Source organism: Trifolium pratense, linkage group LG1 (genome assembly GCF_020283565.1).
Source record: "Trifolium pratense cultivar HEN17-A07 linkage group LG1, ARS_RC_1.1, whole genome shotgun sequence".
In the NCBI taxonomy this organism is placed as follows: domain Eukaryota; kingdom Viridiplantae; phylum Streptophyta; class Magnoliopsida; order Fabales; family Fabaceae; genus Trifolium; species Trifolium pratense.
In genome coordinates this window covers 42,533,793-42,677,971 of record NC_060059.1, presented here as the reverse complement: position 1 = coordinate 42,677,971, position 144,179 = coordinate 42,533,793, and the positions used below count along the sequence as shown (strand labels likewise).

Below are 144,179 nucleotides of genomic sequence, written 5' to 3'. Positions count from 1 at the left end.
TCTTGACCAATTAATTAATCAAAACCACCCCATTTTGTTTTATTGACTTAAGAAAGAAAGAAAAGTAGAAAAAACAAAAGGGTAGTACCCTACAAAACAAGGGTCCATTTTGATGATCATAATAATGAATAGTAATATTCTTAAGAAGAGAATCTGAATTTGTTGTTGTCTGAGAAAAAGAAAAGAAAATAAGTAATGTGAAAAAGAGTGAACAAAGGAACAAAAACTGGTGAAAAAAAAGGTCAAAGTACAGATCTTTGATTAATTGTCAAAAAGCAAACTACAAAAGAGAAAAACTTTGATGAGTTTGCATCAAAGCACGCGTATCTAAGCACAATGAGTCATTTTTTATTTTTTCTATATTTCTAAAAAGAAACCAACCTTTGAGTGAAACCACTCATCACATCACATTCTGAAACAGTGATATTCTCTCTCTTTCTCTCTCTCTGTGTCTCTCTCTTGTTTCTCTTTGCTTGAAACAGCAAGAAGCAGTGTGCATGCTACTACCAACAACTTCTACACTTTGCAGCTTTACTATTTTATCATTATATTACTTCCTTAACTAATTAGAGATAAAAAACACAGTAAGACCCTGTTTTGGATACAAATAAGCTTATAGTAGCTGATAAAGCTAAAAGCTCTATTTGATAAGGGTTTCTTTTATTAAGAATTTTTATTTTATTTTATTAGTTTATAGCTTATTTTTTAGATGTTATTGTTAAGAGTCTCACATTGGTTGAGAGATGACCTAATTAAGTATTTATATATTATCAGCTGGTTTTGTAAGGATGAGTTAGACTCAATATCTATTTAAGAGTTATTTCAAATAGATGTTAATATTAATTAAACATTATGTAATTTCATACTTATAAGATAGTTTAGCGGCAAATTATCTAACACTACAAATTCTAATAATTTATCAGTTATCCGTTATTTTTTACTTTTATAGGAGTAATAGTTAACCGAACAAAAGTTTTAAGTAAAAATGATTTTTAAAAAAAATTTCAAAATATTGAACGAAATACTTTTAAATACTAAGATAGTACTAGTACTAGTATTTATTTATTTTTTGTTAAAGAACTATATATTTAAAATAAGAAACGTAAATGAGGAAAAAAAAGAAGTAGACTACTCCTTACAGAGTTACACAGGGAGTATTTTAATGGAGTACTAGTATATAGAAGTACGAAGAAAGAACAGAAGTCAGAAACAGTACACTACTTACATAGTTACACGCTATCAAGTACTGCCATTGCAACTGCAACAAACATTATTATTTTATTATTATGAGTGTTGTTATTATTATTTGAAAATGTGATCAAAGATAAAAAATATATTTTATAAATTGTGTATACAATTTTTTAAATGTGTAAATATTGACATTTATAATAAATATTTACTAGTTTTTTTTAAGATCTTTAACATGTGCCCTAAAATCACATGTTAAGATGAACTTTATTTAAAAATTGAGTGATACTAATAGATGTTTGGACACGGGTACTAATTATTGAATACAAAATAAATAAATTTTGTTCTAAAAATAATATTTTTAAAAGTTTAATTATACAAGTTACACAATTATTTTACTATTTTTGATTTTTTAATTAGTGTTCCAGAAACATTAATTAATATTTTTCTTAAAAAATTTTTTAACTAAAATATAAATAATAAAATAATTTGATATTAAATAAAAAATAATTTATATATAGAGAGGACATACCAAGTGATAATGACATATTTATATGAGAATGATAAGAATAATTTGTAGCCATTGGATAAAAAATGTGTCGATGTGATTAAAATATTCTTTAAGTGAGTGTGTCGTATGCAAGCAAAGCCTATGTTTTCTTCTCGCTCGCCTTGTTTCCTTCTCACCGTTCCACCACCATTTTCGGCCGCTTATTTCCCCTATTGTCATGTCGTCGTCGCACCACCATTTCCGGCTGCTTATTTCCCTCTTGTCATGTCGTCGTTGTTTTTTGGCATGAGCACAAATACATTAAATCTAAAAAATACAATTTTATTTACAAACTATCATAAAGAGAGTATATTTTAATGTACCAAAAAAAAGAGTATATTTTAATACACTAGTACTAGTCTAATGCAGTATATATTCTCTCTAATCCTTTATATAAGAGCACTTTTATTTTTTAGATTCATAGAATGATTGGTGTATCAGACCCATTTTTTAGACCAAATACATCAATCATTCCATGAATCTAAAAAGTAAAAATTTCATATATTAATAACCGGATAGAGTATTATCTTACTATATAAACCGGGGGAGGTGGGGGAAAACTCACCCATGTAAAATGTAGGGAGTGAGAATGGGTGCTTAATTTTCAAACCCAAATGGGTTTAAGAGTGGGTGTAGTTTTGAATCCAACTTTTCGCACCTCATGAATATCTTTGGTCACCCTTTGAAATTCAATACTAACCCTCTCGCTTTTTAGGATGTGAGCACTTTTTCGTACTCTAAGTAGCGAGTGTCAATATTTTTTGCTCAAATTTACCCCTAGAATGAAAAAATGAGTTCTCATTCTAGAAAGCGAACTCAACTGTAATTCGCATTCTAGAAAGCAAACTCACTGCAGTTTGCTATCTAAAAAGTGAACTCGGTTGCAGTTTGCTAGCTATAAAGAGAACTCAGGTGCATTTTGCATTCTAGAAAGCAAACTATTTCCCTCCCATTTTTGTTATTTACACACTCGCTTTAAATTCGAAATATCAGGAGGTGCACATGTATGTCGGGGGCCAGAAGTAGGATTCTGTAGTTTTTTGCGGAGAATTGAGAGTATAAGGCAAAAATCATCCCAACCCATTTACCTACCTATTGATACATAAATAATTAATGAAGTTAAATATTTGAAATGGAATATATAAAAAAGAAAAAGGAAAAATTCAAGAGTTTTTTACGTTTCTCAGGCTAGAAATAAAATAGATGCATATTTCAATTTGAAAAAACCTATAAGTCACGAAGTAATGTAATTTTGATCTCCAATTTTTGGCAAGATTTTGTTCCTATTTTTAATGATGTGCATGATAATGCATATTTTTTGGTAAAAATGAAATATAATCTACATATACAATTTTACGCTACTATATTACTTATAAATTCATTATTAAAATGGTAAAAATAAATACTAAACTCGTAGATAAAGTAAAAAATATATATAATTGAGTGACAATTTTTTTGATCTACAAAACATATTATAAGGGTAATATTAACTAAGGGTTTTGTTACAATACACCAACTATTATTTATGAAGGTGTATTTTAGTAAGTTAAAACAAAAAAAGTGATTAAGTGCACCTTAAGGTGAATGTTGTTAAAACACTAATTCTTAAATTTTCATTTGACTTATTCAAATTTTCAGTGCTATTATTAGCCAAATTTTCTTGGGTGTCTACCTTTTTTAAAACAAATTTATTATGAGCTCCTTATTGTGATTTTATTAGCTCTTCATTTTGTTTTCCTTTCTTTCGATTTTCATTATCATAAATGTTTCCAAACTTCAAATAGAAACAAACAAAAACTCAAGTAGAGAACAATAGCACATGTGAAGTAGAACGTTGACTTCGAACAAGAATTGAAAAACTGTTAAGTATTAAAATGGATCTTAGTCACATTTTTCATTTTTTTAAGCATAACTTTTGTTTTTTTTGTTTTTAATTATATATAAGTAGTAGGTAGGCATAATAAAAATTCCGGGCCTCTTAAAATAACGGATCTTAGGCCATGACACCTACTTCCTTATCTCGGAAACGGACCTGCAGAGGGAATCAAACCTGAGATCGAGATAAACATCTCTAAAATGGATTCTTCCACTCCAAAATCTTAAGCCAACCTTATATTTAGAGATAATTTTATATTTATAATTAGAGATAGAATGATCATTGCTCGTTGTTTAAACTTTAAAAAAAAAACCTTAATGATAGTATAGTACTCCTATTTTGTTTAGGAGAATGTTAACATGTGCACCAAAAGCACATGTTAAGGAAACAAAAATAGAAAGTATTAAATAATGAAGCATTAAATTTTAACTTTTTAAGCATTAAATTTTTGTATCATTAAAAATTAAATTTCTATATTAAAATACCTTAACATATATCATATATGCACATGTTAACAACACCCTTTTGTTTAAGTTGATCAACTAAATTGTTTGTTTTATACTACTGTAGTAATAGTATTAAATGGAGTAGATAAATGGAGAAGGTGTAGTATTGATTAATTATTGTAGTGGCTGATGTTTGACCATTAGTCACGCGTGCGGTTCACGACAAACAAAATAATAACGTAAAAATGAAGTTAAGTCAGTCATTTTGACATGTGTCATTTATCAGGCGCCGTTTTCCATATTTCCGCATTCCAACTACCTACCATTGCGTCAACAAAAAAAAATCCTACACTTTTTGACATCCCTTTTCTTCATTTTATAGGAGGAACTTTTTATATAAAAAAAAAAAGTTGTCTCTAAATATGAGATTTTTTACAAGTATTTAGTACTCCCTCCGTCCCAAATTATAAGGGAAAAAACCCATTTTTTTGGTCTCAAATTATAAGGGAAAAAATCATTTTTAAGAATGATTTTTCCTTATTCTCATAAAATTAAATACAAATTGCATTTAATTTTCTCTCTCTCCTCTTTTCTCAATAAACAACAACCAATAAAAATTGGTTTTACATCTTTTTATGCAACTTATTCCAAGAAAAACTCACAAAAACATATTTCAAATTATCATGTTTTACTTTTTCTTAATAAGTGTGATTTTTTTATTTTCTTTTATAATTTGGGACGGAGGGAGTATTACTCTTTTTCCAAATATATCATTGATTCATATTTAATAACTTGTAAATATGAAAGAAAAAAAATGCTATTTATAAAAGTTCGTTAACAAAAACTTCACATTTTTATTAAACAAGTTTAATTATAAGCTAGTCCAATAAGCTAGCTTATTGAACTTACCAAAAAGTGTCTTAGTTATCCTCATCAGGCCACTTACTCGATGTCTAGCTTGCCAACTACAGTAGTAGACGATTCTTTTCCCCCAAATCAATGAAGAAGGGAGAAGTCTGTTGATTCGTCAGAAGAGCCGGAAGCGAAGCACTATGTCGGGGCGGGGGGGACGGGAAAAGAAAAGGCTCCGAAGAAAGAAATGGAGATTCCAAATGCTTCTCCACGCCCAACGAGCAAGATGCGACAACCTCAATATGCTTTACTCCTAACCCCAGTAGGTTCAGAGATAGAGCTTTACCTGAATCTCAGTTAAGAACGACGATGATCTACGTTTCACGCGACACACGATTTCATGGATAGTTACATTCGACATCATAATGGAAGACATAACTTTCGACCATCGACTTTAATCATGCCACCATAGAGGGGGTAAACCATACCCTAAAAATGAATAGGAAAAGAAACAAAACAAACAAAAACAAAAGTAACGATTAAAAAAAAAACACAACTTAGCAAAATTGACGATATACCAATGTTTTAAGAACCGGACCGGCCGGTTCGACCGTGAACCGGACACAATACCGGTCCGGAAGAAAGGCCAAAACCGGTAGTCAGTGAAACCGGTATGAACCAGAGTGAACCGGTGGGAACCGTCAAAACCGGTGAACCGGTCACGGTTTTGGAAAACCGGCCGGTTCTCACTCAGTTTTAAAAAAATGATTTTTTTTTTTTTTTTTCTGTTTTCATTTTTCTTTTCACAGGAAACACTAAACATGGAAGTGAAACATTTTCTATGTTTTTTTTATTTCAGTTTCAAACAAATGGTTACTTTTTTTCATTTTTCCATTGTTATTAAGTATTAACTTTTCCTGTGTACAAAAAATGTACCGTTAACTTTTCCATTTTCTTCCAAGTTTTTCATGAACAAAGAGGCAAATTTATTTATGGAACACAAGGAATGATGAAGAAGAAGAAGAAGAAATGAGAGGTACACAAAAAACATCAGAACAATAACAACGACATAACATGAATAAATTAAATCAAAAACTAGTAATTTGTTTTCCTTGAAACAAAAAAAAAAAATACGTGAAGAGAGAGGGGGAGGCGGCTGCTGTGCATCTATTTTTGTTTTTTAGGGTTTGTGTTACTAGTGTGTTATTATAATACATATATATATAGAAGTAAATTTGGGCCATAGAAAGTTAGAAGTTTGATTTTTAAAAAACCCCAATATGATTTTTTTTTTTTAAGGAAAAAATCTTTAGATTTTCATATATAAAACAAGTACAAGATTTTTTATTTTTATTTTTTTATGGTAAAATAAGTTCAGATTTCAAAATTATATGAACGGTTTAATGTAAACGGTTTAATAACGGTTGAACCAATCCGACCGGTTAAACCTTGAACCGGAGGTCACAACGGTTCGACCTCCGGTCCGGTTCTTAAAACATTGCGATATACATTGAAAATGACGATAAATTGAAGGTAGTATTATAATAAGAGCTTATATATTTTTTATAGTCCCGTGAAAAAACTTATAAATTTTCTATATATAGTAGGTATAAAAACTAAAAAGAACCAAGCATGAGATTATTGTTTAATTTATTTTCACATTAAATATTGTTTAATTTTGCCTTTTTCATCCGAGAAATCCGAAAAGTTCTCACGTTCAACTCTGTTCCTCTATGATGATACTAGTAGATTAGGAGTAAATTTCAATTTCCTCATGCCATAAATCTACTAGAGAAAAATCAATTAATTATGTATGTACTACGTACACACTTTTATATAATTTTCATGACAATGACCTTATACTTTATCACTAACCTTTTTCCTCAAAATGAATCAATAACCTATTTTAAGTTATCAACGTGACTTGCGCGTGAAGAATTATGCTAATTAACGTCTAATGCAATAGTATGTGTAGTTGATAATTGAGATTTGAGAGGCATGTCAATCTTTTAAGGCAATCTTGACCACTAGGAGAGTAGTACTTAGGAGCTAATCCACATGATAATATAATCTATGCATGTATCACAACTACTTTTTTTTGTCTACTTTGTTAATTGCAAAGTGGAATCTCTTATTGTATTTATCATAGGCAATGTCTTATATAGGCTTATTTACAACTCAATTGTTTAGACTAGCAAATTGGCCAAGCCAAGCCTAAGCCCAACAGCAGGCCAGGCCAGCCTTGCGCGCGCGCCTGCAACATGCTGCTTGCTGCACAAGCCAAGCCACACAACACTAAGCCTAAGCACATAAGCCTATTCCTAACATACCCTCCCTTAAATTGAATCCTCAACAGATACAATTTACTTTACAAAATCATTCAGATCACAAATTCCAAGTCCCTCCCTTAATTTGCAAAAACTGTCAAACTTCAAAGGCTTGGTGAGGATGTCTGCCAATTGTTCTTCTGACCTGCAATGCACCAGCTCAATAACATTGTCCTTAGTGAGATCTCTAAGGAAATGATACCTGACATCAATATGTTTACTTCTACCATGCATAATAGGATTCTTAGAAAGCTTAATGGAAGAACTATTATCACAGTAGATCATAGTGCACTCAGGTTGCTTCACTCTCAAGTAACTCAGAATATTCCTAAGCCATATTCCTTGACAAGCACATGATGCTGCTGATACAAACTCTGCTTCAGTTGTGGAAAGAGTCACTATAGGTTGTTTCTTAGAGGACCAGGAGATGGCACCTGAGCCAAGCATAAACACAAACCCACTAGTACTTTTCCTGTCATCTAGATCACCAGCATAGTCTGAATCACTCCAGCCAATGAGCTTCAAATCCTCACTTGAACCAGCTCTGTACAAAATTCCTAATCCCAGTGTTCCTTTTAGATACCTTATGATCCTTTTTACAGCAATCACATGCATCTCAGTAGGCCTGTCCATGAATCTAGCTACCAAACATACAAAATAAGCAATGTAAGGTCTTGAAGCCAGCAAATACATCAAACACCCTACCATTTGCTTATATGTAGTACCATCAGCTATTCTTTCATTTGCATCTTTGACAAGCTTACACCCAGGCACTATTGGATTAGTAACTTTGTTGCAGCTCTCCATTCCAAATCTAACCAAAATCTCAGCAATGTATCTATGTTGATGCATAAAAATACCATCACTGCTTTGAATTACTTCAACTCCAAGGAAATATCTCATCTTGCCCAAATCTGTCATAGCAAATCTACCTTTCATGGAGCTTTTGAAGTCTTCTATTAGATTGACATCATTTCCAGTGAAAATTAAGTCATCTACATAGAGACTAACAATGAGTATCTCATCCTTCTTTCCATATTTAACAAACAAAGTGTGCTCATAGGGACATTTCACAAATTTTTCAGAACTGAAATAAGCTTCAATCTTACTATACCAAGCTCTAGGGGCTTGCTTCAATCCATACTGAAATAGCTGATGGTTTTCTACCACTCCAAGCCTCTTCAGGTGTCATGTCTTTAACACTAAAAGTAGGGCTCCTGTTCATAAGATATGTTGCCCAGTTGACTGCTTCAGGCCAAAATGACTTAGGTACCTTTCTAGCACTGATCATACTTCTTACAATATTCAGAATGGTCCTATTCTTTCTTTCAGACACACCATTTTGCTGTGGTGTGTATGCAGCAGTCAATTGCCTCTTTATCCCTTCATTGCTGCAGAAATCATTGAATTCATTAGAGGTGTATTCTCCTCCTCTATCAGATCTAAGGCATAAGATAGGACAACCAGCTTCTTTTTCTACCAATGCTTTAAAACTTTTGAAAACTTCAAATGCAGCAGATTTCTCTTTTAACATGTAACACCAAGTCTTTCTACTAAAGTCATCTGTGAATGTCATAAAATACCTGCATCCACCATTGGATTGAGGTGATATAGGCCCACAGATGTCAGAGTGAATGAGCTCAAGCTTCACACTAGCTCTCCAATTGGCTTGTTTAGGGATGATGTCTCTGTGTTGCTTACCAGTCAAGCAATCACTACAATTCTCATCAGAGTCTTCTAACTCAGGTAGACCTCTCACCATTTGCTTCTTAGACAAGGTATTGAGCCCTTTAAAACTCAAGTGGCCATATCTATCATGCCATAGCTGGGTGCTTTCTTGTTTGGCAGTTTGCAGACACATAGGCATTATAACAGGTGCAGAGATCACATACATTCTATTCTTAGACATGTGTGAAGTGAACAATAAGCCTCTATCATCATGATACACCTTACATTCATCATTCTTAAACACCACTGAAACTTGTTTTTGCTGTATCTGACCAATACTCAGAAGGTTGGTCTTCAAACCAGGCACATAATATACATTGCTAATCACATGAACAATGTTATTAATGCTGAGTTTGATGTTGCCTTTCCCTTTCACAGGCATCTTTGAATCATCCCCCAACTTCACAGAGTCACTATAACTATCATCAAAATTAAACAGCCATTCTTTGTGTCCTATCATATGATTACTACAGCCAGAATCTAGAAACCAATTTTCAGATTTTCCAATTGTATCAGAGAATTGCTGTTCAGTTTTAGCCATAAGCAATAATTCTTCATTACCATCATAAAATTCAGCATAGTTGGCATTACCTTCCCAATCTGGACATTCAGATTGATAGTGACCTAGCTTGTGACAGTTGTAGCATTCAACCATCTCTTTGCTTTGTCTACCTCTTCCTCGACCTCTATTGGAATTTCTTCCTCTCCCTCTACCAGATCCAGATCCTCTTCCTTGTGAAACTTTCAAAGCTTGTTCTTCTGTGTTCACTTGTGATTTTGCTGAAGGTTTCTTCATCCTTCCTTCATGCACAATTAGACTACTCTGCAATTCATCAATTGACATTGTAGTTACATCATTGGATTCCACAATTGAACACACCACATAATCAAACTTTGTCACCATGGATCTCAGGATCTTTTCAACAATTGCAACTTCTTGCAATCTTTCACCTTGTGCAGACATTCTATTTGCAATAGCTAGGGTTCTTGAAAAGTAATCTTCCACAGATTCTCCTTCATTCATTTCAAGAACCTCAAACTCTCTCTTCAGAGCTTGCAGCTGAGCTCTCTTTACCTTTGTAGAACCTTGATACTTTCTTCTCATCGCATCCCAAATACTTTTGGAGGAATTACGATCAAGAATCGTATCAAGAATGGAACGATCGATCGATTGAAACAAGTAATTCTTCACCTTCAAATCCTTCAGCTTGCTAGCATTAGCAGCTTGAATTTCTTCAGCTGTGGCGTTTGCAGGTGCCACCGTGACTCCATCTTCAATTGAGGACCAAAGTTCTTTGGAACGAATGAGATTCTCCATGAGCATTGACCAATGGTCATAATGTCCATCAAACTTTGGAACACGAGACTGTGAGTGTTTGGATTCATCCATTAATGGATCAAGGAAGAAGTTTGAAGAAGAAGCTTGAAGATGAAGAAGAATCTCGCGCGAAAAAAAACGGTTATAACGGTTTTGTTCTTGAGAAAACTGCAGTTTTCTCTCTTTCCTCAGGTTTAGATCTTTTAGGCTCTAGATACCACTTGTTAATTGCAAAGTGGAATCTCTTATTGTATTCATCATAGGCAATGCCTTATATAGGCTTATTTACAACTCAATTGTTTAGACTAGCAAATTGGCCAAGCCAAGCCTAAGCCCAACAGCAGGCCAGGCCAGCCTTGCGCGCGCGCCTGCAACATGCTGCTTGCTGCACAAGCCAAGCCACACAACACTAAGCCTAAGCACATAAGCCTATTCCTAACATACTTTACCAAATTAATAAACTCTTTGCATGAGAAAAGGAAATAAAAACATTTGTCTAAATGCATAGATGTTTATCTTTAATTACTTTTTTAAGTAACCTATATACTCAACTCAAAGCCACCGCTCAATTATTTTCTTCCATTTGAGGGAGTCACGTAGACCTATATACAATTTGATGCAATATTCCCTACCTTGTTTGGTCACTAGAGATAAATATAGAGCTATGCTATATATACTTTAATAGATTTTCGTTAAATTGAAATAAATGGTCATATTTGGTTACCATTTTTCTGTAAAGTATAGATCATAGCACAGTTTAATCTCCCTAAAAAAAAAATCATAGTCGGGTTGGGAGTGATCCTATTAGATTTATTAGATTTAGTGTGTTTGGTTGGGGATAACAAAAATTAGATTTAGTGTTTTTGGTTGGGGATAACAAAAATTGATTTTCTGTAAATTGACCGAGTCAAAGTGATTTGAAGGTAAAATAATTTTTTTTGTTAACAGCAAAATATTATTAATAACCGGTCTCTCCACAAGACGAATAGAGGTCGGAAAAAATGGAACTACAAAACAAAAACGCGTATATAAGCGGAACACCAATGAAAAAACTAAAAACGACACCGCCCAGTACACACTCCACAGTCACCAGATCATCAAAGAGAACCATTATACCCGACCCAAAAAGACGCCCTAAGACTCTAACTTCCGATCTCGAAGCAAAAATGATCGGCTCATCATAATACAAAAAACAACTTTGCGAGTCAAAAATAATGGGACAACGATAAAATGAAAACCTAGGCAGCTAATTGAAATTAACAAGTTTGGTAAAATAAGTTTAAGTAATTGAAATGTTCACAAGTCCCAACTAAATAGAGAAGAAAAAAGTTTAAGTAATTGAAATGTTCACAAGTCCCAACTAAATAGAGAAGAAAAAAAAAATATCATTTCGTTTATGTTTTTTTTATAAATTAAGAGCATTTAAATATCAAGATAGGGATAGACGTCCCAACTTAGTTGACACCCTTATCCTTCCCCGTCTTCCACCTGTAGTTCATATTATTATTAAAATAGAAAATAAAGAAATATATACAAAGATCTTAACAAAAAAAAATTGACACAGATTTTGCACCCTTTTGACTTTTATGTACATAATTGGCTTTGCAATTTTATGTTATCCTACTTGAAATGTTATTCCTTAAAATATTTTTTGAGATTATGCAAAAATCTTGGTTTTAAGCTAATCCCCAATTTTTGCCAATGCTCCACCAATCATCATCCTCATTAACATATTTGATTCTATACTACAAAAATATAGGAGAGTTGTGGCGGTTTTATTAGGGCGTTTTCTATATTTGATCCTATACTTTCACATTTTTTTATTTTTAGTGCTGCCATATATAGATCTCTATTATCCCAATGTAGCTTCTAATTCTTCTTGAGTCACATATCTTACTATTTTCGCTTTTATAGTTATGTTAATTGTCTCCACGATCCTTTCCTAGTGAAGTTTTTAATGAGTACTGTATTTGATTTCACCTTCTAATGAGCCACAGTTAATTAATTCTTTTGGTTGACCTGTATTCATAACACTAATATATATATATTTTCTCATCCAAAAATATAAGTAAAAGTTTGTCAATAAAAATAAATATAATTAGTCCAAATTTTTAACCAAATACATCAAAAAAAATTTATCCATATTTGCTTATATATTTCGAGACGGAAGGAGTACACCGTTACATATTATAAATAAAAACAACTTGTAAGTTTATTGAATAATTAATGTATTTAATTTATATTAAAAATTAAATAAATCAATTATTCAATAAATCGAAAAGAGTGAATTTTGCTTATAACATACTCCTATGTGTAAAAAATAAAAAATACTAGTACTCTATAAGTGTGAATTTTGCTTAAAAACAAATAAGGGTCATGCTAAACAGTGTCCCTGGGGCACTAGTTAAGCATACTAAAAAAGGAAACAAATGATAAAGTTAATGATGAGAGAGAATAACTTTTCACATCATTAAAACATTGAATGTACAATTTACGAGATAAAACTTCTATATTTGTATCCTTAACTAGTGCCCCGGAGGCACTGTTTAGCATTTTCCAACATACTCCTATAGTATGTAAAAGATAGAATATTTACTACATGATCATGATGAATGTTTTATACTCCTAGTTCTAGTTTCATGATCATGATGATTGGGAAAATGTCATGCGTCCCAATCATGGCTAATAATTTGTTAGAATAAAGAAAAGGTTAGAGTTGATAATCATGTGCCAAAGAAAAACAAAGAAAGAACAAAATTTGAGTCAGGCTCGAGGGCAATCATCATATTCATACTTTTCCTTACCAACGAGTAATTACCAACTTATGATGCCTCAAGAATTATTTTACTAAGTCAAGGGAGATGATTCCTTTCCTCCTACCTAGTTTTGAAGTAATCACCATTTACTCTAAAAATACATGTGAGATTCGTAAAAAAAAAATATCGTTGAGATTTAAATAGAGATACTTTATAATGGAGTATATTTTAATTGTTCTATAAATTTTCCAAAAAATAGTTGTCCATATAAAAACACCTTATACTCTTTATAAGACAATTTCCAATGGTAGTATTTATTTTTTTGAAGTACTAGTAGTATCTAAGGTATCATCATTGAAACAAAAATAAAATAGTACTTAATAGGTATTGGTTCTAAAATAAGAATTGGTACTTATACTAGGATTTGTGGGACCCATTAAAAAAAATGTAAAGTTATTGGTGAGATTTGTTATTGGTATGACCCGTTTAAAACTTTTTAAGAGTTGTTTGGTTGGAGGAATTGTGTACTTATTATGTATTATCATTAAAAAATTATAAATAAATGATGTGTACATGTGAGACTCAGTTAATTAAAAAAAATAAGGAGCTCCATTGTGGATAAAATTAGAATCATGTTAACTTGTGTCCTAATGTCACATGTTAAGCTACCTAAAAATAGAAATATATAGTATTTAATAATACACAAAAATTTAATGTTTAGAGAATTTAATATTTAATAAATATTTTTCATATTTATTTTCTTAACATGTGTCTTAAGAGAACAAGTTAAAATTCTTCTTAAAATTATGGGTTATACGCTCGTAAGCATCAGAGAGTGTTGGGGTTGAGTGGAAATGTAGGGGGGGGGGGGGGGTCCATACCCTTGTAACTTTGTAAGAGAGTGCACAGCACACAGTCCAAAGAAAAAGTGAGTGTGATAGAACCTCAGCAGCCTAAAAAGAAGAAAAGGGTGGCGTGGCGTGGGAAGATGATCTGAGTCTGTCTGAGTGAAAGAAAGAATTGAAGAGCAGTGTACAATGTTGGGATTCAAGGGGACACTACCCTCCCTCTCAACCTTTTCATCACTCACAAGTCACACCTACATCTTCATTTTGTCTTCCATAATTCTTACACACATACCCCCCAACAAGTAACAACACAATAATCATATTATCACTATTCAGAGGGCCCGGCCCAACCCAATCAACCCAAAACTTCACATCTTAAAATTCACTCAAATAAATTAACAATAATGTAACATGTTTATGTTAAGAAAGTAAGGGCCCGTTTGGTGCGCAGGATAGGATAGTGACAGGATATGATATACAACATGATAGTGATAGGATATGATATCAGCAGGATAACAGTTATCCTCAGTTATCCTATCCTGTGTTTGGTGCACACAGGATAACAAACATGATAACTATTATATCATATTTTTAATACATATTTGTTCATACCAATATGATAAGATACATAACATATTTAAATGACAAAATTACCCTCGTAAAACAATTGTTATTTGTTAAAAATTATATTGTAATACTTTGAATTTAACTTAAAATGTTTTTTTCTTATAATGTTTTTTTTATAGACGAAATGACAAAGTCACTGAAAATTTACACACAGAAAGTAGAGTAATTTAGGTTCGAACCCTGATCATGATGTTCGACACTAGCAATTTTGGGATTTTTGCCGGTTAACCTAGAATTTGTGGACAACTTAAAAGGTTTTTTGTTAACATGTTAAATGATTTTCAATTTCTCTAAAAAAAAATTATGGATAATCTATATGATATAATCTTTCGATCCAACTGTGAATTTTATAAAATTTATATTCGTATAATGTTATTCAAGACTTGTGTCCCATGCACCACTTCATTTATTCTTTCATGTAAGAAAAAACGGTGTTTAAAAGTATATAGTATTAATCAATGTCATGTTAACATATAACATAAGGACAAATATTAAGGATATTGCAAAAATAATAATATTTTATTATAAAAGTTAAAATTTAAGCTTTTGAAAATTTGAATGCAAAATTTATAAAATAGAATTTCCACATATAACACATTAACAGGTGCCTAAGGACAAATGTTAATAGTTTCCATATTCAATATATAAATATTATTTTAAAAGTTGTACATTTAATTTTTAAAATATTTAATTTTTTCTACTATATAAAATTTCTAAAATATTATTTTTTTAAAATATTTTGGATTGCTTTTAACATGTGACTTTAGAATATAATGTAGGATACAAATTAACATGACTTTTTTTAGGCTTTTCTTATAAAAAATTGTTTTATTAAAAGGCTTTACGGTGAAAAGAAAAGAAAAAGTTAACTTTGCTCATCCTTTAATTATTTGGTTTTGGCACCTACTCCATCCATTCCTGGCCCCTCTCATTGATTTGTCTCCAGTTGCATATTCGTTCTCTTAATTGATCATATATTATTTTTACATTTGGGCAAAGAATTTTTAGTTTGTTTTGTCTGAACTAAGAAGTACTGGTAGTAGACAAAGACAATTTAATTACTGTATTGATGTACCATCATTTTGTTTTTATATAACTTGATATCATATTAGTTTTTATAAGTGTATCAAAAGTAAACACACTCTTTTATTGAAAATGAAAAAAATTTATATGATTTTTAATTTTCAAAATATTTAACTCTATTAATTATTTTTTTGGATTAAATACTACTCTATATTTTTTTAAACTCTTGTGATTTACTCAAATTAATCATATATTTAGAGACATGTGTAAATATAGTAAATAAATAAATATTTTTCAGGTTTCATTTCAGATTAGAACTCTAGTTTATTGTTGGTTGAAAAGTTTTGAACTCCAATCCAATGAGTAATTTTGTCTCTGGTCCTAACACGGGGGGGTGTACTGTGACTGAAAACAATGTTTAACAGGCTAAGCCAATAATTGAAGTAAGGCCCAAAGAAAGTGGGATCTATAATTCGATATGGCCTTGTCCTACACAGGCCTTGAATTCACCACATGGATCCATCATTCATTCGGTCATCATAGATAGCTTCTCCCAATCCCCCCACCCCATGACTCTTTTCGCTTCCTAAAAATCCGATTTTCCCTTGGAAAAAAAATTTGGAATGCGTTTTCCGAAGTTTTTTTAGTTCAAATTCAGGAAAAATTTGAAAAACCAATTCCGAAGTTTTTATTCAATGCAAAAAAAAAAATCAAAAAATACGTTGTTAGTCCCTGATATTTTTATACTGGAGACGAGTTAACCACTCTATTTGAGACCAGAAAATAGATTCTAGGAACAAAACCGATATAATCAAGTCTCAAAGTAGGAATTCTAATGAGATTATGCAAGCATAAATGAAAGAGTTTTGATAGAAGAAGATAATTGTTCATTCATTCATTGATCGCTTTTCAAATTAAGACACAATGACTTTAAATATAATTCTAAAGGATAAAAATGTAAAATGACATAAAATAAACTATTAATTGATACTTAATTACTGTCACACTATATTATAACAAATCAGCGACTAGTTTGTCCCAGTATGAAAATGTCATGGACTAATTTGAGTTTTATTTTTGTTAGGACTAAATTTAAATTTAAAGACGTATTACATTTTGATTAATTTTAAGCGACCATTTTCCATAAAAGAAAGCAATTAAATCTACATTTAAGAAATTAATTCTCCTTTTTACATAATTTGCAATAACATTGAGTTCATATCCATTTTGATCCTTCAAAATTTCTTATGAGTCAATTCAGTCCATAACAAATTAAAACTTAAATTAGTCTCTGATATTTTCATATTAGGGACAAACTAGTCTCCGATTCTTTATAATAGAGACACTAATTTGTTTCTAGTATAAAAATATCAAGAACTAATTTAAATTTTATTTTATTAAAAACTAAATTGTCACATAAAATCGATAACCACATTTTTATTTTATTTTATTTTAAATTACAAAATGAAGCACACAGTTAGACTGAGTGTATTTTTGGACTGGGTTCATCCCCTTGAGCTATTAAATCATTAATATGTTGTATCTCTCTGACTACGTAAGTTGGATTTTGCTATTTTAGTGTGCCATCATTCATATCTCGATAGATTAAATACAACTCACCCAGGTGCACATTCAGATTTTAATAAAATCTAATCTGTTTATCAATCATTTTACAAAAAGATTTGTGATATCATATCTTCAGATTATATTGCTTTATTATTTCATCAGCATCTTCACCTATTCTATAATTGCTCTTCCATTGCGGTTATCTTTTTCTTTAGGCAACTCATTTGTACCAGCATGACGTATCACATTTATTTAATAATAGGAGGAATAAATAAATGGTCTTGCTAATATGTGTTCTAAGGGCACATGTTAAGAATTTAAAAGTAAAAATATTCTCTTAAATTTTGTGTAATTAATTTATGATCGAGTTTAAAAAGTAAAATAAATACATTAATTATGATAAAATATTTTTTTTTTAAATCACTAACATGTGCTCTCATGACACATTTTAGCTTTTTCATTGATGAAACCAGAGTGTTAATTAAGTGGCGGATCCAGATTTTTTTTTTCAGTGGGGCTAAAAAATCGTGTATATATTTTGACTAAAGGAATGTATAACAAACTTTTATAAAATACACAACTACAGTGACAAGAAAAAAATCAATACATAAAAGCTTATATAAATTGCAATTATTTTCTACGAGATTTCATATTCTGAAAATGTTCGATAATATTTTCACTATCAACATTATAAAATTTGTCATTCTATATATGTGTAACTAAGTGATCATTCAAGAGAAATGAAAACAAGAGAAAAAGATAAAAAAATGATTGGGAGAAAAGAAATTGATGATTCGATGAATTATGAGAAAAGAAGAGTACATTTAAGAGAGTAAATATGTGAAAATTGAAAAGTTGAAATAGTGAAATGTTAAAAAAAAATAAAAAGATAAATTTGTGATGAATGAGTAATAGACCTAGTTATGAGAGCTTAAAATAATAATAATGCTACTATTAAAGAAAAATGATTTGTTTTGGTGTGGGCTTGAGCCCCCGATGCCTTGAAAATTTCTCATCCCACTACCCACTTTCTCACATCTATGGAAATTCCATTTTTGCCCTTGATCAAAAAATTTGGAACGCGTTTTCCGAATTTTTTTAGTACAAATTTGGAAAAAATTCGGAAAACACATTCCGAAGTTGTTTTTGAAGGCAAAAAAATTCGGAAAACGCGTTCCGAATTTTTTGACCAAGGGCAAAAATGAAATTTCCAGGAGTGTGGTGAGAAAGTAGGTAGGTGAGATGAGAAATTTTCCAATGCCTTGTGCTAGCATCCGCCCCTAAGAGTGTATAATGAAATATATAAAAGCGTTTATTACTTTTTATTTTATTTTTTTTGAAAAATCTAAAAATTAAATTATCCAGTGCAAACAATCTTGCATATACATTGTGCCTCCATTATCAGAAAACATATAAAATTATTCTCTTAAATTTTGTGTAATTAATTTATGATCGAGTTTAAAAAGTAAAATAAATACATTAATTATGATAAAATATTTTATTTTTTGAATCACTAACATGTGCCCTCATGATACATTTTAGCTTTTTCATTGAAGAAACCAGAGTGTTAAGTGGCGGATCCAGAATTATTTTTTGTGGGGCTAAAAAATCGTGTATATATTTTGACTAAAGGAATGTATAACAAACTTTTATAAAATACACAACTACAGTGACAAGAAAAAAATCAATACATAAAAGCTTATATAAATTGCAATGATTTTCTATGAGATTTCATATTCTGAAAATGTTGGATGATATTTTCATTATCAACATTATAAAATTTGTCATTCTCTATATGTGTAACTAAGTGATCATTCAAGAGAAATAAAAACAATAGAAAGAGATAAGATAAAAAAAATGATTGAGAGAAAAGAAATTTAATTGATGATTCGATGAATTATGAGAAAAGAAGAGTACATTTAAGAGATTAAATGTGTGAAAATTGAAAAGTTGAAATAGTAAAATGTTAAAAAAAAATAAAAAGATAAATTTGTGATGAATGAGTAATAGACCTAGTTATGAGAGCTTAAAATAATAATAATACTACTATTAAAGAAAAATGAATTGTTTTAGTGTGGGCTTGAGGAAATGGATTCCCTGCAGTCACTATTTGACTGCAGGTGAATCTCAGCCATCCATATTTAAAGTTGGACCACCAAAATTTAAATTTAAAGGATTATAATGTATGACTGCACGACTGCATGGTAATTTGAATGCATGGAATCCTAATCCGGGCTTGAGCCCCCAATGCCTTGTGCTAGCATCCGCCCCTAAGAGTGTATAACGAAATATATAAAAGTGTTTATTACTTTTTATAGGAGGAACTTTTTATAAAAAAAAATAAAAAAATTGTCTCTAAATATAAGATTTTTTACAAGTATTTAGTATTACTCTTTTTCCAAAGATATCATATCATTGATTAATATTATTCTCTCGGTTCAAATTTATAAGATCTCATTTAACTAAATGCATTATTCATATGTTTTATTTTGATCATATAAGATCTTGTTTGATTTGTTTCGAAGAGTATTTTCAAAATATCAAATTTCTATAATTTTTACTAATAGACAATTAAATATATTCGTAATCAAAATTATGAATTGGTGTACGTGCAGTGGTCAACTGATTCTTATATTTTGGGACAGAGGGAGTACTAACTTGTAAATATGAAGAAAAAAAATGCTATAAGCTAGTTAGAAAAGTTTGTTACCAAAAACTTCACATTTTTATTAAACAAACTTAGTTATAAGCTAGTCCAACAATCTAACTTATTGAACTTACCAAAAAGTGTTTAGTTATCCTCATCAGGCCACTTACTCGATGTCTAGCTTGCCAACTACAGTAGTATGCGATTCTTTTTCCCCCAAATCAATGAAGAAGGGAGAAGTCCGTTGATTCGTCAGAAGAGCCGGAAGCGAAGCACTATGTCGGGGCGGGGGGACGGGAAAAGAAAAGGCTCCGAAGAAAGAAATGGAGATTCCAAATACTTCTCCACGTCCAACGAGCAAGATGCGACAACCTCAGGATGCTTTACTCCTAACCCCACTAGATTCAGAGACTGAGCTTTACCTGAATCACAGTTAAGAACGGCGATGATCTACATTTCACACGACACACGATTTCATAGATAATTACATTCGACATTATAATGGAAGACATAACTTACGACCATCGACTTTAATCATGTCACCGGATAAACCATACCCTAAAAATGAATAGGAAAAGAAACAAAACAAACAAAACAAAAGTAACGATTAAAAAAAAACACAACTTAGCAAAATTGACGATATACATTGAAAATGACGATAAATTGAAGGTAGTATTATAATAAGAGCTTATATATTTTTTAGGGTCTTGTTAACATGTGCCCTTAGGACACATGTTAAGATATACCAAAATAGAAATTCATCATTTAATGATACAATAAATTTAATGCTTCAAAAGTCAAAATACATAAATTAGCATTTAATAATTTCTATTTTTACTTCCTTAATATATGTCTTAAGAGCACAAGTTAACATTCTCCTATTTTTTATAGTCCCGTGAAAAAACTTATAAATTTTCTATATATAGTAGGTATAAAAACTAAAAAGAACCTCTATGATGATACTAGTAGATTAGGAGTAAATTTCAATTTCCTCATGCCATAAATATACTAGGGAAAAATCAATTAATTATGTATGTACTACGTACACACTTTTATATAATTTTCATGACAATGACCTTATACTTTATCACTAACCTTTTTCCTCAAAAAGAATCAATAACCTATTTTAAGTTATCAGCGTGACTTGCGCGTGAAGAATTATGCTAATTAACGTCTAATACAATAGTATGTGTACTAGTAGTTGATAATTGAAATTTGAGAGGCATGTCAATCGTTTAAGGCAATCTTGACCACTAGGAGAGTAGTACTTAGGAGCTAATCCACATGATAATATAATCTATGCATGCATCACAAGTACTTTTTTTTGTCTACTTTGCCAAATTAATAAACTCTTTGCATGAGAAAAGGAAATAAAAATATTTGTCAAAATGCATAGATGTTTATCTTTAATTACTTTTTTAAGTAACCTATATACTCAACTCAAAGCCACCGCTCAATTATTTTCTTCCATTTGAGGGAGTCACGTAGACCTATATACAATTTGATGCAATATTCCCTACCTTGTTTGGTCACTGGAGATAAATATAGAGCTATGCTATATATACTTTAGGAGAATGTTAACTTGTGTCCTTAAGGGCACATGTTAAGAAGATAAATGTGGAAAAAATTTATTGAACTTGTGGTGTATTCAATTATCTAAACATTAAATTCTTTGTATCATTAAATGTTATATTTCTATTTTTAGGTAGCTTAACATGTACCCTTAGAGCACAAGTTAACATGACCCTATACTTTAATAGATTTCGTTAAATTGAAATAAATGGTTATATTTGGTTACCATTTTTCTGTAAAGTATAGATCATAGCACAGTTTAATCTCCCTAAAAAAAAAAGAATCATAGTCGGGTTGGGAGTGATCCTATTAGATTTATTAGATTTAGTGTGTTTGGTTGGGGATAACAAAAATTAGATTTAGTGTGTTTGGTTGGGGATAACAAAAATTGATTTTGGGTAAATTGACCGAGTCAAAGTGATTTGAAGGTAAAATAAGTTTTTTGTTTAACCGCAAAATATTATTAAAGACGCCGTATATAAACGGAACACCAATGAAAATACTAAAAAAGACACCGCCCATTACACACTCCACAGTCACCAGACCATCAAAGAGAACCATCATACCCGACCCCAAAAAAACACCCTAAGACTCTAATTTCCGATCTCGAAGCAAAAATGATCTGCTCATCTAAATACAAAAAACAGCTTTGCGAGCCAAAAATAATGGGGCAACGATAAAATGAAAACCTAGGCAGGTAATTGAAATTAACAAGTTTGATAAAATAAGTTTAAGTAAATGAAATGTTCACAAGTCCCAACTAAATAGAGAAGAAAAAAAAAAGTCAAAATTGTTATTTTGTTTATGTTTTTTTTATAAATTAAGAGCATTTAAATATTAAGGTAGAGATAGACGTCCCAACTTAGTTGACACCCATATCATTTCCCGTCCTCCTGTAGTTCATATTATTATTAAAATAGAAAATAAAGAAATATATACAAAGATCTTAAAAAAAAATTGACAGATTTTGCACCCTTTTGACTTTTATGTACATAATTGGCCTTGCAATTTTATGTTATCCTACTTGAAATGTTATTCCTTAAAATATTTTTTGAGATTATGCAAAAATCTTGGTTTTAAGCTAATCCCCAATTTTTGCCAATGCTCCACCAATCATCATCCTCATTAACATATTTGATTCTATACTACAAAAATATAGGAGAGTTGTGGCGGTTTTATTAGGGCGTTTTCTATATTTGATCCTATACTTTCACTTTTTTTTTTATTTTTATTTTTTATTTTTATTTTTTATTTTTAGTGCTGCCATATATAGATCTCTATTATCCCAATGTAGCTTCTAATTCTTCTTGAGTCACATATCTTACTATTTTCGCTTTTATAGTTATGTTAATTGTCTCCACGCGCGGTCCTTTCCTAGTGAAGTTTTTAATGAGTACTGTATTTGATTTCACCTTCTAATGAGCCACAGTTAATTAATTCTTTTGGTTGACCTGTATTCATAACACTAATATATATATTTTCTCATCCAAAAATATAAGTAAAAGTTTGTCAATAAAAATGAATATAATTAGTCCAAATTTTTAACCAAATACATCAAGTTTTTTTATCCATATTTGCTTATATATTTCGAGACGGAAGGAGTACACCGTTACATATTATAAATAAAAACAACTTGTAAGTTTATTGAATAATTAATGTATTTAATTTATATTAAAAATTAAATAAATCAATTATTCAATAAATCGAAAAGAGTGAATTTTGCTTATAACATACTCCTATGTGTAAAAAATAAAAAATACTAGTACTCTATAAGTGTGAATTTTGCTTAAAAACAAATAAAAATACTCCTATAGTATGTAAAAGATAGAATATTTACTACATGATAATGATGAATGTTTAATACTCCTAGTTCTAGTTTCATGATCATGATGATTGGGAAAATGTCATGCGTCCCAATCATGGCTAATAATTTGTTAGAATAAAGAGAAGGTTAGAGTTGATAATCATGTGCCAAAGAAAAACAAAGAAAGAACAAAATTTGAGTCAGGCTCGAGGGCAATCATCATATTCATACTTTTACTTACCAACGAGTAATTACCAACTTATGATGCCTCAAGAATTATTTTACTAAGTCAAGGGAGATGATTCCTTTCCTCCTACCTAGTTTTAAAGTAAGGAGAATGTTAACTTGTCCCCTTAAGGCACATGTTAAGGAAATAAAAATAAAAATTATTAAATGTTAATTACCGTTTACTCTAAAAATACATGTGAGATTTAACCGGAGATACTTTTGGCGATGATCAGATACATTAATCATTCTATGAATCGATTTTTTATTTTTTTTTGTATTAAAGACCAGAAGGAGTATATTTTAATTGTTTTATAAATTTTCCAAAAAATAATTTTCCATATAAAAACACCTTATACTCCGTATAATACCATCTCCAATGGTAGTACTTATTTTTTTAAATACTAGTAGTACATAATAGGTACCACCATTGAAGCAAAAATAAAATAGTACCTATAGGTATCAGTTCTAAAATAAAAATTGGTACTTATACTATGTTCTGTGGGACCCATTAAAAAATGTAAAGATATTGGTGATATATGTTATTGGTAGGACCCATTTAGAACTTTTTAAGACTCATTTCCAATGGTGTAGTACCTATTAGGTACTTATGCTACTTATTAGGTACTACCATTGGAGTACCACCAATTTGAATACCTATTAGATACCACTTCTAAAATAAGAAAACTCTCTTTCCTCTTGGACCAATCTTATTTTTCATTAAAATATTATTTTTATGGGACACACTTTATTTTATATATTCAATTTAAATTAATGAATATTTATAAAAAAAACACTTTTTTTTACATCACAAAAGCACAATTTTTGAAATTATGTAGTGTTATTTTAAATTATTTTTTAATTGTGTAATTCTTAAAATTTGGCAATATTATTTTAAATTAAATTTCGAATTTTAATTATTTTTTCGTATTAAAAAAAATAGTACATACTAATTTTTTAATTTATATTATAAAATAGATAATAAAATATAAAATAGTACATACCCATTTTAGAACTTTTTAAGAAGTGCTCCATTGGAGGGGTTGAGTACCTATAAGGTACTATTATTAAAAAATAATAAATTAGTGATATATTCATGTGAGACCAATTATGTGTTATCATTAAAAATTATAAATGAATGATATGTACATGTGAGACCAAGTTAAGTAAAAATTATGGGTCATACGCTCGTAAGCATCAGAGTGTTGGGGTTGAGTGGAAATGTTGTGGTGGGGTGGGGGGGGGGGGGGGGGGGGGGGGGTCCATACCCTTGTAAGAGAGTGCACAGCACACAGTCCAAAGAAAAAGTGAGTGTGATAGAACCTCAGCAGCCTAAAAAGAAGAAAAGGGTGGCGTGGCGTGGGAAGATGATCTGAGTCTGTCTGAGCGAAAGAAAGAATTGAAGAGCAGTGTACAATGTTGGGATTCAAGGGGACACTACCCTCCCTCTCAACCTTTTCATCACTCACAAGTCACACCTACATCTTCATTTTGTCTTCCATAATTCTTACACACATACCCCCCCAACAAGTAACAACACAATAATCATAATATCACTATTCAGAGGGCCCGGCCCAACCCAATCAACCCAAAACTTCACATCTTAAAATTCACTCAAATAAATTAAAAAGAATGTTATCATGTTTATGTTAAGAAAGTAAATGTATATAGGAGTATTATTTTTTAGAATATGTACATTTTTATTTTTTTAAACATTAATTTTTTAATTTTTTATTTTTGGTCAAGTGGTCCAGCGGCCAGAAATTTCATCCTTGAGATGGATAAATAGAATGTCTGAGATTCGAACTCCGGCCTCCTGCATATATAATGTAATGTCCTACCAATTGAGTTAAATTCACGGGATAACATTAACTTTTTATTATTTTATAATATTAAAATATATTAATATATGTGCCCTTGAGTACATACTTGTATATATTAACATGATTTATAAATTAATTATTTGTAGTTTGCTTGTATAGCTTAGCTTGACATGATAGGGCTCTTAAGGTCATTTTTAATTTATTTTTATTAGGCCTTCTAAAATTTAGTTTTGGACCTCTCTATATTAGCTTGGATTTATGCTTACTATTAGTAGTAGTATTCATTACGTATATGGTAACTAATTTATTCTCTTTTCATTTATTTTCCTTCACTAATAGGACCAAATCATAAATGACTCGGTGCCAGACTATCTAAGTCTCCAGTCACATTTACTTCGATTAAAAGTATATAGTATTAATCAATGTAATGTTAACATATAAATAAGGACAAATATTAAGGATATTGCAAAAATAATAATATTTTATTATAAAAGTTAAAATTTAAGCTTTCGAAAATTTGAATGCAAAATTTATAAAATAGAATTTCCACATATAACAAATTAACAGGTGCCTAAGGACAAATGTTAATAGTTTCCATATTCAATATATAAATATTATTTTAAAAGTTTTTTTTTAAGCAATTATTTTAAAAGTTGTACATTTAATTTTTAAAATATTTAATTTTTTCTACTATACAAAATTTCTAAAATATTATTTTTTAAAATATTTTGGATTGCTTTTAACTTGTGACTTTAGAATATAATGTAGGATACAAATTAACATGACTTTTTTTAGGTTTTTCTTATAAAAAATTGTTTTATTAAAAGGCTTTACGGTGAAAAGAAAAGAAAAAGTTAACTTTGCTCATCCTTTAATTATTTGGTTTTGGCACCTACTCCATCCATTCCTGGCCCCTCTCATTGATTTGTCTCCAGTTGCATATTCGTTCTCTTAATTGATCATATATTATTTTTACATTTGGGCAAAGAATTTTTAGTTTGTTTTGTCTGAACTAAGAAGTACTGGTAGTAGACAAAGACAATTTAATTACTGTATTGATGTACCATCATTTTGTTTTTATATAACTTGATATCATATTAGTTTTTATAAGTGTATCAAAAGTAAACACACTCTTTTATTGAAAATGAAAAAAATTTATATGATTTTTAATTTTCAAAATATTTAACTCTATTAATTATTTTTTTGGATTAAATACTACTCTATATTTTTTTAAACTCTTGTGATTTACTCAAATTAATCATATATTTAGAGACATGTGTAAATATAGTAAATAAATAAATATTTTTCAGGTTTCATTTCAGATTAGAACTCTAGTTTTTTGTTGGTTGAAAAGTTTTGAACTCCAATCCAATGAGTAATTTTGTCTCTGGTCCTAACACGGGGGGGTGTACTGTGACTGAAAACAATGTTTAACAGGCTAAGCCAATAATTGAAGTAAGGCCCAAAGAAAGTGGGATCTATAATTCGATATGGCCTTGTCCTACACAGGCCTTGAATTCACCATTCGGTCATCATAGATAGCTTCTCCCAACCCCCCCACCCCATGACTCTTTTCTCCTCCTAAAAATCTGATTTTGCCCTTGGAAAAAAAATTCGGAATGCGTTTTCCGAAGTTTTTCTGTTGTATAATGTGTTTGTAGTATTGGGCCTTGATTAGCTTAAGCCCAATATAGTTTGTGTTAGGCCCAATTGTAATGACTTGCTATATAAGCAAGGTTTGTGTGATCAATAAAATTGACTTGGCCATTTGTTCTTAACAAGTGGTATCATGAGCCTTTAATCCATCACCTGTATTCCGTTTCTTGCAAGAAACAAGTTAGTTACGGTGGTTGCAACCACTCTAACCGTCCTAACCGTTCCAAAAGATTGTTCTTCGTTCATCTTCTTCATCTCACCACACCAAAGAAACCCACATTCTTCATCTTTCTCATTCCTCCCACTGCAATTTTCTTCGCAATGGCAGAAAATTCAGACTTCTTGAAGCCTTCAATTCCAAAATTTGATGGCTACTACGATCATTGGGCAATGTTGATGGAGAATTTGCTCCGATCTAAAGAATATTGGAGCTTGATCGAGAATGGTGTGACAGTGGCACCGGCGAATGCAACGGTGGAACAACAGCGCATTGCAAATGAGAGTAAGCTTACTGATTTGAAAGTCAAGAACTATTTGTTTCAGTCCGTTGATCGATCCATCTTAGAAACGATTCTTAATCGTGACACTGCACGAGATATTTGGAATGCTATGAGAATTAGGTATCAAGGTTCAACCAAAGTGAAGCGTGCACAGCTTCAAGCATTGCGCAAAGATTTTGAGGTTCTTGAAATGGGGGAGAGTGAATCAGTAGAAGAATACTTTTCAAGAACCATGGTTATCACCAACAAGATGACTTCTTGTGGTGAAAGAATAGAACAAAGTACTGTGGTTGAGAAAATTCTTAGATCAATGACTGCAAAGTTCAATCATGTAGTCTGTTCTATTGAATTATCTTCTGATGTTACCACACTCTCCATTGATGAGCTGCAGAGTAGCTTGATAGTTCATGAACAACGTATGAAAGGCCAACTGATCAAGCAAGAAGAGCAAGCTCTCAAGGTCACTAATGGTGGCAGAGGGAGAGGTAGGGGAAGAAATTCAAATTCTGCTCGAGGTCGTGGTAGGGGAAGGCAAAGCAAAGAGAATGTGGAATGCTTTCACTGTCATAAATTGGGACACTATCAGAGTAATTGTCCCAATTGGAGTGAAAATGCCAATTATGCAGAATTGGATGAGTTTAAAGAAGAAATGCTCCTCATGGCCAAAACCAATGATGATGAGTTTGGTGAAAATTGGTTCTTGGATTCTGGGTGCAGCAATCATATGTCAGGTAACAAAGATTGGTTCTATGATTTTGATGAGAATTATAGAGATTCAGTGAAATTGGGTGATGACTCAAGGATGAATGTGATGGGAAAAGGAAATGTGAAACTCAGTATCAATGGAAGAGTTCATGTTTTCACCAATGTGTATTTCATACCTGGGTTAAAGACAAACCTTCTCAGCATTGGCCAAATTCAGTAGAAGAAGGCTACAATTGTGTTCAAAAACAATTGCTGCAAAGTTTATCATGAAGAAGAGGGATTACTTTTTGCTACATACATGTCAACAAATAGAATGTATATTGTCAAAGCAGAAGTAATTGCTCCAAGATGTCTGCAAGCTTCAAAACTTGTCAACTCTTTGCTTTGGCATAGCAGATATGGCCACTTAAGCATCAAAGGATTGAATGTTCTTGTTAAAAAGGATATGGTGAGAGGTCTACCAGCATTGAAAGAGCTAGATGAGAATTGTGCAGATTGCTTGGAAGGCAAGCAACACAGAGATGCCATTCCCAAGCAAGCAAATTGGAGAGCCAGCTCTAAGCTTGAACTTGTTCATTCTGATATCTGTGGACCTATCAATCCAAAATCCAACAGTGGCAACAGGTATTTCATAACTTTCACTGATGATCTAACTAGAAAAACTTTGATATATCTGCTTAAAGAGAAGTCTAGTTCACTAGAAACTTTCAAACAGTTTAAGGCTATGGTTGAGAAAGAGTCCAGTTGTTCTATTCAATGCCTAAGAACAGATAGGGGTGGTGAATATACCTCAAATGCTTTTAATGATTTTTGTAGTAATCATGGAATCAAGAGGCAATTGACTGCAGCATACACACCTCAGCAGAATGGTGTTTCAGAAAGGAAGAACAGGACTCTAATGAATATGGTGAGGAGTATGTTGGCTGGAAAGGGTGTACCAAAACCATTTTGGCCAGAAGCCTTGAAGTGGGCTACTTATGTGATGAATAGAAGTCCCACTCTATCTGTCAAAGACATCACACCAGAAGAGGCTTGGAGTGGAGTCAAACCTTCTGTGCATCACTTCAGAGTTTTTGGATGCATAGCCTTTGTTCATGTACCTGACAGTCAAAGAACCAAGCTAGATAGCAAAAGTGTGAAATGTGTTCTTCTGGGACTAAGTGAAGAGTCAAAAGCTTATAAGCTTTATGACCCTGAAAAGAAGAAAATAATCATCAGCAGAGATGTGGTATTTGAAGAAAATAAAGGTTGGAATTGGAATAAGATCTCAGACAAAAAGCAAAACCAGTCAAGCAATGATGTTCTCAGTGATGAAGAGTATCGTACATCAGCTCCAGCAAATGACAATGAGGCTCCAGCAAATGACAATGAGGTTCAAGCTGAAGTTGATATGAATACTTCAAGTGATGATAGTGATGGCATTGACTTCCAATCTGAGGTGAATTTGCCTCCAAGAGTTAGGAGACCACCTCAGAGCTTGAATGATTTTGTCACAGGAGAGGAGCTTGACCAGCTGCATAATCTTGCAGTCTATGTAGCTACTGAAGATCCAACATCATTCAGTGAGGCTGTTAAGTCTAAAGTTTGGATAGAAGCTATGAATCAAGAAATGCATTCCATAGAGAAGAATCAAACTTGGGAGCTTACTAGTTTACCTGATGGAGCCAATGTAATTGGTGTGAAATGGATTTACAAAACTAAACACAATGAAAAGGGAGAAATTGATAAACATAAGGCAAGACTGGTGGCAAAAGGGTACAATCAGAAGCATGGTATTGACTATGATGAGGTATTTGCTCCTGTGGCAAGATGGGACACAATTAGATCAATACTAGCTATAGCTGCAAGAGAAGGTTGGAAAGTGTTCCAGTTGGATGTAAAAAGTGCCTTTTTACATGGTGAATTAAGTGAAGATATCTATGTTGAACAGCCACCAGGTTATCAGAGGGAAAAGAACAAGGTGTACAAACTTAAGAAAGCATTGTATGGCCTAAAGCAAGCACCAAGGGCCTGGTACAGTAGAATTGAAGCCTACTTCAACTCTGAGGAATTTGAAAAATGTCCTTCAGAGCATACATTGTTCATAAAGCACAAGCCAAATGGTAAGATTCTGATAGTCAGTCTATATGTTGATGATCTCATATACACTGGAAATGATTTGCTTCTGATGAATGAGTTCAAAACATCAATGCAAAAGGAATTTTCAATGACTGATTTGGGCAAGATGAAGTTTTTTCTTGGAGTAGAAGTAATCCAGTCTGAGGAAGGTATATACATCAGTCAACAGAAATATGCAGCTGAGGTCTTAGGGAGGTTTGGTATGGAAAATTGCAACAGTGTATGCAGCCCTATAGTGCCTGGTTGTAAGCTTGACAAAGATGAAGATGGTGATGCTACAGATGCAAGAGAGTATAAGCAGATAGTTGGGAGCCTAATGTACCTGTTGGCTACAAGGCCTGACTTGGCTTATTCAGTGTGTCTGGTAGCTAGATATATGGAAAGGCCTACAAACATGCACCTTACAGCAGTCAAGAGAATATTGAGGTACTTAAAGGGTACACTTACAAATGGAATCATGTATAAATGTGACACTGAGAAGGGTTTTGAGCTAGTTGGCTGGTCAGATTCAGATTATGCTGGTGATGTGAATGACAGGAAGAGCACCACAGGGTTTGTATTCATGCTTGGATCAGGAGCCATATCTTGGTCTTCTAAGAAGCAACCTATTGTCACTTTGTCCACCACAGAGGCAGAATATGTTGCAGCTGCTGCATGTGCTTGCCAAGCTGTTTGGTTGAGAAGTATACTAAGCTACTTGCTTAAGAATCAGAAGATTTGCACTCAGATTTATTGTGATAACAGCTCCTCCATCAAGCTGTCTAAAAATCCCATTATGCACGGTCGTTGTAAGCACATAGATGTGAGGTTTCACTTCTTGAGAGATCTTACAAAGGATGGAACAATTGAACTCAAACATTGCAAATCACAAGACCAGTTGGCTGACATCATGACCAAACCTTTGAAGTTGGATGCTTTTTTGAAATTGAGAAGTGGGTTAGGAATGGAGATGAAGTGAATGCTGCAGAATTGCTTGATCTGCTTCAGTTTTGCTCTTGCTGCAGAATTGCTTGGATTGCTGCAGTTTTTCCACTGTTTTTGCTTTGCTTATTTTTCAGTTTTTGTGTGAATGTTGTTTAGCTTGCTTGTCAAGTATCCTTTAATTGAACTCTTAGGATTGTTCAATTAGGGGAGAGTTTGTTGTATAATGTGTTTGTAGTATTGGGCCTTGATTAGCTTAAGCCCAATATAGTTTGTGTTAGGCCCAATTGTAATGACTTGCTATATAAGCAAGGTTTGTGTGATCAATAAAATTGACTTGGCCATTTGTTCTTAACATTTTCTAGTTCAAATTCAGGAAAAATTTGGAAAACTAATTCTGAAGTTTTTATTCAAGGCAAAAAAAAATCAAAAAATACGTTCCGAAGTTTTTATTGAAAGGCAAAAAAGAAAATGCGAATGAGAGAAAAGAAATGAGCAGGCGAGAAGAGAAACTATCATGATTATAATTGACAAATATTAATGGGGCGGAAGATGAATAAGTGTAGAACTCCAATTTGCCATCAAATAAATGTCCATAGACTTCCATGCAAAAGTGTAGAGAGTATTTGTCACAAATCACAACTTATAACAAAATAAAACTTAAATTAGTTTTTAAAAGTTAATATCCATTTCAAAGAGATGTATGCAGCGATTAAAAATTGCGTCTAAGACCAATCGAGTGACAAGTTTAAATCAATTAAAGGAATAATCTTCAATGAATTTCCAGTTTTCTACATGCATCGATCCTTGATCTACAAATTAAAAATGCAGTGTCTTGATTTGTTTTTAATTTTCTTTTTGTTACGGACACAGAACAATGTTTTTTTTATATAAGCAATATTAATTGTTAGTATTACAATGTTATGTTATTTTATTCTCTTTTGCTAGGACTTGAACTCTTGATCTCCTGCTTCTTAACCCTTAGCTCAACTAGCTAAATCAGTTGAGCTACCCATGCCACCCCAGACGCAGAACGGTGATTTTAGGCTCTTGCAAGAAAAAAAATATACACTGCAATTATATTATTTAAGATTAGTACTTTCTTACCAAAAAAAAAAAGATTAGTACTTTTAAATTATTAGTAATTATCTCCTTTAAAAGACATTTGAATTACACTATATTTTTTTAAGAAAAAGTTTGAATTACACTTAAATATACACTTCCCTAGTTACGGGATTGGTTATTATACATAAGCTATCCTTATGCACCATGCATAAGTTACTTAGTGCACCCCCCAAATTACTTGTGCACCCCCAAATTTCTCATGCACCCCCAAAATTTCTCGCACACCCTCAATATGACTTTTGCCCCCCAATTTTATTTTTTTGGTCCCCTCCACATTTCTAGCCTAAACCATTTTGTTGTGGGAATGGTTTCAGAGATATGCACTCCAAAACCATTAAGTGTATAAGATGGTTTTAGAGTACAACCCTATAATTAGAATACAAACACTAATTGTGATTTGAAACCATTTAACCAACATAATGGTTTCCAGAATTTTTAAAACCATAAAAACACACATAAAACCATTTTACAATACAAATGGTTTCAGTGTATAACTATCTGAAACCATTTAACCAGCATAATGGTTTCCAGAATTTTTGAAACCATAAAAACACACATAAAACCATTTTACAATACAAATGGTTTTAGTGTATAACTATCTGAAACCATTTAACTGGTTTTAAATAATGATTATAATTGTACCAAAAAAAAACAATTATGATTCTAATTATAGGTTGTACTTCAAAACCATCTTATGCACTTAATGGTTTTGGAGTGTATATTTTTGAAACCATTCCCACATCAAAATGGTTTAGGCTTGAAATATGGGGGGTTAAAAAAAAATTGGGCGCACAAGTCATCTGGGGGTGCGTGAAAAATTTTGGGGGGTGCGCTAGAAATTTGGGGGTGCGCGAAAAATTGGGGGGTGCATGAGAAATTTGGGGGGGGGGGTGCACGAGAAATTTGGGGGTGCGCGAGTAATTTGGGGGGTACGTGAGAAATTTGGGGGGTGTGAGATTAGGTGTGAGTGTGTGAGTTGAGATTGGCTAGGATTATTACATGTGGATGCTCAATCTAATGGATGTTATTGACTTATGTACCATGCATAAGGATTACACTTATGTATAATAACTTCTCCCCCCTAGTTACCACTTAAAAATTAAATTTGCGGATAAAATTATGAGCGAAGACCCATTTTTGACCTTCACAAATTTCTGACGGATAATTCAGTCTCTAACAAAAATAAAATGCAAATTAGTCCTTGATATTTTTATACTGGAGACGAGTTAACCACTCTATTTGAGACCGGAAAATAGATTCTAGGAACGAAACCGATATAATCAAGTCTCAAAGTAGGAATTCTAATGAATTGAACTCGGTAAAAATGAGATTATGCAAGCATAAATGAGAGAGTTTTGATAGAAGAAGATAATTGTCCATTCATTCATTGATTGCTTTTCAAAGTGAAGCACAATGACTTTAAATACAACCATAAAGGATAAAAATGTAAAATGACATAAAATAAACTATTGATTGATACTTAATTACTGTCACACTATATTATAACAAATCAGCGACTAGTTTGTCCCAGTATGAAAATGTCATGGACTAATTTGAATTTTATTTTTGTTAGGACTAAATTTAAATTTAAACACGTATTACATTTTGATTAATTTTAAGCGACCATTTTCCGTAAAAGAAAGCAATTAAATCTACATTTAAGAAATTAATTCTCCTTTTTACCTAATTTGCAATAACATAGAGTTCATATCCATTTTGATTCTTCACAAATTTCTTACGAGTCAATTTAGTCCATAACAAACTAAAACTTAAATTAGTCTCTGATATTTTCATATTAGGGACAAACTAGTCTTCGATTCTTTATAATAGAGACACTAATTTGTTTCTAGTATAAAAATATCAAGAACTAATTTAAATTTTATTTTATTAAAAACTAAATTGTCACATAAAATCGATAACCACATTTTTATTTTATTTTATTTTAAATTACAAAATGAAGCAAACAGAATGTGTATATTTTTGGACTGGGTTCATCCCCTTGAGCTATTAAATCATTAATATGTTGTATCTCTCTGACTACGTAAGTTGGATTTTGCTATTTTAGTGTGCCATCATTCATATCTCGATAGATTAAATACAACTCACCCAGGTGCACATTCAGATTTTAATAAAATCTAATCTGTTTATCAATCATTTTACAAAAAGATTTGTGATATCATATCTTCAGATTATATTGCTTTATTATTTCATCAGCATCTTCACCTATTCTATAATTGCTCTTCCATTGCGGTTATCTTTTTCTTTAGGCAACTCATTTGTACCAGCATGACGTATCACATTTATTTAATAATAGGAGGAATAAATAAATGGTCTTGCTAATATGTGTTCTAAGGGCACATGTTAAGAATTTAAAAGTAAAAATATTCTCTTAAATTTTGTGTAATTAATTTATGATCGAGTTTAAAAAGTAAAATAAATACATTAATTATGATAAAATATTTTTTTTTTAAATCACTAACATGTGCTCTCATGACACATTTTAACTTTTTCATTGATGAAACCAGAGTGTTAATTAAGTGGCGGATCCAGATTTTTTTTTTCAGTGGGGCTAAAAAATCGTGTATATATTTTGACTAAAGGAATGTATAACAAACTTTTATAAAATACACAACTACAGTGACAAGAAAAAAATCAATACATAAAAGCTTATATAAATTGCAATTATTTTCTACGAGATTTCATATTCTGAAAATGTTCGATAATATTTTCACTATCAACATTATAAAATTTGTCATTCTATATATGTGTAACTAAGTGATCATTCAAGAGAAATGAAAACAAGAGAAAAAGATAAAAAAATGATTGGGAGAAAAGAAATTGATGATTCGATGAATTATGAGAAAAGAAGAGTACATTTAAGAGAGTAAATATGTGAAAATTGAAAAGTTGAAATAGTGAAATGTTAAAAAAAAATAAAAAGATAAATTTGTGATGAATGAGTAATAGACCTAGTTATGAGAGCTTAAAATAATAATAATGCTACTATTAAAGAAAAATGATTTGTTTTGGTGTGGGCTTGAGCCCCCGATGCCTTGAAAATTTCTCATCCCACTACCCACTTTCTCACATCTATGGAAATTCCATTTTTGCCCTTGATCAAAAAATTTGGAACGCGTTTTCCGAATTTTTTTAGTACAAATTTGGAAAAAATTCGGAAAACACATTCCGAAGTTGTTTTTGAAGGCAAAAAAATTCGGAAAACGCGTTCCGAATTTTTTGACCAAGGGCAAAAATGAAATTTCCAGGAGTGTGGTGAGAAAGTAGGTAGGTGAGATGAGAAATTTTCCAATGCCTTGTGCTAGCATCCGCCCCTAAGAGTGTATAATGAAATATATAAAAGCGTTTATTACTTTTTATTTTATTTTTTTTGAAAAATCTAAAAATTAAATTATCCAGTGCAAACAATCTTGCATATACATTGTGCCTCCATTATCAGAAAACATATAAAATAATGTATACCATAAATTTACGTATATTCTAAAATGTAAATAAGTTATTATATGTTGTTTAACTTATCTATGATGATGTAAGTAAGAGTTAGAAGAAATTAATGAAAAATATGGGATGTTTAGTGTTGGTGAATTATTCTCATGTTGCATTGTATCCAACCCCCATGTGAGGCCTTCTTGTTTAATACATAAAACCAAAAAAATGACAAAAGTCTCTTCCGTAGAATCCGGCATTCGAACATGATGACTTACGTATGTACTTGAACTAGATAGAACTACTAGAAATACCATGTTGAATTGTTGATCATCTCATCAACAATCAATTTCTCCCACATTTTTTTTTGTTTTAACTTTTTGATCCTTAGGAGAAGGAGATTATGATAATCTATAGTTCGACTGCGAGATAAATACAATATGATCAATAAATGTTCACACGAGGAATCGAGGTTCTCCCGAACGATATGCGTTTTTTTTGGCTTACGATACATTTTAGGAAGAGCTCATTAACCACTTGAGTCTAATGTCTTGGTTATTTCTCCCACATATTATATATTCATCATGTGCTCTTTTACAAAACTTATGATGCAATTGAAGATGCTTCCATTCAATTTCGATTGGCTATATTTTGGACTAGTTCATTCTTTTTATATATATAAATGTTAATAAAAAAAAATTTGGTCAAATGTTAATAATTATTAGTTGTTATATTAATAAATTAAGTATTCCTCCGAGTATATATAACTTGAGTCTCGATTTGTATGTGAATACGTTTTTAAATAGAAATATAAGTATATTTAAGTTTTTGCGTAAAAAAAAAGTATATATAAGTTTATTATGATGATTATTATAAGCAGGAGATCGTTGATTAATTATAACTTATACTCCCTCCGTCCCAAAAAGAATGACCCATTTTGAATATATGCACTATTCATATATATTGTTTTGACCATATTTTTCTACTAATAAATAAAAATAAATATTAACATATAAGATGTTGTTAGATTCGTCTCGATGAGTATTTTCAAAATATCAATTTTTTATAATTTTTACTATTATACAATTAAAGATATTAGTCGCCAAAGTTATGCATTGGCATGCGTGTTTCGGTCAATTGGGTCATTCTTTTTGGGACGGAGGGAGTAAGTATCCAACGGAAAAGGAGGGAAGCATGTCTTAACGTAAGTTAGGCGATTAGTGGAACATTAATATTGTACTAGTAGTTACATGCCAATCATTTTCAATCATTTGATGTACTAAAATAATGTTTGAAATGTTAATGAATAGTACAATTAAGGAATTGATTAATTATGATCAGCTACACCCCACCCACTAAAATTTGTCTTGCACTTAATTAATACTCTTTATCATAACTAGTTGTGCTAGTGAATCCAAGTATCCTCTTGGCATCAAGATTTTTGTACCATAATTATTAATTTTTTTTTTGAAGTAAACACGATTTTTGTACCATAACTTATTCACGTCAAAAGAGATCCAACGATGAACATTTTCCTTAATTATCATTTTATATTTCATTTCAATTTTGAGGATTACATAGAGCACAAAGCACTTAGAAATATTATTTGAGAGAAGTTGAAAAAGCATATAGTAAAGAAAGTCCCTTAGAGAAAAATGTCTGCCCTATCCGCTGGAAGATCATGATGTGATCATTGCAATCGTTCCTTGTTCCCTCCCGAGACAGTTAGTTGTTTTGGATTGGGCTAAGACTCATTTGATATAATCATAAGTAATGTATTATTATGCTTCTACGCTACACATAAGTGAAACTAATTATCAGATCATCACCTTCTAATCATCATCCGGTGATTTGTGAAATGTGTCGGAATTTATTCAGCGGTCCTAATTAACTTTTTTTTAAATCAATCTCATTACACCATGCTACAAGTTTAAGTACTATTATTACCTTCTAAATCAGATCATCACCTTCTAATCATCATCCGGTGATTTTTTTTTTTTTTAATATTAAATTACATGTTTGGTGGCAGTTCAAGGTGAAGTTCAAAGATTTCATTTTTTCGTTTAGTTTTTGGATTTTTAACTCTTTACTTTGTTTGGGTTTGTCCAATATATATGTAACTTTTTTTTTTTTTTTGGTTACATAATATGTAACTTTTTTTTTTTTTTTTTTTTTTTTTTTTTTTTTTTTTTGAAACAAGAAAACTTTTATTCCATTCAAAAAACTAGTCTGTACAAGGTGATCACAACTGATCCAACCAATCAAAGGGGACAAGTAAAAACATACAGAGAGGCTAATCTAGATTAGCAAATGAGCAATGTGCTCCCTAAGCTTAGCATTCCTCCAACCTCTATAAACTATAGTATTGATAATGTCATCATCTATGTTTGTATTATATACTTTGTTGCCAAAGCAAACATCATTCCTATATTTCCATAAGGCATAAATTGTTTCAGCAGCTGCACTCTTCACGAGTTGTGCTTTCCACCCTTTACCTTTACTATGTTTCGTAATCCATTTCAATTCAGCACTCCATTCCATAGGGACATGATCAACCTGCAACCATCTAAGGACTTTTTGCCAAATATGTTTCAGTTCAGTGCAGCCAAAGAATAGATGATTAATGGTTTCCTCTTGGGTGCAAAAACAGCATTGTAAGTTCACAGTCAGGCCAATTTTAAGGAGCCTATCTTTTGTTGCCAATCTGCTGTGACAAGCCAACCAAAAAATGAAAACTGCTCTAGGCCGAGCAATATTCTGGTACATAACTGTTTTCCAATCTACTAAGGGGTAGTCCTCCCTCAACACCTTGTAAACTTTCCTAGTGATAGTCTTCCCCTTCACATGTTCCCACCCTTGGATATTTGGGAGCAGCTCCCTTTGTTTTAGGATAGCTTTGAGAATCCAAGAACATGAGGGCTTAACCGGCATAGTCATCAACTGGTCATGTTTGATATAATATGTAACTTTTCATTTCATTTGTTTTGCCTTTTACTTTTTATTTGTATCTTGACAATTTCTTAGCTAGATTGTGCACACCTTGTGCTAATTTAGATCGCTGTTTTTTAATATATGGTTCTTTGGTCGATTAAAAAAAAAGTTACTATTATTACTAATCAAGTAAAATTTCTTTAATTTATCAAATTATATATGCATAAATTTGTACCTTCAAAAAAAAAAAATATGAATAAATTTGTTTTTTTTTCCTCAATATATGTGTGCATATATTTAATTAAAACTTCAATGTATGCTTAACTTTTTAAAGAACCAACTTCAACTAATTAAAGAATGTGATGACGAAAGGAATGACAAAATTGGCTGTCGTTTGATTAAATTGGGTTCGGAAGGTAATAAGTAATCAAGTATATATAATATAATATCACTAAATATAAATTAATATAATAAAAAGTAATTACTTTTGGGTACGGAAATTTTGTTTTGAATTGTTTTGGTGGGTTGTGGAGTCACCACAAAAAGGTTGTGACTATAGAAAGAAAATTAATTAAGAGAATAGTAGTAATCAAGAATCTTACTAATAAATAATTTGTATAAGTGATGACGAATCGTCACACTCTCTAATCCATGCCTATTTTAGCAACATTAGATGCATTTTAGTAGGTTTTTAGCAATAAATATAAGAGAAATCTAACCATAAGCTTGATTACTTGTTTTGCAAGAAAACAGGAAATATTGCAGGAAATGGAGGATTTTCACTACGCTGGGGGCGTAGCCCATCACGCGCCGCGTGATGGAGCTCATAGGGAGCCAAGATTTTGACTCTCATCACGCGCGGCGTGATGCCGTATCACGCGCGGCGTGAAGCTTTGTGGAAGATGAAGATTGCTCTCTGACTTGCTCACGCGCCGCGTGATTCTGTTATCACGCGCGGCGTAGTTGGTGGATCTGCAACCACGCGCGGCGTGATAGATCTGGCGCGCGGCGTGGTTGCCTTCTGTATATATATTTCTGCATAATTCTGTTTTCGGGTTGGAAAAATTCTGCAACTTTTCACTACATTCTGGTTTTGGAACTTGAAGATCGTGATTCAACACTCCAGCGGAGAGCTCCAAGCACATCGAGAGCATGGATTCACAAGCCATGGCGATGAAGCGAGGAAGCGACCGAAGAACGATGAGGAGCTAAACTCCTTTGGAGGTAGGATCTAGGGTAGTTTAGAATGTAGTTCAGCTGAATGTAACCTGCAATTGTTGTAAGATTGTACTCTCTCTATAGTGTTCATCATATGCAATCTGATTTTAATGCTTTATAATCCTTCATTAGTGTTATAATGATTTCGAGTTAAGTCACGTGCGAGAGTATTGATTTAATGTCTGAACTGAATTGCATTGAGCACTCGAGTGTCTCCGGTCGAGAGATTGAGGCATAGAGTGTAGCGAACGATTGACGCGCGTTAATATCATTCGTTGTAGGTAGCTTCCGCCCGAGAGATCGGGGGAGTATCGACAACGAATAGAGTGGATTTTGACAAGAGATTGCGATTCACTAATTTGTCGATCTAGTTGTGAACACTTGAGTCATTCTTATGACATTGTAGGTTGCATGCGGTTAAGCTATAGACTAGATGATTCCGATGATTCTACCTCGTTTTTCCATTATTCTCTAAGCATTCGTTTCTACCAATTGATCACTCAATTAACCCCCATACATGTTCTGTTTTTGCATAATGTCTATGAACACGATTCGACTAGTTTAATCACACAATCCCTGTGGATCGATATTTTTATTACTACGTGGTAATTCGTTCACTTGCGAAATAATTCATCAAGTTTTTGGCGCCGTTGCCGGGGATTGTGATTGATTCGACAAGGCGATAGTGTTCATATTTTCTGTGTTTCTTTATTTTTCTGTTTTATATTTTTCTCCCGGAGCGTTCTACTTGTGTGTTTCATTGTGCATGCGGAGAACAGGTCCAGTTGAGCTACAATTCGATCCCGAAATTCAAAAGACAGCTCGCGCAATTCGAAAGGCAACAAGGGAAGCTCAAGCTTCAAGGGGAACAGCTTTGCTAAGGGATACACCGGACTGTCAAGGACAGACTGCAGCAACAATGGAAGAAGAGCAGGTTCCACCGGTTCCTCAACCGCCAAGGCGTACCCTTGGTGATTATGGGAGGAGAGACAATGATGCGTTGGCAAATCAAGGCTTTCAGCCGGCGAATCCTGTCTCATTCGACATCAAGAACACGGTCCTTTCCGCTCTAAAGGAAAATCCTTATTCAGGTTCGGAAGCTCAATGCCCGAATTTACACTTGTCTCACTTCTATGAAGCCTGCGACTATACCGATCCACCGGGTGTGAGCGAATCGGACAAAAGACTGAGGTTATTCAAGCATTCTCTCACCGGCCGTGCTAAAGATTGGTTGGACACGATACCCGCCGGAACTATTGAGACTTGGAGACAGCTGGAGCGGAAGTTCTTAGATCGTTACTTCCCTATTCATAAGTTCCTAGAAAGAAGGGCTGAAATTAGCAACTTCGAACAAGCGGATGGTGAAACGTTGTATGATGCTTGGGAGAGGTTCAAAGTTTGTCTTAAAAGGTGTCCGAATCACGGTTTCGATGGCCACAATCAGATGCAAATGTTTACCCAAGGTTTGAGGGCTCAAACGCGAATGATACTTGACGCATCAGCCGGTGGGTCGTTGAAGAACCGTGACGAAACTGAAGCGAGAGAATTGGTGGAAAGCATGGCTCAAAACGAGTATAGAGCTACTAATGATAGAGGAGCCAAGAAGAAAGGCGGAGTGTTGGAATTGGATACTCAAACAGCACTATTGGCACAACAAAAGCTCATGACTAGCCAAATGGAAGCAATGATGAAGCTTCTGTCCAATCCGCAAGTTCAATCTTCTCCAATAGGTAAAATTGACAATGTGCGCTGTGATTTTTGTTTGCAGGACCACCCAAATGGCGGATGCTTCCCGGAGGGTTCAGAGGAGGCTCGCTACTTGGCCAATTTCCGGAAGCCGTACAACAACAATAACAACAGTTCCGGGTGGGGAAACGGTATGCAAAGTCAAGGTGCACCGCAACAGCAGCAAAGGCCTCCATCAAGGATGGAAGAGACTCTAAATCAGTTCATGCTCATGACCCAAAGCAACTTTGAAGCGATGAAATCGAGTCAAGCAACCTCTAACAAGAATCATGAAGCTTCTATCAAGAATCTTGAGGTGCAAATGGGTCAGCTGTCAAGGCAGTTTTCTATGTTGCAAAACCAAGGAGGTTTCGGTGGAAACACTCATGATAATCCGAAAAATGAAACTTGCAATGGAATCACTTTGAGGAGTAGAGAGATACCGGAAAGGCCAGCTGTGGAGAAGCCCTTGAAAAAGAAGGTCAATGAGGGAGAAGTTGAAAATAAGCAAGAAGTTGTAGTTGAAAATGAGAGACATGAGGGAGAATTAGAAGATGAAAATATGTCTAAGGAAGTTGAGATTAGTGAGGATGAGAAAGAAGAAGTTGAAAAACAGAGGGAGATAAAAGAAAAAGAGAGTAAGAAGGTAGAGAAAGGTAAAGGAGTTGATGAATCGCCATATGCTAGGATGCCTTTTCCTAGGAGAAAGAAAGTTAAGAATCTTGAGCGAGAGAAGGAGTTCAAGAAGTTCATGAAGGTGTTGAACAAGTTTGAGATGGCTATACCATTAGTGGAGGCATTGGAGCAAATGCCGAGTTATGCAAAGTTTTTGAAGGAGCTGCTCACAAAGAAAAGAAAACCATTAGATGATGACATGGTAAGTATGACGGAAGAGTGCAGCGCTCTCATCCAAAGGAAGCTACCTCAGAAAAAGAAAGATCCGGGGAGCTTTACAATTCCATGTTCCATTGGAACGCTCACTATTGAAAAAGCTTTGTGTGATTTGGGTGCGAGCATAAATTTAATGCCGTTATCAATGATGAAGAAGATACCGGGAGCGGTAGCAAAGCCGACAAAGATGAGTCTCTCTTTGGCGGATAGGTCGATTGTGCATCCGGAAGGTATTCTCCATGATGTGCTAGTTAGAGTTGCTGGGTTTGTGTTTCCCGCAGATTTTGTGGTCTTGGACATAGAGGAAACTAGGGATTGGGAGCCCTTGCTCCTTGGTAGACCCTTCTTAGCAACTAGCCGTGCCCTAATCGATGTAGAGATGGGCGAGCTCATGCTAAGGACCGATGATCAGCAGGTCACATTCAATGTCTTTGACAAGATGGAGTGTGATGATGGAGACCCACAATGTTTTAAAATCCAGGTTTATGATCATATTGTTAAACATGCTCTTAAGTTACCTTGGAAAGCACACTACTTGCCACATGGTGGCACTTCTTTTCCTTAACCCTTAGGGGCATGGAACGTCAAGCATCGGGACGTTAAACAAGCGCTGGTTGGGAGGCAACCCAACGGTTTCTAATGTTTTAGTTTGTTTTGCTTTGAAGTATGTAGGTAGGTGTGCAGCAGAAGCAAGGACGGAAGCAAAACAGGGCAGAACAGAGTTCTACTACGCCGGGGGCGCAGTACAATCACGCGCGGCGTGATCCTTCAACACTGAGGAAGGAGTTTTCAGAATGTATCACGCGCGGCGTAGGAATGCATCACGCGCTGCGTGAAAACTGGAGAAATCTGGAGTCTCTGACTAAGTGATTACGCGCCGCGTGATGGTGATTACGCGCGGCATGGCCTGTTTGAAAGAAGTTCTTGACCGTTACAATTGGTACTACGCGCGGCGTAGCAGGAGTCACGCGCGGCGTGGGTGCACAGGAAAGCGTGTAAAATTTGAATTTCTTCATCTTCTCAACCACTCCATCCGTCCCATCATCAATTCACACGTCCTCTCACACGAAAAACTCCATTGTTAACCCATTTTCACCCTTCAAACCTCTCCAATTTCACTTCTAATCACCTTCAATCATCCATTTCCTTCACATTCACATACCACCCATATCACCCACTCCTAATTCCACTCCAAATCCCTCATTTCATCACATTTCACCACTTTCCCAAATTAACCCATTTCATTCTTCACAATATCAAGATGTTGACACGGCTAACCGGAAAGGGAAAGAAGAAGAGTGATGCTAATCCACCACAAGAGCCTCCAAAGAAACCAAGAACAAAGATGAGTGCAAGCAAGGGCCAATCTTCTCGGTCCGCGGAAGCATCTCCTCCTCGCCGGAGCAATGTGACTCAACCACAGGTCCACCCCCACTTCATCAGTGCAGTTCATGAAAAAAGGTACACAAAAATCCAAACCTTTACTATTAATCAAGAAAAAGGTTTTGGAGAGGACTTGTTGAAGGGTGTTGCTGAGTTAGGAAATGAGGTCAAGTCTAGAAAATGGGGGAAGTTTAATAAGTTGATGATTAAAGATGAAGCTAATCCGGGTAATCAGATGTGGGTATAAGGGAGTTTCTCGCGAACGCTTATTTGCCTGACCAGTCGTCGGTTCCGGAGTTCTATTCGACAGTTAGGGGAATAAGAGTGTACTATTCCGCAGCTCACATTAATACTTTATTGGGTTGTCGTGTGAGAGGTGCTTGTGAGTTGGTATCCGAGAAGGAACGAATTTCTAATGGTGGCCTTGCGGTGAGAGAAGAGTTAAAGGCGATTGTTTGTAGGCCTGGAGCTAGATGGCTGTCACACTCAGCCTCATCCCTTCCTACTAGGTTGAGTTTGACGAGTTTTAACCCTATTCACCGTGCTTGGGGCGAATTTTGGCTTAAGAATGTTAGAGTGGTTGGCAATAACTCTGAAATCCAGATTGATAATGTGGCTGCTGTTCGATTATTAGCTGATGGTCGTTATATCGATCTTGGTCTTTGGTTACAAAGGGATTTACATGAAATGGCTAATAATAATAATCCGACTTTTACTTTGGGGCATTGCAACTTAATTGCTGCTTTGTGTAGAGCAAGCAATGTCCCTATGTGTGTGCAAGAAGGTGACTTACATCCCGTCCGTCCACTATCTTTATCATACTTTGAGAAGAGGTTTGAGAGAGGACCTATTGTGCCCCGAGGTGAGGGGAATGCTGCAAGAGAGGAAGCTTTGAGGGAGGAGGAAGAAATTAATCGGTTTGAGGAAGGTAATCATCCGGATCAACAGGGGGATCCGGTACATGAGTATCACGATATACCAGCTCAGGACCCTCCTCGTTACTCTCATGATATGAATCAGCTTGCTTCAATGCTGCATCAAATGGAAATTTCTCAGTATTCCGGGCTGCCAAATCTTTACTTTGATACCGCCTCTTCCATGTACACCGAGGCGATGACTTATCGGTCTACTTTCCCTCCTCCTACTTTCGGGACTTTGTATCCCGTTGATACTGATTGGGAGGCGCATCAGGCGAGGGAGCTGACATCTTTTCAGGCCAGACAAGCATACAATTCGGGTCTGAGAACTTCTGAGTTGGCCGAGATCGAGAGGCGACGCCGGGTTGAGCAGGATGAGGCTGCTGCTATGGAGAGGGAGATGCTGGATGTGGATGGGCTGAATCTGAACTTGAATAGCCCGTTCACAAACTACTTCACTGGCCAGCCGGATGACGCGGTTTGATGTTGTTGGTGATGATCTGCTGCTGCTGCTGCTACTATCTTACTACTCTACTACTCTATCTTTACTTAATTGTCTTTTACTTTCGTTGGTTTGTAATAATATTTGATGTTGCTTGAATATTGGCTGGATATTTTATTTGTGTACTCAGAATTTGAATCTTCTTTTGTTTGATTGTGGAATGGTTTTTACTTCTAGAGTTTGTTTCAATACTTTGGCATGTTCCTTCTAGTTACTTGAGTATCAATTACTTGGTTTTCTCCGTGTGTGATATGTGAAACCTGCAGTGCAATAGCTTGTTGCACTCGTGTGATCAAGAGGCAAAGGAAGGGAACGCACACTTTTTGACCGGCTCTTTGATTCGACCCAACCGTGAGGTATTGAGCCAAACACTCTCATTCTGTCTATGTGTGATATCCACTCGTGTATTGTCTCTCGATTTTGCTTGTCGTCTCTTTATTTGATTGGTACTTTTGTAGCACACACGAGGCATGTTTATTGGTACCTTGAGCCTTTTCTATCCACCCTTACATGTTGATATATCCTTTGCTTACCCAATTTGAGCCGAAAGAAAATATGTTATTTTTGCAAACCTTAAGAATTTTTGATGAAAAAAGGAATGACTTTCTTGGAGGTTAGACACCTAATTAGTGGTTGATGCGCATTGCTCACCACTAAGTTTGGGGTTGCTTTTTGGAATTAGCAAACGATAAAGTTTGGGGTGAGGGTACTAGAGAACTTATATATGTTTGATTTGAAAAATTGAGAAAAATTTTTCAAAAGTCACAAGGCTTTTTGTGTGGAAGAGAAAAAAAAAAAAAGAAAAAAAAAAGAGAAAAAGAAGATGAATGAATGTGAAAAATCAAAAAAAAAAAATAGAGAAAAGAAGTGATAGCCTTGAATTCAAAGAATTGCAAAACTTTGTTTGATGTTTTGAAAAAGTTCTCTAGTCCACTATATTTCAAAAGGGGGTTTGGTTTATGAAAATGTTCTTTGACTAATAGGGGGATCTAACTCCAAGTTTTTCTACTACTTATCCCAAAATGTCACCATCCACCCTAGCCAAGCCACGTTATAACCCTAAAAGACCTCTAATGTGTGTGCACAAAGTGAACCGAATGAATTCTTAGACTACTTGCAAAATTATTATTGACTTGCATTGATGTGTTGATTTAAGTGAATGACCCAAACTGAAGAGTGCATGTGAGTAGTGTGATGAAATCCTAGAGCCTTGGTCGAAAAGTGTGAACTACTTGAAAATGTCTTGCGGGAACGATTGTGCAATTGAGCATTGTTTGCAGGTGGATCATTGATCATCAGGTGAGTCTCACGTAGGTATGATTCGAGTGAATTTAAGGAAAATGCCAAGGTCTTGACACAAAAGCTTGAGGTAAAAGTTGTTTCCTTGAGGACAAGGAAAGGTTTAAGTTTGGGGTTGTGATGACGAATCGTCACACTCTCTAATCCATGCCTATTTTAGCAACATTAGATGCATTTTAGTAGGTTTTTAGCAATAAATATAAGAGAAATCTAACCATAAGCTTGATTACTTGTTTTGCAAGAAAACAGGAAATATTGCAGGAAATGGAGGATTTTCACTACGCTGGGGGCGTAGCCCATCACGCGCCGCGTGATGGAGCTCACAGGGAGCCAAGATTTTGACTCTCATCACGCGCGGCGTGATGCCGTATCACGCGCGGCGTGAAGCTTTGTGGAAGATGAAGATTGCTCTCTGACTTGCTCACGCGCCGCGTGATTCTGTTATCACGCGCGGCGTAGTTGGTGGATCTGCAACCACGCGCGGCGTGATAGATCTGGCGCGCGGCGTGGTTGCCTTCTGTATATATATTTCTGCATAATTCTGTTTTCGGGTTGGAAAAATTCTGCAACTTTTCACTACATTCTGGTTTTGGAACTTGAAGATCGTGATTCAACACTCCAGCGGAGAGCTCCAAGCACATCGAGAGCATGGATTCACAAGCCATGGCGATGAAGCGAGGAAGCGACCGAAGAACGATGAGGAGCTAAACTCCTTTGGAGGTAGGATCTATGGTAGTTTAGAATGTAGTTCAGCTGAATGTAACCTGCAATTGTTGTAAGATTGTACTCTCTCTATAGTGTTCATCATATGCAATCTGATTTTAATGCTTTATAATCCTTCATTAGTGTTATAATGATTTCGAGTTAAGTCACGTGCGAGAGTATTGATTTAATGTCTGAACTGAATTGCATTGAGCACTCGAGTGTCTCCGGTCGAGAGATTGAGGCATAGAGTGTAGCGAACGATTGACGCGCGTTAATATCATTCGTTGTAGGTAGCTTCCGCCCGAGAGATCGGGGGAGTATCGACAACGAATAGAGTGGATTTTGACAAGAGATTGCGATTCACTAATTTGTCGATCTAGTTGTGAACACTTGAGTCATTCTTATGACATTGTAGGTTGCATGCGGTTAAGCTATAGACTAGATGATTCCGATGATTCTACCTCGTTTTTCCATTATTCTCTAAGCATACGTTTCTACCAATTGATCACTCAATTAACCCCCATACATGTTCTGTTTTTGCATAATGTCTATGAACACGATTCGACTAGTTTAATCACACAATCCCTGTGGATCGATATTTTTATTACTACGTGGTAATTCGTTCACTTGCGAAATAATCCATCAATAAGCTTCATGCCAGCCAATCAGAATGGTTAGCGAGGTTCCTTAGATTCTCATTGACAAATCAATATTCACAAACCCTATACTCAAGAATCTTTTAGAAGTTTTTTTTTTTATTTAAATGTCGTTTTGATGGTTTAAGATATAATTTCACTTTACATTTTTCATAAAATTTAATGGAGATGAATAGTGTATATGCTAAATTTATTTGGAAAGGGAAAGTAAATTGTGGATTAAACGAGGATAGAATTGAAAAAAAAATACAACAATCCACTACTCTGGTTGGAGAACTTTATGTTAAAACGATGCTTAAAAAGAAATGGAGGGGGTACTAGTATATATGTGAATGCCGACTAACTAATTAATATAGAGTATGACTCATAGTTATTGATAAATGAGTATATAATCTTCGGAGTATAGGTCTTGAGCTTGATACTAACGTTTGTCTTGGGAGGTGTCCTGAGATGCAATTTTAATATGGTAATCTAGTTCGTGATATTTTAATGCAAGGTTGTACAATGTGAATGTTTGTCTTTGGAGTATTTTTTTTTACTAAATAAACAGAGGGAGTATTTAATAACACAAATTAACGTACTATAATTGCTTTGCAATCAGAAAAATATGCAATATTATAAACATGTGATGTGATATTTAGTCGAATTTTGTTTCTAAAGGACATTATTTACAACAGAGATTTTGATTATTGTGTGAGGTTTGGATTTTCTGCTGTAACAGACTAAAATTGTCCAATTAACAATCGACAGTTAAAATTGTTTATACTTAATTTTATTATATCTAATACGAACCGTTTGATTCTGTTATCAACGAGAGATCGATTACAACGACAAACTGTGTGTTCCTACTACACTGCAGGCAATCCAGGTGCTTAATTTTATTATACTATCCCTTTTGACAAAAAAAAAAAAACTATCCCAAAAAATACTATTAATCATTTTTGGGAAGTTCCAAATTATTATTATTTTGTTCTTTTTTGTTAAAAAGGATAGAATAGTATTAATCATTGTTGGGAAGTTCGAAAGAGCTCTAAGAATAACAATAGACCAATGTTTCAAGATTGCAAGAGAGGAAACGTTATATCGTAATTCAAAATTTTTAAATTCAATATTTTTTTCATTCATAATCGATGTAAAAATTAACCACTCATACTAAAAATTCAACTATCTTATAATAATTTTTCATGTGGGCAGTGCTGTAGTAAAGGACATTACAGGACATTACATGAGTTGTATGTAAAAATAAAAACATCTACTATATAACTTTGTTCTTTCATTTGTTTGGATCAGATATAAGAATGTGAAAAGTGTATCGAGAAAAGAATGCATTAGACCAATATAAGAATGTAATATAAAATGAAAAGATCATGTCATATTTCCCTCAAATAATTTGATATTAGTACTGACTATTAATAAGTAATTAGTCTTTCACTGCTTTAATTAATTTATCCAGTTATTGACTAGGATATGCAGCTTTTTATTTCAGATGTTGAGTCATCTTAATGTTTCTTTTGGTTGTACGTACTGTATTCCATTATTCCCTCACCGCAAAACTAACATGTTGCACCCATTCATTCATTCATTCATCTAGATTTAATTTAATGTGAATGTTAATGATTAAAGAATTGTTTGTTAACTGCAAAAAGTAAATAGTGGTAGAAAAGAAAAGGAAACAAGGCTAAACTAGACATATATAGTACTTAATTTGGATAAAGAGACCAAAGTCACTCTCAACTTAATTTACTACTAATTTTTTGTGTGTCATACTAACAAAAGTGATATTCTTAAGCCGAATATTTTTATCTGGATTTAAATTTAGAACCTCTGAATTGTGTGTGAATTTTATGTGATATTTGTCTTTTTGTTAAGTGATAAAAAAAGTAAGTTAAAATATATATAATAAGATTATCAATTTACTACTTTATCACAAAATTAATTAATTATTTTTTTTTGGGTTTTTCTCTTGTTAATTTGTTTTTTTTACTAATATAAAGACCTTTTCAACTGTATTTGATTTCTAGGCTAATTAATTTATTTTTTTGTTTGAGCAAAAAGGACTAGAACATCCGCCACTATGAGACCAGTGAAAACCACTATATGTTATCCCCTTTAGAGGAAAATGTACAATTTTTTTGGACCAATTGATAACTTGGGTGACTTTAATCAATTTAAATTCGCCATAATTGAACGAAACTTATATGTCACGCCAACCGAAGACTTAGAAGAATCACCCATAACTTTGCTTGGGTAATAGAACATGACTCTGAGTAAGATGCAAGTGTAACCAAAATTTTATTAAGATGATTTCGAAGAATAACATTATAGGTTGTCACGATTAAGGTTTAACAGAGCCATAAGAAAGAAGATAGTAACTCATAGAAGAGATAACTTAGAGAGAAAGAGTCACACGTTTCTTACGATTATCCACTTCAAAACTAATCATAAGCGTAGTCTTGGACTACCCTTATAATTAGTGAATTGATTGTTAGAGGAACCATCCAAACAAATGCTTGTTGTGCAACAAAAGTGCTGATTCTTTTGTTGTTGTTTAAATTATTTGGCTTACCAAAATATAGAAGAGTAGTTAGTGGTACATACATAGAGCATAAAATGTTGGTGAAAATCCGTTTTTGCTACTTGCTAGTACTAATACTTTGGTACCATCCGTTCAATTATGTATACTATTTTTAATTCATTTCTCAATACACATTTTCTGGCAACTAGCCCAAAACCTCTGTTTCGATAATGACAGACAGGTCCCAAGATGCGAATCAAGCACTCTTAATTTTTGGTAATCACAGATCAAATACTAATTAATAATGTGCACTTTTTTTTTTGTTTAGGAAACTAATGTACATCTATATTTTATATTATATATATATATATATATATATATATATATATATATATAGTTGAACCATTAGTATAAAAAAATGAGACGAGTTATGCAATACGAAGGGAATGAATGTTAAGTATTAAGCAATGGTTGTGCAATTAATCAAAATAAAAGGAAAGAAAGCTCACGGATTTAGTTGATCAGAATAATAGTTTATAAGTAAGAGACATTTCTCACCTTAAAAGTCGATTGTAATGTTGAGTTAGGTAGCTCAGTTGGGTGGGGTAGCTCAGTTGGCACTTGCTGACTGAGCAGGTGTAGGCTGTTGGTCAGGGGTTCGATCCTTGGCAGCAGCAATTGTAGTATTTTCTTTGTAAATAAGTTGGTGGTACTTATAAACCATCAACTTTTAAAAAAAAAAATAAAAATGTTGAGTTAGGTAAAACTCTCAATTTTTAAGATGTACCAGAAGTCTCTTCAACATACGTTAGACCACCTATTATCAGATTTCCGTTATCAGGTTAGCTACCATTTATGTTTGTGCATTAAGATCAATAGTATACATAATATTATTTGATTATTATTATTGCAATGGAAGTTTTTACTACACATGTACTATATTTGAAATGTGTCCATATTTAAATTTAGTTATTGTTATGAATTATAAAATTAAGTCAAAACATTTGAGCTGAGTTATATGAAGAGGAAAAATAATTAAGAGGTCAACATCGAAGAGATACATACAGGTATATGATGAGGTTGGTAGCAGTATAGTAGCTGCAGCAGGACTATAAATTTTCTATTTATTCAGATTCGTCGTATGGTACCACACACATTTGATAAATAAATATTAATTTGATGAGTTGCTTATATATTTTAATAATATCTGTGAAGCTATACTATCAAACAAGGCAACCGATTTCCATTTTGGCGTTTTCACACATAATGATCGATCCTAATATTAAGGTCAATATTAATCATGCACTCAACTGCCAATGTCAATACCCACTACTATAGTAAAGCAAGGAGTCCTTGCTTTATTTACTTGAAAACTATACTAGTACATTTTTTTTCCGTATTAAATTGAATATCTTATGCGCATAATTATAAAGACTATTTTCTCGAGTTTTGTAGGACTCAAATAAATAATAATCTCTCCATAAGAATTTTAACACTGCTCCATACCTAAGCAAGAGATCAAATTTAGGACCTTAGTTAAACTAGAAGAGACATGTATCATCTCATCTAAGTGAGTAATTCATGTTTTTAATGTATTGTATATAAACTTTGCCTTTACCTATATATGGAAAGTTAGAAAAAGAAAGATTAAATTGCACTTATGGCCTCGAATTTTCACAAACTTGCGATTTTTCCCTTAATTCTAAAATAGCACTTTCAGCCCCCTAACTTTAGTTTCTTTTGCAAAAAGAATGGCCCAACTGATTGAGACCAAGTTACCGCACACGTGGCAAGTGGCTCACATGCCACGTCAACATGTCTTGCCACGTAGACAAACGACTCACATGCCAAGACATGCTGATGTGATGTGTCATGTGATTCACTTGTCACATTTGCATTGGCTTGAAAATAGGTTAAAATCGCAAGTTTGTAAAAGTAGTGGGCCAAAAGTGCTATTTTAAAAGTTAAAGGGTCAAAATCGCAAGTTTGTAAAAATTAGGGGACCAAAAACGCAATGATCATAAGTAATGTAATACGACATTATGAGACTGAGAGATAAGTAATGTAATACGACATGATCATAAGTATGGGAAATGAGATTAATTTTTGTTAGAATTTCAAACAATTTTTAAGTATTGGTTCACCATATGTTTACGCAGCAACCCCATCAAGACCCCAATAGCTCAACACCCAACAAGACTCTACCAGATCCAACGCAAGAAAGGTTGAACCTTTCATTCGTAGAAGGAGTATAATAAAAATGCTAAGAGAAAGTTATTTTTGTTTTGACGAAGAGAAAGTTATTATTTCTAAAGGAACTCAAGACTTTCACACCCAAATCAAAAACACAATATTTGTGCACCTCCGAAACAAAGAGCTCCCATTAAAATCGAGTAGACATATCTAACCGAATACAAAATATCTCTACAAATGGCCAACCAACCTAAAATTTGATGTATGTTGTAGTTACTATAATATGAGAATATTCAACTTTAGAATTTGTAAAATTTAATTTAATATCTATAAAAAGCTATTAAGTAGAATAATTTTGACAAAGATTACTCTCAATCTCAAAGTAATTTTTTACATATATCTGTGTGTAAGCGCCCACAATTAATATTGAAACTTTGAACAGTGGTAGATGGATAGTGTCTGGTGTTATTTGTTTTAACTTTTTAAAATGACAATCTTTCTGATTTTATATATTTATTTAATTTGGTGTAATATACATAGCACATGTTTGAGACATCTTTAGTTGGTGCAATGCATCTCCAATCAACATCTGAATTTAATTTCTAGAAGCTAGCCAATATACTCTAATTACTAGAAGATATAAAAATAAAGTATCTGCATTGGGTGCAGAAATACTCCATAAGAAAATCATTGGTATTGTTGATTTGTATATATGGTTCCATAATTTATTGGTTTCTTGCATAGAACAAGAAAAAGAGAGACAACAATAGTAGAAAAGAACGTGATCTAATGCCAATTTGCAATTACTTGCTGTCTCAAAATTTTAATTTGCTTGCTTGTGAAATTGTAGAAATTATGACAAGTGACATAATGTAGTCAAGTCATTAACCAACTTCAAGTTTAATTAATGATGAAAATAATTCTTAATTAGCCAAAAATTTATTTATCTCGCGGTCTAAATCTGATTCACTGAAATTACCTCTCTTCTCTTAAAAACCACATAGTTATAAAACAACCTTAATATATACTCTAAAGTCACATGTTAACATGATCTATTAAAATAGATATATTGAGCAATTGATGTTTATAGAGAAAAATGAATATTAAAATTGAGTAGCCACTAGTAGTAACCGTACTAAAAAGGAGTGGTGCCGTGGGTCCTCCGTGAGGTCCGTGACACTATTTCAGTACAACGAAGCGGACCCGAACCTGGACATCTTTTTCATTTCTGCTCAACAAAATACTATACATGATGAAATAAATGGCTAATTACAATTTTTAAAAAATAAGTTTTTTTTTTAAAAAAAATTGAAAGATATTCATGTTTCAAAACTCCTTTTTTTATGTATATTTTACTATCTTAAGACGGATAAACAAGTAAAAATATTGTTAAATATAAGAACAATATGATAATTTTAAGTAGAATTTGGGCGGGCGGGGGTGGGTGTGGGCGGTGCACACCTCGTCCCTACACCCCCCATATTTAAAATTCAAATTTTGCCCGCACCCAGTTAGATCGGTTTTTCCACGCTAAATTTGAGCCGGATCCAGTTAGATCGGTTTTTCTTAAACATGGTAATATTTTATGGCTTGATAGTTTTTTATGTTACACTTGAAGAAAGTTGTTAAAATTTTGCCAATAACAATTTTGTTTGATAGGAATGATGTACTTGCAAATTTAATTAGGTCGGTGTAATCAGTGTACACCTTGCTTTTGAAGATATGGACTTTTTATAATGAATTGATTAAAGGAAAAATTAGAAAAACGTATGTCATTTGAGAATGTTTGCAAGACACATGAATATCATTAGTCCTGTAATATGAGAGTTTATGTTTGATCGACTTCGAGATCACGTGGCTGTTGATCCTCAGAGGAATGCCTTGTGTGTGGTGTACGTTGGGCCTCGAATATGAGAGTTTAATTAGTTTTGACAAGATATTTCACTCGTGCGATGCACAGATATTACACAGGTAAATATATTGTGGATTTTATTATAGCAATATATTTTTTATTTGATTAAATAATAAATATATAAACCTACATAATATATTTGATATGTTAATGTGAACAAATAATAACAAAAGGAAAATCAATTTTATGAGTACACAAACAATTAATAGACAAACATGATATGGAGAAAAACAACAGCTTAAATTCATATTATACTTTTCAAAGAGTAGTATCAACAACAATGAGATGATGAATAGAGAAGAGATGAAATTAAAATAAATACAAAACAAACACAATTTGAGTTTTCCCAAGACAACTTGAAAATGCACGAAAAAGAAAAAGAAATAAAATGGAATATGCTACCTATGAATTCAAACAAAAGGTTAAATAGGTTAATTGTTATTCAAAAGGAATAATCTTCTTTTTGACATAATATTAAACAAATTTAATTTCTCAAAGTATAATAAGAAAAGTAATAATCTATGAAAAATTTAACTACACATCAAGTGGTTCATTTGATTCACAACTTATTATCTTCCAATTTATCTCTTAAAATTCTTCTTTTTCATCTTAACCTTATTCATAAGCTCATTTTCCATTCCAAAACTGTTGAAGTGCCCCTTGATCTATCAAGTCATAAAATAATAAAATTGAAAGAAAAAAATTACTCTAATTTGAAATTAGACAACTTATAAGACACTTAGAAATAATGTACTCTGTAGCAGTTACCTCCATTTTTTTGCACCAATAACAATTGTCCACTCCCTTTACTTAACTAAAACGCTCCAAAACTTCTACATTTGCAGGAAAAAAATCTGCAATAAAAAACACTCTCCTATACAAAATTTTTGTTTTTTCAAACAAAACATCCAACAAGTTGAAACCAATAAATACATCGAAAACCACTTCTTTATCAAAAACATTTCTATATAATTTTATATAGGAAAAATGTATCATATGAATGAAACGATATAAGTATTCTTTATTAAAAGGCTTAATTAATAAAATGGTCCCTTAAAGACATTTTTGGTTTCATATTGGTCCCTTAAAGAAAAAAAGGTCTAAATAGGTCCCTTAAAGAAAAAAAGGTCCGAATAGGTCCCTTAAAGACATATCCGTTAATCAGTTTGGTCCTATTTAGACCTCTTTTTAGGGACCAAACTGATTAACGGAGATGTCTTTAAGGGACCTATTCGGACTTTTTTTTCTTTAAGGGACCTATTTGGACCTTTTTTTCTTTAAGGGACCAATCTGAAACCAAAAATGTCTTTAAGGGACCATTTTATTAATTAAGCCTTAAAAGGCTTAATTAATAAAAACATGCATAAACACGTACAAAAAAAACATGCATAAACATTTTCTCAACTTAAACGGGCCTTATATTTACATTTTTAGAATACCCTATTTCAAATCATGCATATATTCTTTGTGTTTCCCTACCAATTTCTGTCTCAGCAAAATCCAAAAATAAAATATCATAATAGCATTTTAAAAAAACAACAAACTACACGGATGGAACACAATTCACATGCCACATATGACATTATTAACATGGTTTTGTCCATTGAAGTTTTCTTAATGTGATTTTAGAGATTTGCTTTGGATATGTGTTTTGTTGGAAAACATTGAACAAGGCAAATAAATGCCATGATCCTAAGTTTCTAACAAGTGGGGTTCTATATGCTCAAATCAAACTAATTAAGCTAATGTAACATTTAGGGGGATGTACCATGATTTAACATTAGTGCATACCAAAAGTCCAAAACTAGCAAAGTGGACCCATAAATCCAAATTGGGAAATTTTTTTTTTCTACCCCAACAATCTTCATTCTACCCCAACATTTTTCTAAAAATACCCAATATACCCTTATTAAAAATTAATATATTTTAAATTTTTTTTTTGTCGTATTATATTGTTCCGGTAGAATTTTCATCCTCCCAAAAAACTGTTCCGGTAAGTATTTATCGTTACCGGTAAATTAACTTTACCGGTACACTTTTTAAAAAGTGTTCCGGTATGTTAATATTACCGGTACACTTTTTAAAATATTTTCCGGTATGTTTATGTTACCGGTACACTTTTTAAAAAGTGTACCGGTATGTTAAAACTCAGTTCATGAAAAATGCAAAGTAGCTGTGTGAAAAACTCAGTTCATGAACCCTTTTGATTTCAAGTTTCAACCCTGAAAAATTACAAGAGATTCCAATTCCAACCCAAGGTTAAAACAATGAACAGAGAAGGTAGACAAAAAAAAAGTAAATTAACAGAGAGAAAGAGGAAGAGATAAGGAAAGAGAGAGAATGGACAATGGTGGGTCTCTTGGTCTCGGGCACTGTTAAAAAGTGTACCGGTGTTGCATTTTTCATGAACTGAGTTTTAACATACCGGTACACTTTTTAAAAAGTGTACCGGTAACATAAACATACCGGAAAACATTTTAAAAAGTGTACCGGTAATATTAACATACCGGAATACTTTTTAAAAAGTGTACCGGTAAAGTTAATTTACCGGTAACGATAAATACTTACCGGAACAGTTTTTTGGGAGGATGAAAATTCTACCGGAACAATATAATACGACAAAAAAAAATTTAAAATATATTAATTTTTAATAAGGGTATATTGGGTATTTTTAGAAAAATGTTGGGGTAGAATGAAGATTGTTGGGGTAGAAAAAAAAAATTTCCCAAATTGGATCATATTAACAATTTAGCTCAATTTTTATGATAATTTTTTTTAATCGTAAATTATCCGTCGTTAATTGTTATGTTAGTTTTTCTTTTTTTGTTAAAACTCGAATCTTTAGCTTTCAACTGTTTAACCGTTAACTCAACCAACTCAATCAGTTGAGCTACTTATTCCATGTAATAAATTATATTGTTTATTATGGGAAGGGCTCTAAAGTGTGATCAAGTGACAAGTGTTGATATTCCATATGGGCAATTAAACTAACAATCATAAAATAAGAAGCAAATTATGTTGAAATCTTATTGGGTAAGATGCTCAAAATATTGAGAATTAGAATTAGAAGGTTGTTTTGGCTGTTTATTTGGAAAATATAAAGAAAAGAAGAGATGGGGTAACCCTGCACATGGAGTATGGTCAGGCTTGGAGGTTTGCATAATATATGGTTCCTTTTTAGAAGAGATTCATATTAAATTATGGTTATTTGTTTGTTAGTAATATTTTAATTTTCCATGTAAAAGAGATGAACAAAAAGGCACCATTTTAATACTCTGCCAGCCTAGCCTCAGGCAGTTGATTGGTAGAGTTGATTAGGCATCAAACGAGAAGGTACATTGTCCTGTAGAATTGTAGTGTTACTTTTTTTAAAAAATAAAATTAATTTGATTTATATTAAGGAGTTAAAAATTGTTGAAGAGAATGGATAAATTGATCTTGAAGCATTTGACCCGATATTTTTTTTCGAGTTTTCCCAGACTCTCCGGCAAATGATATCAGAGTCTTGGTTCGGTTTGGCGGGGAGCATGAATGAATTTTGATATTGGATCAACTATAGAATATACGAACTTGCACTTGGAGGAAGATTGTTGGGTTTCAAGTGTGAGTGGTTAAGTCTCATCTCACATACGAATGAGAAGAATGTTGTATTTATAAAAGAGGTGATTCATATTAGTTTGTATGAGTCTAAATATCTTCAAGTCAATTCAAAATTTTAATAATGAATAGAGGAGTAGAGAAAAAATTGGACAGCTCCATTTATGGTCTTTACTCGCAATGTTAAATCTTCTCTTAAATTTGATAATCGAGGTTAAATTTAACGGCTTACAAAAAAATTAAAAATGGACAATATATAAAAATTGTGTTGCAAACTTGAGGTCAAAATATTTGTGTGTTATATAAGGGCTGCCTAAGCTTTGGACCCTTTAGTCTATTAATTAATTATCATTTTATAAAAATGAGTTAAGTCTAATATTCAATTTTAAGATGATATCAAAGTCTCTTCTACGATCTATCGAGCCGCTTGCTATCTGAATATAAAAATCTAAGATTGATGTTTAACAATTGTGTGACAAGTACAATGCTTATGGTTATGTATTCCTATAACTTTTATCATTCCCTTTATGCTTTGCTATGATTTTAATTTATAATTTTCGTGTTTCCGATCCTTGCATATATAATGCAATATCTCTTTATATTATGTGTTTAATTTATTATATATATTTTTTTAAACCACTAACAAATTTTTTTTTTGGGTCTAATAACATAGTGATTAGAAATTTCAACTTTAAAAGTGAACAAGTGCAGTGTCCGGAGTTCGAACCCCGACTCTGCATGAAATATGCAATGTCCCTACCAATTGTTCTAAGATTACGAGGACAACAAATTAACTATTTACTATATTTGTTTTCGCAAAAAAAATAAAAAATTAATCAATCCAACAATCACACTTTTTTTTTGTACAATGGAGTCAGAGATGATCGAACCTAGGATCTCCTACATACTATCCGAACCCTTCACTACTAGACCAAATCTAGACCCGCACGGTAATTTAATTATAAACACTAAGTAGTCATAATTTATAAGTTTGTTGTATTTGAAGATTCTAGCTTTAATCAAGAAGTTGTTGTTATATACTGCATCAATTTTGTTAATCTACGTTTTTCAATTTTTTGTTGTTGTTAATCTACTTTTGTTTTTAATTATAATTAAAATTAGAAGAAGTAAGTTGAAGATTCTACAAAAGCAGCATACATCAGTTGGTAATTACAACCAAACACCAAGGGCATTTCCACAACCTCACTCCTATAAATTATTAATCTCCCCCACCATTCCAAGCCCCCTCACAATCTTGCTTCTCTCTCTCTCTACTCTAAAACATCACAACTTGGTCAATCAACAGAACAAAACAACAACATTGTAGAAACAAAAATGTCTTCAAAATGTAGTAAAATTCGCCACATTGTACGCCTCCGCCAGATGCTACGAAGGTGGCGAAACAAAGCACGCATGTCTTCAGCTAATCGTGCACCATCTGATGTTCCAGCTGGACACGTGGCAGTATGTGTTGGTGCTAACTACACCAGATTTGTAGTGCGCGCTACGTACCTGAACCACCCCATTTTCCAGAAGCTTCTTGTTCAAGCTGAAGAAGAGTATGGTTTCTCTAACTACGGACCCCTTACCATCCCTTGTGATGAAGATTTTTTTGAAGAGGCTCTCCGGTTTATTTCCCGGTCTGGTTCAAACAATGGACCCAACCGGTTCGTTAATCTCGAGGTTGAAGATATTAAACAACGCTGCCACGTGGGAATTAGAAATAACGTGGATTTCTGGCCTGAATCTCGACCGCTCCTACATGGTCTTAGTGAAAAAACAATTTGGTAGCGGTCTAGCGGTCCAACCGAACCGTGCTAGACCGGTTGGTTCGTTCACTCACTTGGATTCGAACTCGGGTTTTGAGAAATTCATGTTTGATGAAGAACGCCGAATGATCCAAGTGATTTTATGTTTTTTTGTTTAACACTTTGGTCAGTGGGAAATGACCTGATAATCCGAGTTCGGCCCAGATGTAAAATTTGACTAATAATTATTTAGTCAGTATTTACATGCCGATTTGAGCTTGAACTCGAGGGTTCATACCGAGCGGCATAAATTCAAGAGAAGTTATCTGATCCGACTCGAGTGATTAATTTCTGCTATAGTTCGAGTTATTTATACAAGGTAAATTGTGGGTTTACATTTTTACCCCAATTTTCCTTTTCTTTTCATATGGTGGTGGGAATTGGGAAATTTGAGGAATGAGATATTTTTTTAGGCCATCTCAGTTGTATTGTATTTAATTTACGTGCATTATATTATGCACTAGAAAAAAAGGTTCAATTTTACAATGCTCCAAGGATGCTAAGGAGATGGCTACAATCGAGTCGTCCCGAGTTGGATCGGAGTGGAGGTCTCGAGTTGATGATGATCATTATTTATTTTCATTTCCGGTAACTTTTGTAAACCATTGTGTATGTAATCTTATTCATGTTCATGAAATGAAATGGAACTGTAGAGAATATTTAATTTTCAAATTTCTTCGTACTTTCCCTTTCATTATTGTATTATTGTATTGACTTCTATTCTATTTGTGCCTTGTGCCATCTTTTCATGACCACTAAAAAGATAAACTTTTATCAAGTCAAAAATAAAATAATGTTTCACAACTTTTTATTTGACGGTGTTAATGTTTCACAACTAATTTTGTTATATTAGGAGAAATTAAAATTTGAGTCGATACCATATACAAAATGTATAATTGAATTTGAAGTTCATTCCATGCCTAGCTGTTTTTTTATACTAAATATACGTAATAAATTAATACTGTATTATTTATTATATGGAAATTGAAATTTATACTAGTACTATAGTACTAGTGGTTGTTTGTTCTGTGTGGACGTTGCAATCAGAGCAGCAGTTGTGGGAGTTATAATGGTACCAACCCACGTGAAAGTAAGAACAAACAAAGTCTCTGCCTTCACTTGCTCATTTTCTTTGATTCCAACTTCTTGCTCCCACTTGATAATTTTAAGGTAATTTGTGTTATTTCATACAATTTTACTTTATTTTAATCTTAACTCTTCAGTTAAGTCTTTGTCATCCAATTTTATTGTTGTATTTTGAATTTGAAACTTTTTGTTATATTATGTGGTATGTGTTAATATGTCATATCAAATTTTTAAAAGGTCAGATTCATATCTAAAAAATAAATTTATGTCAGATCATAGATTACATACTTTTAATTGTTTGACAGATTAGATTCAGACTTGACAAAACTTAATTCGGCCTAATATATTCTCAACTTTATCGCCGAGGTAGAAATCTCCAAGCTAGACAAAACATTAGGGGCCAAAAAACATCTAAGAAAACACACTCTCTGAAATCTCTATCAAACTCAACGTAAAAGAGGTTGCACCTCCCACTTGTAGAAGAAACAAAGGCTAATAGAGTTTTTATCTAAAAATCGTTTTCCGGAGGAGAGTTTTGCTCTATAATTTCATGCTATATTTGATATATGTAATTTTGGAGACATGTTTAGTTAAATATTTTCATAGAAAAAATTCATTAGTATTTGAAATTAAATGTATACATTTTGTCGCATAGAAGGGAAATAGTGATAACCAGCTCAATATGCAACCATAAGCATATTTGTTTTATAAATGACAAAAAAAATGAAAAGATTTAAATTATTAAATCAAATTATGGTGATAATTGTTAACTTAACCAAAAAGATAATCCATTGACCCCGGTATTGGGCTTGCATTCCTAAAATTTTTGTTCCAACTCATAACCCATTGTTGGAATACCTTTTTTATTGCTTAATACATATCATTGGACTAGGCTGTCATGAATAATTTATAAAAAGTAGTTCTACAATTCTGATAATGATAATAGTTTTTTTTAGTTTTGACTTAATTAATTCTTATAACTATTTTTGAAAATTAATCATTACAATTACAGCCATGCATTCTCAAAATATTCAGGGCTTATGACATAATCAAATATTGTAATTAAAAAGTTTATTTTTCCTAACAAGTGCTCGTTTACGTGTTTACTTTTTTATCTACAAAATGTCTCATATCGGTTGCTTCTTTATAGCATTAGCATGCATGTGAGCATATATGGGTACATACATATGTGATGCTTTAGTTGGTTACTTCTCTTTATCATTACTAACTAATCAGTATAAAATTTAAATCGTTGTTAAACGGTAACTAATCTTTGTTAAAGAATTTGTTACACATAAAATAATAATTCTTTTCTTTTAACTTAACTTTCTTCGTGCATAAAAGTTAGAAATCACATCCTTATCCTTAACCAGTAACCACTTCCACTTGTTAAGAGGTCGGGTTCAAAACTCTTACTAGTTAGATCAATTTATTATTAGTAATTAATTCATTCTTTTGATGGTCCAATGTAGCTAAATTGAAGTTTGAAGGTATGTTGAGATGAAAAATGATTCCGAAAGAAAATTTTGTATTGTGAAGATTGCAAATAGAATGGTTTAACTTTTGAGTAAAATAAGAGTGAGTCCAATTGTGGTTGCAAATAAAGTTGTTAATATGCATTTTGAGTATGGAGAAGCGACAACAGACCAGTGATCCAGAACTACTAAACATTACATCTTCATTTAAAATTTAAAGCATTTAATATTTAATTTATTAATAGTTGATATGAGACTAAACACACACGGGAACCGATGAACCCAACATTTTTTTATCATAAATTTGGTTATTGTTAGAGTGTGAGCTGCAGGCATGCTCATTGGCAAGCCAAGCCCGCGTGTGAGCCAACTGCGGCTGCTAGGCCTGCGCGCGCGTGGTTGTTTAAGGCACAAGTTAGTTGGATAAGTTTGTTAGTTTGTTGTTGATTGATTGTAACTGTCTTGCAAGAGCTATATAAGGCCTTGCCTATGTCAATGAGAACTCAGTGATTGCATTTGCCTTAACATTTGGTATCAGTTTACCTCCAAAACGATCCAATCCGTTGATTCCTAACCGTTGTTAGTTACAAAAATTCATCGTTTTCTTTCGTTTCTTGCTTGAAGATCCCATGGCGGAATCAAGCACTTACCTGCAACCATCAATCCCTAGATTTGATGGACACTATGATCATTGGTCAATGCTAATGGAAAATCTACTGAGATCCAAAGAGTATTGGAGTCTCATTGAAGATGGAGTGTTTGTTGCTCCTGCTGGCGCATCGCAAGAACAAATTCAACGTGCACATGAGAGCAAGTTGAATGATCTGAAGGCGAAGAACTTTTTGTTTCAAGCTATTGATAGAGCAATACTTGAAACCATTCTTGCAAGAGGCACAGCTAAAGAGATATGGGACTCAATGCGACAGAAGTATCAAGGATCCACCAAAGTGAAGAGAGCACAACTTCAGGCTTTGAGGAAGGAGTTTGAAACTCTTAACATGAAGATTGGTGAATCCATTGAGGAGTATTTCTCAAGAACTCTGTGCATTGCCAACAAGATGAGTAGTCATGGTGAGACTGTGACACAGTCTATGATTGTTGAAAAGATCTTAAGATCTTTGACATCTAGATTCAACTATGTTGCTTGTTCAATAGAAGAATCTAATGACACAACAACCATGACAGTTGATGAGCTGCAGAGCAGCCTACTTGTTCAAGAACAAAGAATGAAGAGTCAGAAAGATGAGCAAGAACAGATCCTCAAGGTCTCTAATGGTGGAAGAGGCTACAATGGTGGTAGAGGAGAAGGTTCTTACAGCAGAGGTCGAGGTAGGGCCAGAGGCAGAGGGGGAAGAGGTGCTTCAATCAATAAAGATTCAGTGGAATGCTACAAATGTCACAAACTTGGTCACTATCAAGCTGATTGCCCAAGTTGGGAAGAAGATCATGCTAACTATGCACAATTTGATGAGACAAAAGAAATTCTTTTGATGGCTCAAGAGACTGCAGTCAATGATTCAATAGAATCTGATGATAAGCTAGAATTGTGGTTCTTGGATTCAGGTTGTAGCAATCACATGGTTGGAAACAAGAACTGGTTATTTGATTTTGATGACACATTCAAAGACTCAGTGAAATTGGGTGATGATTCAAAGATGGCTGTTGAAGGTAAAGGAAATTTGAAATTGTACATCAAAGGTTTTGTTCAAACTCTCACAAGTGTGTATTACTTACCTGGCTTGAAGAACAATCTATTGAGTATTGGTCAATTGCAGCAAAAGAATTTGACAATTATATTCAAAGATGATACCTGCAAAGTGTTTCATGATGAGAAAGGTTTAATCATGGCCACAGCTATGACTTTCAATAGAATGTTTGTGATCAAAGCACCTGTCATAGTCCCTCAATGCATGAAGATCTCAGGAGCTGATGACTCTACCCTGTGGCATCAGAGATATGGCCACTTGAGCTTCAAAGGTATGAATATACTGACTCAAAAGCAAATGGTTATTGGTTTGCCTAAGTTGAAGGAATCAAATGAAAAATGTACAAACTATATGAAAGGCAAACAACAAAAACAATCTGCACCTAAGAAAAGTTCATGGAGAGCTAGCACAAAGTTAGAACTAGTTCATTCTGATATATGTGGGCCAATTAGTCCTGAGTCAAATGGAAAGAAAAGGTATTTCATCACCTTTACAGATGACATGAGCAGAAAGACATGGATTTACTTCATGTATGAGAAATCTGAGGCCCTAACTATGTTTAAGAAGTTCAAAGCATTAGTTGAGAATGAATGTAAGCAAGCCATTCAATGTTTCAGAACGGATAGGGGAGGTGAGTATACTTCATCTGCTTTCAATGAATTTTGTGACACTCATGGCATAAGAAGACAGCTTACAGCAGCCTACACTCCACATCAGAATGGAGTCTCTGAGAGAAAGAATAGAACCATTATGAATATGGTTAGATGCATGATTAGTGAAAAGAATGTTCCCAAAAGTTTTTGGCCTGAAGCTGTGAATTGGGCTGCTCACATACTCAACAGATCTCCCACTTTTGCAGTCAAAGATGTGACTCCTGAGGAAGCTTGGAGTGGGATTAAACCATCTGTAAGCCATTTTAAAGTGTTTGGATGTATTGCTTATGTACATGTTCCAGATAACTTGAGAAAGAAGCTAGATGACAAGAGTACAGTCTGCATTCATTTAGGCGTAAGTGAAGAATCTAAGGCTTACAAGTTGTATGATCCAGTTAAAAGGAGAATTGTTGTCAGCAAAGATGTCAAGTTTGATGAAAGCAAACAGTGGAATTGGGATGATAAGAATACTGAAAATTCCAACAAGATGAGACAGTTAATTGACTGTGATGATGTTGAAATCCCTACCACAGGTTATGCACATGAGACAGACAATGATGCTGAAGAACAAGCCAGCAATTCTCAGAGTGAAGAAATGGATCTAGTTGTGTCTGATTCAGAAGAGGAAGATGGAAATAATGAAAATCCATTGGGCAAAAGAGTTTCAAAGAGGCCTGATTACTTGAATGATTATGAAACAGGTGACATTGAGATTGGAGAAAGCAGTAACAGCCAAGCCTTTTTCATTCCAAGTGAAGATCCTATATCCTACAATGATGCTGCAAAGCATGATGTCTGGAGGCAAGCCATGGATAATGAAATTACAGCTATTGAAAGTAATGATACTTGGGAACTAACACATCTTCCTTCTGGAGCTAAGAAAATTGGAGTCAAATGGATCTATAAAACAAAGTATAATGAACAGGGAAAGATAGATAAATACAAAGCAAGATTGGTGGCAAAGGGATATACTCAGCAGCAGGGCATTGACTACAATGAAGTTTTTGCTCCTGTGGCTAGATGGGATACCATTAGAACCTTGTTGGCTATAGCTGCAGCTAGAAACTGGTGTGTATTTCAACTTGATGTAAAAAGTGCTTTCTTACATGGTGAGCTGGATGAGGAAGTATATGTTGAACAGCCTTTAGGTTATCAGAAAGCAGGGAAAGATATGGTTTACAAGTTGAAAAAGTCTCTTTATGGATTGAAGCAAGCCCCTAGAGCTTGGTATAGTAAAATAGAAGCCTATTTTTGCAAGGAAGGCTTCATGAAGTGTGCTCATGAACACACTCTCTTTGTAAAGAAAGAAACAGAAAGCAAGGTGATCATTGTAAGTTTGTATGTGGATGATTTGATTTTTACTGGTAATGATCAAAGATTGTTTGATGAATTCAAGAAGTCCATGGAAAAGAATTTTGCTATGACTGACCTAGGAAGAATGAGGTACTTCCTTGGAGTTGAAGTAAAGCAGACCAAGGAAGGTATATTCATGTCCCAGCAGAAATATGCTTTTGAAATTCTCAAGAGGTTCAATATGGAAAACTGTAATGGTGTGTGCAACCCTATAGTGCCAGGCAACAAATTGATGAAAGATGAAAATGGAACAGCATGTGATGCAACTAATTACAAACAGATGGTAGGATGTCTGATGTATATGCTTGCTACTAGACCAGATTTGGCTTTTTCAGTTTGCTTAGTAGCAAGGTTTATGGAGAGGCCTACAGATATCCATGTTGCTGCAGTCAAGAGAATTCTCAGGTACTTGAAGGGCACCATTAGCTATGGCTTGTGGTATGAAAAGAGAAATGGTGAGGAACTATCTGGCTGGTCTGATAGTGATTATGCAGGTGACTTAGATGACAGGAAAAGCACATCAGGTTATGTGTTTATGATTGGCTCTAAAGTAGTTTCATGGTCCTCTAAGAAACAGCCTATTGTAACACTATCCACCACTGAGGCAGAATTCATAGCAGCAGCCAATTGTGCCTGTCAAGCCATTTGGTTGTCTAGGGTTCTTGCTCATATCTGTGCAGGCAAGGAAGAATGCATCACTGTATACTGTGATAATAGCTCTTCAATTAAGCTATCTAGGAATCCAGTGATGCATGGAAGAAGCAAGCACATTGATGTCAGATTTCATTTTCTTAGGGATCTAACCAAAGAGGGAAAGATTCAAATGCTGCATTGTTCATCCTTTGAGCAAGTTGCTGACATTATGACTAAGGCTTTGAGCCTTGACAACTTTTGTAGGATCAGGGATATGCTAGGCTTGTGTAAGATTGAAGATGTAATTGTGCAAGATGTAATTGTAAACAGAATCTTTGTATAGTATGCAGTTTAGGAGAGGCATTGTTAGAGTGTGAGCTGCAGGCATGCTCATTGGCAAGCCAAGCCCGCGTGTGAGCCAACTGCGGCTGCTAGGCCTGCGCGCGCGTGGTTGCTTAAGGCACAAGTTAGTTGGATAAGTTTGTTAGTTTGTTGTTGATTGATTGTAACTGTCTTGCAAGAGCTATATAAGGCCTTGCCTATGTCAATGAGAACTCAGTGATTGCATTTGCCTTAACAGTTATATCTAATTATAAAGTTGCAAGCTAAGTAGTATAAAAAAAATTAGTACGTCTTCGTGAGCTTAACTCAGTTTGTAGGGACATCGTACTATATGTGCAGGAGTCCGGATCCAGGACACTCCACTTATTCACCTTTAAGGTGAATTTTCTAGCCACTAGACTACTTGACAAAAAAAATTAGTACAAAATTGTAAGTAGTTTTCTTCATATAACAAATAATTTTGTTTTGATTCTTCATATAACATATGCGGGGACTCAAATCAATGGGCTTGAAAACCTTATTTATTCTATGGTCCATAATCCAGGGTCTCCCTTTTCTCCAGGGTGGAAATAACCCGAGCCAACTCGCGAATAGTTTGAATCTCATTTCCATAATTGTCTCATTGAACTCAGTTTAAGACCCAAATGAGCTAAACTTGAGTTAAAAATTAAGTTCGTTAAATAAATGAGTTGAACATAAACTATATATAGTTCGACTCATTTGGATATGAAGTTATGAACTAGTTTGGTTACATGTATTATAGAAAATTAAAATAGAAAAAGTGGATACAGCACCTCATAAAATATCGATGAAATTTAGTATACAAGCTTAAAAAAGTGCTCTACATGTTACATTTTTTTTTTTTATGTACTCTTTCAAAATATAATTAGTGTGTACTAATTGAACAAAAGAAATATCATGTGACATAGTACATTATGATATAGCATGAGTGTCCACCATGCACGTTCGAAGAATTGTGTTCATTCAAGTCTTTGACAAAATATGTGACTCAAAACCAGGAGAATAAAAATGTCACTATCATAGCTTAATTTCTACAATATACGTAGGCTTTAAAGTTTAATGTGTCATACTTGGCAAAAAAAAAAAAAGTTTAATGTGTCATAAGTCACAACAAGATTTGAAAGATCAGTTTCATGGATTTCGACACTTGTTTTATGGTACAAGATAAATCCTAAAAGGACCGAACTAATGAGAAACCTAGGTAGTGAAAGTGGATATCATTGTCACTTATGTTCAATCACGCTAACTTTCAACTAGCTTTCTCTATTAGATCAATCAGACGGATTTTTTTTTTCAAAGAAGTTGAAGTATTATTTTTAATATTACTAATTATTTGTCTAAAAAAAAACATTCATCTTTGACTAGAACACGGAAAAAACAAAAAAATAAATAAAAGTGATGGCAGCCCTGGAGAGGGCACCATATACCACTAGATGGAAACCTTCAAGAGGGCGTCATGTCCCCTTCTTGGCAGGTCGCGGGTTCTGCAGGGACATTTTGGTGTTTTTTGTGAAGGGAGGGATATTATGGTATTACTTGATGCTTGGAGGGACATTTTGAAGTATGAGCGTCGTCGCGTTGCAAAATCATTGCACCATCGTCGACTTGCCGCCACCAACATCCATTGATATGCACCGTCGTGTTTCCACCGGATTGTCGTCCTACCACCGGACTGAATTATTATCTAAAATTAATGTTCCAAAATCTCTCATAAAAAGAAAAGTGATTATTTTAACTCCAAATCAATCGGTCAACTATAAAAACCAGTCAGAGAAATCAATTGGACAAGGCAACAAAAGAGGTATGTATGACATTGGAAGGATGTTGGAGGTAGGACGACGGTTGACAACGGGTGGATGCACGCAGACTACATGAATCAAAAGAGGGCGGTAACGGCAGGTCGGAGAGGTTTGATGGAATTTTGTAGAGTAAGCAATTTTTTTTTGCCGTAGAAAGTCTGAATTAGTCCCATCATTTAGATCATAGAATAGAATAGGTGGTAATGACCCAAATTGAATCAGCATTCCAATTTTCACTATACTACAAGGTACACATCAGTGACCTATGAATAAGGCCTTCTTTAAAATGAATATCCAGATCAAATAATACTCCGTATTTACTCCCTAGTAGTAGTTTTTAGGTTCTCGAATTCAATTCAATTCAAATATTCTTTTTTTGGTTACTTTTCAAATCAAATATTCACTTTCTTATGTTTTCACGACTCTCCATTTTAATCAACCAACACTTTTAAAGAAAAAAATACATATCCAACAAAAAACAAGTTGAATGAACTAATAATTTCCATAAATTTAAAATAAATAATTTTTCATAAATACAATTTTAAAAGACATGTAGCCTTATTATTATATTTTAAATAATTTTTTAATTTAATTAACATTATTTGTTTTAAAATTAATTACGTTAATTATCATACACTTGAGGTGTTAGTTTAGTGGTAAGATATTAGCTTTGTAGTGCCAAAGTGTGGAGTTCAAATCGTGTCTAGAGACAATTATAAAATAATCATTAGTGTCACTTGAATTAATAAAAAATATTTAGAAAGAAAAAAAATTAAGTCAATCATAAAATATAATTTGGAATTTTTAAGATAAAAATATTTAATTTGTTTATAAAACATCTAACAGTTTAATAAAACAAAATAATTTAAATTATTTTACATATTGATATGGGGTGGGGGTGGGGGAGAATTTTTCAAGTACTACATATTCTTTGATGTAAAGGTTGTGAACATTTATAGTTTGAGTTTTCAGGCCCATATAGCCTAAAAGTGCATTCGGTGCAAATAGTAGTATAATAATTGATCAAGAGGGTTAAAAATAGACTATATAGACTACTATTTAGAATTTATTATGCAAACCGATATAGAGTTTGACGTCTTTAGCTCATTAATAAAATGTCAGTGAGTAGTTAGCTCATTTTTGTCCAATACAACAAAGTCTTTGTAATCACAATTGTTTCAATTTGTAAACTATATTACTCGATCAGAAGTGGTGGTTGGAGTCGAGCACCGTACGTCAAGGTTGAAGTTGTTGGTGGTGGTGGGGGTGTCGGCAAACAATCTGACACTGAAGTCAGTAAGAAACGTGAAGTGAGAGGTATTAGATTAGAAAGTGTGTGCCTAGTCCTTTTTGGGACGAAGTATATATAGGCTTGACGCAGAGCATTGGTCATTGATTAGGAGAAGGAGATTACGAGATATTCTTCAATAGAAAGAGAAAATGAAGAAGACCAAGAATATGAGACAACTGGAAGCAGTTTGAATGAACAGACATCGGATATGTGAGATTGTGATGGAGTGTTAAATACGCATTGATGCCTCTGACGCCACCATAAGATGTAGGTTTAAATTGTGATGTCATACGGCATGAGATGTAACGACGTGATGGGAAATGGAAATAGTCAGCGAAGTAATTAGTAGACGGACTTTTGGAAGTAAGTACAATAGAGTGAACACCGAATAATATGAGACAAAGGCTGTAATGACACAACCGGAAGGATGACTGTAAAATGACGAAATCAGAGTGCATAGCACCTGGGAAATTTGTTTAGAATGTAATTAACAGGTTAGCTAAAGTCAAAAACTCTTTAAGAACTGAAACGAAATATGACATTTTTAAAAAAACTAAGGTACGTATGTATAATTTTTATTTTTGTATAATTATATAAATAAAATTACATTGTTAAACCAAATAATTAAACATTAAAAAAAATTGTACTTTAAAAGTAATTCAAATTGTTCAAATGACAACAAAACAGCAAAACTAAAAAAAAAAATTGCCCAAAAAGAGCGGTCTTTAGGTTAAGTTTATCTAGAAAAAGACTAGCAAATTCAAGAATACCGGCTCCATTAAATAAATTTTGTTCCTCTCTACTAATATCCTACATTTTTGTTGCTCCTTTATTATATGTCTTACACTTTTTGATAAAAAACCGAAAAATAAAAATCTCATTTTTTGGTGTTTGGCGTACCCCATGATGTACCCTGTATTAGAAAAAAGTTAAAATATTGGTACGATTTTGGTGGGTACCATGGTGTACCAAGTACGTTGCTGTACCTGATAAGTATCCGGTACGGATACTCTCCTTCAAGTGGAGTATCATGCTTCATAGCTTCAATCAAACTCTGCACAATGAATGAAATTTAAATTTTATTTACTTCACTTCCTTCTTGCCTATTTTTTAATCCCATTTTATTGTTTCTAATTTCATCTCACAGAGCAAAAAGAAAGGTTTGTTCATCACTCTCTCTGGTAACATATTCTCTTCATGTTTAAATTTCTAATGCATGCATGACTACATTGTTTTGTTCATGTTTTACTTCTTCATCTTCACATGCTTATTATATTTCTTCTAAATTTCTTCACTGTCAAATATATTCCATTGTTTACTTCAACCATTATTCAACCTTTTTGTTTTTCTCCAGCAAACAACCCTTTGAATAAAAAAGTCACCTTTTAGCTTTATATGAAAAACCCAGTAATAAAAATGCCTCATATATTGGTTACCAAGTTAGTAAAGTTTTGATTTTTAAGTTGTTCTCTCTGGTTATGGAGTTGATGGAGGGTAAACAGTTTATGTTATGTTTTGTTCTTATGTTCTTATGTTCTTGGATTGGATTATATCCTGATTGGATTAATTAACAGGTTATCTTTGGTTTTTGATTTCAGGATACAAAATGATAGGATCCTTTCTTACCCGGGCGCTTGCGTATGCTTCACAATCTCCGAATTTTTTGAATTTATATGTTGTTAATGATTTGAATTGTGAGATATTTGAATTTTAATGATTATTTCTTTGTCTTTTGGTGTGTTGGCAGGGGATGCAGATTTCCTGCAGTAGTTTTTCACAAAGTTTTCACACAGTTTTAAATCTGGACCGTTGATCATAGATCGGACAGTCCAGATCAACACAGTTAAAAAATCACATGAAACAATCTCTACCACAGATTTTTGATCGGATGGCTGTAATGCAAAACTGCGTGGAAACTGTGTCAAAATAAACTGCAGGATATCTGTTTCCCGCAGGAGTGTTTTTGGCTATGCTTACGTATATCTTTCTACTAAAATAAATATGAATCTTTGCATTATGATGTTGTTGTTGGCATGTGCCGCATACCCTGCAGCCATGTCTCGTACACTTCACTTTGAATCATCAATCGATGAAATTCATCATCAATGGATGATAAAATATGGACGCACGTATCCAAACACCTTTGAGTTGGAAAAACGAAGGAAAATATTTAAGGAGAATTTAGAATTTATTGAGAAGAGGAACACGATTAATAAAGCTGCTGGCAAGAATTATACACTAGCTCTTAATTATTATTCCGATTTCACCTTTGACGAAATGACTTCTTCATGTTCTAAAGACGCGGATGTTTCAAACGAACTTATTTCCTCCAAGACAATATTCTTCAATATGAGTGTTGATGAAATTCCAGAGTCTGTTGATTGGAGAGAACGAGGAGCTGTCACCTCGGTTAAGCAGCAAGGCACTTGTGGTAACTATAATATGATGACTATTTTGCTTAATTTTTCATGAAATCTTGAAACATATTTGTTTATGCGTTGCATTATGCTTTCTATTTGTATTCTTTGCTTGATATCACTGGTGCCTAATCGAAATATGTTGTAGGAGCTTGTTGGGCTTTTGCAACTATGGCAGCTCTAGAAGGCTTTTGGCAAATTAAAACAGGTAAATTGATCTCACTTTCAGCTCAACATCTGATTGACTGTGATCAAGGAAGCTATGGGTGTGAAGGTGGTCTTTATGCTAGTGCCTTTAAGTTTGAAACAATAACACACAGTGGTGGTGTTCCTAGCGAAGTTGATTATCCATATAAAGAATCTAAGCAAAATTGTCGTAATGATTTTAAGCCCTCAGCGGGATTTACTGGTTTTGGAATAGCACAACGTGGCGATGAAGACCAACTACTACAAGCTGTGGCACACCAACCAGTAGCAGCTCAAATTGCTGCTAATCATGAAATGATAGCTTACCGTGGTAGTGAGATTTATTCAGGACCATGTGGAGATGTTTTGAACCATGCAGTTGCTATAGTTGGTTATGGGGTAACTGCCGATGGAATGAAGTAGTATTGGATAATCAAGGGTTCTTGGGGTGAAGAATGGGCTGAATCAGGCTACATGAAATTGATAAGGGGAATTGGTGTTGCTGGAGGTTATTGTGGCATTCATCGTGGTTTATCTTTTTTTCCCGCTCTCACTTCTTGAGACTCCCTACATATACCATGATACAGTACTTTTATGAAATTGAATTTTTTTTATGTCCTGAAACTATGGCTATGGCTTCTTAAATATTGTATTGAATATTCTTCAGTGATGTCCTGAAACTAAACATATTCTACATTGCCTTACTTTTTTAAAAAATCAAAATACCCTACTTTGTAATGTGAAGGGAACGCGTGACCGAAAAGGTAACGTCCTACAAAGGAATGCGTCAAAAATTAGCTATATGGGCCACTTTCTTCAGAATATAAACAACAAAAAATACCCCTCCAACTCCAACCAAACATCGTACCTTCCCAAAATATCCTTGTAACATCCCAACATTTACCCCTAGTATCCAATGATTGATTTTGATTTAAGTACTCACTTCCTGTCACACTTTATAGTAATATAACTAGCCTAAGTTCGAATAAAAGTAAGTGTATAATTTGTGAGCCTTGAAGTCATTAGGAATAAGTGAATGTGTAGTAGAAAAATTCTTCCTAGTGTAATCAAGCCCAAATTTGTTCTGAGCCGCGTGAGAAAAGAAAGCCTATCCCGTGAAAAAATTTGGTTTGCGCCGTTGACTCTTCTTCTTCCCATAATAACTCAGCAAGGTATACTTCCATCGATTAACAGGCAATGATTTGATGAGCTATGTTGACGGAAGCAAACCGTGTCCAACGAAAGTTTTGGCGAATGATGCTACGGCTGTCAATGCAGCCTTTACTCATTGGATTGGGTTAGACAAGATCAACTCATTTTACATGGTATCATCTCATCTGTGGCTGCAACAGTGGTCACACACCTGGGAAAGGTAAAAATATTATGATGAGACCTTGTTTTTTGCATTGAGAGGTGATTTATGTTAATTTCATATTCTAGGCTTATAAATGTTTTATTTTAAATTTAATTTTCTGTTGAATAACACTTTGGTTTATTCTTCTCCTATCAGAATGGAAATCTGTATTTTCTTCCAATGAGGACCAAGAATACAACAAAGATTGTGCAAAAGTTGAAAGCTTCAAACCTCTCAGTTTTTGTAGAAAGCTTCAGCAATGAGTTTGTATCTTAGGCATGGGATTTCTTCTCAGATCCAACTGCATGTGGAGATCAATTCTATTGTATCATTACAGTCTTTTCCCTAAAACGGCTAGAAAATTCTATTGTATCATCAAGTTTGTTACCTCTCAATTATATTGACATAATAGTTGTTCTCCATTTTCTGCAGGAAACAAATGCTTAAACTTGGGCAACAAGATACCTCCGTACATGTGACTTGTTGAAGCGGGTGAACTTTATGATGTCACTGGCCATCATTCATTACGTCCACATGTGGCTCCATTCCCTCCCTCGACTAGTTCTGATGTGGTAGAGCCACATTTGCCTCTTGTTGCTAGCCCTTCTGCTGGAACCGAGTACTTCTTGTCTATTGTGGCTGTTTTTTTGTTTGGTTTGGCAATTATGGCTGTTTGCTTGTATGTATTTGGCGAGAAGAGTAGCAATATTGCGCCCCTATGCAAAAATTTCCCTGAAAAACAAAAGCCACATAGTGTAGCTTCTCAATGGACGCACGTTTAAACGTCGGCCTCAATGGACTTACAGTCATGCCACCGCACTTAAACCAAAAGGGGAGAAAAGGAACAAAGAAGAAGGTTGCTTTGTTGCTGCATCTGGACACAATAATATCTAGTTGTATGCATTCTTAGCAGGAATCACATTTCAATGAGTAGATATCTCTATTTATGTAATAATATATATTAAAACAGCCTTCAAATAATTTTGTTGACACTTCAGCTTTTATTTGCTATGTAATATCATTTGTGCCACATCAACTTATATTCCAATGTGTCATCCTTCATTTTGCTTGTGGGCTTATTTTCTACTTTCCATTCACCCAGAACTTTTAAGTTTATGTTTACCTGTCACATTCTAGCTTAATCATCACTCTAACCCATCATCCCAAGGAGTTTTACCATTCTATGATTGACAGATAAGTGTCATAGCTAAAATATAGCCTTCATTTTTACACTTGTTTTTACCATTGAGTTCTTGAATGTTTGTACAAAAGTTCGAGTCTGATAGAGGGATTGGTAGCTTTGTGAATAAGAGAAACAAAGAATAATAAGAAGGTTCAAGAAGATGCTGCTCAAGCGGCACGTTCTAGATGACAACTCCGTCAGGTGCTGGTGGCTGCAGGGTCTGACTGAACCTGCTTCCCGTTCCAGCAGTTAACTCTAACCACAAAGCCTAGCCTTAATTCTAGCCTAGAATTAAGGAAGTTCAAGACAGAACACCTTGCTCACACGTTTATTGGATAATCAATGTTTTACATATAATACTCCACAAGATTTTACAGGTTCATCATTAGGAGGTTCCTAATCCATTAGTTCTAATGTAAGAAGAAATTAGTCTCAAAGTTTTATAGTTCTTTTTCATATGCAGCATCTGCAAATAGAAATGAAGAAAGAGAGATGCAGAATTTACTATTTTGGCCATTGATTAACTAGTGTCTCTTGTTGCATTTAGAAGTGATGTAGTGTAAATGTAATATGAGTCTGGAATGGTCTATTGGTTCAGTGAAAGAGATAAAGCAATACAGCATTTTTATATCTTCATGAATTTGATCAAAGAATCTTCATACTCCAATATAAGTCTCTTCACACTTAGTGTCACAAATGTACTCTTGAGGGAGGACTTGGCTATGGAAAGCCTTCCCTAATGCAAGTATTGTTGCCTTCCTCGAAACAGGAGCACGCCTAGCGCTTGAAGCATTAATCGGAGAATTTCCTTTCAAATCACCTTGTGGCATCTTTTTTTAGGTTTAGGAAAACACTAGTTCTAGTGTTGTGGGACAATCGATCAAGACATAGTGATGGAACCGAGAAATTTAGTATTGTTGATAGCTCAACGGTAAGAGTTTAGCTTTGTAATCTCACGATTCTAACTTCAAATCCCTCCCCTCTAAGAATGATCATTACTGCTATTTTAATTAGTAAAAATTTTCCCCTCTAACTTTGTTCCTCGAAAAGTAAAGTTCCTTAGAATTAACTTGTTGATTTGGAAACTAATAATACGTGCATTAAAACTAGACATTGATATATATAATGTCAAGTAGTGGTAATAGTAATACCTTTCTTTTTGTGACTAGAAATGTTCATGAAGGACACCATATATGGTGGTAATACTTACTGATTCAACCTAGGTACCAAATAGACTATATATAGACTACAATTTATTTATCATGCAAACTAATATAGAGTTTCACATCTTTATCTCATTAATAAAATGTCGTAGTTAGGTCATTTTTGGTCCAATACAAAGTTTTTGTAATCACAATCGTTTCAATTCGTAAACTATATTATTTGATCAGAAGTTGTGGTTGGCGTCGAGCATGTCACGTCAAGGTTGAAGTTGTTAGGTGGTGGGGGTGTCGGCAAACAGTCTGACACTAAAGTGTAAAAAATGTGAAGTGAGATATTAGGTTAGAAATTGTGTACCAGATCCTTCCATTTTATTTTCCCTCCATTTATTCAAGTTCTTTAACGGATCTCTGCCACGTGGCAATTAATAATTTCAAAGGCTCATATTAAAACTTGTAAAGCAGTTTACTTTCAAAGCAAAATCAGGAGTTATGAAAGTTGCAAAATAAGTTTCTTGATGTCTCGTTATTGTTCACACTTTTGGTTTTGTAGATCTAGTTTTATTCAATGTTAGTCAAAATAAGATAAATTATTAAACAATTTTAGCGCAATTTAATGTTAAATTCCCATTTTGTGTAAATTTTATACTCTTTCCAATTCATAATATAAGAAAAAAACTTCTTATATTTTCTTATATTTTTGTGTAAAATTATGGAATAATTGATGTATTTAGTCTAAAAAATGAATCAGATACATCAATCATACTAACTTCTTACGATTTCATATAATTTCGGTAACATGCAATAAATTTTGCACTACAAAAAAACACACAAGATATTGATTTAAAAGATAATTACACCCTTGTATCGGAATCGGATAACCTTTAAACTAGTTTAATAACCAAAGAGGATGTGAAAATGCCTCACAGGACAAAATTCACCCCCCCAATTTAAGGGAAAGGATTGGGAGTGGATCACCTCGTGCTGTAGTGTTGATCTTTGGTTTTGTGTGTCAGAAACAAAAAATAAAAAAAATGAAGAGTTGATGATATGAAAAAAATGATAAGTAAACACTAAACAATGCTGAATATTTTACAAAACAATTCTGAATGGTATTTGCCAATTGGATCACAAAAATTAAAACAGAATAATACAAAGTTTAGAACAGTACAATTTAAACAATATTTAGTTTTCTTAAAACAATATTTCTAAGTTTGAAAAATGCTCCAGAAGTCAGGCGTAAATAACTTATGATATCACTAAATTAAAAAATTTAACAAACGTAAACGTGTATATCCGTATAACAAAACTGCAACCCAAAACCTACTCTCCTTTCCCCTAAAAAAATACACAAACCATGGCTATCAATCTACGTTAATTACCTTATATTTTGTTTGCTACCTTTCTTTGAGTCCTTTTTAGTTTCATACTCATCACTTTAAGTGCACCAGAGGCACTCTTGCCTTCAAGCCTTTTTGTCATATTTACTACAGAAGCCATACCTTTTTTTGCAGCAGCCCGATGCTGTGGCCGGCGACTCATCATTTTCCGATCAAGTTGCCAATATGCATAAGGTTCCAGCTTATCCTTCCTCTTGATATCGCCACCTGCTTTTTTGCTTGCATATTCCTTCCCAGTGTAAGCCCTACCTGACTCTGTTGTTCTTCTTCGCTTTCGGGATTTAGTTCCAGACCTTGCAGACAAATGACTATCAGGCTCGCTCCTAGCATCATAATCTGACTCAGCTGGTTTTTCCTTCGTCTGTTCCCCTTCATCACGGATAATCAAACGTCCTTCAGAATCTACCTCCATCTCATCATCGTCTAACATTGACTTCCTTTTTAGATGCCCAGAAAATCTAATAGCAGACCTTGTTTTCTGCCAGTCAAGCAAATCAAGCTGCTCATCATCTGATTTGTCTGATAAGTGCCCAGGCAAATTCGTTTTTAGTCTAATATTGGCCCTACATTGAACAAGCAACAACATTGTTAGTTGAAATTGATTTTCTGGACACTTTAAGCTAGAGTGTAGATTCTAGATAACTCGTCACAGGAGGGATAGCTCATCAAAGACCACTGTCAATTTACACAGTACCAAATAAAAGATAGAAACCAGGCATAAATCAAAGAATAAAGGCTCCACTTATATTAGAATAATAACAGTGTTTTGCCGAAAAATTCATGAGATGAACAAACAAATTAAAAGCTAAGGCTTACCTAAATGAAGGTACTGCTGATTTGAGATGTGTGGAAGATTTGCCCCCTCTAGAAACTGTCCTGGCATTTAGGTATTCTCCGGCAGTGCTCTCTTCATCAAAATCCGAAAAAATATCTGCATGGTTCCATCTACTTTGCCTGAAAAATATATCATATTGTGCCATTGCAGCTCAAGATACAGATTTCAAATTCAATATAGCACAATATTAATCATTAAAGAATGATTAAGGCTTTAGAAGTGCAAGACATTAAAAATCACAACAAGAATGTCAATTTTTGGGTAGAATAAATAAGCATGCCACTTTAACATGACTGTGCAAGTCTTATAAAGACTACCGGAGAACCAAACTTAAAAATCATTCGTGTGTTGCCTTCTATAACTTTTAACTGTAGAAGTTTACTAAACTTCAATATACACGAGTTTTGCTTATATTTGAAAGGCCAGTTCATCAAAGTGCAAGTATTCAAAGTCTCGCACAGAGGGTTATATACCAGTTCTCTACATTTTGAATAATGCAAATAAATACGAGATAATTACCTGGATGTTGCTTTTGAAACACGAGACCTAGTTTCTTCAGATTTAGCACATTGATTCCTCTCTTTCCGCACCATTATCTGTTTTACGAAAAGATTGAAAATTACGTGAGATTTAAACAAAAAAGAATTATCAAAATTCTGTTTAACAAACCTTGCGTATGTTAGACAGAAGTTTTGTATGCTCTTCAGGCATAACAGCTTTAACAGCCTCCAATCCGCACTTTGTGATAAGCATTTCCAAAAGAAGTTTGACCTGAAAAGAATTTGAATCTCACTTGTTTACAATATGAATAAATAGCTTGAATTCCAAAACAACAGCCATCCTCAAAAAAGTAATGAAATCACATTTGTTTTAAAAAACGATCACAAAAGATAACAAAAACCTTTGCTTTAAAATGATTGTTGGCGTCATCTTGCCACTTAAACAAACACTCAACCACACTCCTCAGGTGCATTTGCAAAACTCCTGCTTGTGATTTGGCTACTAAAACCTTTATTAAGCCAAGATTGGCCTGCAGAAAGAAGACAGATATTTCATTAATGGCCCGAGGAAATGTTATTTCAGTCAGCAATGCATTTAACCAACAAAATAGAAAATGAAACAAACCTTAGTTATCTCTCTATTCTTTTTTTTGAGCAGGACAAATGTGGATGGAAGCAAGTCAAAAGCAGTTAAAACAAGATCAGAAAACTCGTAGGCCAAACGGGCTAAACCTTTGACTGTTGCACTTATCATATGTGGGGTTTTCCCAACAAGGCCGCGAGCAACCTAGCTCACAAAAGAGCACAAAATCAAATTACTGTCGGTGTGGACAATATGTATAAATTGTACATTTTTTAACCATTAAGCATACAAATTGATATCAAGTTGAACCAAATAAAAAGCACGGATATTAAACTGTAAATTTACCTTGATAAAAAACTGATACAGGTTATTTCTGTTCCCACCTCTCTCCTCGTCTCCAAATGCATGGGCAATTTCAACCAGAATTTCATAAGCCCTGTTCCTAGTTTTTTTATTAACCTGTAAAAATAACCTCCAAATTTAGTGCATCTGGAAGCTTGTGAAGTTAATTTAGAAGCAGCTGATGGGAAAAAGTAATGTTTGAACAAACATCTTTTTTATTCCTTTAACATTATACCAATATAATAACTAAAATCACACCGGAAACAATCACAAACTGCTTATTTTATTGCCAGAGCAAACACAAGTAATGGCCACCATATCCTAATAAAAACTTAATACAGAGGGAAGTTGAGTGAAAGTAATGCATTTTTATTAACTTTAAAAATAAATTACTTTTACTCAAAAGTGACAAGTGCTTGGTGATTGTAAGTCATGTGTGCTTTCTGGAACCTAAGGAAACTATGGGTCGGCTTGATATGTAGAGATACCCGCTTGATGGTCATTATGGAATCATAAGTGCCTGACTTTATTCACTCCTTAAATACCTACCATCATTTTGGATGTTGCCAGTGACATGCAACAGTTATGTTATGCATCTTAGTGTATTACATATGGCAGCAACGCAAACCTCAAAACACCAACAGGTTAATAATGTGTGAAAATGGTTGCCCAGCCAGTTGCCCTACACAGTATGTTATTGTATATGCAACAGCTCACCGCTACTTTACAACTATGAACAGACATATCAGAAAGTTCCATTTAGGATCGTGAAGGCTCAAAACATAGAGCCATGCCCACCCCCACACCTACAAAAAGATGTGGATACTGGATGCCCATGAAAGGTACCGACGTAAGAAAGAAAAAAAAAAACAAGCGGAGCCACAAGAAATATACTGATCCATTTATTATAAGAAATGCTGCATGGGAAATGGACAACTAAAACCGCATAACTAAAAGTTTCCGCAATTAACACTGCATTACCTCTTTAAGAGCCAGTATTATCTCAGTGAGGAAAACTTCTGGCCAGGCCATCGAATCATCCTGTAGGCAGTACAAAAGTTCAGATTCTTTAAATTATACTATAGTATGAGGACATATAGTAGTATAACAGATCCGAAACACCACATCAAAAGTGTGGATCAAGGTGACAAACATGGAAGCAAGCAATAACCGAACTTTGGATACCTTTGATTTCGAGTCATGTACTGTTAAGAAGTAAAGGAAATCAACTTTGACTGCCTCTGACTTCAAAACATGGGCTATCAAGAAGTAAAGACAATCAAGTCTATGGCGTTTGGCAGAAGAATGGCAAGGAAGAATTTCAACCATAAGCTCAGGCAGAACTTCAAGCTTCGTTGAAACAAAATTATCCAAGCTCTGTCAAGAATAATCCAACAATAAAACAGTAAGCAGAAAGGTTTTGCTAACAGAAAACTAGCTCAGCAAATGAAAATCATCAATTCTTATATTATTTAATTTATTGTTGCTCCAAGAAAATATTGTACATTAACAACTTCGATTATCACTTAAAAGCTTGATATCAGAAGGATAAACTAATAAACAAAAACCAATGCAAGAAGCACACCCATGACTGAACATATTAGCCAAGAAGTTCCAACATGAATAGTTTTTTGAGATGGAAGTGACTAAATATTGAAATAATTTGAAACTTTTATGTTAATCAAAAAATCAAATAATATGAAGTAGACAAATACCCTGAGCATGATGGAAAGAACTTTGTATGCCTTCTTCTGCATGACACCAACATCCTGCAAATAATAATTGCAATAACCATCTTAACTTTTCTATTTGGACAACAAGTTTCAGAAATTCTTTCAAGCGCTATACATCTCAAACAAACCTGCAATGCTGGCTTTAATACTTGAAATAATAAATCAATATCTTCTGCATCTAATCCAGGCAACAATGAAACTGCGAAATCAAGAAGCCGTGCCCTGGGATGAAAATAAATTTTATGAAATAATACTGACACCCCAACAAGCAAATAAGATAATTTAACTAAGATGCAGATTGAACTAAATAATTTCCAACTTCACAAAAAAAACAATTAGACACAATTGTGTGAAATAGAAGATAATCAACACCTGGGATCATTTGATTCATCAATCTGCATAGAACTTTCGGAATTGTCTACTTTGTTGGCCTTTTGAGTGCATTTTAAAAGGTCCAACATTTTCTTCTTAAATAAGTTTCGTACGACTTTTTTTTCTGCTATAGAAGCAATATCACCAATTGTGCCCTGTAAATGAAGCAATATCATCATTATAAACTTCTTGTACAGATTAAATGTAACAAAAAGAAGGACAAATTTAATTCATAGCTGTCAACTAATCCAAAAATGAAAAACAATGCAGCAATCTTTCAGCTGTAGTTGTATTGTTATTTGCCTTATATAAAGAAGGACCGAAAATGGTTACCATCAACATTTCCAAAAATCATTATCAGTCAATCTAATGAAAAGATCTGTCAGCTGTAGTTGTATTGTTATTTGCCTTATATAACTTCTATTTAAATATTTACAATTGAAAACCTGGTAGAACACTTCTAGAGCATTTCATTCTAGACGTCTAGTCGTGGATAACTAATGTGCAATACAAACCAACAAGTTCTATAAGCTCACATAATCACTGTTCAAATTTTTAAATTAAAGATGCATATTTATTTATAGATAGAGAACATAAATTGTCATATGTTTACTTCAATTTTGACATTAACTTATTTACTAGATGTGAAGTGAGCTCGGACAATGAAATACAAATGCAAAATATTGTCTAAACTGCAAAGCACAAAATGCTGGCAACCAGTGAGAATTATTTCTTTGACATTACATATATACCCTGAATCTTTTTTGGTAAAATACAGTGACATAAAAGAACTGCAAACTCTAGTTATATGTTATGCCAGCATGCATGCACATACAGGGGAGGCGATGCATACATTTGGCTCAACAACAGTTCATTGAAGAAATAGTACCTGCAAACAACCACCATCATCTTTTGTAGATTTCAGGAACACATCTGACAGATCTTTCAACAAGTTATTTGCAGGTATCTCCAGTGCCTTCAAATTTTCCGTTGCAACCTGTTGCGAGTAATTAACCAAGACTTGTTTGTTGGCCATATCTTTCCCAATATCATCCTTATCATTTGAGTCCTTAATATTTTTGTTTTGTCTGATCAGAAGCTGCAAACTAGTGCATATTATTCCACAAATATCAGGTTCTTCTTTTAGTTTACTTCGTAAATGTTTCTCTAGATCCTCAAAACTTTTAGCTGCATCTGAAGGATAGTTACAAAATGAAGGCAGCAAAGACCACAAAGAGTCAGCAAGTTCGTCTGCTTTCCTTGATGACAGTATCAATCCCTGCTTCTGAAGCTGCAAAATGTACAAAGTAGGAAATGAATACCATGAAGAAAAATAACACTGCATCACAATTAAAAAAAATAAAAATGTCCAATACCATTTGAGCCTTCTCCCTTACACGTTCAATCCTAGGCAATATTTCCTCTGTAAAATATTTTAGACGTGCACCAACAATATACTGTTTTAGAATTGGAAGGAGCCATCTATTTGAGACAGATAAATCTTCAGCATCCAAATTCAATGGTACAAGGGATAACAAAGTTTCAGGTCCCATTGCAACAACAGCTGATCCAAGGCACGCATGAAGCTGCACGATATAGAATGTACCGGTAATTCACATCAGTAATTTGTTGTACATAAATATTCGAAGATCAGACAGATTCCCAGATCCTCTAACAAAAACCAACTTAATTATGATACTGGCTAAATAACGAGCGAAGAAACCACTCAAATTTGCATGAATCAATAGAAATTCAATGCTATATTTTGTTATTGTCTAATCACACAAATAATAATAATAATAATAATAATAATAATAATAATAATAATAATAATAATAATAATAATAATAATAATAATAATAATAATAATAATAATTTATCAATATCATTGAATGCCCCGTTTAATAAACATGATATGATAAACCCAGATTTGGCAGAGGATAAATAATAGGGTTGCTACAAAACACTTATTTGCTTTTGAAATCATTAATATTGTAATCATAATATAATATAACTCAAAAGATATCCAACCCTTTTACAGGTTAGCCCATATGTGATACTGTTCAAAATTGGGACATATGGTCCTGCTGTGAAAGAACATATCAAAGCTCATTTTTAAGAGATTTTGAGTTTCATGCTTTTGTAGTTTGGCAAAAAAAAAAATGCAACAGAGAAAAAATAGTTAGACCTGTTTCCTAAAGGGAAAATCTTCGTCATGCAGCTTCTGTATATCTTCCAAGTTTTTGAGTATACCTCTCATAAAGTAAGGAGAGTTGCTTCCTGCATTGATTATAGGAGTAATCTCAAAAATAAGTAACAGGAATTTTACACTGTATTATTTGAGGAATGAAATTATAAGAAATTGTAAGCAAAAAATCTAACAGAAAAACCGGGAGAAGCGTAGCAAGTAACAAAAGTTGTATACTATTAGTCAAACTAATGAACGACCAACCAACCAACAAATTATATAAATTATAAGCCGATGCAAGAAACAGAAACAAAACTTGACAGCAATCAAAATACCTAATTTGTGAAACATAGCAGAAACAATTTCAAATACTCTGTTCCAGGCAGCAGCATAGTGATAACCAAGTAAGCTCTCAACAGTTGTACAAATTTTCTCAATAATGGTTATTCCTGACCCCCTTGATTCATCCAAAGTTATCTGATCCATTCCCTGTTTAATCAAACTTTCATCAATGCAATTATTGATCATGTTCTTCAATGCATCTGAGGCTGCGAATATGGCCTCTTCATGTTTAGAAGCCAAAATATCTGCACATTTAAGAGTAAAAAATATACTTCCATAGTTGCCAAATAAAAACAGGTAACTATATAAACAAACACGGTTGAAATTTGTGATACCTTTGACATCATTAAAAACACTGGGAAGCTTAATCACACACATTTGCCTGTCAAGAGAAAAAACTTTCTTCATTCCAGCATCAAGCAAGCGAGCAGTAAATGTCATTCCATCTCCAGACATCTCATTTGATGAGGAAGAAAGAGCCAATAATGTGCATAACACCTCAAGTAGTGCTTCAGGGCAAACTTCTGATGTTGGGTAAAGACAGAGAAACCTCAAACCATCTGTTATGCGCCTTGTGACTAGAGGTTGACGCAGAACCAATAGATTTTTGAAGTGCTTAAGAATGGTGTTCTTGTATTTTAGCGACAACAAAGGAAGGCATTCTTTCAAGGCATCAAGAATATATAAAACCTGTTGGGCTCCCTTAGTTCCTTCACCAGCATTTGCATTTGCTCCACTGGCAATCAGTAGAAACCTTTCAAGTAGGTTTATGACACCTTCGCTTGCAGACTCTAGTAGCGAAGACTTTCGAAAGTTTATCAAGACATCTCGGAGACACAAATGAGCTCGCCTTCGGACCTGTTGGAAAATCTAGTCAGCACACAGCATTCAAGTATTACCATAATTTAGCAAGCATTCTGCATCCTTAATCAAGAACAGAAGCAGTATAGTAGAAAACCAATCAAAAGTCGTGTATCCTTGGTACAGCCCCTTGACCCCACAGTCCACAACATTAATAATAATCATTACACATTGAAACATGTCCCACTGCTAATTATTACAAGAACAACCTTTCTTGCGCTCTAACTCAGAATGTTACAGATGAAAAGGGAAAAAAGCCGCAAATGTTAAACCGTCACATTGTAAACCTCAGAGCTTTTTCATCAAACAAAGTTGTGACCAACCGACTATGATGATGGTAGTGGAAGATTGGAAGCCAAAGACAATGTACAATCCCTATTATGATAGGATCAAGTAGTCTTACGAAATTGAATACATCAATGATCAATATCAACAGGGTGGGATGGGTAGCTCAGCTGGTTAAGCTAGTTGAGCTAAGGGTTAAGGAGCAGGAGGTCCAGGGTTCAAGTCCTGGCAATTGAGAAAAAAAACTAACATAACATTGTAATACTAACAACTAACATTGCTTATAAAGAAAAGATCAATATCAACAATATCCTATAGACCATAGTACATACAGTATGTATATGAACTAAAGTAATAATCAATTTCGCATCCGCATAGCTCCAATCAATAATAACTATCGGATTATTACAAACGTTTGACATTAATCATAACTATTTCTAAAGTGACAGATATAATTGGTTGTGATTTGTTTACCATGCAAAACTTTTTACATTGAACGTGTATCAAATTAAACTTACGTTACAAGTAAAACGCAAAAAAAAGTAAGGTTAAGAATTTAATTCACGAATATTTACCTTAGGTCGTGAATCAGTAAGAAATCCTAACAATTTATTGAACAACGGAGAAACCTCAGACCAATGGTAGCTTTCGTTGGTGGAGATTCTAAAACGAGAGAGGATTGAATTGCGTAAATCATCGTTGGATTCGTCTATGGTGAATGGTGATTCCTCCATTTCGATATCTTCCATGGTTGAAAACGGAAAGCGAATGGCAACCCTAGCTAGCTTTCACTGCGGCAAGGGTTTATGCTAGCAGAGTGAAGAGAAGAGAGAGATAATGAAACAGTTAAATAAACTTCGTTTTCTTTTCTTAACTTCGCGGGAATTGCTTGGGCCGGTTTTTTTTTTTTTATTTTTTTTTTATTTTTTATAAGAGCCGGTTATATATATATATTTTTTGTCAAGTAAGTTAGTGGTTAGAAAATTTACTTTAAAGTAAATAAGTCTAGTGTTCCGAGTTCGAACCCGAGCTCCTGCACATATAGTGCGATGTCTTTACTAACTAGGCTAAGCTCACGGTGACAAGAGCCGGTTATATTTATTTGTTAACTATATCTTTGAAAAGTACTATATTTTTTTTTTTTACTAGAGCCGGTTATATTTATTTGTTAACTATATGTTTTGAAAAGTTTTTTTTTTTTTTACAAAATCTTTGAAAAGTACTTAGAACCTATGAAATTCAGATGTCACATTATACCGATACGGTGATACGGAAAAAATTTCAAAATTACCGATACGATACAATTACAATACGTTATTTAAAAAACTGCTTCTATCTAATATATTAAAATCGATTAACATCAAATTTACTAATTTATTCTTATTAGTTTTAACCATGTTGTAACTTTTGTGTCCTTCATTGTAATTTCATTAAAAAAAAATAAAAAAAAATATAGAAATAATATAAATACAATAAAAGATTATATACTTAAAAATAAGAATAAAACATATTATAGTTAACAACAAAACTTACTAAATTACCCTAAACATTCCTAATAAAAATTTTAATTTTTGATTAAAAACTATACACGAGATCATTTCTCGTCACCGAAATATAAAAAGTTGAATAAATAAGTTTACAAGAAAAAACACAATAATTCTACTTATACTTTAACAATACTATATAATTTTTAAAATAAATATTTAATTATAAATAAATTTTCTACCTTAATATAATGACAAACTTAAATATCGAATAAAGTTCAATAGACCCGTGAATGCACGAGTCTATAAACTAGTTAAATTTAAAATTAAATATATAAATGCACTATTGGTGTTTTATCCGCTAAAAACACTTTCTAATACAATATTATAATTTTTGTCAAAAAAAATACAATATTATAAATATTTTTTTATGAATATTATAAATAAGCATTGTTATTAGGAAAATTGATCAATGTCTCGAAAAATATAAAATGGATCAATAAACCTTTTTACATCATTTGATTGGTTGAAGCAAAGTAACAACCGCTACAGGTGGCCAGTCAAAATTGGTCACCGTCCTTGACTATTGATTGTTACCAAAGACCAATAAAACTAACCACCACCTAGGTTCGATACTTATTCACTAACATCAAACTTCAAAACGACGGCAATGTGCAAACCATGTTCACTATTTTCTCTCAGTACAGTACGAAAGGATCAATCGAGATAGACACGACTTTGATGAGATCTACTCAAGATATATGTTCAAGCTTGATTCGCAAGAGTACCATTGATGAATTCGTAGCTTGCATGGTTGAACCGAAGGACGGTGAAGAGGAAACAGTTAATTTTTTTGATCCTAAGTTTCATTTGTGTTAAATTTATGTTTTTTATTTACGATCTTCATTCCAAATGTTATTTGTTGTTTTTATCGAATATTTCTTTATAATAATTTTTCACTTTTTTATTTCTGTTCGGGTGTCGTCTGCGACCATTCTGTGACATGAAACAAAAATGATAACAAGAAAGACAGATCAAACTTGAAACAATTTTTTTTCCATCACAAGTGAAGGCAAAATTGTATTTGAATATATTTGTTACGACACAAAGCAAATTAATTATAAATTATGAAACTCTGGTGGACACTTATGTTATTTTAGGGTGAGAAGTTGCCGGAGGCGGCGAAGGCCTTGAGAAATTTTCCTCTCATATGGTTGCACTTAGAAATTAGAGTTCAGTTTTCGATCATACGGGCTGCCACCTACCAGTTTGGCAGCATGAGACAGTCCCATTTGCGCATGGGTCATTTGAATGTTCAACTAGTTATACCATTTCTAATTTGACCACAAAAATTCCCTCGTCGATTACCATATCATTTCTAACCATGATGACTAAAGCATGCGGTAGAAACAATATGAGTAGTTGACGACGGATTATGTGATCATTTATCTGCAAAATGACAAAATAATAATGGAAGAAAAGTGGAGAGGTGAGTTAAGTGAGTGAGGAAGAAGGGTTTTAATAGAATTTTTGTTGCCTCCTGATTGACCAATGCCATATCATGGCCACATAAGTGGCTAATCAAAATTGACCACATTGCAAACATTTGTTGATACAAAAGACTTGACCACCGACCAGTCCGCTACTTAAGTAGCGGAAAATGTATGTAAGATTGATAATGGAAGGTGTTTTCAAAATTTTTCTAAAATTATATTTTTAATACGTCCACTACTCAAATAGCAGAATGATAAAATTATAAACAAACAGGGTGCACGAGAAGCATGCGGGGTGAAAAGAGAAATTTTCATTCTATCATGTAAGCCCAAAGTTTATTTTGACGAGTTAGCCCAGCTCAAAAAAAAAATAAATCCAGCTATAAAACAACACAGGAGAACAAAAGGGAAATACCGAAATCCGGGAAACCACTGTAACAACGCATACGCATGGAAAGAAGGGAAGGATGATCAATCTTGCAAGAGAAGAAAGAGTTTGTAATTACTCGAACTAGCTAGTTTGTTATAACCGTTTCCCGCCATTTTCCGCTCCCTTTTCTTCTATAAATATGTATCTTCTGAAAAACGGTTTCATTTTCCATTTTCCATTTTCTCTCTTCACACGAATTTTCACTCTGAATCCATTTTCTCTACTACTCTTCACTGAAAATGAGTATCCGAAAACTGAGTTACGAAGAATCACGGCCACTCTATTCGCTTCTCAATCAAGACCAGCGTCCACTCAATGAGATCCTCGCCGAGTTCGATTCAACCTTTCCTCAAGAACGCCGTTACGATCTCTGTTCATACCTTGTCAGGATTCTTAAGGTTATCTCTGCAATTTCAACTCGGTTTTACAATTTGTTACCTGATATTGTGTGAAAATTTGTGTCGAGTTACCTGATATTGTGAAAAATTGCGTTCGTGTTGAGTTACTCGATATTGTGAAATATTGTGTCGAGTTACCTGATATTGTGAAAAATCGTGTTCGTGTTGAGTTATTGTGAAAAATTGTGTTTAGTTACCTGATATTGTGGAGAATTGTGTTCGTGTTGAGTTACTTGATATTGTGAAAATTTGTGTAATTTGTGTTTAGTTACCTGATATTGTGAAAAATTGTGTTCCTGTTGAGTTACTTGATATTGTGAAAAATTGAGCCGAGTTACCTGATATTGTGAAAAATTTGTTCAAGTAATGTGTTATCGCATTAAGGTTTTAACTCACTATATTTGTGAGTTACCTGATATTGTGAAAAATTGTGTTGAGTTACATGAAATTGTGAAGAACTGTGTTCAAGTAATTGTGTTATTGCATTAAGGTGTTACATTGTGTTGAGTTAACTGATATTGTGAAAAATTGTGTTCTAGCGTTATCATGTTTCGAAAAAAGAAAAAAAAGTAATGGTGTTATTAAGGTTTTAATTAACTGTAATGTAATGGTGAGTTATGCATTAAGGTGTTAATTCACTGTAATTGTGGTCGAGTTAACTGAATTTTTTTTATGTGCAGGACAACAGGTTACTCAACACAACAGAGCGGTTAATTGGTTTTGCGCTTTTGATTGAGGCCTATTCGGCCAAGAAGTCAGGTTCAAATCCCTTCATAAACCTCATCAAACATGTAAGCTACTTTTTGCACTGCTACAACTGTTTTGCTCATCTGGTCGAGGGTTATTCATCTGTGAATTCAACCTCAAATCCATTCATAGATTTCATCAGAAGTGTAAGCTACTTTTTGTGCCACAACTGTTTCAATTTTTAATTTATTGTCTAAATCTTAGAAATTAGAAATTTTTTTAAATAACTGTTGCACTTGGATGAGACAAGGTTTCTTTTTTGAATTGTTCTAATGTATTTTTGGGATGTTTTTGCACTGACAAGTTTAATTTGTTGTTTACAGGCTTCCTATCATGAAGGGTCCAAAAATGTTGAGAAGGCATTTATTATGCACCTAATTGATGGCTCCCTTAATGACACAGAGGTTATATTCTATTTTATCGTCTTGAAAACACCATGATGGATAAGGAAATTTTTAGGCATTGTTATTAGGCATGCAAGTAAAGAAAGATTGATTAAGGTGTGCTTTATCTTTTGTAACTTTGGCGTGCCTTATTTCACCTTCAACATGCATATAAGTATTTGTTTTATGTTTGTATCAGTTATACATGGCATCGTGTGTTTGTCATTGGTGCACGCACTATGCTTCCTTTCTCTCACTTTTTCATTACATGTTTATCTTCTAGTGGTTTGCAGTTTCTTATATGTTTTTCTTTTCCTGGAGGACTGCAGTTTCTTAAACAGTCTGCATCAGATTATGTGACAAGATTTGAGCATCATGACCCTAATGATCGCAAGCTTTGGTGGGACTATGGTATGTGCATTGATACTGGTAGAAGGGCTGCATTAAGGAAATTGATTGCAAAAGCTCTAAATGAAGCTCTTACATCTCGACAACAAGAGGTGATTATTATTTTAAATTATTATATTATTATTATTATTATTATTATTATTATTATTATTATATGATATAAGAAGAAATTCTTCAAAAAGAAGATCAAAAGAACAAAGACACCCAATCTTTGTATATCTGTTGAGGAACTTGTGTATGCACCATATAATTTGTTTTCATGACATTTATTATATTACAAGTTGTTGATTTTCTTGTCAATATTTGAAATTTCTTACTTTTACATCATAAGCGTTATTTCACTTAAAGGCAGCCAAATCTGTCAATGCCATAGTGGCTCATGAGTAGCAGCAGAGCAATATAGGGAACATACATAGAACTGATTCTGAACATCCACCAACACACACATTTAAGGAAAATGTGAGACTTGTATTTAGCAACTTTGTGTAAAATGAGATTGTAAGATGGTCCACTGATTGATTTGTAAGGAAAACATTTCTTCTCTTTTTGATTGGGTTTCCAAGGAAATAATTTTCTTTCCTTAATATTATAGAATATAGATCATATGCTGTACAGATTCCGTAGCGCAATTTGCAACAAGTAGTATGGATAGTTATGTTTGTACCTTAACTTTTTTCTCAATCTTCATGAAAGAATAAGATGATTCTGATTTTTGCCCCAATTCAGGATTTCCTAGTGGCTCTTGCAAGGGATCCAGAGATTAGATATCACCGTGGACTTTTTGGTGAAACGATTTATCACTGTGGACTGACTCCAAGAAAGTTTCAGGTATGTGTTCTTGTGATCTTTTTCATGAATCATTAGCAAGTTAGGTTTTGATGTTTTGTTCTCATTTATTCTCTATCAGGAACTGGTGGAAAAAAATCCTCGAATTGCTGTTGAAATTCTTGCTAATCTGATAAAATCTCCTTACAAATCAGAAGAGTATGCATTTTAGTTTTACTCATATATGTGTATGCTTTTAGCTAATACCCAGTCACTATTACTTTCTTACTTTCTATTTGCTTATTTATGGATACAGATACCTGACAGCACTTTGCGATATGGGCTTGAATCTACATTCAATGGAAGTTATGAATGGGCTTATAACAGCAGTTGTACCAGAGTCAGAATTCTTTCAGTCAGAATACTTTCAGATGTACATAACTACTTGTATTTCATCCTGTATGAACTTCAAGGTACTTAACTCTGCCTTTTGCTGTAACATGTTTCAGATGTTATTTTTACAACTGTGTTGAGATTTGAAACATGTCCCTTGAGGTTACAAAGTCAAGTTCTTACTGTTGAGCTGACACCTTTTGGACAATAACATCTCCAGTTCAACACAACGTTCCTTGAACCAAGACTTAGATGCATCCTTATGGATGGAAAATACATGCATATCTGTCCATGATTTGTGCTTATATGTTATAATTGTGCTCTTACCTAAATCACCCCCATACGAGTATGGTAGTGTACATTGATGGTCTCCACTCCCGTCATAGTTTTCTACTGTTGGTTTGACCTTTAAGCGATCTCTTATTTCTAACATTTATGCAAGATCCTATGTTCAATATGTTATGGCTTATACTTATTTTCTATGTCATTTGAAAAGCTATAACCCAGTGAAAGTTATACCACCATTAAATATTTTTCAGTTTGAACTTATTTTTATGGCATTCAGTAAATTATTTTTCTTGCAGAACTGTTTCTTTCAAGTGGATAAATAAGTTTCATCTCATAATAAGTTTCATTTTGATTTTTGTTTTTTAAGTAAATAAGTTTCTATGCAATTTAAAGTTTAGTATCTGTACTATTGCTATTTTTGAAATCAACATCTAAGCCTTTTATTTTTTACCATGGCCCTTAGGATGATGAACCCATGCAGAACAGGCTTGTGAAACCTTTTTGTACTTTACTGACCGACCTGGTTCGGAAAAAAATTGTCAATGGTGAGTTGATCCTGTTTATCTTGAAGCTTGAAAACTATTGATTGTGAGGCATTTTCTATTTTGTATAAATTAGTGAACTTAGAGAGATGAGTGGTTGCATTTATGTTTATCATCACAATCATTGATGCAGACTACGGGGATAGATTTAACTGTATAGCTTAATTTGCATAATAATCTTATCTTGCTTGGTTTCTTTTAGGGATGGCAACGGGCGCCCACGGGTGCGGGTTTGAGTGATACCAAACCCACACCCGAAATCAACACCCAAACCCAAAACCAAACCCAAATCTGTTCGGGTGGCAAAACCACACCCACGCCCACACCCATTGGGTTCGGGTTTTTTACACCCAAACCCAAACCCACAACGCATTTTGTACTACTTTGCAAATTTAAGCAAAACAAGGTAAATTTAAGCAAAAACAATGGAATTTAAACATATTGTCAATCACTTAGCAAAAACATAGGTTTAAAATTACAAGGGAATTTAAAATTACAAAATAGTCTTTCAAAAAATTAAATTACAACTAAACCAAAATTAAGTTCTTCCAACTTTCAAGCAAAATTCAAACACAATTTTGGTTTGTGGTTTTTGAAAAACCTAATTTTACTTTCACACTTATATATATATATATATATATATATATATATATATATATATATATATATATATATATATATATATATATGTGGGGGTATTTAGGTAATTTTAACATGTTTCGGGTGGGTGTATGGGTTTCGGGTGTGGGTTTGAGTGATACCAAACCCACACCCATATTTTCGGGTGTCACCCAAACCCAAACCCAAACCCAGTCAATTTGGGTTTTGCCCGTTGACTTGGGTTTGGGTTCGGGTGGGTCTCACGGGTTTGGGTTTTTCTGCCATCCCTAGTTTCTTTTGTTGGTTGCTTTATTTGTTGTTTAATCCATATTTATTGATCTGTTTTGGCTAGTCTTCCTAATGTGTTTGCTTTGGATGTTTGCTAACAAATGATCTAATGTTACCTACTAAAGAATTAAGAAATGCAAAATATTTATTGATAACATTTATACTTCTTTTTTTACGCAATACATTTATACATCACTTATTTCCACATTGCAGTTGCAGCTATAAATGATGAAGTTAACGCGTTGTGCGGACAATTTGAAGAGGCCTCATTTTCACTAATGATGGAGTTGTTGGCGCCATCACTTGTTGCCTGGCTAAAAAATCATGAATTGCCCGGCTAAGATACTTTCTTTGTGTGATTGTTTGTTTTGTCATACAAACAAAACAAGTGTAACAGATTTGGCACTATGTTGTGATAAAGATTAACTTTGAATTTGCTTTCAAAATCTTAACCTTAACAATGCTACTCACATTTGAGATATACAATCCTTGTTCATTTGAAGAACACATGTGGTATTGTGTTGAGTTTATAGATTTCTAGATCTAACTAGTTCCAATGCCTTGGTTCAAGTCCAAAGTTACCAAAAATAAAATAAAGAGTAAACGTGATAAAAAAAACAAATTAAAACACAACTTTTACTTCTAAAAAATTACCCTAACCATAAACTACAACATTCTCAAACAAAGCCAACATAATAATAGATTGTATTTAGTCAACATTACTACATAAAACGTCTCAAACAATAATAGCTAGCGACAGAATCCTAATAAAAATACATCATTCAACTTTGCTCATCCTACAGGGCCAAAATTGTAAATTTGAATTGGTAAAAAAGAACATAACATACAGAGTACCAAAATTATAAGCTTCATCCAAATAGACAACCACAGTTTTATAAGAATCACATGAGAATAGCATGTCCTTGAATTTTTTTTTTATGGAATAATCTAACACCACATATTCCAGTGCCATGGTTACTATTTTTTAGGTTTTTGCCTTTGTTTTAAGCTTGATACCATTTTATGCAGAGTGGTGATTTCAAAGTCCTTTTTCCTTGTCTGTTCCTTCAATGATTCAATCTCCGATTCACGTTCTTTCAATTGTTGATTCAATGCTTCAATCTCTTTCAAGTGGGCATCCTTTACAATTTCAGGATCCACTTTTCTCAACTGTTCCTTCAATGAATCGATCTCCGACACACTTTCTTTCAATTGTTGATTCAGTGCTTCTATCTCTTTCAAGTAGCCCTTTTCAACTTCAGGATCCATTTTTAGTTTCTTGTTCTTGGGAACATCAACTGTCTCATCCTCTGGTAAATCTCTCTTAGATGGCATTTTTTTGTGGTGATCATCAATTCCCATTTCCCGAACATATACACTGACACTCATGCCCGTACTCAGCCGACATGTGACATTTTTCTGTAGACGCCCATTTGAATCCTACAGAGTAATACACATCACTGGTATGAGATTGATCAAAAGTGTACGCAGCATGCCAATATCCATTTTGTTGAACATTTATATGAGAAAAAATGGATTCAAGTATTGTGGTAGTGGATGGAATCCACATTTATGTATTTATTTCCCCCAGCTAAACAAGAAACGAATGCATCATTGAACATTGGTATATCGTGATTCATATAGGTACCTTTGATTGGCTGCCTTGGAGATTTTCATATGCATCATGTGCCTCTCGATGGTTCTTAAAGATCGCTAAGGCGGAATACTTATCTCCTTGATCATTCCTGGAAGGCTGCAACAAGTTTTACAATAAATCAGAACCCAAACAAGGAAAATAGCCCAATGACTGAATGTCAACAAGAGTATCAAATGATGAATTTAAAAACCACAAATTAAAGACATTCATGCATTTTAATTACTGATGAACCTTTTCCTCAAAACAATGGGATACTTATAGAACATTCTAATATACTATACCTTTCGCTCTATCGTGAAGTCTCCGGGAACAATTTCATGTAGTGCTTCAACGTTCATAGTGGTTGGAATTCTGTGAATAAACAGTTTCGCCATGTCACTTTCTGAAACCTAAAATGAGAGAACAGAAAATGGTGATGACAATAGTTACTAACCACCATAAGTATAATAACTACAAATAAAAAATGTATACAATAACTTACAGGCTCTTGAACCAATGTCAATGGAAATGGCTTATCAACACCATTGTTTATCTTTGCAAGAACAAGTTTCATTGTTGCACATGCATCATCTAGACAATCATGTGAAGCACCCTTTTTCCGAACTTCATAGCCCAACACAGACTGTTACAACAAACAGTGATAAGCCATAAATATTTGATTACTACATGCTGCATTTCTCTTTCACTTATCTTCCAGCGTAATGTGGTTGTGAGTTTGTATGGTGTAATATTTTAAAATACAAAGAGTACTCAAGCACAAATGCGCAATAAACAGTCTTCATTCAAATAACAGTTGTCTAAAGTAGATGGTGACTAATACAAATCATACTCTTTGCATTGAATGTAAATACTTTGCTACTTGCCTGACATAAACTATTCAAAGAAGGTCTCATGTGAATTGATCCATCCAAGGGTTGGAAGATATATGCAGTGTCGATCACTCTAACATAATCTAGCTTCAGCACTGCAAATGACTGCAATTAGTACATAAAAATGGAACCAACCAAACAAAATAGATCATTATATAAACTGTGTTCCACTGAAAAAGAATACAACAGAACTCATCCCCTACATATATACAGAAACTAGCAGTAGGTTAAAGGACACGGCCAAACAAAATGTTCATGACACTTACCACGTAGATCATTATGTAAACTGTGTCCCACTAATATAGTTCCATTGGATAACAACTTCTTCATCGATTTCTACAAAAGTACAACACACTTCTTCATTAAGCATGTGAAAGGATGACACAAGAAAACCATAAAATGAACCACAAAACTACCTGTATATCAGCTAAGGAGCAAGTCACTGTCTTTAGATCTTCAGAAGAGACACCAGTAATCTCTGTTTTGTAGTCTACGATTGCTTTCTCCGGTTTAACAAGTTTGTGTAGCTTGACCTGAAAAGTTCTGAAATTATCTATCTAGACCCCGAAAAGAATTCACTTTATGCAATTATATGGAAGCTGAACTTTTGGGCAGATAGAGAAGAAGGGGACTGATGAGAGTCACCAGGTAAAAGGAAGAACCGGCATAAATTATTACCTCTAAATTGTGATCTACAACACAGACTTTTACTAAGGCTTCATTCCCGTCTTCACAACGAACCATTTCACAATCAACAGCAACCATTGCAGTAGATCTTATCCCCTTGGCCTTTTTTTTAAGATTTATCACTAACCATCCCTTCATTTTCCACAACAAAAAAGCAACATAGATAATGGATAAGTGCCTTGTTTGACTAAGAATCCACTGAACCCATATATTTATAAACTGTAGCAGACCATCGCTAAATAGCAAACAGGTGTAAGGATAATAAAAATCTCAATTCCAAGCATCGAGAAATCAAGTTCAAGGACAGTAGCATATTGCAAAATAAAAACAAGCTCATGCTTTGAACACAGAGACTATAAATCCATACAAAACTACTCCCTCCATTCCGTATCTATTGATATTTAAGGAACACAGATCAAGAAATAATAAATTGTATATCTTTGGACTAAAATATCCAAATTTATTTTCCCACTTTCACTAATATTTGCTGTTAATTGCATTATAGATTTCTAAGTTCTCTCTCCTAACCAAGGCTATAGTTGAATGAAAGAAAGAAAAAAAAAATTAATTAGACATGGATTTCTAAAACATCAATAATTTTGAAAAGGAAAAAAAAAACTAATACATCAATAGATATGGAATTGAGGTTAGCAATAGAAGCACCAAAAATTTCTGAAAGCATTCCAGGGTTCGATAAATTTCATCCACAGCCAATGGCGGTGTTTTTTTTATATGTGCTCTGCAATAAAAAAGGTGCATATTGATGTGTTCATTTTATTTTACATTCCTTCTTATAATCTTATCCATGGACAACATTTATTAAAAGCATTAGCAATAGCACATGGACTCTGGGTAGTCAATCCCATGTAGTTGCCGACCCCAAAAGTGAGATAGCGTGATATCATATAACGTGATGACCGGTATTTGATAATTTTTGGAATAATTACATGAATAATACTATAAAACATATTTAATGTAAAATTAAAAAAAATAACTCAAAACTCATGAAATGTTCATAAATAGAAATAAAAAAAGTCTTGATCAAAACATACATTATATACCAACAAAACTCAAATGAGTGCTCTAGCATAGGAATAGAAAAATAAGGGAAATTAAAAAAAAGAGCAAACAGAGAAGAGAAAAAAGAGGAAACAATGGAGGGAATGAATATCAAAACAGTATAAAGAAAAGGGGAAACAGAGAATTAGAAAAAGAAAGAAGCAAACAATGGATGGTGGGCTGCACGGCAGCTTGAGTGGGCTGTGCAGCTGGCTCGCAGAATACAGAAGAGAAGTCTGAAGAAGATGACATTCTCGTCGCACTGGAGGAGTTCACAAGAAAGGGTAATAACAAAAGGAGTTAGGGGGTTACAAGTGCTAAAACCCCAAAAGACCTTGGCACGTTTTAAGGGTAATCTGGTGGTTTTCCAGCAAAAACACATTTGCGTTTCAAAAACACATACCACTCCGCACCATGTGGACCCATGAACACACACAGAACTGACCCATGAACACAAACAGAACGGCCACGACCTTAATACATGCCGAACAAGACCTCGCCACCAAGGCCAGTCACTGCACTACCACACTTCGGTGCATCACACCGTGAACTGCCGCTATGTGACTAATTTTATATATTGAAAGTTGATGCATCCATATAAACAAATAATTTAGATTTTCTGAACCATTTCATTTTCAACTTTCAAGCACTGAAAATATGAGCAGTAAAACATTGTTGCCATGATATTCATAAAAGAAAATAAGACCATGTCTTTTTTAAGGTCAACTTTTTTCGGTGTTATTTTCTGAAGCATTCTGTTAGATTATAATTCTATATATATAAAAAATATGTATCCTAAACTTCTACAGCCACTTCTTTGATGGCATCTTATCCTGGAACAGAATAAAAAGGCCAATGTACATAGCAGTTCACATGTAAGCAGTGTATAAGTTCAACGACGACTAGTTAGCATGTTTTAATGCACGTAGGTTGACCAGAAAATTTGAAAACAGAAAATCATAACAAACCTCATCAATAGATGGCAGTGAATAATCCCGTGGATACCTAGGGTGCTGGAGAGTTACTTGGACTAGCCTCTGTGCTGCCAACATCTTAAGGTTAGAAAAATATAGTAGGATCAAACAATAAAAGCAAAAGATTAATTAAAGATTTTTTAACTAATTGACTTCAAAAATCGTGTAAACCGCATTATCAGTCACAAAATGTAATAGGAAGCACAAAAAACCATTGGCAGAAGAAAGTAATATTAGAAGCTGTCTTTGCTAAAGATATTATGTATCAGGCCATTATAAGTTGTAGTCTCTTGAACTTTAGGTTCTATATTCAAATTGTTGCAGCAACAAGATATATTCAACTTGCAAGTCAACTATTATATGGCAGGAAAGCAACAATTTGTAAAATAATAACAATGGAACTAGTAATTTTAAAAATAACGCGCAGGTAAATAGTAATGAAAAAAGAGACTACCATTATAAATTTAATAAAAAAAATGTTGAGTTGCTTAAGCAGAAAATAGTAAAGGAAGAAAGTCATAGACACATGCAGCCGCTTTAAAGCGAAGGAAAATAAGTTCTTAAAAAACTACAAAAAGAAAACAAAAAGCTTATTGATATTTGAGTCAGAACTGGTAAAATCTAGAAATATATATTAATTACTGGTACTATAACTGGTAAAATCTAGAAGAGAAGGTTTAAGTGCAAAAACTATGCTTATATCCAGCAGAACAGTCATTATGATTCTATGAAAACATACCTGCTCGGGGGAATCATGAGATCTATCTTTCAGTCTCTCTAACGTGTATTGATTTGAATGATGCCGCATGATATTACCAAAAAACTGAGCACAAGAAGAGAATAGATAAGACTCATCACGACGACTATCAACTTCTAGTTTAGGAAAGGATATAAATACAATGAAAATTCGTTACCTTCAAATCATCATCCTTTGAGAATGTCTTTAGAAATGCAGCCAAATCCTCATGGGACCTCTTTGATGGATCACTCATACCTGCCCCAAATTTTTTATCATGACTGTTCAAGAATTCTTTCCAGTCTCCCATTGTACCCTTCATGCCTTTCCTTTGTGCCAATTTTACAATATCAACCAACACCTAAGCACATGAAAGTATTAGTTTGTTGGGGTTGAGGAATAAGAATGACGGAAAAACAAAAGACTAACAAAGGTGTAAGATTCCGCTCATCTAAACCAGCAGGTGTATATATCTCAAATCTCAGAACTAATTAATGTAAGTCAAGAAACAAATTTATTAAATCCTTATTGTCCTTTACTATATACTCAAATTTTTCTACTGAGACATAAATTTCCACAAAAAAAAAATTTGAATCTTGATTTGCAACTAATCCTCCTTTTTGTTACTATCGCCTATCTATAACTTAAATGTTTTTCCACTTACAATGTCAACGGTAAACCAAAAGATAGGCATTACAAAACATGTTCATCTTGAAACACTCATCATGACTAAAGTTCAATCAGCGATGTAATGGGATGCATTTTGCAACCAAATAGAACAACTAAGCAATGAAAGAAAGAAAAAAACACATAGTAGGTGAAGAAAGTTACCTTCTTTTCTGCAGTGTCTATCTTGTCATCCATTTCGGTCGGATTAAGGAATAGTTGCACAGAAAAACCTGATTATCCATGTAACAAAATTGTTAATATCAGTAAGTTTTAACCCATCATTAAATTATAGAGTAAGCAATCAATTTACTCCCTAAACTACCCCACTCTCTCACCAATCTAGTCCCTAAACTATTAAAAGAAACTAAAAGGTCCCTAAACTATACTCACATCCAACTATTCACCACAATTTAAATCATAATTCATTCATTCATTACATAAACCAAACCTTAATCCATCAAAAGAACCAACTAAATTACAATCCATAGTTAATGACTTAAGTCAAAATTCATCCCAAAAAACTATATTCATCATAAATCTTTTTTTTGAAGAAGCTAGATTAGGCCACCCAAATTGGCACTAGAGATAATCGAACTTGAGACCTTAAGGAGTAGCACACTCTCATGTCCCGAGTCAATACCACCAGACCAACCATATTCATCATAAATCATAATTTCATAACAGGAAAATGGCCATTGCAAAGAGGTGAATTATATTTTAGGGTTTACAGAGAGTGAGTAATTTAACAGAATGATTAAATTGGTGACTTTTCTTAAAAAATTCAAATTACTACCGCATATATTATTCAGAAATTGAAATCAAAATCTTTATAAAGTTGCAAAGTGAATATGTTCTAGTTAAGAAAATTTACAATGTTAAGGTTCATCAAGTGTACAATACAAATAAATACATAATGAATTCAATAACATAGAACAATATAAATTGCTTTGTGGTGCGTTGCCGCGGCGAAGCATTAGAGTTAAGAGAGTTTCTCACTGTTTATAGCGGCCGACGAAAAAGTCCGGCGGCGTTTTCCGAGCAGTTGAGTTGAGTGCGAGTCGACTGATACAGATGCAAAGCGGGAAACGCGGCTGAGGTTTTGTTGTTAGGGTTTTAACTGTTAAAAATGTGTTTACATTTGTGTTTAGTGAAAGATGATGACGGCTTATAATAAAATGACCAAAATTATTTATTTTTGCAAAAAAAAAATTAAGATTTTTTAAATGGCTAAACTTTATTAATAGCGCAACTGAGCGCAAGATAAACTCATACAACAACCAACAAAATTATGATTTTATTTATCTTTTGCAAAAAAAGAAGCATATTAGGTTCTCGGTTACCATAATATTGATACAAAATTTTCACCATTAATGATGATTAATCTCCTTCAAGGAATTTGCGTGACACACAAGGTGGATTATCCCTTTCCAATTAAAATTTTTCATACGCATGAACCAAAAATCGAACCTCTGACTACTTATTTAGGGAAACTTTTACCACTTGAATTAATTCATCGGTATATATTAGGTTCTCTATTAAAAAAAAGAGAGAGAGAAGAAATATATTAGGTTGAAAAATTAAAATTATCTCCTTCAAATATACAAGTTCACCACTAGGACGGGTAAATTATGGAGAAGTTATATATTTTATCAATTTTTTAAAAAATAAAATTATATGTCAATGAAAAAGAACACCATTTTAAAATTATAAAATATATATTTTAAAAGTATTATATTGTTTTCACGGTGTATTTTTTTTGGGTCTATATGTATTTTTTTTGTTAACTAAAAGGTTATGGTCACCGAACACATTACAAAAATATTTTGATTTGACCTTTAATTCAATGAAATGAAAAAGAAATGCAATTTTCCCAATAGGATGTTAAATAGATTGTTTTCGAGATATATGTTGTTTGCATCTTCCCAATTTGCATACATTGCCATAGCTTGAAGAATTTATGAAAAATTTGAGCTTTGAAGTTTTTTTTTTTCTTTCTAAATTCGACACTATTGTCATGTTCCATTAGCTTCTGCTTGAGATTATGATTACCCTTCAAACTAATGTTAGAGTAGAGAAGTGTCTATAAAGAAATACTCAATACTTCCTGCATGTTTAGTTTCCTTTTGTTGATGATGAATTGTGCGGAATAGACAAAGCTTTGATATATGTCTCTTGAGAAATTGAATTTGTACACTCAATTATAATGCATTGTCAATTAATATTGTAATAAACAATTCTGTTCGTCTTGTGCAGAGAGGTAGTTTTTTATTAATAATACATTTGCCGTTCAAAAAAAAACCACAGCCACTGCCACTGCCACTGCAGAAGCCTTACCAAGCACCAATTTCAATTAAGTCAGTTACTAAGTCGTGCTATTGTGTGGTTACTGCAGTTATCTTACGATGAATATGAATACGCATTGTATATTCAGCTTATTTAAAATCAGACAAAACCTATGAAAAATATATAGATGGTTTCAAACAAACAAACAATCATCTTTAACAAACACAACAAAAGTGACATCACAAGCAGAATTAGCCTGGAACTTACACAATGGTACCAGAATGAGAGTGTGACACAACAATAATGTACAAAAATAAGCCTCTCACACAAACACACCCACTTTCTAGTTATAGTCTTTGTATATATGTCTGTCACAACCAAACTCAAGCAATAAATAAATTTTGGAGTTGGGAATGGGAGAAAAAGAATACAATTGTTATCGGAGGAGCCAATGCGACCGCACTTGGGCTGCAGTGTCGATTCACCTCTGCCATTTTCTCTCTGAAATAAGCATAAATCAAGTTGTAAGTGATATGATACAACTCATTGAACAGGAAATCACTTGTGCACGTATTAATCCTTATAAAAACATCTTTGCCGGTTTGGTTTCTAATATATAGGAAACGTTACTACTGGTCTTTGTTATCTTGATTTTAGAATCTATATTATTTGATCCATTTGGAATTAGTCTCTCTAATATATGGACCATATTGATTTTGGTCCTTGAAAGATTATATGAAATTTCATATTGTAGGGAATAATTCCAATTAGATCAATACTTACAGGGAAAAAAACCAAACAATGAGGACCAAAAGCAACTCTTTCGATATTCCAGAGACTAAAACCAACAAGAATTTTCATAGGGACTAAAAAGTAGTGTATTATGGGGATTAAAAAGTTATTTAGGCCTATTAATGGTATAGCAAAGTCGAAAATATTAAGTGCTAACATGACACAAAATATCCTGTCCAAAGTAAGCTTCCAACTTTTATTACATTAACACGGGAATTATCAGTTATGACATTGAGAAACATAAAGTTGATCCTAGAAAGATATTTCCCATAGGCCATAACAAACTAGTCTCTAAGAACATAACTAAATTAACATCACATTTCATGTCGCACATTAAATTAGTCCTTGTCGAAAGAAACATGGCATTAGTTTTTATATATGGGTCAATTTTTTTGTATATAACTGGCGGACCAATGTGATGTCAAGTATCATAAGAAGACTACTCTAAAGTAATAAGAAAATTTTTGGTATGATAAATTTAAAAACCTAAAATAGAAAGTAATCTTTACCGGTTGAACCATTGCCCTTTGTGCCTTGCTGAGCTGGAGATATTGATTGTTCGACACGTGGAGAACCCTGCTTACCAGTTGCACCAGGCAAGGAATGTCTCTTCTTAATGTGAACGTCAGGGTCATGTACATCTGGACTTGATCTTGGAGAGGAATTTGCATTTATCTTGGCCCTAGCAGATTGTGTAGCTTGCATGAAACGGGGAAGAGAATTATTGCTACTACTATTATCTCTAGTAGGCTCTTGATCAGTCTGGTCAGGTTTTATTGAGCCAAATGAATTGCGTCTCTTTCCATTCAGCTGATCCTTAGGCAATTGTTCTCTACTACCTCTTGAGCCTGAATCGTGATTCGCATTCGCAGGAGACTTGTTACCAACAGCCACTCTTGAGCCTGAATCGTTATTTGAATTTGCAGGAGACTTGTTACCCATAGACAGTGCCCTACGTTTACCACTTGATCCAGTCTTGTTTACTTTATTAGGTTTCACCGAAACCTGACTTGAAGGGGTTCCTTGAGACTCGGGTATTGTCATATAGCTTCCTGGTGAAGCTGACAACTTAAAATCTGGTAGAACAGTCTCGGTGTTTTCTCTCAACATGTCAGATGCATTTACCTCAGGCTCAACAGAAGGCTCTTTGAAGTTCTCAGGCACCACTGAATCAACAATATTTCCACTGGAGTCGTTAACAGTTTCTAATCGATCAGAATCGGAGATAGGCAAGTTAGAAGCCGGAGTATTGGCTCCGACACCATAATCAATATTGTTTTCAGGATTAACTATCCCTTCTACTAAATCTTTGGCATCGTGCTCGCTCTCCAAAGTCTCTGATCTGTCAGGTGAATCAAGAGTTGAAGAAATAGAGAGTACAGTTTCAGGATCACCAATTCTAGAAGGATAGGGAGTAGAATTCTCAGATGAGATGAACTCTTTTGATATATATGCAGTATCTGCTTGTGATTCAACTGATACATCCTGATCGAACAAAGAACTTGGCCTACCCAAATTCACATTTGAACTCAGCTCTTCAAATTTTGATTGAGCGGCAATAAATGCTGGATTGCTTAACTTCCTTGATACATATGCAACTTTCTTTCCCTCGGTCTCTAGTTGGTCTGAGGTAAATGCTTTTACTGGTTGTTTGCACTGTTCACTGTCACTTTCTGGTCTCTGAGGAGAACCAGGCTCCCGTGGAACACTTGCATTTGAACCGAACAATTCCTTTTCAAAAGAATCAGTTGTCTTGGAGGCTATTTTGGCACCACGTGAATGTTTGAGCTGTTCATCGTCCATTTCTGGATTCTGAGGAGAACTGGGTTCTTGTGGAACACTTGCATTTGAATCCAAAATTTCCTTTTGAAAAGATTCACTTTTTGTATCGAAAAAAGATTCACTTTTATTGGAGGATACTCTAGCACCAATTGAAAGCATCTTTTCGGGATGAGCCTCTTCCAAGTTATTGTTTATAAGAGAAGATGTAGAGGGGTTTCTTTCAAAGTATGAGTTGCTATCCTCATAAGTAGCGGTCTTCTCTTCATCCTCAGATGGTATAGGTGAATCAGCTAACTGAAGAATAACTTGAGACGGAGTATCTGTTTCCAATTGAGATACACGAGTGCTATCTTTGGTTTCATCTGATTGTTCTGACACACAGATTGGCTTTTTATTCTCTGTAGAATCTATTGCTGGAACAGACATCCATCTCTCCAACCATTTCCAAGCAGAATCGCCTTTAGAAGGATTACATTTGACATGGATAGGTTTGTCTTTTGGTGTTGATTCCAGAAGCTTTAATGGACCGAAACAACAGAATATTTAGTATGAATGAACAAACAGATGACATTAAACAGGTAAAACAAACAATGTGTTAAGTTGTTAACTGTACCTGACGAGCAAACTTATTGCTGAGAAGCTTTTCCACAGAAGTGTGCTTCAAATTTGATTTGTCCGTGTCATGCTCGTTATCCTAAACCATGGTAAAAAAATAAACGACACATTAAGAGTATGGCTTGCGGCGCATATTATCTAACAATACTGCAAATGCAATAACAAATCTCTTTCTCTTCAATGAAAACATTATTGTAATCTCAGAATAGACTCAAAATAATGCAGTAAGGTGTATCAAGAAATCCAAACATTGAAACATTTTGCGTGACTGTTATTTCCAGCTTAAATACTGGAGCTTAAGTTTGAGAAGTGCACATATCAACTTAACACTTCCAGGATTTGAAAGTTTGGTAACTCTACAGTTCTATCATGTAATAAGTAGCTACTGTGCAACCAACCGTTGAATTGATTGTACTCGTGCATGATATTTGATAATAAACAATTTCAAATAAAAAAATACCAAAGTTTTTGAGTAATCATTTTTGCCATCTGATTGTGACTTCTGAGCATGTCGTGCTCGTACAAGGAGCTGCATTTTAACAATAGCTTGAACACATCGCAATGTTCCTACAGCGTGCCTTCTGACCAAGTGACCTCGAACAGCAGCTTGCAACTTCACTACATTCTTACTCTTCAGAAGTGCTCTCTGAGCCTGAAACAAACATGAACAAAACATTTATAAAACGACAATTACTGTTTTTTTTCTTACAAGATTCTGGATCAGCTATGAAGCACGGGTAATGACAATAACGCGTCGACACTGATAACAATTTGAGAAAATAGAATTGTTGAAGTGTCGGACACGCATTCCGTTTGAAGTATCGGTGCTACATAGGATCAGAAAACCTTAGAGAAAAACATACCAAATATGCTCTAATGGAAGTCTGGACGATTATCACCGCAGATTCTGGTGGATTGACATCCGCTTTACCCTCAGCTTCAGTGACAATTTTTTCTGAAATCTCTGAGTATGCATTGGAGGATAACTGAGGCTTCTCGTCAGAGAAATCTGTCGTACAAATCTTTTCAACGACATTAGGTTCAGCTGGAGATTGAAAATTAGTACTTGTATATTCCGGAATCTCCTTATTTGCCAAAGACGTCGTCTCTGTTGTTATAACAGTATTGCTAAGCACACGATGCCTTGCAGATCTCTTCCGGAAACTCCAACCACGTTTATCATTAGAATCCTTGACCTGGAACATCATTAAATAAAAATCAAACTTGATTACGAAAATAAATATTTCCTAAATCGATCAGGTTATTAATGCCATAATGTTCAAAGAAATCGCAATCAATATTTCACTTATTCAACAAAACTTACTACAGTGCAATGTACAAAACTTAATACAGTAAAACGCCTAATTTCATGGATCTCGGTTCGACATCGTACAAGTAACTAAGTTCAAATCAACTAAGCATGAAAAAGAAAAACACTACTGCAGCAGTAAATTGTGCAACTTACATCAGAAGTCACATCTCATTGGCCTAAAGATGTTACTAATCCATACTCATGAACTTAATTTACTTCAATTATTATGTGAAAAATAATAATTAATTCCCAAAAATCAGATCAAGTAACACTTTCCAGCATTATGGAATAGTGATTTTCAAAATAAACAAGAAAATTGTACAATTAAAATCAAACAATGAAAATGAATTTTAGAGATCCTCAATAGTTCCATAATATCCATCACTAATCCTAAGATCAAAGATCACAAAGTAATTAAAAAATCCAAAAAATAAATAAAAATAGAAGCATTAGTTTTCCTTTTCAATTTTTCTCCAAACAACACTTTATAGCTATTCAATTATCCAAACGTAACTTCAAAATGAATGAAATCGAAGATATAAATCCAAAAATAGAAATCGGAACAACAAATTAAACCATCAATGCAAGAATAAAGAAGCATAACAATACAACAAACAAGTTCGTTACATCAAAAGAACAAAAACAACTTCAGATCACAGAAAAACAAAAACAAAAATACAAATCAGAAACTGTGAAAAACACATTCTAGTAAAAACCTCCTCGGAAACAAATTCACCTCTGAAACAACTTGTTTGTTAGAAGAATCACCACCACCGCATATTAACCTTAAGCATGAGTTAGATTTCACCATAGCTGTGTGTGTGTTTTTCACACTCTCTTGTTTTGTTTTGTTAGTGTGCGAACAAAACAAAGAAGAACACACACATATGCAGTTACCGTATGTGTTGGAAAATGTAAGAATAAGAAAAGGTAAGTTTAAAAACTACGGACCTTAAAATACTCCTTCAATTTAGCTTAATGCTTTGCTTTCAAGTCCGTCTTCCTTATATTTTCAAAAACTAAACTTTATCTTCTTTGTCAAAAAAAAATATTGAAATTATTTTATTCCTTAAATATAGCCATTTTTTACTTGAAAGTGGTAGTGACATTAATATTTCTGTATTAATTTTTTTTTTGACTAATTGTATGATACTATTGTTTTCTTTGGTTTATCACATCACATGTTTCTTACATGGAAGATAAAATTCAACAAAAAAATAATTTGGAAGATGATTTTGTCACGGTCAAATATTAAATGTGTCCACGTAATTTAACTATAATTTGAATTTTAGGCGAGTGTTAACATGGGTTGTGAATCAATGTAAAAAAAATTATCAAAAATTTTAATAATTGTCTGACAATAGTTTTAAGAAATAAAATTTAAGAGTTTTATATTTTTTACGGCTTAATTGGTGATCTAATTGAAAATAGTTCAATATCATAAGCATATATTTGTTTATCGTTATTTTAATCAAACTGGTATTAATTAAATCGTATTCTCAATTACCAAAATTATAAAAATTGTTCTCCACTAAATCTAAATGACATCTATTATCGTTGATTTTTTTAACATTTTTATCGATATGGTCCATTGTGAACCATGTTCACATTAGAATTTATCTCGAATCTTATCGTTGGTAAAAGAATTTAATCATTTTCGTTATAACTGTTTTTTTACTAGATCATTATAGCAGTATTGGTTACTAGCGGGTCAGGCAGGCGCAGATTGTGCTTGTATGTGTCTAACTTATGTCCAAAAAAATATATGTCTTATGTTATGGTAAGTTTGTTAATAAAAAATTGTTGCTGGTAAAAAAAATATGTGCGTTATGTTATGGTGCGTTTGTTAATAAAATATTTTTGTTGCTACTTAAAATAATCAAGGGTATTGTTGATATTATGAAAAGTCCACACCAAAACTCATGTATCCTCTTTATATATAGTAAGTATAGATATAAAATAGATAAGAAGGATTTATATTTATATCATTTTTTTTTTACTAAATATGGATTTTTTATAAAAGTAATTATAAGTATTTGATAAATAAATAATTAACGCAATTAGAAATATGAAGAATATCCTCTATAAAATAAAATAAAAAAAAGACAAAATATTCTGTCAACTCGAGTCTTATATAGTAGTACTCCCTTCGTCCCAAAATAATTGTCACATTTTACTACTGCACACTTGTCAATGCATAATTTTGATCATTAATATTTTTAGTTGTGTATTATTAAAAATTATGAAAATTTGATATTTTGATAGTACTCATCGAAACAAATCTAACAAGATCTCATATGCTAATATTTATCTTTATACATTAGTAAAAAAATATGATCAAAGTAGCTTGTATGAATATTACACACAGTCAAATTGTGACAATAATTTTGAGACGGATGGAGTATTATTTAAGGATGAAAATACCACTGGTCTTTTTAATACTCTCGTTGTTATTTTTTGGTTGGAAAGAATGTACTCATTGTTATTATTAAATAAAATTTTGTAAATTTTAAATTATAAAATGAACTAAATTGTGTATTGCTAATATTGTGCTATATTTTTAAAAGTATCTTTCTTTTTAGCTGTAAGTACTAGAACTAATAATGTTTACCTTTGTGTTATGTTAGATTAAAAATGGAAATTACTCATGACTTGTTGATTTTTGAGAAATTGAGAATGGTGTATTGCCCTTTGCTTTTCTTGCTAGAGTGCATTTGCAAGAGAAACTCACTCTTAAAGAAGTAAAGATATCTTCTTCTTTTTAAAGGAAAGATATGTACTACATTTATGCTTTGCACATGTTGTTGTACCTGTTTAATCAATTATTCTAATCTAAGATAAGCATTACTTAGATTTTATTAAATTTTACTACAACTTAATGCTATTTTTTCTTAACGAACTACTACTACAACTTAATACTGACTACTACTTTGGTTTTTTTTTTTTGAACTTTTTGTTGAGAGCACTACTTTGGTTTTTCTTATAATAGAATACAATATTAGTCAAAAAAAATTATGAATCATATATGTGCCGCTCATCATGTCCGCCGTAAAGATGTTCTCATTTTTTTGGTTGAATGTTCTCAATATATAGTTAGAATGTTATAAAGATGATGAAAAGTTACAAATTATGTCAACAGCAAATCAAATTATTTGGAATCTAAAAGTGCATGAGACAATTCAAAAAGTGATTGTAATCAATTATATAAGTGTAAAAAATATTTTAAGATATATTATATCATATTTATAGCTAGTCTTCTTGTAACCCAAAAAATATTTATAGCTAGTCTTCTTTTTTCACCAAATCATATTAATACTCTTAAAAATATGATTATTATTGATTTTCTTAGAATTGAGTATTAGTTCTAATTCATCCTTACAAAGTTACAAGGCTTTGATATCCCAAACAAACGGTGATTGTGGTGTTCTAACTCTAAGTATCAAGATTTGAGACTGAGCTCAAATCTGCAGCATTGCGTTTTAGAGATACCATCTATATATAATACTTTGTTTTAAAATATTATCCGCTTTAAATTTTATGTGAACTGTGTAGGTTGTCTTCTAAAAAAATGTCTTACTAAATTAAAGAATATAGATATTATATGAATTATTATTCATCTCAATTTTGAGACAATATGAGAATTTTAAATATACCAAGAAAGGGACCAAAATTATTACTACTAAATATACGTTTTGATGGAGAATTGAATATTATTTTACAAAATACTTTAATTATATTCAACCTTACATAGTTACGTATAAAAGTATTTTTGTTTAATTTAGAAGAAAATAAAAATAGATGCATGTTCCTCAGCTTGTGGCATTACAGAGGTTTCCATCAATCAGAGAAACAATCAACTAATTTGCTGACAACTATTTTGTCCTCAACCCCCTCCAAACGTGGCCTGTCACATGGCCTCTGCAATATACTACTATTACTATGTTTGAGATTAGATTAGTGCTAAATGTTGCACTATTTAGTGTTGATGCTTATATAAGCAACAAAGAAAAAAAACTAATATGCATAGTTACTGAATGGTTATTTTTTAACTTATCCAAACTCCCAATCTCGTTACCACTAAATCAAATTTAGTAACTTAACAATTTTAATATTTAATTTGGTGTTCAAAAATTGATTTAGTAGGAATCTTTATTCTAAACCATTTTGGTTCAAGGGAGCAACGAATCGGAAAGTCTTTTAAACCAATAAGTCTCTTTAAAATTAGGCATGACAATGAGGCGGGTGGGGACGGATTTTGCCCTCCCCAAATCCAAACTCATAAAGTTTGGGTTTCCCCAAACTCATCCCAAATTCGAGCGGGGATAAAAAGTATAACCCCAAACTCATATTCAACGGGGATCGGGTATCCAACGGATTTCGGGTATCCCCGTTACGCCTCTTTTCACATGAATTTAGATTGTATTTTAGTATTTTTTTATTAAAAAAAATGTTAAATGTCCAAAATTATCTTTTCTCACCAATATTTTTTTAAATAAAGAAAAGAAATAGAGAAAATGGTTTGTTTAATACTCAAATTAAAAATTAAAAATAAACATATGAATGTAATTTACGATATTATTTAAGTATTTCTAATTTAAAATAGGTGAAATCTAATTTTTAGTATATGCGAAGAAATTGTTTAAGCATTTCTAATTTAAAAGAATGAAATCTAATTTTTAGTATAATTGTTTAAACATATGAATGTAATTTAATAATGCTAAAAATAACTCTTTGAGCCACACTTTTTAATTTTAGTTAAAAATAATGTGTTCCACAAAAATATATGAAACCAACATAGTAATTTAGTAGAGTAGAATGCATATAAATTTTAACCCATAGTATATACTCTGATAAATAAATTGTTCTTTCATAGTACTATTAATCAAGCATGTGCTTTCCAAAATTAGTAATTAATCTGGCATCTCAATGTCCCTCCTTAACACTTGAGGTAAATGTCTAGAAGTAGTGTATGCAAAACCCTAATAAAAAGTACATTAACCAATGATCATTGATCAGTCTAGTGTTTAAATATTTCAATTATAAAAAAGAGAAAAACGTGTGTTCAAATCTTAGTCGAGACATAGTTTAAAAAATGTCTTATCAAATCAAATTAATTCTAAATGTTATCTTATCTTCTTCCATTGGATTACCTAACTTCCTTTTTGGTAGCATTAGCATCTCAGTGAAAGCAAAAAGTCCCCATCATCAGAAAAGCACGCACAATTTACTTACTAGTAGTTTTTACTATTTTGCTTTGAGTAAAGGAAAAAAAGTTTAGTATGATCTTACGTTAATTAATTTAATTAATAAAATTACTAAAAGAAAAAAAAGTCATTGATGATGTTTTGTCTCACATTTATGTATCAAAATAAACAGTTACCTAACTTTTTTCAAAACAAAATATTCTTACTAATTTACTCTAATTTCTTTATATTAATCATCTGATATTTAGGTGAGAAGACTCGATAACTCAAAGTTCAGTTGTAATATAAATAAAGTGTAACTAAAAATTATTTCCCTTTAAATTGAACTTAGGTTCTTTAGAACAATTCGTCTTAAAAGAATTCATTAACCACTTGAGATTGGTAATTAATCGATTAATTTACACTGGATTTTGTGAAAACAAATATTCTTACTAATTCCGCTTGTTTATTTATTTCAGCTCAGCAATCAAATGGCATTTAGGTACAACGGCACATGACTAGCCAACCATTTAAATCAAATTTAATAGTACTAAGTCTTTAGGGTATATGGTGGAACCACATGTCACGTCACATGGGAACTAAATTCAACCAGTCATATGATTGCTCTTTCGGAATTTGGATTAGGTGTATTCGAATTTTTCGTACAGTCACTTTATAGTCGTTCAATCATGATCGAATGATTTAAATAAATATGGTAATAAAATAGTTTTTAAATTATATCGTCTGATCTTGATCAGACGGCTATAAAGTGACCGACTGCACGGAAAATTTGACTTCACGAAATCCGGTCCCTGTTCTTTCCTCAGATAATTTCACCTATATTTATTATAAAAAATTGAAGCAATATCTTGCCCACAATATGTCGAAGGTTTTGTATGATATTTAATAATAAAGGTTAATGCATTGCTGGGGTCATAACTAGATGGTATGAATGTGTCACATAGAACAAAAAAGTCAATTATTATCACTTAATTTCTCTTTGGAAAATTATTTGATCCCACCGTTGGTAGTAGTTGGATGAGGTTACCAAATCCTTGAGAGGTTAGTATTTAGTAATAATGTTGATGGTGGCTCAGTGGTCACAACTTTTGAATCTTTCTCATATTTGAATTCAATACTTTTTTTTTTTTTTATGTCAAACAGTCACAAATTCACCTTGCAATATCATACCAAGAGGGCTAATACAAATAATTTAAAGGCTCTCAACTAATTTAAAAAAATACAATAGATACAAAAATATTCATAATCATATATTCACAAATATTACATTAGTTTGGTGGTTAAATTCTTTGTCCAAAAACTTGTTATCCTACGTTCGAATTTCCTGAGAAAAAAAAATGCTTTAATTAATAAAACAAGAACCAAATTATGCTTTAATTAATAAAACAAAAACCACAAGTGTTGAACAATAGTCACCTTCATAAACGTACAACACAAGAACCACCAAAATAATTGATAAAATAGCATCCCTCAACATAACCCTTGTGTGTTTCCTATTTTATTTTTTGAGCCCTAAAAAATTAACGGCTCAGCTTCATAGAGCTGGAAGTACATGTTGTGGGTCGCGTCTGCGTACCAACTAAGTTATCTCAATAGAACATACTCTCTCCGTACCACAATATATATATATATATATATATATATATATATATATATATATATATATATATATATATATATATATATATATATATATATCACTTTGGCATTTTTACGCATATTAAGAAATGTAATTAATGTTGTATGAAAAAAAGAAATTATGGGTTAGTTTATATAATTATCCTTAATTAATTGTATGAGAAAGATAAATTGAAGAATTGAAAGAAGAGAATAATAAATAATTAAGGGCATAATAGAAAAAATAAATTCAATGCTTCATTGATTTTGTAAAATTACATATAATTTGGTACAAACTTTTTCTTCAAAATGACATCTAATTTGGTACGGAGGGAGTAGTTCAATACATTTTAATGTCTCGAAACTTCTTTTTTGTTGTTTTCATTGTTTTAATATAGTATACTTTTTACATGAGTGTTAAATCACTCTCTTCTAAACACTCTTTCTAACACTCACTCTCTAATTGGTTGAAATAAATGCAATGATCCATTTAGTATGATGAAAAGAAAATGAGAGGAAAAAAAATTACACAATAGATTCTAAGTGTCTTATTTTAAAATTATGTCTCACGTAAAAAGTGGTGATATCTATACAAATTTCACACAATTAAAAAATGAATGATAGAAAGAATAGTGATAGTACTCCTCTACTTCTTAATGCCCATTTGTTGGGTTCAACCGATTTTCAGATGTAGTGGGCTTAGTGGATATAAGTTTGGAAAATTTCTCATCCCACCTACCCACTTTCTCACCACACCCCTGGAAATTCCATTTTTGCCCTTGGTCAAAAAAATCGGAACGCGTTTTCCGAATTTTTTTTGCCTTCAAAAACAACTTCGGAATGTGTTTTCCGAATTTTTTCCAAATTTGAACTAAAAAAATTCGGAAAACGCGTTCCGAATTTTTTGACCAAGGGCAAAAATGGAAATTTCAGGGGTGTGGTGAGAAAGTGGGTAGTGGGATGAGAAATTTTCATAAGTCTGTCTAAGAATCATGGAAATGGGCTAAAAGATTAAAATGATTGTTTTCTATATCAAACTTTGGGGCTTGTTACCCCCACCCCCTTTTTTGTCATTCCCACCCCTTTCTCTCTTTCTTAATTTGCTTTCTTTCACTTATTTATTTCTCCATTTTAAACATTATTATTATCTCCTCTATTTTCTCTAATTTTTGTCTAAATCACCATATTTTCCTCAATACACCAAACACGTAATATATTTCCTCTCGATAGTTCTCACAATTATTGTCCATTATGGATGAATACAAGAAATTGTCCATGCCATGACTACATTCTAAAATAAGAGAGAATGGACCATTGGGTTTACGTTACGTATGAAAATTTGTGTCATTGGAATCTTTCATTTCCATTATGCTCACTATATGTGTACTACTAGTAATGACAACATTTGTTTGGTTTAGATTTTTTAGGGTCTCGTGGAATAATTCTGACAACAAAAACAAATTCAATAGATTTGAAAACACTTCTTGTGTTTGAATTATAATGGCAAAATCTTGGTAAATAAAATTGATTTTGAGATTTGATAAATTTATTAGAATTCTGAAGTTACAATATGAATTGTTTGTTCAGAAGTGATATTCAATCGTATAATTCTATAAAATCCACCACATGAATAACTGATATATTTGATCGTTAATATCAATCATGTATTTTTTGGTGGAGTACTATCCGTACTTGATTCTATTGTAATGGTCGGAGTACCTCTTCTATTTATTTTAGGTATATTAAAATAAAATATTTTTTGCTGATAAAAAAATAACCAGCCTCATAAATTTGGAAGATAGAGAAACAATTTGTAAGGTTGCATTGCATCATATGGGGATTCTATATCTTGTGCTTCTTTATCTCTTGCCAATCTTTATTATATTCATCATCCATATACACAAAACAAAGAGTACTAGAAGAACATCATTAATTCCACCAGGTCCTAAACCACTTCCTATAATTGGAAATCTACACCAAATTGACCCTTCATCACCACATCAATCCCTATGGCAACTTTCCCAACACTATGGACCTATCATGTCTTTGCACCTTGGCAATATACCAACCTTAGTTGTTTCCTCAGCAAGAATGGCAAAAGAAGTGTTAAAAACACATGACCTGAAATTTGCAAGTAGACCAGCTTTCCTAGGACTAAGAAAATTGACTTACAATGGTTTAGATTTGGGGTTTGCACCTTATAGTCCTTATTGGAGAGAAATGAAAAAACTATGTGTTCTTCACCTTTTTAGCTCTCAACGTATTCATTCTTTTAGACCCATTAGAGAAAATGAAGTTGCCCAATTGATTCAAAAGTTGTCACAATATGATGGTGATGAAAAAGGTGTGAACTTGAGTGAAATATTGATGTTTTTGACAAATACAATTATATGTAAGATAGCTTTTGGGAAAAAATATGATTTTGATTATGAGGAAGAAGTTGAATTTGGAAGTGGACAAAGGAGAAGTAAATTGCAAGTTTTGCTTAATGAAGCTCAAGCTTTGTTAACTGAATTTTACTTTTCAGATAATTTTCTTTTGTTGGGTTGGGTTGATAGAGTCAGAGGAACTCTTAGGAGGCTTGATAAAACTTTCAAGGAATTGGATTTGATATACCAAAGAGTCATTGATGATCATATGGATAATTTAGCAAGACCTAAAAGCAAGGAACAAGAAGTGGCTGATATCATTGATATATTTTTGCAAATGATGAATAATCACTCACTCTCTTTTGATCTCACTCTTAACCACATCAAAGCTATACTTATGGTAAGAACTCATCCTTATTTCATTCAAATCACCACTCCACTAATTGTGTATTTGAATCATTTGCATACTATTGAACAATGTTTTAAATATCGAACCTAACAGACGTTTGTTTCAAGTTTACTAAATTTATTTTTGGGAATAAATTTTTCAAAGAATACAAGGATGAAAAGTTTTTTCTTGGGTATTTAAAAAAATATGTTTGGTTAATATTTAAATATTCTCGTGCACCTTTTTAATAGAGAGGTTAGTTGAAAATTATACATGCATTTATTTCCATATTTAGGGAGAAATTTTTCCCACCTTTTTTTGTTGGGATTTTGTTTTCATTTTCGAGAAAAAATAAAAATAAAACTTGAAACAAACTGCTCCTAATTTAATTGTTCAGCTAATTGAACCATGAAGTGACACCGTCTACGATTCGGTTATTTGAGGTTTTCAATTGTAGTTTTCATCTTGGTTCAAGCTGTTTAAAACATATGAATCATGACTGAATGTCTCATAGTTTAAATTCGATATTTGGTTAAGTTATTAAAACATCGTTGTAGAGTCGTTAATTTTATTTTTGTGTCAAAAAAACCTACCATCGACACTCACATACACTAATTGTGAAAAAGAAGAGTATTACAATTCAGTATGTGACTGCATTGATATATGTACATGAGTCCAATTCAAACTTGAGGTTTTCCATTTTTTTATACTTAAGGTGTGTGAATTTAACACTAGACTATTTGATAGAAAAATGATAAAATAATTATTTGTGTCGAAAGTTATTGTTAAATGTGTTGTTGTGTATTTCGTATATACTCAATTTAATTGTAACCACGAAAAATATTTGTTATACTCAATTAAAAAATAATTGGACAAATGGGATAGGAAAAGTGATGGATAATTTAAATTCATCCTTCATATTCTCCTTCATTAAACAATAATATTGTGATTTTTTTTGTAGAAAGCACAATAATATTGTGATTAGTTCTTAAGTTTATGTTAATTAAACACATTGCACATATATATGCAGAACATTTTTTTAGCAGGAACAGACACAAGTGCAGCAACAGTGGTTTGGGCTATGACAGCATTGATGAACAATCCTAGAGTGATGAACAAGGTTCAAATGGAAATCAAAAACTTATATGAAGACAAAGATTTCATAAATGAAGATGATATTGAAAAGCTACCTTATCTTAAATTAGTGGTGAAAGAAACATTGAGATTATTCCCTCCATCACCATTACTATTGCCAAGAGAAACTATAGAAAATTCACTAGTGCAGAAAGGGGATTCCACTACCGGCCAAATAGGGATTCCACTACTGGCCGCGGCCGGTAGTAAACACACTCGTCGTTGTAAGTCAATACTTTCCACGACGGGTCTTTTTATACCGGTAGTGGTATGTATGAGATTCCACTACGGGTATTTTCAATATCCGTAGTGGTATGTATGGTTTTCTTTTTTTTTTTTTTAGAGTCTGGGATTCCACTACCGGTATTTGTAAATACCGGTAGTGGTATGTATAGTTTTCATTTTTTTTTTTTTAGAGTCTGGGATTCCACTACCGGTATTTACAAATACCGGTAGTGGTATGTATGGTTTTCATTTTTTTTTTTTTTAGAATCTGGGATTCCACTACCGGTATTTGTAAATACCGGTAGTGGTATGTATGCTATTCCATTTTTTTTTTTAGAATTGAGGATTCCACTACGGGTAATTACAAATACCCGTAGTGGTATGTTAGTTTTCACTACTGATTGTTATAAATATCAGTAGTGGTATGTTAGTTTTTTTTTTTTTTTTTTTTTTCGTTTTTTTGTAGCTTCCTGTGCCTGCATATTAATATGAAAAATCAAAACTCTAGAACAGTATGCACATCCTAAAATACCAATTCCATCACCTGATAAACAGTCCTAAAATACCAATTCCTAAAATACCAATCCTAAAATACCAATTCCTAAAATACCAATTCTAAAATACCAATCCTTCATAAAATACCAATTCCATCACAAAAATACCAATTCCTTCATAAAACCATCATCACTAGACGAGCAGAGATCGGGAAAAGCGTAAGTTATTATTAATAATAAACGGTCTCTACATAAGACGAGCAGAGATCGGGAAAAGCGTAAGTTATTATTATTATTATTACCTGCAAATTAGGGATCTATAGAGGAAGATAACTGCAAGGTAGACAAGGCCTAAATAGGAGATTGCAGAAATAAGACTGCAACAAAAAGAAAGGGCAGAAAAACTTAAGTTATAGAGCTGTATAATTAAGATAAAATCTTTTTAGTGTAGATCGATTTGTAACCTCAAATTGATATCCCTTGCATAAGAAGATGAGATTATAATGAATGTTCCAATACCAAACACAAATGCTGATCTTGAAACATCTCTCCACATTATTAAATCCACTAAAAAAAAAAAGAGTCATGATAAATAAGAATTGAATGAAATTTTGTAACACAAATATCACATAATTAAAGATGAGAGAGTCACCTAGACTCTGCAACTTGCTTTGGGTTTGTGGAAAGCTAATATGTTCTTCTTCCTTTGGACCCGAATCTTTAAAATCTGTAACACAAACCATTTTTATACAAATAATAATAATAATAATAAAAAAAAAAAATTGAAAGATTGAAACTGAAAAGTCCCACACTGTTTCTTACCATAAGCAGTTAACTGTGCTGAATACGAAGAGCAGATCTTTGGTACGATAAAAACTCCAAGCAGAAGAAGAATGAAAACCCACACAAAAAAACACAGACCCACACAGAAATGAACATCACAGACCCACGAAAACGACGTGAATGAAAACGAATGAAAACCCAAGCGAATGAAAACGAATGAACAAGAATGAAAATGAATGAAAACGAAAACGAATGAAATTTGGAGGAAGTTTGATTTATTCATACCTTTACCGAATAAAAACGAAGAAATTTGGAGGCGATTCAAGCATTCTAGGGTTTGGAGAATGAAACCGAATGAAATTGGAGAGATTGGAGAATGGAGAATGGAGAATGGAGAATGGAGAGATTGGAGAATGATTGGGAAATTGGAGTGTTTGATTTGAAGAACTTGGGACGATTTGGAAGAACTTGGGACGATTGAGAATGGAGAGTTTGCAGTGGGAGGGAGATTGAACGCGTATGAAAATTGGGAATGAAAATGACAATATGAAAAATATAATAACACTATTAGGATTCCACTACCGGTGAATCCTAGATCGGTAGTGAAAAGTGGGAATATGAAAAAAATAATAACACTATTAGGATTCCACTACCGGTGAATCCTAGATCGGTAGTGGAAGATAATTAAAACAAATTTGTACGTAATTACGACATTGCCACCGTGTCTACTTTCCACTACGGATTTAGCAAAGCCGGTAGTGAAATCCCTTGTCTCTGAACTTTCCACTACCGTTTTAAAAATATCAGTAGTGGAATCCTTTGGTCAAATGTATTTCACTACTGGTATTCACATACCGGTAGTGGTATCTCCAAACCAAAAGTCATTTTTCTACTAGTGATTGTTACATAGATGGTTATGAGATTAAACCAAAAACTCTTGTGCATGTTAATGCATGGGCCATTGCAAGAGATCCCGATAATTGGGAAGACCCCGAAGATTTTTATCCCGAAAGATTTTTTACGAGTTCAATTGATTTTAAAGGGAAGAATTTTGAGTTGATTCCATTTGGAAGTGGAAGAAGAATGTGTCCTGCAATGAACATGGGAGTTGTGACTGTTGAGCTTATACTTGCTAATCTTGTTCACTCTTTTGATTGGAAATTACCTAATGATTTTGATAAGGAACAAGTATTGGATACACAAGTGAAACCAGGAATCACTATGCATAAGAAAATTGATCTTTACCTTGTTCCTAGGAAAAGATCACCATAGTGTGTTGTACTATTGAGACTTTGTTCTGTTATTTGCTTGCATCAAAGTTTCTATTATTTCTTGATCAATTTTTAATGGTTTCATTAGTAATTTTTGAAGAGATAAGAATTTGTTTCGAGTAATGTTTTTGAATCTATTAAATTGTTGTTATGACGGTGAATTTCTATGGTTGACTTAACTGATAACCGGACTTTCAAATAGTCGGAGTTTGCCTTGATTGACTGGTAACCGGACCCGAAGCACGGTCGTGCATTGATCTATGACGGCATGAGATAACTAGAACAATGTTGATGAATGCAAAATGTTGTGTCGTCACGTCGCTCTTCAACCGAACAATACTTATAATTTTCCAATACTAATTTAGATTTAGATTGCTGCATAATTCTAAGTGTTTGTTTAGTCACAAAATATACACTCACGGTTACATGTATTTGGTTTAGATATTTGAGAGTCATGAAATAATTCTAACAACAAAAACAAGTTCACTAGATACTCTTCTTACGTTTGAATGGCTAAATTTTCTTGGTGTATAAAATTTATTGTGTGCGTGATAGGTAAAATTGGTTCTAATAGATGTATAACATGTTTGGATACATGTCAAATTTCTTTTTCTTGGTCCCATATGGGTTTAATCCGAATTTTAACGTTGTTTTCCTTAAGCAACAATAATTAAGCTTCGATTAGGTGTGAAATTACCACATTTTCTCACTTTTCTAAACATACATAACTATACTATTTATCCTTGCCAAAGATAAAATCATTTTTTTGTTTTTCACCATCAGTTTAATCTAGTTGGGGTCAGTTCTGACATCAAGTGGTTTCAGCCTCCTCCTGTTCGCAGTTGCATGAGATCGAACCGCGATTCTCCCTATCAAGTTTAGCGTCAATCACTATTGAACCAATTAACGATCGATAGACAAAATCATTTAATTATATAATATGTATATATTGACATTAATGTAATAATTAATTACTCCTTCCATTCCATATAATTATAGTTTTGTTATGAATAATTTGGTGGATGTCCATTAAGCATTGACCCATTCCACTGACCCATTATATTGTCCTATAAATAGGACTTGTATTGTCATGTAAACATACACCTTGATGAGAATAATACAATCTCTATTCTTTCTCTCTTCTCTTCTTCTCTTCTCTATACTTATATATTATTACTATTACTTATATTTTCATAACATGTTATCAGCACGAGCTTACCAACTGAGGTACGCAACTCTTAATCTATTTTTATGAAATCACAAGTGACTTTTATTTCGATTATTATATAATTATGAATCGTTTTGAACCTTGTATACTTATAAAGATCAAATAATAATAATTAAAATTAAATAAATAAATAAGCATCATTCCTTTATGTATTCAATTGATTCAATGTTGTTTACGGTTCGTGATATCCGACATTTGTATGGTGAAGCATAACACTTTGATCATTAATATTACATAAAATGTTGATCAATTATTTATTTATTTATAATATGTATCTTGGATGTTTGATATTGTTTGAGTTTCGTGACCGACAATAGTCTGGTGAAGCATCATTATGCTTCGTGACCGACACCTGTATGGTGAAACATCGACACTTTGATCATCCAAAAGAAAAACTAATTGATTTTGTTACAATTTTATTATTATTGTGTATTCTAATTCAATGTTATTAAGATTCTTCATAAATATTTTAAAGGTACGTAATTCTTAATCGATATAATTTAGAACCCTAATTTTATCGTCAATCTAAATCTGTTTTCTTTGAACAAATAAACGGAGCCGAAAAAGTTTTCGAATTTGGTAATAACATCATGTAGAAATTTGATGGGATTATTATATCTGATTTATTTACTTTTGTATTATCAATTTAAGTCGTTTACTTGTTATTATCATGTTCTCTCGGCTAATTTCATGTGGGTTCTGCTTCAATTCAATTAACAAACTTAATACCTAATTTGTATAGTAAAACCATTGCTGAGAAAGTTTCAATTGGTTTGTTTTGACTTCCAGCAACCTTTTATTTGGTTTATTTCAACTGTGTTGTTTATTTGAAGAAAAGAAAAAAAAAAGGCAATATATATGTCTGGACATGCTCACAGAGAAGGAATATACAATTTCCTTTAATTGTTTCATTTTTGTAATTTATTTAGTCTATATATGTCAAAAGAAATATTTTTATGCATCCGCGAAGGATTGCAAAAGAGATTGTTATTCTATCATAAATACATAGTTCCTGAAGAACTTATCAGTTTAATTTTACTCTCTATGAATTCCAGGAGAATTCAATTATATAGTTCATGAAAAACTAATAAATTAAATCTATGAATTCCTGAAGAATTCAACAAAATTAGTTCATGAAGAACTTCAAATTTAATCCATGAATTTATGAAGAATTCAATAATCTTAGTTCTTGAAAAGTTAAAAATATAATCTATGAATTCTCGAAGAATTCAATACTCTTAGTTCCTGAAGAACTTAGAAAACTAAATTTTTTTTATCCATTCTGAATTCCAGAAGAATTCAATGGTCTATAGTTCCTGAAGAACTTACAAAATCTCAATTTTATTATGAATTCTAGAAGAATTCAAGAACTTATAAATTTAATTATGAATTCCGGCAGAATTCACTAATCTAGTTCCTGAAGAACTTATGAAGTGTCACCATATTATGAATTCATGAAGAATTTCAATAATCATGCATCCCCGATGGATTGCACATAAATATGATTTTATTTATTATATAGTTCTTGAAGAACTAATAAAATAAATTCTTTTTCTCTTCAATGAATTCAATATTTCTATATCCTTGAAGGATTGTAAATTGATAATGATTTATTATCTAGTTCTTGAAGAACTCAATGGTTGATGATAATCTTTTGTATTATTTATTCTATATGAATTCTAGAATAATTCAATAGTCTACGCATTCCTGAAGGATTGCACACAAATTATTGTAAACCAGAAGTTTACAAGTCATATTAAATTTATCTTTGGCAAGACCGGTTGGATCATCCCGGATTTTTATGATGCGAAAAAAAAATATAGATATATATTGAAGGGCCCGAAGTTCCTTCATTCTAATAATTTTTTATGTGTTACTAGCTCCCAAAAGAAATTGATAATTTGAGAATATGGATCATTTAGACACTTTGTGACTTGAATTGATGCATCAACTAAATTAGTCACATGCATATTTACTCACAACCAGAAGTTTGTGAGATTATTTTCTCAAATAGTTTTGCTAAGATCTCATTTTCTAAATTCTTAGGAAATATTTGATAAGTATCGTATGTCAGTTGAAATTGATATCAAATAAAATATGGTCATACAAGAAAAAAAATGGACTTGAAGATCCATTCTTTAGACGTCTAAAGTTAATTACATAACTGATACTTATGAGATCATAACTTCTAATTTATATTTTGGGAACATTCAAACATGTATATTGAGATACTAATTCGCATCAAGCCAACTAGTTATTATAAGTTCTTCCCTAATTTACAATTTGAACTTTGTTTATAAACATGATTCTCATATAAGCATTTTTGGATGTGTTGTGTATGTGCAATTGCTCCAATAGAATGGATTTAAACGGTTCTTAAAGAATATTGGGAAAATGTATTTGATATGAATCTCCATCTATTATAAATCATCTTGAGCCAAAAATTGGAGAATTATTTACAGCCCTGTAGGCTGATTTTCAAGCGATGAATTAATTTTCCCAATATTAGGGGGGAGAATAAGCAGCTGAAAAATATGAACCAGAAGTTCAAATGAATCACTTGAAATAAATTAATGTTATTATCTCACATTGATCCTCATAGTTTGAATCAAATGTTCAAAATATAAATCATTTGCAAAATTTATGAAATCAACTATTAGCTGCTAATGCTCCAAACAAAATGGATGTCCCTGTTGGACAATCTTATTTTGCAAATCAGTATTAACCACCCTGAAGTGTGGTAGATCAGTCGGTTCCAACGATAAAAATCCTCAAATAAGAAAATGAGCTAAAAAGAAAGATGACCCAAGTGAGGATATGAAAACTTCAAAAGAGTATTTGACATAATTGAGTTTTAAGTTCCAGAAGAACTTCTCAGGTACCTGAAATTTATGATAATAAAGAGATCTTGACGAATTATGTCATGAATGGAATATGATGGAACCGAAAGGAAGTCAACGTTGATGATATTTTTATATATAATATAGCGCTATTTGTGAAAAGAGTTAATGAGGATCATGAACTAAATTCTATTGAGAATTATAGACAATGATTGTCTAAATGAAAACGCAATTGCTATGTAACTTTGCAAAGTGAAGATTTTTGGACCAGCAGTCCATACACCTGAAGATGTAAAACACGATGAGATACGAATTAATTTTCTTGTGAATAGAAAATGTTGAAATACAAACATTAAAAGCTTGATTTTTTATTCAAGCATATTGGTAAATGTTTGCCATTGATTGTGAAGAGAAATATTCACATGAAGTGAAATCAAAATCCTTCTCTTACTTGATTAAGTTTGTTAACACGTGGAAGATTCAATTTATTTGAAAAATGTGTTACGCTATATTTATATGTCACTTGTTAGCATGGATTATATAAAACTCCATGAAGGATTTAATTTCCACGAGACATACATTTCAAACTATCGAAGAGATGACTTAATGAAATGAATAAGTCACTTTGGAAATGAATTTGTTATATGATGACATAAACTCTCGAAGAGTTCTTGAAATCTATTGATTAAAGAAAAGTTTGAAATGAAATATATTTGATATTAACAAATATAATTTATTGTCACTTGATGTGAACAAAGATCATTTCATGTCTCAAGAAAATGATCACTTACTTGAATTGGTCTTGAAGGACCATATTTTAGTTCAATTGAGAACACTATTGCATTTTGCTAATTATGTATGTGATGGTATCAATAAACTCAAAGATATTGGAGCAAAGTCAAGTATATAATTTGTATCTTAGAGATACAACAATATCATTCGATTATGTGGAAGTTTTAACACTACATTCAGAAAGTTCAGAGTGTGGTTTTGTTGAAGTTTGTGATTCTACACATACAAGAAATTTGAAGAAGATAATACTACATCAACAGCTAATTCAGAGAAGATTATATTAAAGAAGAAGAATCAAGTCTTTCTACAAAGTCATCATCAAGTAAAGCTTCTGATCAACTATATTGAAGATTAATTGCTCTTATTCGTCTCATATATAATTGTCTTCATGAGGGGGAGATATAATTGTGTTCTGCACTCTTTTTCCCTTAACCATGGTTTTGTCCCATTGGGTTTTCCTGGTAAGGTTTTTAATGAGGCAGTTCAAACACAAAGGATGTTGTACTCTTTTCCCTTCACTAGAATTTTTTTCCCACCGGGTTTTTTCTAGTAAAGGTTTTAATGAGGCATATCCTCGATGGACATCCAAGGGGGAGTGTTATGAATATTATTAGTGGATGTCCTGGCCCATGTAATTGGCCCAATATGTTTACCTATATATAGATACTATGTATCACTATATTGTAACCCTAATCCTAGTGGTGAATAACATACACTATTCTTTTCTCTCTTCTCCATCTATACTATTGCTCCTATTTACATTAGTTTATAACAAGTTTTTTTTATTCCAAATTATAAGAAAAACAACAAACTTTTATCATTTTCAATATTTAATTTTACTTATATTCTCATGAAATTTAATGTAAGTTGAATTTAATTTATTCTCTCTCTTCTTTCTCCTATAATCATTAATTATTTTTTTTTTTACATTTTCTCATAAAACTTATTTCAACAAAAATACAAAAATCATACATTAAATTATTCTATTTCACTTTTTTTAATAATCTGATTTTTTATGTGTGCTTATATTCATCGGGGTTTGTGAAGTTGGGTTAGTCTCAAACCTAAGTAGAGTGATAGATTATAACAGTCTCAAGCTATATATGACTGTGTTTCTACAGAATTGTTGCTAGGGCACCATATCAAACAACTTATCCAGCAATAATCATTAATAAGACAATTGATAAATCCATGGCATGGCTCTCCCTGACACCGTAATTACAACACAAATCTGAGGGTAACTCCACCTCAGTGTTATTTTAACTAATTTTGTTTTGCTGGACAGACTCCAACATTTTACAGGCTTCTCTGCTACCCTTTTGTTGTTTCTCTATGAAGTGGATCAATTAGATCAGATGTGTGTTTCTCTATTTTTGTAAGACTGAGTCCTATGCTCAAAAATATCTATACATATTTGTGAATGTTGTGGTGCGTCCTTATTAGTACCATATTTAAGAGTGTATTTCTGATTGACCCCAAAAACAATGTACTTATAGTTATTTACACTCATTATATGTGAGTGACTCTATTTAGTATTATTGTTATAGTAAATGTCCTCAATATCATTCTTCTGATATTAATTGCTTCATCAACATGAGTTTTATATTTTCGCTCTCATAACTAGGATTGTTCATGATTCGACTTAAGAAGGAAGATCAAACCGAGTTGAACCATTATAACAATTTGGTAAAACCGAGTTGAATTGGTATAAGAATTAGGTACATTGATTTTGAGTTTTTTGGTATTAACCTTCTTTTTAAATTATAGCTACCAAACAATAGTACAAGTAATATCATAATAATTATTTGAGCATTATAAATTCACTATAATATATCTTTTGTGTAGGTGAAGTTTCGGATTGAAAGTTATTATTTGAATTGTGTTAAGTTATTTTTATAATTAAACTTAATTTAAATGTATATTTGATCTCTATATTTTCATCAAAGTAAAATTTACGTTCTCCGTTCTAAAATTGATATTTTGGTCCAAAATTAAATTTTATTTGGAATTATAAGTCATTGTTTATTTATACGCATTTTAATTTGTATGCAAATTAAAAACTAACATTTTTAAAGACAAAACTATTCGGTGTGACTTATTAAGCATTTTTTTATTTGATAATTATAAAAAAAATAATATTAAAATGTTTATTTTTGTAGTTTTATTTTTACCCGTGCTTGGCACGGGTCCGGATACTAGTTTATAATATGGGACGAAGAGAGTGTATTATTATCAAATAACACTGACATAATGTGTTAGTGTGGTTGTTTGAATACTGGTACAACATTTATTGTAATCATTTGCGAGCAATTGAGAGACTAATCTCCCGAGTCTTATGAAATTTAAAAGAATGATAAATTCTATCAAATTATTGAGTAGTACTACTCTAAGTGTTTTTGGTTATTGAGTAGTACTACTCCTGCCGTACCAAATTATATGTCACTTTGAGAAGAAAAAAATTCTATCAAATTATAAGTCGCTTTACATTACCAATGAAAAATTTAATGTTATTTTTTTTATTATACTCTTAACTCATTATTTATTATCTCTCTTCTTTCAAATTTTCAATTTATTTTTTCCATGTCATAAATGAAGGACAATTTTGTAAATTAACTCATAATTTATCTTTTCCATACAATATTAATTACACTCCTCCCGTCACAAAATATAACACCTAGTTGACCATTGCACGTACCCCAATGCACAATTTTTAATTGTTTATTTGTAAAAATTATAAAAACTTTAATTGTTTATTTGTAAAAATTATAAAAACTTGATATTTTGAAAATACTCGAGAGAGTACTCCCTCCGTCCTAAAATATAAGCAAAAGTTGGTCCACAAAAATGGATGTATTTGGTCTAAATCTTTAACCAAATACATCAAGTTTTTTTGACCCACTTTTGCTTATATTTTGGGACGGAGGAAGTATTTCCTGGGGTCCGTTTGATCTGAAAAATATAAATACTGGACAGAACAATACAAGACAATACAAGACAGAACAAAATTTAAGGTGTTGAACAAATTTAGTCATTGTAGGATGTTTGGTGAACAAAAAGTTATTTTGGTATTTTAAACAACTTGTGTAGAGACAAAAAGTTCTCTCGTGGTTCAGTGGAGGACAATAATTTGGCTTAAATATGCAAAAGGTCCATGCACTTACGGGTCATTTGAGTTTTAGTCCCTGCATTTTAAAATCCTTTCATTTTGCCACTGCACTTTCATTTTACTTTAAAAATGGTCCCTGAACCCATTTTTTGTTGAAGTGACACATTTTTTTATGATGTGTCAATTTTATTTACTTTTAAAAAATTACTTATTTAAGGGTATTTTGATCGATTCACTGCAACTCTAAAGTCCAGTCAACAGTGACAGATCATCAAAAATGTGTCATTTCAACAACAAAAAAAGGTCTGGGGACCATTTTTAAAGTAAAATGAAAGTGCAGTGGCAAAATGAAATGTTTTTAAAATGCAGGGACTAAAACTCAAATGACTCGTAAGTGCAGGGACCTTTTGCATATTTAACCCCAATAATTTAGATTTTTGTCCAGTTCCTTAGCTCTCAGTTTGTCCCGTTCCAGGAACCGTTTTGATATCAAATACAAGACAACTGAAATTGTCCTATTCGATCCTTATTTTTTAGCGAACCCGTAAAAGTGACAAAATAACGTATATCCATTCGGTGCAAATTTGACTTTTTTTTAAGTACATTAAAAAGGTGATGTATTTTGTTTATAACGGTGACTCGAGGGAGTATTATGTGACGGTACTATTTAAAGGAGAGTGTGATTGTGGGACGACTTTGGAATCATAAAAACTTGGAATAGATAAACGTAATAAAGGATTGCACCAAAAACAATGTCAGCTATTTAAGAAAACATTAAATGATTTGTAAAAAAAAAGAAAACATTAAATATGTATAATTTTCATTTCAATAAATATGAGGGTTCCACACGATTTTGAGGCACCACACGTGTTGAAAAAAAAAGAGGTGTTGGATTAAGGTAGTACTCCATCCGGACACAAATATAAACAAAAAAACTGTTTACGCGATGTTTAAGAAATTTAGTTAAGTGTATTTAATTTTCTTGATTTAATGCAAAACATGAGTTAAATTTACTATATTACCATTTTGAAAAGTGTAAAAGTGAAATAAATGCCTAAAATAAAATAGAATTAAATAAGGGTATATTAGGAATAGTAGTATTAATTAGTTTAAAAGTAGTTAACTTTTGCTTATAATAATGACCAAAATTTGAAGTGTTTTTTTGTTTATATTTGTGTCCGGAGGGAGTAAATAAAGAGGCCGATTAGGGTTAACAAAAATTAACGGATTTTTTTTTATAATTAAAATTAACGGATTTGGATTCTCTAAAGTCACAATTTCCTACATTTAAGCAAAATTTCAGGGCATTTTTTACAACACACATAAATGTATTTAAATATGTCATATTTTCTCTTTCTTAGTTAAAATTTGCTTGAATGTAGGTAAATTTAAGACTTTTGAATGTGGATAATCAAAATCTAAAATTAACAAAGCTTGAAAATAAGGTATTTAAGTTTGATGGAACACGCGATAAAATTGAAAGTTTGATGGCACACACAATAATCTCCGGCTCTCCGCAATATAGGTTATTTGACAGTTAAGTCTCACATTACTTAGAAAATTGAAAGTTAAATAATATATAAGTCAGATGACCCATAAACCTAATATCTTAAAGTTTTGTTTAAAAATGTAATGTCCAACTCATGATTGTTCTACGTTCAATGTGAATAATCTCCGGCTCTTACCAGTTGACCGCTCCATGTAAAACATGACGAGCTTATAAGTTTGGAAAATAAAGATGCAATTTGTAACGTTACATCATGGGGTTTCTTGTGCTTCTTTCTCTCTTGCCAATCTTTACTCTATTCATCATCATCCATATACTCAAATTAAAGAGTACTAGAAGAAAATCATCAATTCCACCACCAGGTCCTAAACCACTTCCTATAATTGGATATCTACACAAAATTGACCCTTCATCACCACATCAATCCCTATGGCAACTCTCCAAACACTATGGACCTATCATGTATTTGCACCTTGGCTATATCCCAACCTTAGTTGTTTCTTCATCAAAAATGGCAAAAGAAGTGATGCAAACACATGACCTTAAATTTGCAAGTAGACCATCTTTCCTAGGACTAAGAAAATTATCTTACAATTGCTTAGATTTGGCTTTTGCACCTTATAGCCCTTATTGGAAAGAAATGAAAAAACTTTGTGCTCTTCACCTCTTTAGCTCTCAACGTATTCATTCTTTTAGATCCATTAGAGAAAATGAAGTTGCCCAATTGATTCAAAAGTTGTCACAATATGTTGGTGATGAAAAAGGTGTGAATTTGAGTGAAACAATGATGTCATTCACAAATACACTTATATGTAAGATAGCTTTTGGGAAAAAATATGTTGTTGATTATGAGGAAGAAGTTGATTTGGGAAGTGAAAGGAGAAGTAGATTGCAAATTTTGCTTAATGAAGCTCAAGCTTTGTTGAGTGAATTTTATTTTTCAGATCATTTTCCTTTGTTTGGTTGGGTTGATAGAGTTAAAGGGACTCTTAGGAGGCTTGATAAAACTTTCAAGGAATTGGATTTGATATACCAAAGAGTCATTGATGATCATATGAATAATTTAGGAAGGCCTAAAAACAAGGAGCAAGAAGTAGTTGATATCATTGATATATTATTGCAAATGATGAATGATCACTCACTTTCTTTTGAGCTCACTCTTGACCACATCAAAGCTTTGCTTATGGTATGAAATTCATTCTTGTCTCATTGAAATCATTTGTCCTCTAGTTTTGGATTTTTTTTTTTTGGTTTCCCATGAGTTTTCCTTCAGCCTCCGTGTCACAATCTTGTTTTAGACACTATTTAGTACTAAATGTGGACCCCTTTTCCAACTGAAATTCGAATTTTGGTTCGTTTGTGTGAAACTAGTCAAATTTAAGAGAGTGATATTATTTAATATCTTAAAACTCATAAATCAAGCAAATCCACAATTTATCCTCTGAAATTATACGTATCAAGATTTAGATCTCTAAAAAACACTTAAAATTAAGGATATTTCACATAGTAATTACTTTTTCAACAAAATAATTTTTTACGTTTAAAAATATAAAATGCATAATTTTTAATACAAAATTATTATCGATAGTACACTAATAAGTGCATTGAAGACACATGTTACCTTTTCCCTTAAAATTATATCACTTACTAGTAAATTAGTCCCCGGATAATGTCAATATTTTTTTTTGAGTCAGGATCCGTTGACACCAACTAGTTTGACACCAAATGTTACACCTCTCAATAACGTTTTAACCGATATAAATTTTATAAAATCCACCGTTGGATTGAAAGTTTACATCATATAGATCATTTGTGTAAAATTTCAGACAAATCCAAAATCATTTGATATGCTATTGAGACACATAAAGATTAACGGCATTTAAAAAAATACAAAAACCGTTAATTTTGATGTATCTCAATAACATATCAAATGATTTTGGATTTATTTGAAATTTTACACAAATGATCTATATGATGTAAACTTTCAATCCAACGGTGGATTTTATAAAATTTATATCGGTTAAAACGTTATTGAGAGGTGTAACATTTGGTGTCAAACTAGTTGGTGTCAACGGATCCTGACTCTTTTTTTTTTGTTACGAAGGATAATGTCACTTATTGTCCCTTAAGGCAAAAAATTTCCATACACCATTTAATCATTTTTTTTTTTTGTCTATTCGTAGATTTCATGAGTGGAAATCCTCGATTGTTAAAACTTTAGGAGGAATTTGTGATTTACTCTCATATATCATATGCAGTGATGTAGTGAGTGCAAGTAACCAACAACTAATATCTTCTTGTTGCATCTCTTTCTCTAAAATAATATAATTCAATCAAATATGTAATTAATTGCAAAAGTATTAAAAGAGTAGTTTTTTAGGATTTTATAGAAAAGGATAATTTATTTTGTGTTTGTTTATATTATAGTAAAAATCACTAAAATAATCTTTTATTGATTTGAATACAACATGTAAAGTGATTTTTTATTCTGAAAAATCTCTTATTTGAGAAGCTACTCTTAGCTGCTTCTCATTTTTAGTTATTTTCTGATTATTTTTAGATTATGATTTTTTAAAAATCTGTAACAAACATATGCAAAATATTTTAAAGTGATTATTTTTATAAAAAAATGATTTTTTTTCTTTCTAAAATAAGCTATATAATAAACGTCCTTTAAGTTTTAAAATTCAATGGCTATATGACTATATATATATTTTATTTTTTTTTACATAATGACTATACATTAATTAAACTCACAAAATAATTATATATTTGCCAAAAATTCCTTTTACATGGATTTGGATCGTGTCCAATGCAACTAGGTGCAATTAGTCACATTTAGGCCGTTTCATCTTAATCAGTCCAAATTTTTATACAAAGTTTTATTATTTCACATAATCCGAATAAGATTTATATATGTTATTGTATTATTGTTATACAACTCAATTAGGAAATAATTTGAAAATTAGGGGGTGAGAAAAATCATGAGGAAGTTGAATTCATCCGTCTACATTTTCTATTTTAATGGTCCGTTTGTTTTGAATTTTTTTAAAGAAAAATCTATTTTTTTTCTTAAAAGAAATCATTTTATTATTTTGATAGTGTTTATTATAGAATTTTTAGAAAATCATTTTTAACCTTAAAATGAAAAGCTAATCCAAATATCTAATCAAATTTTTTTAACTGACGTGTAGGAGCTTCCCATTTAAATTTTTTTTTTTTAAATATTAAATAAAGTGAAACTAAATTTAGATTTTTATAAAAATCACTAAAAAAAAACTCTAAATTTTTTGAAAGCAAAATTATTTTTTGAAAGCTTAAACAAACGCACCCTAAACACATTCATATTATATATATGCAGAACATCTTTATAGGAGGAACTGACACAAGTGTGGCAACAGTGGTTTGGGCTATGACAGCATTGATGAACAATCCTAGAGTGATGAATAAGGTTCAAATGGAAATCAAAAACTTATATAAAGACAAAGATTTCATAAATGAAGATGATATTGAAAAACTACCTTATCTTAAATCAGTTGTGAAAGAGACATTGAGATTATTCCCTCCAGCACCATTACTATTGCCAAGAGAAACTACTCAAAATTGTAACATAGATGGCTATGAGATTAAACCAAAAACTCTAGTGTATGTTAATGCATGGGCCATAGGAAGAGATCCTGAGAATTGGAAAGATCCCGAAGAGTTTTATCCTGAAAGATTCTTTATGAGTTCAGTTGATTTTAAAGGAAATAATTTTGAGTTAATTCCATTTGGAAGTGGAAGAAGAATTTGTCCAGGAATCAACATGGGAGTACGCACTGTTGAGCTTTCACTTGCTAATCTTGTTCACTCTTTTGAATGGAAATTGCCTAATTGTTTTGATAAGGAACAAGTGTTGGATACACAAGTGAAACCAGGAATTGTTATGCATAAGAAAATTGATCTTTATCTTATTCCTAGGAAAATAAAACCATAGTCTTTTGTACTATTGGCACTATGTTATGTTATTTGCTTGCATCAAAGTTTCTATTATTTCTAGATGAATTGTTTTGGTTTCATTAGTAATTATTTAATTAATAAAAGAGATAAGTGTTTGTCTTAAAATCTACTATTAAATTGTTGTGGTGGGTGAAATGTCAAATAAGATCGAACTACACCATCTTTGGTCTTGAATAAAACTTGGTAGATTACTGGATATTTACCAACAATGAATTGGTCTAAGTGGTTAGAGTTTTGATCCTCTTAAAGTATTTGGTCAGGAGTTCGATTCCTGGCTTAAGCATATGGAGAAAATTCGATCAAAATGGAAGAACTTATCTTGTGTGCCCCACGGACCCCAACAGAAATTAGTCATCGTTAACGGCAATAGAAACTTCATATCAATATCATGTTAACCTAAAGAAAAAAATTATTGGATATTTGTAACCATAGATAAAATTCATTTAATGTTCAACATTGTTTTCCTTAAGCAACAATGATAAGCTTCGATCAAAGGTAAACCACAATATCTCACTTTTTTATCAAGTAATTTTAGTGGTTAGTTTTAAAGATGAATAAGTGAAGTATCCAACATTTAAACTTCTTCGGTTTCTCTATATATAATGTGATATTTGTATTGATTAAGTTAAGCTTGCTAGAGACTATTTCTCACTTCTATATATACACATAACAGTTTTTATCTTTTGAATTTAATCAAATAGTTATAATAGTTTTTTTTTTTTAAGTAGCTTAATGACTAAAATTTGATCTTTAAAATGAATAAGTGAGATATCTGGAGTACGAACTTCAATCGTTGCATATATAACGTGATTTTCCTGCTAACTGAGTTAAACTCAGTCTCAGAGGGACAATTTTTATTAGAATTCCAAATAAACTTTTAAAATATTACCAAATACAGATAATTATTTTCAAAAAATTGTTAATGGTCAACTTGTTTAATAGAAAGAGACAATTTTTTTTTTTATTTTAAAAAAATATTAGTATCAATAATTGAACCTGGACGTTCTTATGCTCCATCCATATCATAAAGTATATTATTGTAAAAAAATAATTAATGCTTTATTGGTTTTATAAAGTGGCAATTTTTTTTGTCTAATATTTTAGTGGTTAGAAATTTTACCTTAAAGATAAATAAGTGGTGTGTCCGAGGATTGAATTTTGATTCTTGCATAATATATATGATGTCCCTACCAACTGAATTATGCTCATGAGAAAAGTGACAATTCTATTGAGACAAATAAATATTATAAATGAGATTTTTTTTTTTTACAATAAATGAGATATTATAAATGAGATACTTTTTATGAAATGAAAGTAGTGTTATTTTGATGGCGGAACTCATACCCCTTGACTTTGGGTGTGGATTGTCTACAGCAAAAAATCAACACAATTATATGTAGTTTTTAATCTGGAATGATAATATTGAATTGAACACATAAAATTAAAAACTACTCTTTTCGTAACACTTTATAAGTAAAAATATACTTTTTAGGTTCATTGTATATTTAATGTATCTAGTCTATATTATGAATCAGATAAATTAAATATACAATGAACCTGAAAGTGTATTTTTTCATATAAAGTGTTACGGAGGAAGTATGTCTTTTAAATCAAAACAATCTTAGCCTTTAATTTTAGATTAGGCAGCCGACATTATAAAGTGCTTATGTTAAATTTCCCCTATAACATGAAGAGTCTTATAAATTTGGAAGATAGAGGTGGAGTTTGTAAGGTTGCATCATGTGGTTTCTTGTGCTTCTTTCTCTGTTGCCAATCTTTATTCTATTTATCATCCATATACACAAAACAAAGAGTACTAGAAGAACATCATTAATTCCACCAGGTCCTAAACCACTTCCTATAATTGGAAATCTACACCAAATTGACCCTTCATCACCACATCACTCCTTATGGCAACTTTCCAAACATTATGGACCTATCATGTCTTTGCACCTTGGCTATATCCCAACCTTAGTTGTTTCTTCATCAAAAATGGCAAAAGAAGTGTTGCAAACCCATGACCTTAAATTTGCAAGTAGACCAGCTTTCCTAGGACTAAGAAAATTGTCTTACAATTGTTTAGATTTGGCTTTTGCACCTTATAGCCCTTATTGGAAAGAAATGAAAAAACTTTGTGTTCTTCATCTATTTAGCTCTCAACGTGTTCATTCTTTTAGACCCATTAGAGAAAATGAAGTGGTCCAATTGATTCAAAAGTTGTCACAATATGATGGTGATGAAAAAGGTGTTAACTTAAGTGAAAAAATGATGTCTTTCACAAATACACTTATATGTAAGATAGCTTTAGGGAAAAAATATGTTTTTGATTATGAGGAAGAAGTTGAATTGGGAAGTGAACAAAGGAGAAGTAAATTGCAAATTTTGCTTAATGAAGCTCAAGCTTTGTTAACTGAATTTTACTTTTCAGATCATTTTCCTTTGTTAGGTTGGGTTGATAAAGTCAAAGGAACTATTTGGAGGCTTGACAAAACTTTCAAGGAATTGGATTTGATATACCAAAGAGTCATTGATGATCATATGGATAATTTAGCAAGGCCTAAAAGCAAGGAACAAGTGGCTGATATCATTGATATATTATTGCAGATGATGAATGATCAATCACTTCATTCACTTTCTTTTGAGCTCACTTTTGACCACATCAAAGCTTTGCTTATGGTATGAACACATCCTTATCTCATTGAAATCATTTGTCCTCTAGTTTTGGATTTCGTTTTTGTTTCCCACAAGTTTGCTTAAACTTTCAATCTAATATTCACGACTTGTACACCGTGAAAAACTTAGTGAAGTCTTTCACCCTAGACTTGACATCGGCCTCTGTGGTACAATCTTGTTTTAGGCACTATTTTGTACTAAACATGGCACTATTTAGTCAATTCTATTAGGTCTGGCTCTTCATGGGATCATCTACCACTATTGTAGAGCTCTTAATTTAAGAGAGCGAAATCATTTGAGTTCTTAAAACTCAATAAATCGTGTAAATCAACAATTTGTCCTCTAAAATAGTAGGGATCGGTATTTACACACGTGAAATTTCCTAATAGGCAAAAAAGACCCCTATTTTAAATTATGTGTTACAATTTAATGACTATATATTGATTAGACTCACAAAATGATTATTTATGTGCCTAAAATCATTTTCATATGGATTTAGATCGTGTGCAGCGTGACTCCATGTAGTTAGTGACATTTGGACTGTCCCATACAAATAAGTTTTATATATATTGTTGTATTATTGTTATACTACTCAATTAGAAAATAATTTGAGAATTAGGGGGTGAGAAAAATCATGAGTATTTTCAATTCCTCCTTCTGCATCTTCTATTTTATTAAACAAGATGATATATGAATTAATAGTTAAGTTTATGCAGAACATTTTTTTAGCAGGAACAGACACAAGTTCAGCAATAGTGGTTTGGGCTATGACAGCATTGATGAACAATCCTAGAGTGATGAATAAGGTTCAAATGGAAATCAGAAACTTATATGAAGATAAAGATTTCTTAAATGAAGATGATATTGAAAAGCTTCTTTATCTTAAATCAGTGGTGAAAGAAACAATGAGATTATTCCCTCCATCACCACTACTAGTGCCAAGAGAAACAATGGAAAATTGTAACATAGATGGCTATGAGATTAAACCAAAAACTCTGGTGTATGTTAATGCATGGGCCATAGGAAGAGATCCTGAGGATTGGGAAGACCCCGAAGAGTTTTATCCTGAAAGATTCGTTACGAGTTCGGTGGATTTTAAAGGGAAGAATTTTGAGTTGATTCCATTTGGAAGTGGAAGAAGAATGTGTCCTGCAATGAACATGGGAGTGCTCACTGTTGAGCTTTCACTCGCTAATCTTCTGCACTCTTTTGATTGGAAATTACCTAATGGTTTTGATAAGGAACAAGTGTTGGATACACAAGTCAAACCAGGAATCACTATGCATAAGAAAATTGATCTTTATCTTGTTCCAAAGAAAAGAAAATCATAAGTGTTGTACTTTTGACAATTTGTTGGAGGTTTTTGCCTTCGGTTCATGCATTTATAAAGTTGGTACGCCCATAATCGTTGGATGAAGACCAAACGGTTCATATTTCAAGTCAACCTGTTTGTAAAATCAAGAAAATTGCTTGCGTCAAAGTTTCTACTATTTCTACATCAATTTTTTTTTTTGTTTTAATTAGTAATTTTGGAATTATTAATATGTATAAAGTGATTAAAAGAGACTCTTGTAACATGCTTTCGTCTTATCTTATAATGTTAGTACTGATCAATGTGATGTTTTATTAATAAATAGATCATTTCATTAGGAAAAAAAAAAAGTAATCCTATTTCTAAAATTTGTTTAAATTGTAGTTGCTAACAAAGAGACGAGAGACTTTTAAAGTGAATAATTGTTAGCTTTTTATTTTTTTGACAAATTGTTACAGTAGCTTTTTCTGGAAACAGTGGAAATGTTAAAATAATTGTTTACATTATTTTGAGAAATGCATCATGTCTAGTTAACATTTCATCAAATATCCTGAGAAGAACCAGATAGGGACTCTTCCTAATCCGAGTTTAAGATGGAATAAGACTTTCACAACCGTATTTAACGGTGACTAATTTCCATCGAAAACTTGTTAAACACATAGGACAGATTACCTACTTCTAATCGATTCTTTTTCATACACAAGAATCAGAGATCAAACTCCTAACAACTTGCCATTCAAAAACAAGTTGAGATAAATACTTAGATTCTTACTACCACATTCCTCCATACACATTTTGCCATTAAAAAACAAACTGCCCAAAAATAAACTTAGTAGCAGCCAAAACTTGGGTGCTAATAACATAATGAAAGGCTTATCCTCATAAAAAGATCCAGAATTCAATAAGGAATGGGGAACAAGACCAATAGGTGTCTAGACTAACATAAAAAAACATTCCCAGTATACATGGGTGAAATAAATTATTTAGAAGGAATTTTTTTATAAGCTAAAGTCTAAAGATAATGAACAGGCCTATATAGGCAAGCAAACTGATATAGTTCACTGCTTCTATACATATAACTGATTATATGCCATCAGCTCCATATAAAAGAATATATTTTGAAGAGTATGAATCAAGAGCAACCACATATCATGAATTGCTTATATACCTTTTACTGCAATCATTATGCAGTAGTTTTCCCATTCTGATGCTTGGATTGGAATTCATGATTGCGTTGAATATGCTGCTGTGACTGAGTCTGTGTTTCTTCCTGAGATTGGCTGTTCTGTGGTTGAAAATTTCTAAGCTGGGTAGGTTGCTGATGCTGTGATTGGAACATTTGTTGGTTAAGAGCAAGCTGTCGAGCCATGAGACTCGACAAGAGGGATTCTCCACCTAGTTCTGCTACAGTGCGTCTTAAGCGCCGGACTTCAGCATCCAAAGTTTCATTCAGAGCTGTCAAAATAAGAACATAAATTATTAGATAGCTAAATATTTGGTCGGGTGAAGATATTCAATTCCTGCACAAAATCAAGGCAGTGCAGTGCTTGTGAATAAGGGATGGTGGTGACATGGAGGTATACAAAAACAAGTTAAAGCTGCTAAAACTATGTTACTAGTGTCTGGAAGTTATAGAATTTTATAGTGTATAATAATGATAATAAAATCTAATGATGAAAACCGCTGATAAACGTTGGAAGCAACAAAAAATTTGTGGTAATAATGGTCAATTTATGTTTTTACGACTACTTTCCATTAAATATCAAAGCAACAAAGATTAAAAAAAAATCTGTGGTAATTTTGCATGTACAAGAAAAAGGAGCATTTGAACCATTACTACCAGATCCCCCTTCCCAGTAAAGTTTTTCTCTCTTACGTCTTTCAGCATCAACAACAATAAACGAGACCATGTCCAGAGGCAGAATTAAGACAATATAAGACTAAAACTAAAAAGATAAGAATGCTGATATGAATGAATAGTCGCGCAAGACAAAACAGGATTAGGAATAGGAAATTGAGATAACCCTCATTGTAGAAAGGATGGTAGAATCTAATCTTAGGTGGATATAGGAGAAGGCCCATAGAAGGACCACTAAGGAAGGTTGACCAACTGAAAGATGGTCATAAGTATAATAATTAAGGGTAGCAAGAGACCAAGTACAACTAAAGGCCAAACCATAAAGAAAATTTATAGGTAAACAGTGTTGTCAAATAGCAGAGCTATTGTGTAGCGGAATTCAACAAATCGTTAATGGCCGCTGATATGCTACTTAGTACAAGGTGCTTTCATATGGCGGCTATAGTGGTGCAATAGCACTGTAGCATAGCAGAATTTGAACAAACTGCTGTTTTCAGCGATTCGCGATTGACAACAACACTTACGGTTAACAATTTATTATTGAACTTAATGCATGATACTAAGATGGAGAATTATGACGTCATTTGATCCATATGGCCGATCACATAAAGTAGAATAAGACTACATTATTGTCGTTGCTATTGTACATGGCAGAAGTCTAAAACAAGATTACATTCAAACATTTTGTATATGTCGTTTTTAAAGAGGTTATAACACACAAACAAGAACTTCAGAACAACATGGTATTCAAAAAACAAGAGCTTCAGAAAACACCGTATTCAAACACCAAAGTATGTTTTACAGTAAATACCAAATAGTGTTATTCGACATAAAATCCATCCATATAAAAAAGATCAGATATCCTTAAGCATGGTATGTATGCAAGTTATTTCTGTACAAAAATTAGCACTTCAAGACAATAGTTTTCACTTCACAGGGAGGAATAAGTTACAACAGATTTATGCTAACTAATTGTATAGTAGGAGGAAAATGCACACACGTACCATCTTTCAGTTGGGACTGCTGTTCCATGGATTGAAGCCTCAATTTGTACTCGTTATTCGCATTTTTAAGCTCTGAATTATCCATCTGGAGACAAGTACAATAAAGCGGAGAATGAATGAATACTAGCATACATGATATATGGCAATAAAATATAATTAACAAACTGAAGAAAAGGGAATATCAGCTCAACTCAGTTGATAAGCACCTGTAATTTGGTAAACTGAGTAGACAGTGTAGTAGTCTCTGTCTGAAGAGTTTGGACCTTGTGCTCCAATTCAGAAATGTATCGCATCTTCCGCTCCTTTGAGCGAGCAGCTGATAGACGATTGGCCAAAATCCTAGAAGAAAATTCAACATTTATGATGAGTCATTATAGTTTTACCTTTTTCATATTTTTCCAAAAGAAAGACACGGAAATATGGGAAACGAAAAGACAATTCATACCTCTTTGCGCGCTTGGGATCAGACGCGGCAATTTCAGCAAGCTTATCATTTTCCATTATTTTCTTGATTTCCTGTGAGCTGAATTCACCATTTCCAAACTCCATGCTGATTTCTGGTGTTTTACAACCATCCATTGAATTGCTTGGCGAGTGTTGACCAGCTTGACTTTGTAAAGGAGGAAGCTTAGGCGATCCATCTTCAAACTGAAAATTTCCAATAGAACTGTCCAATGAGAAACTTCTCCTATGCCGACTACCCGGCGCAATATCTCCATTAGAATTTCTCTTGACTCCTTCCCTCCTCTCATCTGAACCGCTTGAACTTGCACCCTTAGCACCTATTCCTTTTACATTTACATGACTCTCAGCTTCATTATCACTGCTTTCAACAGTCTTCGAACCACTAGTTCTGCTATCTTCCATACCGGAAAAACTCATATTATGCATATTCTCCAAATTCATGTAAGCAGTAAACAAATCATCCATTGTATCCTCTTTCTTCCCATCAAAAATCTCTCCCCTAAACCCATCAACACTATCCCTACCCTTCAACACCAACTGAACCGGCTTCTCATAACCCGATTTCTCTCCTCCAGAAACCAAATTTCGACGATCACCCACCAACTGAGGGACAGAGTTAACGAATTCCGATATCCCTAAAGGCGAATCACTGCTAGAGCGTCTATGCCCTTTACGAGGGGGAAGACAAAGACCATGTTGAACAGCATGACCGCGGCTAGGCGAAGGTGCATGAGAGACACCAAAGTTTTCCTCCATAGAAATATCTTTCGAACCCGAATCAGAAAAAGGATTGGAACTTACAGGAGGGTAAACTGAAGGACTCAAAGGAGGCAAGGAAAATGAATCAAGAGAGAAAAAAGTTGGCTGAGATGAAGACCTAGAATGACTTTGGGATTGTGAGCCTATAAATTGGGGATAAGGAGATGAAGGTTTAGGTGATAAACTAGTATTGGTATTAGGATATGAAGGTGGTATACCAAGACCAGAACTTTTATGATTTTCAGGAAAACCCATTTGATTAATTTGATTAATAGGCATAGAATTCAACCTAATTGGGGGTTTGGCAGATGCACCTAAAGAAGAACTAAATGTATGAATATTTTTTTGATTATTACCACTTTGATCAAAACCTTCCATTCATTCACACATTAAATCAAACACTTAACAATCACTATAACCTTTCAACTCTAAAAAACACCAACAACAACTACTACTAATCAATCAAATAATCAAGAATAATCAAGAAGTAATCAAGAACCAGAAAAATCAACCAAACCTCAAACTGCAACAAATGATTGATGAAAAGCTTGCACTAATTACAGCAGATTATGAACCTGGTCATAGTTAGCAGCAAAAGGATTAAAAGGTAAAAAAATGGAAAAAAAGTTGAAAAAAAAATGATTTTTTTTGGAAAACCCTATCTTGTACAATCCAATATGATAAAGACTTATCACTAATTAATCTTGAAGGTGAAGCATAATAGAGAGAAGAGTATTACATAAGCATGAAAATCTCAACGGTGGTGAAGAAAAGACATAGATATGAACAACATCAACGGTTGAAAAAGTGCTGAAGTGTGTTTTTTCTGAGAGAATTTTGTTGTTTTTTCTGAAATTCTGATAATGACAATATATAAATGGTTTTTTTATTTTGCGTGTCAATTTCATGGGACGCGGATAATTTATTTATTTTCCTTAATTTGCGCCTTGTTTTCTTTTTCTGTGTTTCTTTTTATTTTTTTGTTTTCTATTTTATTTTGATGATGATGATATAATGATCTAGATTATTCTTTGTTTGTTTGAACGTCCATGATGATAAGTCAGCTTAATTTGACTATAGCTTTTCACGGTATTAGTAGTAGTAGGTAAACGCGTTTTCACACGTCACCTACAAAGAATCGCTTATCCATCACCGCTTCACGTGATTTACATTATCTTACAAATTGTTAATTGCACTTTGATCCTTTTAGGGTTTATTTTAAGTACTATGTTAGTATTAGTGATCGAACCTAGGATTGAGACTCGGTTTTATAATTTCTTTAAGGTTTCTTCTTATCACATCAATCGAGTTACTAATGTTGAATGATTTTTTAGGTAAAAATGATTGAAGTGAAATTTTTTTCGAAAAATTCGGAGTCAGTTTTAATCTAAGTTAGTTTGGAAGTGCTAAATAGTACGGATAATTTATCTCGAAAAACGATAAGAATATGATGTGTCGTAGTTTCTGTAAGGAAAAAAAAATTCTTTGTTTGGTGGAGTT

The 144,179-nt window shown here is 32.8% G+C and overlaps 11 protein-coding genes and 1 pseudogene across 14 annotated transcripts in view; 6 read left to right on the top strand and 6 right to left on the bottom strand.

Annotated features, from left to right (window-relative positions):
• The window catches only part of LOC123910767 (auxin response factor 5), a 5,625-nt gene extending 4,992 nt beyond the window's left edge, over positions 1-633 (bottom strand). Inside the window, exon 1 of the mRNA XM_045961987.1 lies at positions 382-633. The gene's annotated coding sequence lies outside the window, so the exon portion shown is untranslated. The remainder of the gene's footprint in view (positions 1-381) is intronic.
• Positions 634-59,291: 58,658 nt separating this feature from the next.
• LOC123884044 (auxin-responsive protein SAUR50) lies at positions 59,292-60,580 on the top strand. Its single transcript, XM_045933042.1, has one exon. The coding sequence runs from the start codon at positions 59,425-59,427 to the stop codon at positions 59,878-59,880; it is 456 nt and encodes a 151-aa protein (XP_045788998.1). The 5' UTR covers positions 59,292-59,424; the 3' UTR covers positions 59,881-60,580.
• Positions 60,581-72,257: 11,677 nt separating this feature from the next.
• LOC123894446 lies at positions 72,258-73,420 on the top strand (annotated as a pseudogene).
• A 4,462-nt stretch (positions 73,421-77,882) lies between these two features.
• On the bottom strand, positions 77,883-86,858 carry LOC123913988 (RRP12-like protein). The gene is made up of 18 exons (XM_045964942.1): positions 86,573-86,858; positions 85,187-85,709; positions 84,845-85,096; positions 84,510-84,601; positions 83,698-83,907; positions 83,211-83,612; positions 82,322-82,476; positions 82,078-82,171; positions 81,932-81,985; positions 81,402-81,593; positions 81,198-81,257; positions 80,220-80,333; positions 79,917-80,078; positions 79,693-79,821; positions 79,461-79,562; positions 79,311-79,387; positions 78,773-78,910; positions 77,883-78,519 (listed from the first exon to the last, which is right to left on the bottom strand). Exons 1-18 carry the CDS (start codon positions 86,744-86,746, stop codon positions 77,940-77,942), a joined length of 3,510 nt encoding a protein of 1,169 aa, XP_045820898.1. The 5' UTR covers positions 86,747-86,858; the 3' UTR covers positions 77,883-77,939.
• Positions 86,859-89,376: 2,518 nt separating this feature from the next.
• On the top strand, positions 89,377-94,724 carry LOC123913977. Its single transcript, XM_045964933.1, has 9 exons — positions 89,377-89,802; positions 90,483-90,695; positions 90,873-90,953; positions 91,262-91,432; positions 92,067-92,168; positions 92,248-92,324; positions 92,422-92,578; positions 93,250-93,331; positions 94,430-94,724. Exons 1-9 carry the CDS (start codon positions 89,644-89,646, stop codon positions 94,555-94,557), a joined length of 1,170 nt encoding a protein of 389 aa, XP_045820889.1. The 5' UTR covers positions 89,377-89,643; the 3' UTR covers positions 94,558-94,724.
• Positions 94,725-94,890: 166 nt separating this feature from the next.
• Positions 94,891-102,029, bottom strand: LOC123913965 (small RNA degrading nuclease 1). 2 transcript variants are annotated; one of them, XM_045964912.1, is made up of 13 exons: positions 101,864-102,029; positions 101,030-101,097; positions 100,377-100,559; positions 100,202-100,285; positions 99,457-99,525; positions 97,421-97,561; positions 97,159-97,275; positions 97,009-97,078; positions 96,737-96,837; positions 96,355-96,495; positions 96,155-96,262; positions 95,865-95,969; positions 94,891-95,656 (listed from the first exon to the last, which is right to left on the bottom strand). In XM_045964912.1, exons 2-13 carry the CDS (start codon positions 101,060-101,062, stop codon positions 95,195-95,197), a joined length of 1,614 nt encoding a protein of 537 aa, XP_045820868.1. In that variant the 5' UTR covers positions 101,063-101,097; positions 101,864-102,029; the 3' UTR covers positions 94,891-95,194. The 2 variants fall into 2 exon arrangements, with proteins under 2 accessions (XP_045820868.1, XP_045820876.1); XM_045964920.1 differs by having other exon boundaries at positions 96,155-96,258; positions 96,351-96,495; positions 101,864-102,017.
• Positions 102,030-103,321: 1,292 nt separating this feature from the next.
• LOC123924564 (protein IQ-DOMAIN 32) lies at positions 103,322-108,688 on the bottom strand. Its single transcript, XM_045977514.1, has 6 exons — positions 108,388-108,688; positions 107,203-107,535; positions 106,800-106,991; positions 106,338-106,418; positions 104,452-106,240; positions 103,322-103,651 (listed from the first exon to the last, which is right to left on the bottom strand). Exons 1-6 carry the CDS (start codon positions 108,460-108,462, stop codon positions 103,632-103,634), a joined length of 2,490 nt encoding a protein of 829 aa, XP_045833470.1. The 5' UTR covers positions 108,463-108,688; the 3' UTR covers positions 103,322-103,631.
• Positions 108,689-116,240: 7,552 nt separating this feature from the next.
• Positions 116,241-121,205, top strand: LOC123887134 (cytochrome P450 71A1-like). Its single transcript, XM_045936425.1, has 3 exons — positions 116,241-117,241; positions 118,260-118,500; positions 120,764-121,205. Exons 1-3 carry the CDS (start codon positions 116,306-116,308, stop codon positions 121,135-121,137), a joined length of 1,551 nt encoding a protein of 516 aa, XP_045792381.1. The 5' UTR covers positions 116,241-116,305; the 3' UTR covers positions 121,138-121,205.
• Positions 119,080-120,520, bottom strand: LOC123887143 (reticulon-like protein B21). Of its 2 annotated transcripts, XR_006801370.1 has the most exons (5): positions 120,151-120,506; positions 119,905-119,941; positions 119,735-119,809; positions 119,547-119,649; positions 119,080-119,459 (listed from the first exon to the last, which is right to left on the bottom strand). XR_006801370.1 is itself a non-coding variant. In XM_045936434.1 (4 exons), the coding sequence occupies exons 1-4, from the start codon at positions 120,146-120,148 to the stop codon at positions 119,381-119,383; spliced, it is 501 nt and encodes a 166-aa protein (XP_045792390.1). In that variant the 5' UTR covers positions 120,149-120,520; the 3' UTR covers positions 119,080-119,380. The 2 variants fall into 2 exon arrangements, 1 of the variants encoding a protein (XP_045792390.1); XM_045936434.1 differs by having other exon boundaries at positions 119,905-120,520.
• Positions 121,206-130,862: 9,657 nt separating the features above from the next.
• LOC123887109 (cytochrome P450 71A1-like) lies at positions 130,863-138,612 on the top strand. Its single transcript, XM_045936402.1, has 2 exons — positions 130,863-131,795; positions 137,998-138,612. The coding sequence occupies exons 1-2, from the start codon at positions 130,863-130,865 to the stop codon at positions 138,610-138,612; spliced, it is 1,548 nt and encodes a 515-aa protein (XP_045792358.1).
• On the top strand, positions 136,027-138,151 carry LOC123887119 (cytochrome P450 71A1-like). Of its 2 annotated transcripts, none has more exons than XM_045936418.1 (2): positions 136,027-137,284; positions 138,014-138,151. In XM_045936418.1, exons 1-2 carry the CDS (start codon positions 136,349-136,351, stop codon positions 138,035-138,037), a joined length of 960 nt encoding a protein of 319 aa, XP_045792374.1. In that variant the 5' UTR covers positions 136,027-136,348; the 3' UTR covers positions 138,038-138,151. The 2 variants fall into 2 exon arrangements, with proteins under 2 accessions (XP_045792374.1, XP_045792367.1); XM_045936411.1 differs by having other exon boundaries at positions 136,290-137,284; positions 138,011-138,144.
• Positions 138,613-139,299: 687 nt separating the features above from the next.
• Positions 139,300-143,733, bottom strand: LOC123887101 (bZIP transcription factor 29-like). The gene is made up of 5 exons (XM_045936391.1): positions 143,419-143,733; positions 141,901-143,254; positions 141,662-141,794; positions 141,456-141,540; positions 139,300-140,048 (listed from the first exon to the last, which is right to left on the bottom strand). The coding sequence occupies exons 2-5, from the start codon at positions 143,055-143,057 to the stop codon at positions 139,777-139,779; spliced, it is 1,647 nt and encodes a 548-aa protein (XP_045792347.1). The 5' UTR covers positions 143,058-143,254; positions 143,419-143,733; the 3' UTR covers positions 139,300-139,776.
• Between the last annotated feature and the right edge of the window lie 446 nt (positions 143,734-144,179).

What these genes read in the sequence shown, in the direction of transcription:
- LOC123884044 (XM_045933042.1), top strand. Translation starts at nt 59,425, where the DNA reads ATGTCTTCAAAATGTAGTAAAATTCGCCACATTGTACGCCTCCGCCAG.
- LOC123913988 (XM_045964942.1), bottom strand. Translation starts at nt 86,746, where the DNA reads ATGGAAGATATCGAAATGGAGGAATCACCATTCACCATAGACGAATCC. An exon ending in TGCTATGTTTCACAAATTAG is followed by an intron (nt 84,602 to 84,844) that starts GTATTTTGATTG and finishes TAATCAATGCAG; the next exon opens with GAAGCAACTCTCCTTACTTT. An exon ending in TACATGACTCGAAATCAAAG is followed by an intron (nt 81,258 to 81,401) that starts GTATCCAAAGTT and finishes TACTGCCTACAG; the next exon opens with GATGATTCGATGGCCTGGCC.
- LOC123913977 (XM_045964933.1), top strand. Translation starts at nt 89,644, where the DNA reads ATGAGTATCCGAAAACTGAGTTACGAAGAATCACGGCCACTCTATTCG. An exon ending in TTACATCTCGACAACAAGAG is followed by an intron (nt 91,433 to 92,066) that starts GTGATTATTATT and finishes GCCCCAATTCAG; the next exon opens with GATTTCCTAGTGGCTCTTGC. An exon ending in TCTCCTTACAAATCAGAAGA is followed by an intron (nt 92,325 to 92,421) that starts GTATGCATTTTA and finishes TTATGGATACAG; the next exon opens with ATACCTGACAGCACTTTGCG.
- LOC123913965 (XM_045964912.1), bottom strand. Translation starts at nt 101,062, where the DNA reads ATGGATGACAAGATAGACACTGCAGAAAAGAAG. An exon ending in GCTCCTTAGCTGATATACAG is followed by an intron (nt 97,079 to 97,158) that starts GTAGTTTTGTGG and finishes GTACTTTTGTAG; the next exon opens with AAATCGATGAAGAAGTTGTT. An exon ending in ACTTCACGATAGAGCGAAAG is followed by an intron (nt 95,970 to 96,154) that starts GTATAGTATATT and finishes AACTTGTTGCAG; the next exon opens with CCTTCCAGGAATGATCAAGG.
- LOC123924564 (XM_045977514.1), bottom strand. Translation starts at nt 108,462, where the DNA reads ATGGTGAAATCTAACTCATGCTTAAGGTTAATATGCGGTGGTGGTGAT. An exon ending in GCAATAAGTTTGCTCGTCAG is followed by an intron (nt 106,241 to 106,337) that starts GTACAGTTAACA and finishes GGTCCATTAAAG; the next exon opens with CTTCTGGAATCAACACCAAA. An exon ending in AAAGGGCAATGGTTCAACCG is followed by an intron (nt 103,652 to 104,451) that starts GTAAAGATTACT and finishes TGCTTATTTCAG; the next exon opens with AGAGAAAATGGCAGAGGTGA.
- LOC123887134 (XM_045936425.1), top strand. Translation starts at nt 116,306, where the DNA reads ATGGGGATTCTATATCTTGTGCTTCTTTATCTCTTGCCAATCTTTATT. An exon ending in ACATCAAAGCTATACTTATG is followed by an intron (nt 117,242 to 118,259) that starts GTAAGAACTCAT and finishes ATATATATGCAG; the next exon opens with AACATTTTTTTAGCAGGAAC. An exon ending in GCCAAGAGAAACTATAGAAA is followed by an intron (nt 118,501 to 120,763) that starts ATTCACTAGTGC and finishes TTTCTACTAGTG; the next exon opens with ATTGTTACATAGATGGTTAT.
- LOC123887143 (XM_045936434.1), bottom strand. Translation starts at nt 120,148, where the DNA reads ATGAATAAATCAAACTTCCTCCAAATTTCATTCGTTTTCGTTTTCATT. An exon ending in AGCACAGTTAACTGCTTATG is followed by an intron (nt 119,810 to 119,904) that starts GTAAGAAACAGT and finishes TTTGTGTTACAG; the next exon opens with ATTTTAAAGATTCGGGTCCA. An exon ending in AAGCAAGTTGCAGAGTCTAG is followed by an intron (nt 119,650 to 119,734) that starts GTGACTCTCTCA and finishes TTTTTTTTTTAG; the next exon opens with TGGATTTAATAATGTGGAGA.
- LOC123887109 (XM_045936402.1), top strand. Translation starts at nt 130,863, where the DNA reads ATGGGGTTTCTTGTGCTTCTTTCTCTCTTGCCAATCTTTACTCTATTC. An exon ending in ACATCAAAGCTTTGCTTATG is followed by an intron (nt 131,796 to 137,997) that starts GTATGAAATTCA and finishes AAGTTTATGCAG; the next exon opens with AACATTTTTTTAGCAGGAAC.
- LOC123887119 (XM_045936411.1), top strand. Translation starts at nt 136,349, where the DNA reads ATGTGGTTTCTTGTGCTTCTTTCTCTGTTGCCAATCTTTATTCTATTT. An exon ending in ACATCAAAGCTTTGCTTATG is followed by an intron (nt 137,285 to 138,010) that starts GTATGAACACAT and finishes ACATTTTTTTAG; the next exon opens with CAGGAACAGACACAAGTTCA.
- LOC123887101 (XM_045936391.1), bottom strand. Translation starts at nt 143,057, where the DNA reads ATGGAAGGTTTTGATCAAAGTGGTAATAATCAAAAAAATATTCATACA. An exon ending in GATCCCAAGCGCGCAAAGAG is followed by an intron (nt 141,795 to 141,900) that starts GTATGAATTGTC and finishes ATTTTCTTCTAG; the next exon opens with GATTTTGGCCAATCGTCTAT. An exon ending in CTCAGTTTACCAAATTACAG is followed by an intron (nt 141,541 to 141,661) that starts GTGCTTATCAAC and finishes ACTTGTCTCCAG; the next exon opens with ATGGATAATTCAGAGCTTAA.